Below are 144,179 nucleotides of genomic sequence, written 5' to 3'. Positions count from 1 at the left end.
CAGTCCTGCACAAGTCAGACTAAACCCAACACAATCAAGCTTCACCTTTTTATTCAAGATGCCACGTGCAATTTGCAGAAAAAACAGCAAGACAGGAACATTTTCTCAATTAGAAAACTCTGTGTGTGAGTTCATAGCAGACTGTTTCTCAACTGTTCATTAATTAGCAGCTGCTTCCAGCAAAAGCAAGCCCCCCAAAACATGATCTGTATAGAGCATAAAGAAACACCACTATAATGGCTGGAAACAAAACGCACCACTGGACTGTATATATGACAACTATTGCACTGTTACCTTCTCCCCATCACATACTGTCAAGAGCTGCACGGGAAGGGTTGATTTGCAAACTGCACCCGAGCAAACAGTTTGCTGTGGAAGCCACGGTCGTAGGGCACGGGTAGGAAGGTCCCAGCAGTAAACACTCACAGAGAGAAAACCCGCTGAGTCCCCAAACCCATCAGTGCCAAAACATCCACTGAGGTGAGAGGTATCTAAGGAAGAGAAGGTCAAAATGCAGCGAGTCATTGCACAAAGTGCCAGTCAGAAGGCACCTTCCTGTAACTGAACAGAAGATCATCCCAGGTAGGAGAGCTACAGGAAGTGAGACTGGACCGGCAACAAAACCACACTGTATTCTTGCAAAAAAGGGACACTATTAGGTTGATTACTCCCCTGGCTTGTAGCTACAGGTACTGATTCAGGGCCAGTACCCCAAAGGCTTCCTCCCAAGGGTGCTGGGTGGAGGGGGGGGCCGGCGGAGGCGGGGGGGGGGGGGGGGCAGGGAAGCGGCGCTGCACACATCTGGTTCTGTCACCCAGAGGTCACAATGCCAGCACCTGGCAACGCTGAGGTCACAATGCCCCAGGGCACTATAAAAGGGAGCAGCCTCCCATGTCCACCGCCAGAGCTGGCCCGGGGGCCGCCCCAACACATCCCCGAGGAAGCACTGGAGCAGCTGGTGGAATCACAGGGCAGGGGCTGAGGGAGGAAGACCTTGCATGAGGCTGCTGGAGGTTCTTTGCTGCAAGGCGATCTGCTGGCAGGGCCACCTTCCAAACTCATCTGATGCATGGAAATCCCTTCCAGTTGGATAGCAGTGGCAAGACCAAGGGAATTCCTTCTTGAGGAGCAGTGCAGAGCTCACCATTCTCATCCCCTGTGGGGCCAGGGCCAGTAGCTGTAAGAAGGGGGATGCCCAGATGTTGCAAAGGTGCCCAGGGCTCTCACACCCATCAGAAGGTATGTGCCTCCTTGCCACAAGGTGACAGAGCCAGTGCCGAAGATGGAACACGCTTCAGGGTATTCAGTGCCTTCTGGTAGTGCAGGGATGGGAAGCAACGACAGCAGAAATTTCTTCGTCAAGTACTGCTAGGGAAAGGAGGAGGTAGGAACAGAAGGAGAGAAGACTTCAGCTAGAAAGGACCTACAATGATTATCTACTCCAAATGCCTGACCACTTCAGGGCTGAACAGAAGTTACAACATAGTATTAAGGGTATTGTCCAAAGGCCTCTTCAACACTGATCAGGCAAGAGGGATCGACCACCTCCCCGGGAACCCTGTTCCAGGGCTTTGACCACCCTCTTGGTAAAGAAAAGTTTCCTCTTCTCAAGTCCAAAGCTCCCCTGATGGATGCAGCTTTGAGCCGTTCCCACACCTCCTGCTCTTGGCTATCAGGGAGAAGAGATCAGCAGCTCCCTCTCCATTTTCCTCCTTGGAAGCTGTAGAGAGCAACGAGGTCGCCTCTCAGCCTTCGTCTCTCCAAACTAAACAAATCCCAGGTCCTCAGTATCCATCAACCAGAAGAAGCTTTAGCTCACAGAGTAGTTCTACAGTCCCCATACTCCCACCCAGCTGAAGCTCCGACACAAGACAAATCCCCTACGTCAAGAAACCCTGTGTGAAGATCTACAGCCTAGAAATAGAGAACACAACGTCAGGTGCAGCACCATCAGTTTCTGGCACTGGTCGAACACATCGGAGTAGAAAAATGCTCCTGGAGGCACAAGTAGGTCACAGCATGACGGTGAGCCACAAATGTGATACAGGCAAATGCATTCTGTTGTGTCAGGCAAGGCACTGCCACAGGAAAGGCAAGCCTTGTGCAAAGCCCTGGTCAGCACTCACCTGGACCACTAGGGACATTGCTCCTTCCTTGGGTTCAGGAAAGATAAAATCCATCCAGGATGAAAGTAAATCAAGACTAAGTAGTTGGTTAGGAACACGGAGGGCCTACAGAAGAAGACAACGGCTAGAAGAAGCAAGACAAAGCCTGAGAGGGCTGCCATGACTTTCAAGGAAGATAGCAAGGATGAAGGCCAAAGGAGGAAAAGAGCTATCAAGAGCAAGCAAAGATTGGGTCAACAGCACAAGTCAAGACTTCTCCCCAAGCAGACAACCTCACCGTAAATGACAGCGCAGCAGCACATGTCACTTGCTGCATTGGGAAGGAATGGCACACGGACTGCGAGGGCCACCTTCCAAACCTATCCGATTGATGGATGGATGGAAAGCCTTTTCAGTGGGATAGCAGTGGCAAGACCGACGGCATGATGCCTTCTTGAAGAGTACTGAAGAACTCGCCATCTTCATCCCACATGCCGACAGGCTCAGGAGTCGTAAGAAAGAGGATACAGAGCAGTTGCAAGGGGTTGCAGTGCTTTGAAGCACTCACTGGTGTCCTGACAGGCACAGGAAGGATTCTTGACCCCAAGCTCCATCAGCTCAGAAGCATTTGGGCACTCTCGGAAGTCCGAGAGATGGCTCCAGGTGGAGGGAGGATAGATAGGATAGGACAGGACAGGACAGGACAGGACAGGACAGGATAGGATAGGACAGGATAGGACAGGATAGGGCTTGGGCAGGTCCTGGGAGACGTGAGCAGCCTGTGGGACAAGGAGCCAGGTCTGGCTCACATGCTCAGGGAACAGCCGATCGCCAGCACTGGGGTCAGGAAGGAATTTTTTCCCCTGGGGCAGATTGGCACTGGTCCCCAGGGGTTTTTTGCCTTCCTCTGCAGCATTGAGCATGACCACTTTGCAGAGCTCCTCTGAGCCCTTTTGGCTCGGGTCCTGCCTGCTGCTCAAGCACCAGGAAGATGGCCTCTCGTGCCCTGCAGCTGGGGGGAGGAAGGCTTTTTTTTCCCCCCCATGTGGGACACCAAGTGTCTCTGGGGGTTTTTTGCCTTCTTCTGCAGCGTTGAGCATGGCCCACTTGCCACGGCTTCTTTGGGCCATTTGGGCTGGGTGCCTGCTGCTCCACGAGGTGGCCCTAAACTTAGCTAGAGCAGCCTACCTAAACCAGAATAGAACAACTCGCCTAAACCAACCTTCAACAACTGGAAACAACCAACCTTAAAGAACCTAAACCAATCTGCCTTAAAAAACTTCAAACAATCAGCCACAAACCACCTAAAAAAAACCTTCAACAATCTACAACAAATTACCTAAACCAGTCTAAATCAAACAAAATAAACCAACCTAAACACCCTAAAAAAAACCCACCTAAAACAAATGACCTAAACAATCCTACCTAAAACAACCTGAACCAGCGTTCTTCAACCAACCTTCAGCAACCTCAACCCAAGCAAGCAAGAGAAATCTAAACCAAACCACCTTAAACAACCCTTCAATGATCTACAACAAATTACCTAAACCAACCAAAATAAACCAATCGAAACACCCTAAAACCAATCTACCTAGAACAAATTACCTAAACAATCCTACCTAAAACTACATAAACCAACGTTCGTCAACCAACATTTGGCAACCTAAATCCAAACAAATTAAATACATCTAAACCAACCCATCTTAAACAACTTAAGCCAGCCCTTAAAAAAATCTCAAACTACTTAAAACCTACCCAATAAAGTATAAAACCACCTGAAACAACCAAGCTAAACTAACGACCTAGACTAACCAACTTAAACCAACCTCAGAAATATGAAACCAAACAACAGAAACAACCTGAACAAAACCACCTAAAGCAAATGACCTAAACCAAAATAGAACCACCAAAACCAACCTAAAACAACCAAGCTAAATCAACAACACTCCAACAAACAAGCTAAAACACTCGAAAAAACCTGCATGACCAAAACCCAACCAACAAACACCCTACCCCATGCAGTGCCTCACTTGGATGTGCCTGCAGTCTTGAAAGCTTGACTACCCCAGCCAGGTGCTCTTACAAATGCACCTTGATCTTCTTTGCAGCTTCTAGAAGGGGAGGGCAGCTACCGTATACCCTTGACCCATGAATTGTATCCCTCCAACAGAGAAGGTCATCCTCTTGGAGTGATCGCCTGGCTTTGGGAAGGACACGCATGAAGCAGGGAGGAAGGAAGGGGACACCTGCCTAGCCAGCCACATCAGTCCAATCAACCCTGGCCATCAACGGCGTGACAGAGGTCACAGTCAGATTGCTCTCATGTCCAAAACAACCAAATGCAACCTAAAACCAACCAAAATCACCAAAACCAAATGACCTATACGATCTCAAACTACCATCCTAAACAATCCAGCCTAAACCAACCAGCCAACCTGCAACCATCAACCTGCTTACAAACAAACAAACAAACAAAATTAAACAACTGAATAAAACTAAATAAAAGAAACAAAATCCTGATCCCACTTTTCTTCTTTGTGTTTTGTGTCCTTGAAAGTGATTTTGGAGCTAAAACACCCCTGGCATTGCAGGGATATAGTAGTCTCATCGTTATTCAGTTCATGGCGAGCAAATAGAATAGAAAAGCTCTGCTCTGCTATGCCTGGAGTTCTGCATGACGAGCTCTGACCCAGCCCTGAGGGCTCCCTCCATCCAGGAGAGCCGCTCTCTGCAGGGCAGGGCCCAGGCCCAGCCTGGGACAGGGGTAGAGACGACACAGGCACACACACCTATGACACGGCTCAGGCAGGGACTCAAGGCCCCAGGCTGAGCTGAGACACTTCCCCTGGGTCCCAGGCAGGAGATGGTGGCGGTGGGTGGGGGTCCCAGGGAAGGCCGGTCCCAGCCACCGAAGCCTGGGAGCACCCCCACGACCCTGGCAGAACTAGACTTGCAAACATTTCCTTCTGTGCCTTCGAAATACGTGCTCGCTTAGGGACCATAAACAATACTTCTGGCTACATCAATAACCCTACTGTGCTTCCTCACCATACTGAGTGCAGGCTCCCTGGAGAGATCTTGGGTTTCCCCTCTCTCTTTGCACTGAAGAATCACACAGAATCACTGAGTGTTAGGCATTGGAAGGGACCTCGAAAGATCATCCAGTCCAATCCCCCTGCCGGAGCAGGAACACCTAGATGAGGTTACACAGGTAGGTGTCCAGGCAGGTCTTGAACGCCTCCAGAGCAGAAGACTCCACAAGCTCCCTGGGCAGCCTGTTCCAGTGTTCTGTCACCCCCACTGAGAAGAAGTTTCTTCTCAAATTTAAGTGGAACCTCTTGTGTTCCAGTTTGTACCCATTACCCCTTGTCCTATCATTGGTTGTCACCGAGAAGAGCCTGGCTCCATCCTCGTGACACTCACCCTTTATATATCTGTAAACATTAATGAGGTCACCCCTCAGTCTCCTCCAAGCTCAAGAGACCCAGCTCCCTCAGCCTTTCCTCATAAGGGAGATGCTCCACTCCCTTAATCGTCTTTGTTGCCCTGCGCTGGACTCTCTCCAGCAGTTCCCTGTCCTTCTGGAACTGAGAGGCCCAGAACTGGACACAATATTCCAGATGGGATCTCACCAGGGCAGAAAAAGGAGAAAAGGAGATGTGCCAGGAGGCAGCAGGCGTGCCCGCAGCAGCTGGGTCCCTGAGCGCTGGGAGATGCGGCTGAGCTGCCGGGCACTCTGGGTTCTCCAATGGTCCAGCCCGGCTGGGAGCTCTGCCAGGGCTCTCTCCTACACGCAGCCATCTCACCTCAGAAAACAGCCCCAGCTTTGGGACCTCTTGCCTGTTTCCTCCTCTCATGCACCAAAAATTGTCAAGGCACGGAGTGAAAAGGTGGCCGTGAGGGGGACTGACCAACCTGCCGGCAAAGAGACGGCTGGGATCACACGCACACATGGGCCTGTTCTCATCGGCCTCAGTCCTGCACAAGTCAGACTAAACCCAACACAATCAAGCTTCATCTTTTTATTCAAGATGCCACGTGCAATTTGCAGAAAAAACAGCAAGACAGGAACATTTTCTCAATTAGAAAACTCTGTGTGTGAGTTCATAGCAGACTGTTTCTCAACTGTTCATTAATTAGCAGCTGCTTCCAGCAAAAGCAAGCCCCCCAAAACATGATCTGTATAGAGCATAAAGAAACACCACTATAATGGCTGGAAACAAAACGCACCACTGGACTGTATATATGACAACTATTGCACTGTTACCTTCTCCCCATCACATACTGTCAAGAGCTGCACGGGAAGGGTTGATTTGCAAACTGCACCCGAGCAAACAGTTTGCTGTGGAAGCCACGGTCGTAGGGCACGGGTAGGAAGGTCCCAGCAGTAAACACTCACAGAGAGAAAACCCGCTGAGTCCCCAAACCCATCAGTGCCAAAACATCCACTGAGGTGAGAGGTATCTAAGGAAGAGAAGGTCAAAATGCAGCGAGTCATTGCACAAAGTGCCAGTCAGAAGGCACCTTCCTGTAACTGAACAGAAGATCATCACAGGTAGGAGAGCTACAGGAAGTGAGACTGGACCGGCAACAAAACCACACTGTATTCTTGCAAAAAAGGGACACTATTAGGTTGATTACTCCCCTGGCTTGTAGCTACAGGTACTGATTCAGGGCCAGTACCCCAAAGGCTTCCTCCCAAGGGTGCTGGGTGGAGGGGGGGGCCGGCGGGGAAGCGGCGCTGCACACATCTGGTTCTGTCACCCAGAGGTCACAATGCCAGCACCTGGCAACGCTGAGGTCACAATGCCCCAGGGCACTATAAAAGGGAGCAGCCTCCCATGTCCACCGCCAGAGCTGGCCCGGGGGCCGTCCCAACACATCCCCGAGGAAGCACTGGAGCAGCTGGTGGAATCACAGGGCAGGGGCTGAGGGAGGAAGACCTTGCATGAGGCTGCTGGAGGTTCGTTGCTGCAAGGCGATCTGCTGGCAGGGCCACCTTCCAAACTCATCTGATGCATGGAAATCCCTTCCAGTTGGATAGCAGTGGCAAGACCAAGGGAATTCCTTCTTGAGGAGCAGTGCAGAGCTCACCATTCTCATCCCCTGTGGGGCCAGGGCCAGTAGCTGTAAGAAGTGGGATGCCCAGATGTTGCAAAGGTGCCCAGGGCTCTCACACCCATCAGAAGGTATGTGCCTCCTTGCCACAAGGTGACAGAGCCAGTGCCGAAGATGGAACACGCTTCAGGGTATTCAGTGCCTTCTGGTAGTGCAGGGATGGGAAGCAACGACAGCAGAAATTTCTTCATCAAGTACAGCTAGGGAAAGGAGGAGGTAGGAACAGAAGGAGAGAAGACTTCAGCTGGAAAGGACCTACAATGATTATCTACTCCAAATGCCTGACCACTTCAGGGCTGAACAGAAGTTACAACATAGTATTAAGGGTATTGTCCAAAGGCCTCTTCAACACTGATCAGGCAAGAGGGATCGACCACCTCCCCGGGAACCCTGTTCCAGGGCTTTGACCACCCTCTTGGTAAAGAAAAGTTTCCTCTTCTCAAGTCCAAAGCTCCCCTGATGGATGCAGCTTTGAGCCGTTCCCACACCTCCTGCTCTTGGCTATCAGGGAGAAGAGATCAGCAGCTCCCTCTCCATTTTCCTCCTTGGAAGCTGTAGAGAGCAACGAGGTCGCCTCTCAGCCTTCGTCTCTCCAAACTAAACAAATCCCAGGTCCTCAGTATCCATCAACCAGAAGAAGCTTTAGCTCACAGAGTAGTTCTACAGTCCCCATACTCCCACCCAGCTGAAGCTCCGACACAAGACAAATCCCCTACGTCAAGAAACCCTGCGTGAAGATCTACAGCCTAGAAATAGAGAACACAACGTCAGGTGCAGCACCATCAGTTTCTGGCACCGGTCGAACACATCGGAGTAGAAAAATGCTCCTGGAGGCACAAGTAGGTCACAGCATGACGGTGAGCCACAAATGTGATACAGGCAAATGCATTCTGTTGTGTCAGGCAAGGCACTGCCACAGGAAAGGCAAGCCTTGTGCAAAGCCCTGGTCAGCACTCACCTGGACCACTAGGGACATTGCTCCTTCCTTGGGTTCAGGAAAGATAAAATCCATCCAGGATGAAAGTAAATCAAGACTAAGTAGTTGGTTAGGAACACGGAGGGCCTACAGAAGAAGACAACGGCTAGAAGAAGCAAGACAAAGCCTGAGAGGGCTGCCATGACTTTCAAGGAAGATAGCAAGGATGAAGGCCAAAGGAGGAAAAGAGCTATCAAGAGCAAGCAAAGATTGGGTCAACAGCACAAGTCAAGACTTCTCCCCAAGCAGACAACCTCACCGTAAATGACAGCGCAGCAGCACATGTCACTTGCTGCATTGGGAAGGAATGGCACACGGACTGCGAGGGCCACCTTCCAAACCTATCCGATTGATGGATGGATGGAAAGCCTTCTCAGTGGGATAGCAGTGGCAAGACCGACGGCATGATGCCTTCTTGAAGAGTACTGAAGAACTCGCCATCTTCATCCCACATGCCGACAGGCTCAGGAGTCGTAAGAAAGAGGATACAGAGCAGTTGCAAGGGGTTGCAGTGCTTTGAAGCACTCACTGGTGTCCTGACAGGCACAGGAAGGATTCTTGACCCCAAGCTCCATCAGCTCAGAAGCATTTGGGCACTCTCGGAAGTCCGAGAGATGGCTCCAGGTGGAGGGAGGATAGATAGGATAGGACAGGACAGGACAGGACAGGACAGGACAGGATAGGATAGGACAGGATAGGACAGGATAGGGCTTGGGCAGGTCCTGGGAGACGTGAGCAGCCTGTGGGACAAGGAGCCAGGTCTGGCTCACATGCTCAGGGAACAGCCGATCGCCAGCACTGGGGTCAGGAAGGAATTTTTTCCCCTGGGGCAGATTGGCACTGGTCCCCAGGGGTTTTTTGCCTTCCTCTGCAGCATTGAGCATGACCACTTTGCAGAGCTCCTCTGAGCCCTTTTGGCTCGGGTCCTGCCTGCTGCTCAAGCACCAGGAAGATGGCCTCTCGTGCCCTGCAGCTGGGGGGAGGAAGGCTTTTTTTTCCCCCCCATGTGGGACACCAAGTGTCTCTGGGGGTTTTTTGCCTTCTTCTGCAGCGTTGAGCATGGCCCACTTGCCACGGCCTCCTTGGGCCATTTGGGCTGGGTGCCTGCTGCTCCACGAGGTGGCCCTAAACTTAGCTAGAGCAGCCTACCTAAACCAGAATAGAACAACTCGCCTAAACCAACCTTCAACAACTGCAAACAACCAACCTTAAAGAACCTAAACCAATCTGCCTTAAAAAACTTCAAACAATCAGCCACAAACCACCTAAAAAAAACCTTCAACAATCTACAACAAATTACCTAAACCAGTCTAAATCAAACAAAATAAACCAACCTAAACACCCTAAAAAAAACCCACCTAAAACAAATGACCTAAACAATCCTACCTAAAACAACCTGAACCAGCGTTCTTCAACCAACCTTCAGCAACCTCAACCCAAGCAAGCAAGAGAAATCTAAACCAAACCACCTTAAACAACCCTTCAGTGATCTACAACAAATTACCTAAACCAACCAAAATAAACCAATCGAAACACCCTAAAACCAATCTACCTAAAACAAATTACCTAAACAATCCTACCTAAAACTACATAAACCAACGTTCGTCAACCAACATTTGGCAACCTAAATCCAAACAAATTAAATACATCTAAACCAACCCATCTTAAACAACTTCAGCCAGCCCTTAAAAAAATCTCAAACTACTTAAAACCTACCCAATAAAGTATAAAACCACCTGAAATAACCAAGCTAAACTAACGACCTAGACTAACCAACTTAAACCAACCTCAGAAATATGAAACCAAACAACAGAAACAACCTGAACAAAACCACCTAAAGCAAATGACCTAAACCAAAATAGAACCACCAAAACCAACCTAAAACAACCAAGCTAAATCAACAACACTCCAACAAACAAGCTAAAACACTCGAAAAAACCTGCATGACCAAAACCCAACCAACAAACACCCTACCCCATGCAGTGCCTCACTTGGATGTGCCTGCAGTCTTGAAAGCTTGACTACCCCAGCCAGGTGCTCTTACAAATGCACCTTGATCTTCTTTGCAGCTTCTAGAAGGGGAGCGCAGCTACCGTATACCCTTGACCCATGAATTGTATCCCTCCAACAGAGAAGGTCATCCTCTTGGAGTGATCGCCTGGCTTTGGGAAGGACACGCATGAAGCAGGGAGGAAGGAAGGGGACACCTGCCTAGCCAGCCACATCAGTCCAATCAACCCTGGCCATCAATGGCGTGACAGAGGTCGCAGTCAGATTGCTCTCACGTCCAAAACAACCAAATGCAACCTAAAACCAACCAAAATCACCAAAACCAAATGACCTATACGATCTCAAACTACCATCCTAAACAATCCAGCCTAAACCAACCAGCCAACCTGCAACCATCAACCTGCTTACAAACAAACAAACAAACAAAATTAAACAACTGAATAAAACTAAATAAAAGAAACAAAATCCTGATCCCACTTTTCTTCTTTGTGTTTTGTGTCCTTGAAAGTGATTTTGGAGCTAAAACACCCCTGGCATTGCAGGGATATAGTAGCCTCATCGTTATTCAGTTCATGGCGAGCAAATAGAATAGAAAAGCTCTGCTCTGCTATGCCTGGAGTTCTGCATGACGAGCTCTGACCCAGCCCTGAGGGCTCCCTCCATCCAGGAGAGCCGCTCTCTGCAGGGCAGGGCCCAGGCCCAGCCTGGGACAGGGGTAGAGACGACACAGGCACACACACCTATGACACGGCTCAGGCAGGGACTCAAGGCCCCAGGCTGAGCTGAGACACTTCCCCTGGGTCCCAGGCAGGAGATGGTGGCGGTGGGTGGGGGTCCCAGGGAAGGCCGGTCCCAGCCACCGAAGCCTGGGAGCACCCCCACGACCCTGGCAGAACTAGACTTGCAAACATTTCCTTCTGTGCCTTCGAAATACGTGCTCACTTAGGGACCATAAACAATACTTCTGGCTACATCAATAACCCTACTGTGCTTCCTCACCATACTGAGTGCAGGCTCCCTGGAGAGATCTTGGGTTTCCCCTCTCTCTTTGCACTGAAGAATCACACAGAATCACTGAGTGTTAGGCATTGGAAGGGACCTCGAAAGATCATCCAGTCCAATCCCCCTGCCGGAGCAGGAACACCTAGATGAGGTTACACAGGTAGGTGTCCAGGCAGGTCTTGAACGCCTCCAGAGCAGAAGACTCCACAAGCTCCCTGGGCAGCCTGTTCCAGTGTTCTGTCACCCCCACTGAGAAGAAGTTTCTTCTCAAATTTAAGTGGAACCTCTTGTGTTCCAGTTTGTACCCATTACCCCTTGTCCTATCATTGGTTGTCACCGAGAAGAGCCTGGCTCCATCCTCGTGACACTCACCCTTTATATATCTGTAAACATTAATGAGGTCACCCCTCAGTCTCCTCCAAGCTCAAGAGACCCAGCTCCCTCAGCCTTTCCTCATAAGGGAGATGCTCCACTCCCTTAATCGTCTTTGTTGCCCTGCGCTGGACTCTCTCCAGCAGTTCCCTGTCCTTCTGGAACTGAGAGGCCCAGAACTGGACACAATATTCCAGATGGGATCTCACCAGGGCAGAAAAAGGAGAAAAGGAGATGTGCCAGGAGGCAGCAGGCGTGCCCGCAGCAGCTGGGTCCCTGAGCGCTGGGAGATGCGGCTGAGCTGCCGGGCACTCTGCGTTCTCCAATGGTCCAGCCCGGCTGGGAGCTCTGCCAGGGCTCTCTCCTACACGCAGCCATCTCACCTCAGAAAACAGCCCCAGCTTTGGGACCTCTTGCCTGTTTCCTCCTCTCATGCACCAAAAATTGTCAAGGCACGGAGTGAAAAGGTGGCCGTGAGGGGGACTGACCAACCTGCCGGCAAAGAGACGGCTGGGATCACACGCACACATGGGCCTGTTCTCATCGGCCTCAGTCCTGCACAAGTCAGACTAAACCCAACACAATCAAGCTTCATCTTTTTATTCAAGATGCCACGTGCAATTTGCAGAAAAAACAGCAAGACAGGAACATTTTCTCAATTAGAAAACTCTGTGTGTGAGTTCATAGCAGACTGTTTCTCAACTGTTCATTAATTAGCAGCTGCTTCCAGCAAAAGCAAGCCCCCCAAAACATGATCTGTATAGAGCATAAAGAAACACCACTATAATGGCTGGAAACAAAACGCACCACTGGACTGTATATATGACAACTATTGCACTGTTACCTTCTCCCCATCACATACTGTCAAGAGCTGCACGGGAAGGGTTGATTTGCAAACTGCACCCGAGCAAACAGTTTGCTGTGGAAGCCACGGTCGTAGGGCACGGGTAGGAAGGTCCCAGCAGTAAACACTCACAGAGAGAAAACCCGCTGAGTCCCCAAACCCATCAGTGCCAAAACATCCACTGAGGTGAGAGGTATCTAAGGAAGAGAAGGTCAAAATGCAGCGAGTCATTGCACAAAGTGCCAGTCAGAAGGCACCTTCCTGTAACTGAACAGAAGATCATCACAGGTAGGAGAGCTACAGGAAGTGAGACTGGACCGGCAACAAAACCACACTGTATTCTTGCAAAAAAGGGACACTATTAGGTTGATTACTCCCCTGGCTTGTAGCTACAGGTACTGATTCAGGGCCAGTACCCCAAAGGCTTCCTCCCAAGGGTGCTGGGTGGAGGGGGGGGCCGGCGGAGGCGGGGGGGGGGGGGGCGGGGAAGCGGCGCTGCACACATCTGGTTCTGTCACCCAGAGGTCACAATGCCAGCACCTGGCAACGCTGAGGTCACAATGCCCCAGGGCACTATAAAAGGGAGCAGCCTCCCATGTCCACCGCCAGAGCTGGCCCGGGGGCCGCCCCAACACATCCCCGAGGAAGCACTGGAGCAGCTGGTGGAATCACAGGGCAGGGGCTGAGGGAGGAAGACCTTGCATGAGGCTGCTGGAGGTTCTTTGCTGCAAGGCGATCTGCTGGCAGGGCCACCTTCCAAACTCATCTGATGCATGGAAATCCCTTCCAGTTGGATAGCAGTGGCAAGACCAAGGGAATTCCTTCTTGAGGAGCAGTGCAGAGCTCACCATTCTCATCCCCTGTGGGGCCAGGGCCAGTAGCTGTAAGAAGTGGGATGCCCAGATGTTGCAAAGGTGCCCAGGGCTCTCACACCCATCAGAAGGTATGTGCCTCCTTGCCACAAGGTGACAGAGCCAGTGCCGAAGATGGAACACGCTTCAGGGTATTCAGTGCCTTCTGGGAGTGCAGGGATGGGAAGCAACGACAGCAGAAATTTCTTCATCAAGTACTGCTAGGGAAAGGAGGAGGTAGGAACAGAAGGAGAGAAGACTTCAGCTGGAAAGAACCTACAATGATTATCTACTCCAAATGCCTGACCACTTCAGGGCTGAACAGAAGTTACAACATAGTATTAAGGGTATTGTCCAAAGGCCTCTTCAACACTGATCAGGCAAGAGGGATCGACCACCTCCCCGGGAACCCTGTTCCAGGGCTTTGACCACCCTCTTGGTAAAGAAAAGTTTCCTCTTCTCAAGTCCAAAGCTCCCCTGATGGATGCAGCTTTGAGCCGTTCCCACACCCCCTGCTCTTGGCTATCAGGGAGAAGAGATCAGCAGCTCCCTCTCCATTTTCCTCCTTGGAAGCTGTAGAGAGCAACGAGGTCGCCTCTCAGCCTTCGTCTCTCCAAACTAAACAAATCCCAGGTCCTCAGTATCCATCAACCAGAAGAAGCTTTAGCTCACAGAGTAGTTCTACAGTCCCCATACTCCCACCCAGCTGAAGCTCCGACACAAGACAAATCCCCTACGTCAAGAAACCCTGTGTGAAGATCTACAGCCTAGAAATAGAGAACACAACGTCAGGTGCAGCACCATCAGTTTCTGGCACTGGTCGAACACATCGGAGTAGAAAAATGCTCCTGGAGGCACAAGTAGGTCACAGCATGACGGTGAGCCACAAATGTGATACAGGCAAATGCATTCTGTTGTGTCAGGCAAGGCACTGCCACAGGAAAGGCAAGCCTTGTGCAAAGCCCTGGTCAGCACTCACCTGGACCACTAGGGACATTGCTCCTTCCTTGGGTTCAGGAAAGATAAAATCCATCCAGGATGAAAGTAAATCAAGACTAAGTAGTTGGTTAGGAACACGGAGGGCCTACAGAAGAAGACAACGGCTAGAAGAAGCAAGACAAAGCCTGAGAGGGCTGCCATGACTTTCAAGGAAGATAGCAAGGATGAAGGCCAAAGGAGGAAAAGAGCTATCAAGAGCAAGCAAAGATTGGGTCAACAGCACAAGTCAAGACTTCTCCCCAAGCAGACAACCTCACCGTAAATGACAGCGCAGCAGCACATGTCACTTGCTGCATTGGGAAGGAATGGCACACGGACTGCGAGGGCCACCTTCCAAACCTATCCGATTGATGGATGGATGGAAAGCCTTCTCAGTGGGATAGCAGTGGCAAGACCGACGGCATGATGCCTTCTTGAAGAGTACTGAAGAACTCGCCATCTTCATCCCACATGCCGACAGGCTCAGGAGTCGTAAGAAAGAGGATACAGAGCAGTTGCAAGGGGTTGCAGTGCTTTGAAGCACTCACTGGTGTCCTGACAGGCACAGGAAGGATTCTTGACCCCAAGCTCCATCAGCTCAGAAGCATTTGGGCACTCTCGGAAGTCCGAGAGATGGCTCCAGGTGGAGGGAGGATAGATAGGATAGGACAGGACAGGATAGGATAGAACAGGATAGGACAGGATAGGGCTTGGGCAGGTCCTGGGAGACGTGAGCAGCCTGTGGGACAAGGAGCCAGGTCTGGCTCACATGCTCAGGGAACAGCCGATCGCCAGCACTGGGGTCAGGAAGGAATTTTTTCCCCTGGGGCAGATTGGCACTGGTCCCCAGGGGTTTTTTGCCTTCCTCTGCAGCATTGAGCATGACCACTTTGCAGAGCTCCTCTGAGCCCTTTTGGCTCGGGTCCTGCCTGCTGCTCAAGCACCAGGAAGATGGCCTCTCGTGCCCTGCAGCTGGGGGGAGGAAGGCTTTTTTTTCCCCCCCATGTGGGACACCAAGTGTCTCTGGGGGTTTTTTGCCTTCTTCTGCAGCGTTGAGCATGGCCCACTTGCCACGGCTTCTTTGGGCCATTTGGGCTGGGTGCCTGCTGCTCCACGAGGTGGCCCTAAACTTAGCTAGAGCAGCCTACCTAAACCAGAATAGAACAACTCGCCTAAACCAACCTTCAACAACTGCAAACAACCAACCTTAAAGAACCTAAACCAATCTGCCTTAAAAAACTTCAAACAATCAGCCACAAACCACCTAAAAAAAACCTTCAACAATCTACAACAAATTACCTAAACCAGTCTAAATCAAACAAAATAAACCAACCTAAACACCCTAAAAAAAACCCACCTAAAACAAATGACCTAAACAATCCTACCTAAAACAACCTGAACCAGCGTTCTTCAACCAACCTTCAGCAACCTCAACCCAAGCAAGCAAGAGAAATCTAAACCAAACCACCTTAAACAACCCTTCAATGATCTACAACAAATTACCTAAACCAACCAAAATAAACCAATCGAAACACCCTAAAACCAATCTACCTAAAACAAATTACCTAAACAATCCTACCTAAAACTACATAAACCAACGTTCGTCAACCAACATTTGGCAACCTAAATCCAAACAAATTAAATACATCTAAACCAACCCATCTTAAACAACTTAAGCCAGCCCTTAAAAAAATCTCAAACTACTTAAAACCTACCCAATAAAGTATAAAACCACCTGAAACAACCAAGCTAAACTAACGACCTAGACTAACCAACTTAAACCAACCTCAGAAATATGAAACCAAACAACAGAAACAACCTGAACAAAACCACCTAAAGCAAATGACCTAAACCAAAATAGAACCACCAAAACCAACCTAAAACAACCAAGCTAAATCAACAACACTCCAACAAACAAGCTAAAACACTCGAAAAAACCTGCATGACCAAAACCCAACCAACAAACACCCTACCCCATGCAGTGCCTCACTTGGATGTGCCTGCAGTCTTGAAAGCTTGACTACCCCAGCCAGGTGCTCTTACAAATGCACCTTGATCTTCTTTGCAGCTTCTAGAAGGGGAGCGCAGCTACCGTATACCCTTGACCCATGAATTGTATCCCTCCAACAGAGAAGGTCAGCCTCTTGGAGTGATCGCCTGGCTTTGGGAAGGACACGCATGAAGCAGGGAGGAAGGAAGGGGACACCTGCCTAGCCAGCCACATCAGTCCAATCAACCCTGGCCATCAATGGCGTGACAGAGGTCGCAGTCAGATTGCTCTCACGTCCAAAACAACCAAATGCAACCTAAAACCAACCAAAATCACCAAAACCAAATGACCTATACGATCTCAAACTACCATCCTAAACAATCCAGCCTAAACCAACCAGCCAACCTGCAACCATCAACCTGCTTACAAACAAACAAACAAACAAAATTAAACAACTGAATAAAACTAAATAAAAGAAACAAAATCCTGATCCCACTTTTCTTCTTTGTGTTTTGTGTCCTTGAAAGTGATTTTGGAGCTAAAACACCCCTGGCATTGCAGGGATATAGTAGTCTCATCGTTATTCAGTTCATGGCGAGCAAATAGAATAGAAAAGCTCTGCTCTGCTATGCCTGGAGTTCTGCATGACGAGCTCTGACCCAGCCCTGAGGGCTCCCTCCATCCAGGAGAGCCGCTCTCTGCAGGGCAGGGCCCAGGCCCAGCCTGGGACAGGGGTAGAGACGACACAGGCACACACACCTATGACACGGCTCAGGCAGGGACTCAAGGCCCCAGGCTGAGCTGAGACACTTCCCCTGGGTCCCAGGCAGGAGATGGTGGCGGTGGGTGGGGGTCCCAGGGAAGGCCGGTCCCAGCCACCGAAGCCTGGGAGCACCCCCACGACCCTGGCAGAACTAGACTTGCAAACATTTCCTTCTGTGCCTTCGAAATACGTGCTCACTTAGGGACCATAAACAATACTTCTGGCTACATCAATAACCCTACTGTGCTTCCTCACCATACTGAGTGCAGGCTCCCTGGAGAGATCTTGGGTTTCCCCTCTCTCTTTGCACTGAAGAATCACACAGAATCACTGAGTGTTAGGCATTGGAAGGGACCTCGAAAGATCATCCAGTCCAATCCCCCTGCCGGAGCAGGAACACCTAGATGAGGTTACACAGGTAGGTGTCCAGGCAGGTCTTGAACGCCTCCAGAGCAGAAGACTCCACAAGCTCCCTGGGCAGCCTGTTCCAGTGTTCTGTCACCCCCACTGAGAAGAAGTTTCTTCTCAAATTTAAGTGGAACCTCTTGTGTTCCAGTTTGTACCCATTACCCCTTGTCCTATCATTGGTTGTCACCGAGAAGAGCCTGGCTCCATCCTCGTGACACTCACCCTTTATATATCTGTAAACATTAATGAGGTCACCCCTCAGTCTCCTCCAAGCTCAAGAGACCCAGCTCCCTCAGCCTTTCCTCATAAGGGAGATGCTCCACTCCCTTAATCGTCTTTGTTGCCCTGCGCTGGACTCTCTCCAGCAGTTCCCTGTCCTTCTGGAACTGAGAGGCCCAGAACTGGACACAATATTCCAGATGGGATCTCACCAGGGCAGAAAAAGGAGAAAAGGAGATGTGCCAGGAGGCAGCAGACGTGCCCGCAGCAGCTGGGTCCCTGAGCGCTGGGAGATGCGGCTGAGCTGCCGGGCACTCTGCGTTCTCCAATGGTCCAGCCCGGCTGGGAGCTCTGCCAGGGCTCTCTCCTACACGCAGCCATCTCACCTCAGAAAACAGCCCCAGCTTTGGGATCTCTTGCCTGTTTCCTCCTCTCATGCACCAAAAATTGTCAAGGCACGGAGTGAAAAGGTGGCCGTGAGGGGGACTGACCAACCTGCCGGCAAAGAGACGGCTGGGATCACACGCACACATGGGCCTGTTCTCATCGGCCTCAGTCCTGCACAAGTCAGACTAAACCCAACACAACCAAGCTTCATGTTTTTATTCAAGGTGCCACGTGCAATTTGCAGAAAAAACAGCAAGACAGGAACATTTTCTCAATTAGAAAACTCTGTGTGTGAGTTCATAGCAGACTGTTTCTCAACTGTTCATTAATTAGCAGCTGCTTCCAGCAAAAGCAAGCCCCCCAAAACATGATCTGTATAGAGCATAAAGAAACACCACTATAATGGCTGGAAACAAAACGCACCACTGGACTGTATATATGACAACTATTGCACTGTTACCTTCTCCCCATCACATACTGTCAAGAGCTGCACGGGAAGGGTTGATTTGCAAACTGCACCCGAGCAAACAGTTTGCTGTGGAAGCCACGGTCGTAGGGCACGGGTAGGAAGGTCCCAGCAGTAAACACTCACAGAGAGAAAACCCGCTGAGTCCCCAAACCCATCAGTGCCAAAACATCCACTGAGGTGAGAGGTATCTAAGGAAGAGAAGGTCAAAATGCAGCGAGTCATTGCACAAAGTGCCAGTCAGAAGGCACCTTCCTGTAACTGAACAGAAGATCATCACAGGTAGGAGAGCTACAGGAAGTGAGACTGGACCGGCAACAAAACCACACTGTATTCTTGCAAAAAAGGGACACTATTAGGTTGATTACTCCCCTGGCTTGTAGCTACAGGGACTGATTCAGGGCCAGTACCCCAAAGGCTTCCTCCCAAGGGTGCTGGGTGGAGGGGGGGGGCCGGCGGAGGCGGGGGGGGGGGGGGCGGGGAAGCGGCGCTGCACACATCTGGTTCTGTCACCCAGAGGTCACAATGCCAGCACCTGGCAACGCTGAGGTCACAATGCCCCAGGGCACTATAAAAGGGAGCAGCCTCCCATGTCCACCGCCAGAGCTGGCCCGGGGGCCGCCCCAACACATCCCCGAGGAAGCACTGGAGCAGCTGGTGGAATCACAGGGCAGGGGCTGAGGGAGGAAGACCTTGCATGAGGCTGCTGGAGGTTCTTTGCTGCAAGGCGATCTGCTGGCAGGGCCACCTTCCAAACTCATCTGATGCATGGAAATCCCTTCCAGTTGGATAGCAGTGGCAAGACCAAGGGAATTCCTTCTTGAGGAGCAGTGCAGAGCTCACCATTCTCATCCCCTCTGGGGCCAGGGCCAGTAGCTGTAAGAAGGGGGATGCCCAGATGTTGCAAAGGTGCCCAGGGCTCTCACACCCATCAGAAGGTATGTGCCTCCTTGCCACAAGGTGACAGAGCCAGTGCCGAAGATGGAACACGCTTCAGGGTATTCAGTGCCTTCTGGTAGTGCAGGGATGGGAAGCAACGACAGCAGAAATTTCTTCGTCAAGTACTGCTAGGGAAAGGAGGAGGTAGGAACAGAAGGAGAGAAGACTTCAGCTAGAAAGGACCTACAATGATTATCTACTCCAAATGCCTGACCACTTCAGGGCTGAACAGAAGTTACAACATAGTATTAAGGGTATTGTCCAAAGGCCTCTTCAACACTGATCAGGCAAGAGGGATCGACCACCTCCCCGGGAACCCTGTTCCAGGGCTTTGACCACCCTCTTGGTAAAGAAAAGTTTCCTCTTCTCAAGTCCAAAGCTCCCCTGATGGATGCAGCTTTGAGCCGTTCCCACACCTCCTGCTCTTGGCTATCAGGGAGAAGAGATCAGCAGCTCCCTCTCCATTTTCCTCCTTGGAAGCTGTAGAGAGCAACGAGGTCGCCTCTCAGCCTTCGTCTCTCCAAACTAAACAAATCCCAGGTCCTCAGTATCCATCAACCAGAAGAAGCTTTAGCTCACAGAGTAGTTCTACAGTCCCCATACTCCCACCCAGCTGAAGCTCCGACACAAGACAAATCCCCTACGTCAAGAAACCCTGTGTGAAGATCTACAGCCTAGAAATAGAGAACACAACGTCAGGTGCAGCACCATCAGTTTCTGGCACTGGTCGAACACGTCGGAGTAGAAAAATGCTCCTGGAGGCACAAGTAGGTCACAGCATGACGGTGAGCCACAAATGTGATACAGTCAAATGCATTCTGTTGTGTCAGGCAAGGCACTGCCACAGGAAAGGCAAGCCTTGTGCAAAGCCCTGGTCAGCACTCACCTGGACCACTAGGGACATTGCTCCTTCCTTGGGTTCAGGAAAGATAAAATCCATCCAGGATGAAAGTAAATCAAGACTAAGTAGTTGGTTAGGAACACGGAGGGCCTACAGAAGAAGACAACGGCTAGAAGAAGCAAGACAAAGCCTGAGAGGGCTGCCATGACTTTCAAGGAAGATAGCAAGGATGAAGGCCAAAGGAGGAAAAGAGCTATCAAGAGCAAGCAAAGATTGGGTCAACAGCACAAGTCAAGACTTCTCCCCAAGCAGACAACCTCACCGTAAATGACAGCGCAGCAGCACATGTCACTTGCTGCATTGGGAAGGAATGGCACACGGACTGCGAGGGCCACCTTCCAAACCTATCCGATTGATGGATGGATGGAAAGCCTTTTCAGTGGGATAGCAGTGGCAAGACCGACGGCATGATGCCTTCTTGAAGAGTACTGAAGAACTCGCCATCTTCATCCCACATGCCGACAGGCTCAGGAGTCGTAAGAAAGAGGATACAGAGCAGTTGCAAGGGGTTGCAGTGCTTTGAAGCACTCACTGGTGTCCTGACAGGCACAGGAAGGATTCTTGACCCCAAGCTCCATCAGCTCAGAAGCATTTGGGCACTCTCGGAAGTCCGAGAGATGGCTCCAGGTGGAGGGAGGATAGATAGGATAGGACAGGACAGGACAGGACAGGACAGGAGAGGATAGGACAGGATAGGACAGGATAGGACAGGATAGGGCTTGGGCAGGTCCTGGGAGACGTGAGCAGCCTGTGGGACAAGGAGCCAGGTCTGGCTCACATGCTCAGGGAACAGCCGATCGCCAGCACTGGGGTCAGGAAGGAATTTTTTCCCCTGGGGCAGATTGGCACTGGTCCCCAGGGGTTTTTTGCCTTCCTCTGCAGCATTGAGCATGACCACTTTGCAGAGCTCCTCTGAGCCCTTTTGGCTCGGGTCCTGCCTGCTGCTCAAGCACCAGGAAGATGGCCTCTCGTGCCCTGCAGCTGGGGGGAGGAAGGCTTTTTTTTCCCCCCCATGTGGGACACCAAGTGTCTCTGGGGGTTTTTTGCCTTCTTCTGCAGCGTTGAGCATGGCCCACTTGCCACGGCTTCTTTGGGCCATTTGGGCTGGGTGCCTGCTGCTCCACGAGGTGGCCCTAAACTTAGCTAGAGCAGCCTACCTAAACCAGAATAGAACAACTCGCCTAAACCAACCTTCAACAACTAGAAACAACCAACCTTAAAGAACCTAAACCAATCTGCCTTAAAAAACTTCAAACAATCAGCCACAAACCACCTAAAAAAAACCTTCAACAATCTACAACAAATTACCTAAACCAGTCTAAATCAAACAAAATAAACCAACCTAAACACCCTAAAAAAAACCCACCTAAAACAAATGACCTAAACAATCCTACCTAAAACAACCTGAACCAGCGTTCTTCAACCAACCTTCAGCAACCTCAACCCAAGCAAGCAAGAGAAATCTAAACCAAACCACCTTAAACAACCCTTCAATGATCTACGACAAATTACCTAAACCAACCAAAATAAACCAATCGAAACACCCTAAAACCAATCTACCTAAAACAAATTACCTAAACAATCCTACCTAAAACTACATAAACCAACGTTCGTCAACCAACATTTGGCAACCTAAATCCAAAGAAATTAAATACATCTAAACCAACCCATCTTAAACAACTTAAGCCAGCCCTTAAAAAAATCTCAAACTACTTAAAACCTACCCAATAAAGTATAAAACCACCTGAAACAACCAAGCTAAACTAACGACCTAGACTAACCAACTTAAACCAACCTCAGAAATATGAAACCAAACAACAGAAACAACCTGAACAAAACCACCTAAAGCAAATGACCTAAACCAAAATAGAACCACCAAAACCAACCTAAAACAACCAAGCTAAATCAACAACACTCCAACAAACAAGCTAAAACACTCGAAAAAACCTGCATGACCAAAACCCAACCAACAAACACCCTACCCCATGCAGTGCCTCACTTGGATGTGCCTGCAGTCTTGAAAGCTTGACTACCCCAGCCAGGTGCTCTTACAAATGCACCTTGATCTTCTTTGCAGCTTCTAGAAGGGGAGGGCAGCTACCGTATACCCTTGACCCATGAATTGTATCCCTCCAACAGAGAAGGTCAGCCTCTTGGAGTGATCGCCTGGCTTTGGGAAGGACACGCATGAAGCAGGGAGGAAGGAAGGGGACACCTGCCTAGCCAGCCACATCAGTCCAATCAACCCTGGCCATCAATGGCGTGACAGAGGTCGCAGTCAGATTGCTCTCACGTCCAAAACAACCAAATGCAACCTAAAACCAACCAAAATCACCAAAACCAAATGACCTATACGATCTCAAACTACCATCCTAAACAATCCAGCCTAAACCAACCAGCCAACCTGCAACCATCAACCTGCTTACAAACAAACAAACAAACAAAATTAAACAACTGAATAAAACTAAATAAAAGAAACAAAATCCTGATCCCACTTTTCTTCTTTGTGTTTTGTGTCCTTGAAAGTGATTTTGGAGCTAAAACACCCCTGGCATTGCAGGGATATAGTAGTCTCATCGTTATTCAGTTCATGGCGAGCAAATAGAATAGAAAAGCTCTGCTCTGCTATGCCTGGAGTTCTGCATGACGAGCTCTGACCCAGCCCTGAGGGCTCCCTCCATCCAGGAGAGCCGCTCTCTGCAGGGCAGGGCCCAGGCCCAGCCTGGGACAGGGGTAGAGACGACACAGGCACACACACCTATGACACGGCTCAGGCAGGGACTCAAGGCCCCAGGCTGAGCTGAGACACTTCCCCTGGGTCCCAGGCAGGAGATGGTGGCGGTGGGTGGGGGTCCCAGGGAAGGCCGGTCCCAGCCACCGAAGCCTGGGAGCACCCCCACGACCCTGGCAGAACTAGACTTGCAAACATTTCCTTCTGTGCCTTCGAAATACGTGCTCACTTAGGGACCATAAACAATACTTCTGGCTACATCAATAACCCTGCTGTGCTTCCTCACCATACTGAGTGCAGGCTCCCTGGAGAGATCTTGGGTTTCCCCTCTCTCTTTGCACTGAAGAATCACACAGAATCACTGAGTGTTAGGCATTGGAAGGGACCTCGAAAGATCATCCAGTCCAATCCCCCTGCCGGAGCAGGAACACCTAGATGAGGTTACACAGGTAGGTGTCCAGGCAGGTCTTGAACGCCTCCAGAGCAGAAGACTCCACAAGCTCCCTGGGCAGCCTGTTCCAGTGTTCTGTCACCCCCACTGAGAAGAAGTTTCTTCTCAAATTTAAGTGGAACCTCTTGTGTTCCAGTTTGTACCCATTACCCCTTGTCCTATCATTGGTTGTCACCGAGAAGAGCCTGGCTCCATCCTCGTGACACTCACCCTTTATATATCTGTAAACATTAATGAGGTCACCCCTCAGTCTCCTCCAAGCTCAAGAGACCCAGCTCCCTCAGCCTTTCCTCATAAGGGAGATGCTCCACTCCCTTAATCGTCTTTGTTGCCCTGCGCTGGACTCTCTCCAGCAGTTCCCTGTCCTTCTGGAACTGAGAGGCCCAGAACTGGACACAATATTCCAGATGGGATCTCACCAGGGCAGAAAAAGGAGAAAAGGAGATGTGCCAGGAGGCAGCAGACGTGCCCGCAGCAGCTGGGTCCCTGAGCGCTGGGAGATGCGGCTGAGCTGCCGGGCACTCTGCGTTCTCCAATGGTCCAGCCCGGCTGGGAGCTCTGCCAGGGCTCTCTCCTACACGCAGCCATCTCACCTCAGAAAACAGCCCCAGCTTTGGGACCTCTTGCCTGTTTCCTCCTCTCATGCACCAAAAATTGTCAAGGCACGGAGTGAAAAGGTGGCCGTGAGGGGGACTGACCAACCTGCCGGCAAAGAGACGGCTGGGATCACACGCACACATGGGCCTGTTCTCATCGGCCTCAGTCCTGCACAAGTCAGACTAAACCCAACACAATCAAGCTTCACCTTTTTATTCAAGATGCCACGTGCAATTTGCAGAAAAAACAGCAAGACAGGAACATTTTCTCAATTAGAAAACTCTGTGTGTGAGTTCATAGCAGACTGTTTCTCAACTGTTCATTAATTAGCAGCTGCTTCCAGCAAAAGCAAGTCCCCCAAAACATGATCTGTATAGAGCATAAAGAAACACCACTATAATGGCTGGAAACAAAACGCACCACTGGACTGTATATATGACAACTATTGCACTGTTACCTTCTCCCCATCACATACTGTCAAGAGCTGCACGGGAAGGGTTGATTTGCAAACTGCACCCGAGCAAACAGTTTGCTGTGGAAGCCACGGTCGTAGGGCACGGGTAGGAAGGTCCCAGCAGTAAACACTCACAGAGAGAAAACCCGCTGAGTCCCCAAACCCATCAGTGCCAAAACATCCACTGAGGTGAGAGGTATCTAAGGAAGAGAAGGTCAAAATGCAGCGAGTCATTGCACAAAGTGCCAGTCAGAAGGCACCTTCCTGTAACTCAACAGAAGATCATCACAGGTAGGAGAGCTACAGGAAGTGAGACTGGACCGGCAACAAAACCACACTGTATTCTTGCAAAAAAGGGACACTATTAGGTTGATTACTCCCCTGGCTTGTAGCTACAGGGACTGATTCAGGGCCAGTACCCCAAAGGCTTCCTCCCAAGGGTGCTGGGTGGAGGGGGGGGCCGGCGGAGGCGGGGGGGGCCGGCGGGGAAGCGGCGCTGCACACATCTGGTTCTGTCACCCAGAGGTCACAATGCCAGCACCTGGCAACGCTGAGGTCACAATGCCCCAGGGCACTATAAAAGGGAGCAGCCTCCCATGTCCACCGCCAGAGCTGGCCCGGGGGCCGCCCCAACACATCCCCGAGGAAGCACTGGAGCAGCTGGTGGAATCACAGGGCAGGGGCTGAGGGAGGAAGACCTTGCATGAGGCTGCTGGAGGTTCTTTGCTGCAAGGCGATCTGCTGGCAGGGCCACCTTCCAAACTCATCTGATGCATGGAAATCCCTTCCAGTTGGATAGCAGTGGCAAGACCAAGGGAATTCCTTCTTGAGGAGCAGTGCAGAGCTCACCATTCTCATCCCCTGTGGGGCCAGGGCCAGTAGCTGTAAGAAGTGGGATGCCCAGATGTTGCAAAGGTGCCCAGGGCTCTCACACCCATCAGAAGGTATGTGCCTCCTTGCCACAAGGTGACAGAGCCAGTGCCGAAGATGGAACACGCTTCAGGGTATTCAGTGCCTTCTGGTAGTGCAGGGATGGGAAGCAACGACAGCAGAAATTTCTTCGTCAAGTACTGCTAGGGAAAGGAGGAGGTAGGAACAGAAGGAGAGAAGACTTCAGCTAGAAAGGACCTACAATGATTATCTACTCCAAATGCCTGACCACTTCAGGGCTGAACAGAAGTTACAACATAGTATTAAGGGTATTGTCCAAAGGCCTCTTCAACACTGATCAGGCAAGAGGGATCGACCACCTCCCCGGGAACCCTGTTCCAGGGCTTTGACCACCCTCTTGGTAAAGAAAAGTTTCCTCTTCTCAAGTCCAAAGCTCCCCTGATGGATGCAGCTTTGAGCCGTTCCCACACCCCCTGCTCTTGGCTATCAGGGAGAAGAGATCAGCAGCTCCCTCTCCATTTTCCTCCTTGGAAGCTGTAGAGAGCAACGAGGTCGCCTCTCAGCCTTCGTCTCTCCAAACTAAACAAATCCCAGGTCCTCAGTATCCATCAACCAGAAGAAGCTTTAGCTCACAGAGTAGTTCTACAGTCCCCATACTCCCACCCAGCTGAAGCTCCGACACAAGACAAATCCCCTACGTCAAGAAACCCTGTGTGAAGATCTACAGCCTAGAAATAGAGAACACAACGTCAGGTGCAGCACCATCAGTTTCTGGCACTGGTCGAACACATCGGAGTAGAAAAATGCTCCTGGAGGCACAAGTAGGTCACAGCATGATGGTGAGCCACAAATGTGATACAGGCAAATGCATTCTGTTGTGTCAGGCAAGGCACTGCCACAGGAAAGGCAAGCCTTGTGCAAAGCCCTGGTCAGCACTCACCTGGACCACTAGGGACATTGCTCCTTCCTTGGGTTCAGGAAAGATAAAATCCATCCAGGATGAAAGTAAATCAAGACTAAGTAGTTGGTTAGGAACACGGAGGGCCTACAGAAGAAGACAACGGCTAGAAGAAGCAAGACAAAGCCTGAGAGGGCTGCCATGACTTTCAAGGAAGATAGCAAGGATGAAGGCCAAAGGAGGAAAAGAGCTATCAAGAGCAAGCAAAGATTGGGTCAACAGCACAAGTCAAGACTTCTCCCCAAGCAGACAACCTCACCGTAAATGACAGCGCAGCAGCACATGTCACTTGCTGCATTGGGAAGGAATGGCACACGGACTGCGAGGGCCACCTTCCAAACCTATCCGATTGATGGATGGATGGAAAGCCTTTTCAGTGGGATAGCAGTGGCAAGACCGACGGCATGATGCCTTCTTGAAGAGTACTGAAGAACTCGCCATCTTCATCCCACATGCCGACAGGCTCAGGAGTCGTAAGAAAGAGGATACAGAGCAGTTGCAAGGGGTTGCAGTGCTTTGAAGGACTCACTGGTGTCCTGACAGGCACAGGAAGGATTCTTGACCCCAAGCTCCATCAGCTCAGAAGCATTTGGGCACTCTCGGAAGTCCGAGAGATGGCTCCAGGTGGAGGGAGGATAGATAGGATAGGACAGGACAGGACAGGACAGGATAGGATAGGACAGGATAGGACAGGATAGGGCTTGGGCAGGTCCTGGGAGACGTGAGCAGCCTGTGGGACAAGGAGCCAGGTCTGGCTCACATGCTCAGGGAACAGCCGATCGCCAGCACTGGGGTCAGGAAGGAATTTTTTCCCCTGGGGCAGATTGGCACTGGTCCCCAGGGGTTTTTTGCCTTCCTCTGCAGCACTGAGCATGACCACTTTGCAGAGCTCCTCTGAGCCCTTTTGGCTCGGGTCCTGCCTGCTGCTCAAGCACCAGGAAGATGGCCTCTCGTGCCCTGCAGCTGGGGGGAGGAAGGCTTTTTTTTCCCCCCCATGTGGGACACCAAGTGTCTCTGGGGGTTTTTTGCCTTCTTCTGCAGCGTTGAGCATGGCCCACTTGCCACGGCTTCTTTGGGCCATTGTGGCTGGGTGCCTGCTGCTCCACGAGGTGGCCCTAAACTTAGCTAGAGCAGCCTACCTAAACCAGAATAGAACAACTCGCCTAAACCAACCTTCAACAACTGCAAACAACCAACCTTAAAGAACCTAAACCAATCTGCCTTAAAAAACTTCAAACAATCAGCCACAAACCACCTAAAAAAAACCTTCAACAATCTACAACAAATTACCTAAACCAGTCTAAATCAAACAAAATAAACCAACCTAAACACCCTAAAAAAAACCCACCTAAAACAAATGACCTAAACAATCCTACCTAAAACAACCTGAACCAGCGTTCTTCAACCAACCTTCAGCAACCTCAACCCAAGCAAGCAAGAGAAATCTAAACCAAACCACCTTAAACAACCCTTCAATGATCTACAACAAATTACCTAAACCAACCAAAATAAACCAATCGAAACACCCTAAAACCAATCTACCTAAAACAAATTACCTAAACAATCCTACCTAAAACTACATAAACCAACGTTCGTCAACCAACATTTGGCAACCTAAATCCAAAGAAATTAAATACATCTAAACCAACCCATCTTAAACAACTTAAGCCAGCCCTTAAAAAAATCTCAAACTACTTAAAACCTACCCAATAAAGTATAAAACCACCTGAAACAACCAAGCTAAACTAACGACCTAGACTAACCAACTTAAACCAACCTCAGAAATATGAAACCAAACAACAGAAACAACCTGAACAAAACCACCTAAAGCAAATGACCTAAACCAAAATAGAACCACCAAAACCAACCTAAAACAACCAAGCTAAATCAACAACACTCCAACAAACAAGCTAAAACACTCGAAAAAACCTGCATGACCAAAACCCAACCAACAAACACCCTACCCCATGCAGTGCCTCACTTGGGTGTGCCTGCAGTCTTGAAAGCTTGACTACCCCAGCCAGGTGCTCTTACAAATGCACCTTGATCTTCTTTGCAGCTTCTAGAAGGGGAGGGCAGCTACCGTATACCCTTGACCCATGAATTGTATCCCTCCAACAGAGAAGGTCATCCTCTTGGAGTGATCGCCTGGCTTTGGGAAGGACACGCATGAAGCAGGGAGGAAGGAAGGGGACACCTGCCTAGCCAGCCACATCAGTCCAATCAACCCTGGCCATCAATGGCGTGACAGAGGTCGCAGTCAGATTGCTCTCACGTCCAAAACAACCAAATGCAACCTAAAACCAACCAAAATCACCAAAACCAAATGACCTATACGATCTCAAACTACCATCCTAAACAATCCAGCCTAAACCAACCAGCCAACCTGCAACCATCAACCTGCTTACAAACAAACAAACAAACAAAATTAAACAACTGAATAAAACTAAATAAAAGAAACAAAATCCTGATCCCACTTTTCTTCTTTGTGTTTTGTGTCCTTGAAAGTGATTTTGGAGCTAAAACACCCCTGGCATTGCAGGGATATAGTAGTCTCATCGTTATTCAGTTCATGGCGAGCAAATAGAATAGAAAAGCTCTGCTCTGCTATGCCTGGAGTTCTGCATGACGAGCTCTGACCCAGCCCTGAGGGCTCCCTCCATCCAGGAGAGCCGCTCTCTGCAGGGCAGGGCCCAGGCCCAGCCTGGGACAGGGGTAGAGACGACACAGGCACACACACCTATGACACGGCTCAGGCAGGGACTCAAGGCCCCAGGCTGAGCTGAGACACTTCCCCTGGGTCCCAGGCAGGAGATGGTGGCGGTGGGTGGGGGTCCCAGGGAAGGCCGGTCCCAGCCACCGAAGCCTGGGAGCACCCCCACGACCCTGGCAGAACTAGACTTGCAAACATTTCCTTCTGTGCCTTCGAAATACGTGCTCACTTAGGGACCATAAACAATACTTCTGGCTACATCAATAACCCTGCTGTGCTTCCTCACCATACTGAGTGCAGGCTCCCTGGAGAGATCTTGGGTTTCCCCTCTCTCTTTGCACTGAAGAATCACACAGAATCACTGAGTGTTAGGCATTGGAAGGGACCTCGAAAGATCATCCAGTCCAATCCCCCTGCCGGAGCAGGAACACCTAGATGAGGTTACACAGGTAGGTGTCCAGGCAGGTCTTGAACGCCTCCAGAGCAGAAGACTCCACAAGCTCCCTGGGCAGCCTGTTCCAGTGTTCTGTCACCCCCACTGAGAAGAAGTTTCTTCTCAAATTTAAGTGGAACCTCTTGTGTTCCAGTTTGTACCCATTACCCCTTGTCCTATCATTGGTTGCCACCGAGAAGAGCCTGGCTCCATCCTCGTGACACTCACCCTTTATATATCTGTAAACATTAATGAGGTCACCCCTCAGTCTCCTCCAAGCTCAAGAGACCCAGCTCCCTCAGCCTTTCCTCATAAGGGAGATGCTCCACTCCCTTAATCGTCTTTGTTGCCCTGCGCTGGACTCTCTCCAGCAGTTCCCTGTCCTTCTGGAACTGAGAGGCCCAGAACTGGACACAATATTCCAGATGGGATCTCACCAGGGCAGAAAAAGGAGAAAAGGAGATGTGCCAGGAGGCAGCAGACGTGCCCGCAGCAGCTGGGTCCCTGAGCGCTGGGAGATGCGGCTGAGCTGCCGGGCACTCTGCGTTCTCCAATGGTCCAGCCCGGCTGGGAGCTCTGCCAGGGCTCTCTCCTACACGCAGCCATCTCACCTCAGAAAACAGCCCCAGCTTTGGGACCTCTTGCCTGTTTCCTCCTCTCATGCACCAAAAATTGTCAAGGCACGGAGTGAAAAGGTGGCCGTGAGGGGGACTGACCAACCTGCCGGCAAAGAGACGGCTGGGATCACACGCACACATGGGCCTGTTCTCATCGGCCTCAGTCCTGCACAAGTCAGACTAAACCCAACACAATCAAGCTTCACCTTTTTATTCAAGATGCCACGTGCAATTTGCAGAAAAAACAGCAAGACAGGAACATTTTCTCAATTAGAAAACTCTGTGTGTGAGTTCATAGCAGACTGTTTCTCAACTGTTCATTAATTAGCAGCTGCTTCCAGCAAAAGCAAGCCCCCCAAAACATGATCTGTATAGAGCATAAAGAAACACCACTATAATGGCTGGAAACAAAACGCACCACTGGACTGTATATATGACAACTATTGCACTGTTACCTTCTCCCCATCACATACTGTCAAGAGCTGCACGGGAAGGGTTGATTTGCAAACTGCACCCGAGCAAACAGTTTGCTGTGGAAGCCACGGTCGTAGGGCACGGGTAGGAAGGTCCCAGCAGTAAACACTCACAGAGAGAAAACCCGCTGAGTCCCCAAACCCATCAGTGCCAAAACATCCACTGAGGTGAGAGGTATCTAAGGAAGAGAAGGTCAAAATGCAGCGAGTCATTGCACAAAGTGCCAGTCAGAAGGCACCTTCCTGTAACTGAACAGAAGATCATCACAGGTAGGAGAGCTACAGGAAGTGAGACTGGACCGGCAACAAAACCACACTGTATTCTTGCAAAAAAGGGACACTATTAGGTTGATTACTCCCCTGGCTTGTAGCTACAGGTACTGATTCAGGGCCAGTACCCCAAAGGCTTCCTCCCAAGGGTGCTGGGTGGAGGGGGGGGCCGGCGGAGGCGGGGGGGGGGGGGGTCGGGGAAGCGGCGCTGCACACATCTGGTTCTGTCACCCAGAGGTCACAATGCCAGCACCTGGCAACGCTGAGGTCACAATGCCCCAGGGCACTATAAAAGGGAGCAGCCTCCCATGTCCACCGCCAGAGCTGGCCCGGGGGCCGCCCCAACACATCCCCGAGGAAGCACTGGAGCAGCTGGTGGAATCACAGGGCAGGGGCTGAGGGAGGAAGACCTTGCATGAGGCTGCTGGAGGTTCTTTGCTGCAAGGCGATCTGCTGGCAGGGCCACCTTCCAAACTCATCTGATGCATGGAAATCCCTTCCAGTTGGATAGCAGTGGCAAGACCAAGGGAATTCCTTCTTGAGGAGCAGTGCAGAGCTCACCATTCTCATCCCCTGTGGGGCCAGGGCCAGTAGCTGTAAGAAGTGGGATGCCCAGATGTTGCAAAGGTGCCCAGGGCTCTCACACCCATCAGAAGGTATGTGCCTCCTTGCCACAAGGTGACAGAGCCAGTGCCGAAGATGGAACACGCTTCAGGGTATTCAGTGCCTTCTGGTAGTGCAGGGATGGGAAGCAACGACAGCAGAAATTTCTTCATCAAGTACTGCTAGGGAAAGGAGGAGGTAGGAACAGAAGGAGAGAAGACTTCAGCTGGAAAGGACCTACAATGATTATCTACTCCAAATGCCTGACCACTTCAGGGCTGAACAGAAGTTACAACATAGTATTAAGGGTATTGTCCAAAGGCCTCTTCAACACTGATCAGGCAAGAGGGATCGAGCACCTCCCCGGGAACCCTGTTCCAGGGCTTTGACCACCCTCTTGGTAAAGAAATGTTTCCTCTTCTCAAGTCCAAAGCTCCCCTGATGGATGCAGCTTTGAGCCGTTCCCACACCCCCTGCTCTTGGCTATCAGGGAGAAGAGATCAGCAGCTCCCTCTCCATTTTCCTCCTTGGAAGCTGTAGAGAGCAACGAGGTCGCCTCTCAGCCTTCGTCTCTCCAAACTAAACAAATCCCAGGTCCTCAGTATCCATCAACCAGAAGAAGCTTTAGCTCACAGAGTAGTTCTACAGTCCCCATACTCCCACCCAGCTGAAGCTCCGACACAAGACAAATCCCCTACGTCAAGAAACCCTGTGTGAAGATCTACAGCCTAGAAATAGAGAACACAACGTCAGGTGCAGCACCATCAGTTTCTGGCACTGGTCGAACACATTGGAGTAGAAAAATGCTCCTGGAGGCACAAGTAGGTCACAGCATGACGGTGAGCCACAAATGTGATACAGGCAAATGCATTCTGTTGTGTCAGGCAAGGCACTGCCACAGGAAAGGCAAGCCTTGTGCAAAGCCCTGGTCAGCACTCACCTGGACCACTAGGGACATTGCTCCTTCCTTGGGTTCAGGAAAGATAAAATCCATCCAGGATGAAAGTAAATCAAGACTAAGTAGTTGGTTAGGAACACGGAGGGCCTACAGAAGAAGACAACGGCTAGAAGAAGCAAGACAAAGCCTGAGAGGGCTGCCATGACTTTCAAGGAAGATAGCAAGGATGAAGGCCAAAGGAGGAAAAGAGCTATCAAGAGCAAGCAAAGATTGGGTCAACAGCACAAGTCAAGACTTCTCCCCAAGCAGACAACCTCACCGTAAATGACAGCGCAGCAGCACATGTCACTTGCTGCATTGGGAAGGAATGGCACACGGACTGCGAGGGCCACCTTCCAAACCTATCCGATTGATGGATGGATGGAAAGCCTTTTCAGTGGGATAGCAGTGGCAAGACCGACGGCATGATGCCTTCTTGAAGAGTACTGAAGAACTCGCCATCTTCATCCCACATGCCGACAGGCTCAGGAGTCGTAAGAAAGAGGATACAGAGCAGTTGCAAGGGGTTGCAGTGCTTTGAAGCACTCACTGGTGTCCTGACAGGCACAGGAAGGATTCTTGACCCCAAGCTCCATCAGCTCAGAAGCATTTGGGCACTCTCGGAAGTCCGAGAGATGGCTCCAGGTGGAGGGAGGATAGATAGGATAGGATAGGACAGGACAGGACAGGACAGGACAGGACAGGATAGGATAGGACAGGATAGGACAGGATAGGGCTTGGGCAGGTCCTGGGAGACGTGAGCAGCCTGTGGGACAAGGAGCCAGGTCTGGCTCACATGCTCAGGGAACAGCCGATCGCCAGCACTGGGGTCAGGAAGGAATTTTTTCCCCGGGGCAGATTGGCACTGGTCCCCAGGGGTTTTTTGCCTTCCTCTGCAGCATTGAGCATGACCACTTTGCAGAGCTCCTCTGAGCCCTTTTGGCTCGGGTCCTGCCTGCTGCTCAAGCACCAGGAAGATGGCCTCTCGTGCCCTGCAGCTGGGGGGAGGAAGGCTTTTTTTTCCCCCCCATGTGGGACACCAAGTGTCTCTGGGGGTTTTTTGCCTTCTTCTGCAGCGTTGAGCATGGCCCACTTGCCACGGCTTCTTTGGGCCATTGTGGCTGGGTGCCTGCTGCTCCACGAGGTGGCCCTAAACTTAGCTAGAGCAGCCTACCTAAACCAGAATAGAACAACTCGCCTAAACCAACCTTCAACAACTGGAAACAACCAACCTTAAAGAACCTAAACCAATCTGCCTTAAAAAACTTCAAACAATCAGCCACAAACCACCTAAAAAAAACCTTCAACAATCTACAACAAATTACCTAAACCAGTCTAAATCAAACAAAATAAACCAACCTAAACACCCTAAAAAAAACCCACCTAAAACAAATGACCTAAACAATCCTACCTAAAACAACCTGAACCAGCGTTCTTCAACCAACCTTCAGCAACCTCAACCCAAGCAAGCAAGAGAAATCTAAACCAAACCACCTTAAACAACCCTTCAATGATCTACAACAAATTACCTAAACCAACCAAAATAAACCAATCGAAACACCCTAAAACCAATCTACCTAAAACAAATTACCTAAACAATCCTACCTAAAACTACATAAACCAACGTTCGTCAACCAACATTTGGCAACCTAAATCCAAACAAATTAAATACATCTAAACCAACCCATCTTAAACAACTTAAGCCAGCCCTTAAAAAAATCTCAAACTACTTAAAACCTACCCAATAAAGTATAAAACCACCTGAAACAACCAAGCTAAACTAACGACCTAGACTAACCAACTTAAACCAACCTCAGAAATATGAAACCAAACAACAGAAACAACCTGAACAAAACCACCTAAAGCAAATGACCTAAACCAAAATAGAACCACCAAAACCAACCTAAAACAACCAAGCTAAATCAACAACACTCCAACAAACAAGCTAAAACACTCGAAAAAACCTGCATGACCAAAACCCAACCAACAAACACCCTACCCCATGCAGTGCCTCACTTGGATGTGCCTGCAGTCTTGAAAGCTTGACTACCCCAGCCAGGTGCTCTTACAAATGCACCTTGATCTTCTTTGCAGCTTCTAGAAGGGGAGGGCAGCTACCGTATACCCTTGACCCATGAATTGTATCCCTCCAACAGAGAAGGTCAGCCTCTTGGAGTGATCGCCTGGCTTTGGGAAGGACACGCATGAAGCAGGGAGTAAGGAAGGGGACACCTGCCTAGCCAGCCACATCAGTCCAATCAACCCTGGCCATCAATGGCGTGACAGAGGTCGCAGTCAGATTGCTCTCACGCCCAAAACAACCAAATGCAACCTAAAACCAACCAAAATCACCAAAACCAAATGACCTATACGATCTCAAACTACCATCCTAAACAATCCAGCCTAAACCAACAAGCCAACCTGCAACCATCAACCTGCTTACAAACAAACAAACAAACAAAATTAAACAACTGAATAAAACTAAATAAAAGAAACAAAATCCTGATCCCACTTTTCTTCTTTGTGTTTTGTGTCCTTGAAAGTGATTTTGGAGCTAAAACACCCCTGGCATTGCAGGGATATAGTAGTCTCATCGTTATTCAGTTCATGGCGAGCAAATAGAATAGACAAGCTCTGCTCTGCTATGCCTGGAGTTCTGCATGACGAGCTCTGACCCAGCCCTGAGGGCTCCCTCCATCCAGGAGAGCCGCTCTCTGCAGGGCAGGGCCCAGGCCCAGCCTGGGACAGGGGTAGAGACGACACAGGCACACACACCTATGACACGGCTCAGGCAGGGACTCAAGGCCCCAGGCTGAGCTGAGACACTTCCCCTGGGTCCCAGGCAGGAGATGGTGGCGGTGGGTGGGGGTCCCAGGGAAGGCCGGTCCCAGCCACCGAAGCCTGGGAGCACCCCCACGACCCTGGCAGAACTAGACTTGCAAACATTTCCTTCTGTGCCTTCGAAATACGTGCTCACTTAGGGACCATAAACAATACTTCTGGCTACATCAATAACCCTACTGTGCTTCCTCACCATACTGAGTGCAGGCTCCCTGGAGAGATCTTGGGTTTCCCCTCTCTCTTTGCACTGAAGAATCACACAGAATCACTGAGTGTTAGGCATTGGAAGGGACCTCGAAAGATCATCCAGTCCAATCCCCCTGCCGGAGCAGGAACACCTAGATGAGGTTACACAGGTAGGTGTCCAGGCAGGTCTTGAATGCCTCCAGAGCAGAAGACTCCACAAGCTCCCTGGGCAGCCTGTTCCAGTGTTCTGTCACCCCCACTGAGAAGAAGTTTCTTCTCAAATTTAAGTGGAACCTCTTGTGTTCCAGTTTGTACCCATTACCCCTTGTCCTATCATTGGTTGTCACCGAGAAGAGCCTGGTTCCATCCTCGTGACACTCACCCTTTATATATCTGTAAACATTAATGAGGTCACCCCTCAGTCTCCTCCAAGCTCAAGAGACCCAGCTCCCTCAGCCTTTCCTCATAAGGGAGATGCTCCACTCCCTTAATCATCTTTGTTGCCCTGCGCTGGACTCTCTCCAGCAGTTCCCTGTCCTTCTAGAACTGAGAGGCCCAGAACTGGACACAATATTCCAGATGGGATCTCACCAGGGCAGAAAAAGGAGAAAAGGAGATGTGCCAGGAGGCAGCGGACGTGCCCGCAGCAGCTGGGTCCCTGAGCGCTGGGAGATGCGGCTGAGCTGCCGGGCACTCTGCGTTCTCCAATGGTCCAGCCCGGCTGGGAGCTCTGCCAGGGCTCTCTCCTACACGCAGCCATCTCACCTCAGAAAACAGCCCCAGCTTTGGGACCTCTTGCCTGTTTCCTCCTCTCATGCACCAAAAATTGTCAAGGCACGGAGTGAAAAGGTGGCCGTGAGGGGGACTGACCAACCTGCCGGCAAAGAGACGGCTGGGATCACACGCACACATGGGCCTGTTCTCATCGGCCTCAGTCCTGCACAAGTCAGACTAAACCCAACACAATCAAGCTTCATCTTTTTATTCAAGATGCCACGTGCAATTTGCAGAAAAAACAGCAAGACAGGAACATTTTCTCAATTAGAAAACTCTGTGTGTGAGTTCATAGCAGACTGTTTCTCAACTGTTCATTAATTAGCAGCTGCTTCCAGCAAAAGCAAGCCCCCCAAAACATGATCTGTATAGAGCATAAAGAAACACCACTATAATGGCTGGAAACAAAACGCACCACTGGACTGTATATATGACAACTATTGCACTGTTACCTTCTCCCCATCACATACTGTCAAGAGCTGCAAGGGAAGGGTTGATTTGCAAACTGCACCCGAGCAAACAGTTTGCTGTGGAAGCCACGGTCGTAGGGCACGGGTAGGAAGGTCCCAGCAGTAAACACTCACAGAGAGAAAACCCGCTGAGTCCCCAAACCCATCAGTGCCAAAACATCCACTGAGGTGAGAGGTATCTAAGGAAGAGAAGGTCAAAATGCAGCGAGTCATTCCACAAAGTGCCAGTCAGAAGGCACCTTCCTGTAACTGAACAGAAGATCATCACAGGTAGGAGAGCTACAGGAAGTGAGACTGGACCGGCAACAAAACCACACTGTATTCTTGCAAAAAAGGGACACTATTAGGTTGATTACTCCCCTGGCTTGTAGCTACAGGGACTGATTCAGGGCCAGTACCCCAAAGGCTTCCTCCCAAGGGTGCTGGGTGGAGGGGGGGGCCGGCGGAGGCGGGGGGGGGGGGGGGGGGCGGGGAAGCGGCGCTGCACACATCTGGTTCTGTCACCCAGAGGTCACAATGCCAGCACCTGGCAACGCTGAGGTCACAATGCCCCAGGGCACTATAAAAGGGAGCAGCCTCCCATGTCCACCGCCAGAGCTGGCCCGGGGGCCGCCCCAACACATCCCCGAGGAAGCACTGGAGCAGCTGGTGGAATCACAGGGCAGGGGCTGAGGGAGGAAGACCTTGCATGAGGCTGCTGGAGGTTCTTTGCTGCAAGGCGATCTGCTGGCAGGGCCACCTTCCAAACTCATCTGATGCATGGAAATCCCTTCCGGTTGGATAGCAGTGGCAAGACCAAGGGAATTCCTTCTTGAGGAGCAGTGCAGAGCTCACCATTCTCATCCCCTGTGGGGCCAGGGCCAGTAGCTGTAAGAAGTGGGATGCCCAGATGTTGCAAAGGTGCCCAGGGCTCTCACACCCATCAGAAGGTATGAGCCTCCTTGCCACAAGGTGACAGAGCCAGTGCCGAAGATGGAACACGCTTCAGGGTATTCAGTGCCTTCTGGTAGTGCAGGGATGGGAAGCAACGACAGCAGAAATTTCTTCGTCAAGTACTGCTAGGGAAAGGAGGAGGTAGGAACAGAAGGAGAGAAGACTTCAGCTGGAAAGGACCTACAATGATTATCTACTCCAAATGCCTGACCACTTCAGGGCTGAACAGAAGTTACAACATAGTATTAAGGGTATTGTCCAAAGGCCTCTTCAACACTGATCAGGCAAGAGGGATCGAGCACCTCCCCGGGAACCCTGTTCCAGGGCTTTGACCACCCTCTTGGTAAAGAAAAGTTTCCTCTTCTCAAGTCCAAAGCTCCCCTGATGGATGCAGCTTTGAGCCGTTCCCACACCCCCTGCTCTTGGCTATCAGGGAGAAGAGATCAGCAGCTCCCTCTCCATTTTCCTCCTTGGAAGCTGTAGAGAGCAACGAGGTCGCCTCTCAGCCTTCGTCTCTCCAAACTAAACAAATCCCAGGTCCTCAGTATCCATCAACCAGAAGAAGCTTTAGCTCACAGAGTAGTTCTACAGTCCCCATACTCCCACCCAGCTGAAGCTCCGACACAAGACAAATCCCCTACGTCAAGAAACCCTGTGTGAAGATCTACAGCCTAGAAATAGAGAACACAACGTCAGGTGCAGCACCATCAGTTTCTGGCACTGGTCGAACACATCGGAGTAGAAAAATGCTCCTGGAGGCACAAGTAGGTCACAGCATGACGGTGAGCCACAAATGTGATACAGGCAAATGCATTCTGTTGTGTCAGGCAAGGCACTGCCACAGGAAAGGCAAGCCTTGTGCAAAGCCCTGGTCAGCACTCACCTGGACCACTAGGGACATTGCTCCTTCCTTGGGTTCAGGAAAGATAAAATCCATCCAGGATGAAAGTAAATCAAGACTAAGTAGTTGGTTAGGAACACGGAGGGCCTACAGAAGAAGACAACGGCTAGAAGAAGCAAGACAAAGCCTGAGAGGGCTGCCATGACTTTCAAGGAAGATAGCAAGGATGAAGGCCAAAGGAGGAAAAGAGCTATCAAGAGCAAGCAAAGATTGGGTCAACAGCACAAGTCAAGACTTCTCCCCAAGCAGACAACCTCACCGTAAATGACAGCGCAGCAGCACATGTCACTTGCTGCATTGGGAAGGAATGGCACACGGACTGCGAGGGCCACCTTCCAAACCTATCCGATTGATGGATGGATGGAAAGCCTTTTCAGTGGGATAGCAGTGGCAAGACCGACGGCATGATGCCTTCTTGAAGAGTACTGAAGAACTCGCCATCTTCATCCCACATGCCGACAGGCTCAGGAGTCGTAAGAAAGAGGATACAGAGCAGTTGCAAGGGGTTGCAGTGCTTTGAAGCACTCACTGGTGTCCTGACAGGCACAGGAAGGATTCTTGACCCCAAGCTCCATCAGCTCAGAAGCATTTGGGCACTCTCGGAAGTCCGAGAGATGGCTCCAGGTGGAGGGAGGATAGATAGGATAGGACAGGACAGGACAGGACAGGATAGGATAGGACAGGATAGGACAGGATAGGGCTTGGGCAGGTCCTGGGAGACGTGAGCAGCCTGTAGGACAAGGAGCCAGGTCTGGCTCACATGCTCAGGGAACAGCCGATCGCCAGCACTGGGGTCAGGAAGGAATTTTTTCCCCTGGGGCAGATTGGCACTGGTCCCCAGGGGTTTTTTGCCTTCCTCTGCAGCATTGAGCATGACCACTTTGCAGAGCTCCTCTGAGCCCTTTTGGCTCGGGTCCTGCCTGCTGCTCAAGCACCAGGAAGATGGCCTCTCGTGCCCTGCAGCTGGGGGGAGGAAGGCTTTTTTTTCCCCCCCATGTGGGACACCAAGTGTCTCTGGGGGTTTTTTGCCTTCTTCTGCAGCGTTGAGCATGGCCCACTTGCCACGGCTTCTTTGGGCCATTGTGGCTGGGTGCCTGCTGCTCCACGAGGTGGCCCTAAACTTAGCTAGAGCAGCCTACCTAAACCAGAATAGAACAACTCGCCTAAACCAACCTTCAACAACTGCAAACAACCAACCTTAAAGAACCTAAACCAATCTGCCTTAAAAAACTTCAAACAATCAGCCACAAACCACCTAAAAAAAACCTTCAACAATCTACAACAAATTACCTAAACCAGTCTAAATCAAACAAAATAAACCAACCTAAACACCCTAAAAAAAACCCACCTAAAACAAATGACCTAAACAATCCTACCTAAACCAACCTGAACCAGCGTTCTTCAACCAACCTTCAGCAACCTCAACCCAAGCAAGCAAGAGAAATCTAAACCAAACCACCTTAAACAACCCTTCAATGATCTACAACAAATTACCTAAACCAACCAAAATAAACCAATCTACCTAAAACAAATTACCTAAACAATCCTACCTAAAACTGCATAAACCAACGTTCGTCAACCAACATTTGGCAACCTAAATCCAAACAAATTAAATACATCTAAACCAACCCATCTTAAACAACTTAAGCCAGCCCTTAAAAAAATCTCAAACTACTTAAAACCTACCCAATAAAGTATAAAACCACCTGAAACAACCAAGCTAAACTAACGACCTAGACTAACCAACTTAAACCAACCTCAGAAATATGAAACCAAACAACAGAAACAACCTGAACAAAACCACCTAAAGCAAATGACCTAAACCAAAATAGAACCACCAAAACCAACCTAAAACAACCAAGCTAAATCAACAACACTCCAACAAACAAGCTAAAACACTCGAAAAAACCTGCATGACCAAAACCCAACCAACAAACACCCTACCCCATGCAGTGCCTCACTTGGATGTGCCTGCAGTCTTGAAAGCTTGACTACCCCAGCCAGGTGCTCTTACAAATGCACCTTGATCTTCTTTGCAGCTTCTAGAAGGGGAGGGCAGCTACCGTATACCCTTGACCCATGAATTGTATCCCTCCAACAGAGAAGGTCAGCCTCTTGGAGTGATCGCCTGGCTTTGGGAAGGACACGCATGAAGCAGGGAGGAAGGAAGGGGACACCTGCCTAGCCAGCCACATCAGTCCAATCAACCCTGGCCATCAATGGCGTGACAGAGGTCGCAGTCAGATTGCTCTCACGTCCAAAACAACCAAATGCAACCTAAAACCAACCAAAATCACCAAAACCAAATGACCTATACGATCTCAAACTACCATCCTAAACAATCCAGCCTAAACCAACCAGCCAACCTGCAACCATCAACCTGCTTACAAACAAACAAACAAACAAAATTAAACAACTGAATAAAACTAAATAAAAGAAACAAAATCCTGATCCCACTTTTCTTCTTTGTGTTTTGTGTCCTTGAAAGTGATTTTGGAGCTAAAACACCCCTGGCATTGCAGGGATATAGTAGTCTCATCGTTATTCAGTTCATGGCGAGCAAATAGAATAGAAAAGCTCTGCTCTGCTATGCCTGGAGTTCTGCATGACGAGCTCTGACCCAGCCCTGAGGGCTCCCTCCATCCAGGAGAGCCGCTCTCTGCAGGGCAGGGCCCAGGCCCAGCCTGGGACAGGGGTAGAGACGACACAGGCACACACACCTATGACACGGCTCAGGCAGGGACTCAAGGCCCCAGGCTGAGCTGAGACACTTCCCCTGGGTCCCAGGCAGGAGATGGTGGCGGTGGGTGGGGGTCCCAGGGAAGGCCGGTCCCAGCCACCGAAGCCTGGGAGCACCCCCACGACCCTGGCAGAACTAGACTTGCAAACATTTCCTTCTGTGCCTTCGAAATACGTGCTCACTTAGGGACCATAAACAATACTTCTGGCTACATCAATAACCCTACTGTGCTTCCTCACCATACTGAGTGCAGGCTCCCTGGAGAGATCTTGGGTTTCCCCTCTCTCTTTGCGCTGAAGAATCACACAGAATCACTGAGTGTTAGGCATTGGAAGGGACCTCGAAAGATCATCCAGTCCAATCCCCCTGCCGGAGCAGGAACACCTAGATGAGGTTACACAGGTAGGTGTCCAGGCAGGTCTTGAACGCCTCCAGAGCAGAAGACTCCACAAGCTCCCTGGGCAGCCTGTTCCAGTGTTCTGTCACCCCCACTGAGAAGAAGTTTCTTCTCAAATTTAAGTGGAACCTCTTGTGTTCCAGTTTGTACCCATTACCCCTTGTCCTATCATTGGTTGTCACCGAGAAGAGCCTGGCTCCATCCTCGTGACACTCACCCTTTATATATCTGTAAACATTAATGAGGTCACCCCTCAGTCTCCTCCAAGCTCAAGAGACCCAGCTCCCTCAGCCTTTCCTCATAAGGGAGATGCTCCACTCCCTTAATCGTCTTTGTTGCCCTGCGCTGGACTCTCTCCAGCAGTTCCCTGTCCTTCTGGAACTGAGAGGCCCAGAACTGGACACAATATTCCAGATGGGATCTCACCAGGGCAGAAAAAGGAGAAAAGGAGATGTGCCAGGAGGCAGCAGGCGTGCCCGCAGCAGCTGGGTCCCTGAGCGCTGGGAGATGCGGCTGAGCTGCCGGGCACTCTGGGTTCTCCAATGGTCCAGCCCGGCTGGGAGCTCTGCCAGGGCTCTCTCCTACACGCAGCCATCTCACCTCAGAAAACAGCCCCAGCTTTGGGACCTCTTGCCTGTTTCCTCCTCTCATGCACCAAAAATTGTCAAGGCACGGAGTGAAAAGGTGGCCGTGAGGGGGACTGACCAACCTGCCGGCAAAGAGACGGCTGGGATCACACGCACACATGGGCCTGTTCTCATCGGCCTCAGTCCTGCACAAGTCAGACTAAACCCAACACAATCAAGCTTCATCTTTTCATTCAAGATGCCACGTGCAATTTGCAGAAAAAACAGCAAGACAGGAACATTTTCTCAATTAGAAAACTCTGTGTGTGAGTTCATAGCAGACTGTTTCTCAACTGTTCATTAATTAGCAGCTGCTTCCAGCAAAAGCAAGCCCCCCAAAACATGATCTGTATAGAGCATAAAGAAACACCACTATAATGGCTGGAAACAAAACGCACCACTGGACTGTATATATGACAACTATTGCACTGTTACCTTCTCCCCATCACATACTGTCAAGAGCTGCACGGGAAGGGTTGATTTGCAAACTGCACCCGAGCAAACAGTTTGCTGTGGAAGCCACGGTCGTAGGGCACGGGTAGGAAGGTCCCAGCAGTAAACACTCACAGAGAGAAAACCCGCTGAGTCCCCAAACCCATCAGTGCCAAAACATCCACTGAGGTGAGAGGTATCTAAGGAAGAGAAGGTCAAAATGCAGCGAGTCATTGCACAAAGTGCCAGTCAGAAGGCACCTTCCTGTAACTGAACAGAAGATCATCACAGGTAGGAGAGCTACAGGAAGTGAGACTGGACCGGCAACAAAACCACACTGTATTTTTGCAAAAAAGGGACACTATTAGGTTGATTACTCCCCTGGCTTGTAGCTACAGGGACTGATTCAGGGCCAGTACCCCAAAGGCTTCCTCCCAAGGGTGCTGGGTGGAGGGGGGGGCCGGCGGAGGCGGGGGGGGGGGGGGGGGGGCGGGGAAGCGGCGCTGCACACATCTGGTTCTGTCACCCAGAGGTCACAATGCCAGCACCTGGCAACGCTGAGGTCACAATGCCCCAGGGCACTATAAAAGGGAGCAGCCTCCCATGTCCACCGCCAGAGCTGGCCCGGGGGCCGCCCCAACACATCCCCGAGGAAGCACTGGAGCAGCTGGTGGAATCACAGGGCAGGGGCTGAGGGACGAAGACCTTGCATGAGGCTGCTGGAGGTTCTTTGCTGCAAGGCGATCTGCTGGCAGGGCCACCTTCCAAATTCATCTGATGCATGGAAATCCCTTCCAGTTGGATAGCAGTGGCAAGACCAAGGGAATTCCTTCTTGAGGAGCAGTGCAGAGTTCACCATTCTCATCCCCTGTGGGGCCAGGGCCAGTAGCTGTAAGAAGTGGGATGCCCAGATGTTGCAAAGGTGCCCAGGGCTCTCACACCCATCAGAAGGTATGTGCCTCCTTGCCACAAGGTGACAGAGCCAATGCCGAAGATGGAACACGCTTCAGGGTATTCAGTGCCTTCTGGTAGTGCAGGGATGGGAAGCAACGACAGCAGAAATTTCTTCATCAAGTACTGCTAGGGAAAGGAGGAGGTAGGAACAGAAGGAGAGAAGACTTCAGCTGGAAAGGACCTACAATGATTATCTACTCCAAACGCCTGACCACTTCAGGGCTGAACAGAAGTTACAACATAGTATTAAGGGTATTGTCCAAAGGCCTCTTCAACACTGATCAGGCAAGAGGGATCGAGCACCTCCCCGGGAACCCTGTTCCAGGGCTTTGACCACCCTCTTGGTAAAGAAAAGTTTCCTCTTCTCAAGTCCAAAGCTCCCCTGATGGATGCAGCTTTGAGCCGTTCCCACACCTCCTGCTCTTGGCTATCAGGGAGAAGAGATCAGCAGCTCCCTCTCCATTTTCCTCCTTGGAAGCTGTAGAGAGCAACGAGGTCGCCTCTCAGCCTTCGTCTCTCCAAACTAAACAAATCCCAGGTCCTCAGTATCCATCAACCAGAAGAAGCTTTAGCTCACAGAGTAGTTCTACAGTCCCCATACTCCCACCCAGCTGAAGCTCCGACACAAGACAAATCCTCTACGTCAAGAAACCCTGTGTGAAGATCTACAGCCTAGAAATAGAGAACACAACGTCAGGTGCAGCACCATCAGTTTCTGGCACTGGTCGAACACATCGGAGTAGAAAAATGCTCCTGGAGGCACAAGTAGGTCACAGCATGACGGTGAGCCACAAATGTGATACAGGCAAATGCATTCTGTTGTGTCAGGCAAGGCACTGCCACAGGAAAGGCAAGCCTTGTGCAAAGCCCTGGTCAGCACTCACCTGGACCACTAGGGACATTGCTCCTTCCTTGGGTTCAGGAAAGATAAAATCCATCCAGGATGAAAGTAAATCAAGACTAAGTAGTTGGTTAGGAACACGGAGGGCCTACAGAAGAAGACAACGGCTAGAAGAAGCAAGACAAAGCCTGAGAGGGCTGCCATGACTTTCAAGGAAGATAGCAAGGATGAAGGCCAAAGGAGGAAAAGAGCTATCAAGAGCAAGCAAAGACTGGGTCAACAGCACAAGTCAAGACTTCTCCCCAAGCAGACAACCTCACCGTAAATGACAGCGCAGCAGCACATGTCACTTGCTGCATTGGGAAGGAATGGCACACGGACTGCGAGGGCCACCTTCCAAACCTATCTGATTGATGGATGGATGGAAAGCCTTTTCAGTGGGATAGCAGTGGCAAGACCGACGGCATGATGCCTTCTTGAAGAGTACTGAAGAACTCGCCATCTTCATCCCACATGCCGACAGGCTCAGGAGTCGTAAGAAAGAGGATACAGAGCAGTTGCAAGGGGTTGCAGTGCTTTGAAGCACTCACTGGTGTCCTGACAGGCACAGGAAGGATTCTTGACCCCAAGCTCCATCAGCTCAGAAGCATTTGGGCACTCTCGGAAGTCCGAGAGATGGCTCCAGGTGGAGGGAGGATAGATAGGATAGGACAGGACAGGACAGGACAGGATAGGATAGGACAGGATAGGACAGGATAGGGCTTGGGCAGGTCCTGGGAGACGTGAGCAGCCTGTGGGACAAGGAGCCAGGTCTGGCTCACATGCTCAGGGAACAGCCGATCGCCAGCACTGGGGTCAGGAAGGAATTTTTTCCCCTGGGGCAGATTGGCACTGGTCCCCAGGGGTTTTTTGCCTTCCTCTGCAGCATTGAGCATGACCACTTTGCAGAGCTCCTCTGAGCCCTTTTGGCTCGGGTCCTGCCTGCTGCTCAAGCACCAGGAAGATGGCCTCTCGTGCCCTGCAGCTGGGGGGAGGAAGGCTTTTTTTTCCCCCCCATGTGGGACACCAAGTGTCTCTGGGGGTTTTTTGCCTTCTTCTGCAGCGTTGAGCATGGCCCACTTGCCACGGCTTCTTTGGGCCATTTGGGCTGGGTGCCTGCTGCTCCACGAGGTGGCCCTAAACTTAGCTAGAGCAGCCTACCTAAACCAGAAAAGAACAACTCGCCTAAACCAACCTTCAACAACTGCAAACAACCAACCTTAAAGAACCTAAACCAATCTGCCTTAAAAAACTTCAAACAATCAGCCACAAACCACCTAAAAAAAACCTTCAACAATCTACAACAAATTACCTAAACCAGTCTAAATCAAACAAAATAAACCAACCTAAACACCCTAAAAAAAACCCACCTAAAACAAATGACCTAAACAATCCTACCTAAAACAACCTGAACCAGCGTTCTTCAACCAACCTTCAGCAACCTCAACCCAAGCAAGCAAGAGAAATCTAAACCAAACCACCTTAAACAACCCTTCAATGATCTACAACAAATTACCTAAACCAACCAAAATAAACCAATCGAAACACCCTAAAACCAATCTACCTAAAACAAATTACCTAAACAATCCTACCTAAAACTACATAAACCAACGTTCGTCAACCAACATTTGGCAACCTAAATCCAAACAAATTAAATACATCTAAACCAACCCATCTTAAACAACTTAAGCCAGCCCTTAAAAAAATCTCAAACTACTTAAAACCTACCCAATAAAGTATAAAACCACCTGAAACAACCAAGCTAAACTAACGACCTAGACTAACCAACTTAAACCAACCTCAGAAATATGAAACCAAACAACAGAAACAACCTGAACAAAACCACCTAAAGCAAATGACCTAAACCAAAATAGAACCACCAAAACCAACCTAAAACAACCAAGCTAAATCAACAACACTCCAACAAACAAGCTAAAACACTCGAAAAAACCTGCATGACCAAAACCCAACCAACAAACACCCTACCCCATGCAGTGCCTCACTTGGATGTGCCTGCAGTCTTGAAAGCTTGACTACCCCAGCCAGGTGCTCTTACAAATGCACCTTGATCTTCTTTGCAGCTTCTAGAAGGGGAGGGCAGCTACCGTATACCCTTGACCCATGAATTGTATCCCTCCAACAGAGAAGGTCATCCTCTTGGAGTGATCGCCTGGCTTTGGGAAGGACACGCATGAAGCAGGGAGGAAGGAAGGGGACACCTGCCTAGCCAGCCACATCAGTCCAATCAACCCTGGCCATCAATGGCGTGACAGAGGTCGCAGTCAGATTGCTCTCACGTCCAAAACAACCAAATGCAACCTAAAACCAACCAAAATCACCAAAACCAAATGACCTATACGATCTCAAACTACCATCCTAAACAATCCAGCCTAAACCAACCAGCCAACCTGCAGCCATCAACCTGCTTACAAACAAACAAACAAACAAAATTAAACAACTGAATAAAACTAAATAAAAGAAACAAAATCCTGATCCCACTTTTCTTCTTTGTGTTTTGTGTCCTTGAAAGTGATTTTGGAGCTAAAACACCCCTGGCATTGCAGGGATATAGTAGTCTCATCGTTATTCAGTTCATGGCGAGCAAATAGAATAGAAAAGCTCTGCTCTGCTATGCCTGGAGTTCTGCATGACGAGCTCTGACCCAGCCCTGAGGGCTCCCTCCATCCAGGAGAGCCGCTCTCTGCAGGGCAGGGCCCAGGCCCAGCCTGGGACAGGGGTAGAGACGACACAGGCACACACACCTATGACACGGCTCAGGCAGGGACTCAAGGCCCCAGGCTGAGCTGAGACACTTCCCCTGGGTCCCAGGCAGGAGATGGTGGCGGTGGGTGGGGGTCCCAGGGAAGGCCGGTCCCAGCCACCGAAGCCTGGGAGCACCCCCACGACCCTGGCAGAACTAGACTTGCAAACATTTCCTTCTGTGCCTTCGAAATACGTGCTCACTTAGGGACCATAAACAATACTTCTGGCTACATCAATAACCCTACTGTGCTTCCTCACCATACTGAGTGCAGGCTCCCTGGAGAGATCTTGGGTTTCCCCTCTCTCTTTGCGCTGAAGAATCACACAGAATCACTGAGTGTTAGGCATTGGAAGGGACCTCGAAAGATCATCCAGTCCAATCCCCCTGCCGGAGCAGGAACACCTAGATGAGGTTACACAGGTAGGTGTCCAGGCAGGTCTTGAACGCCTCCAGAGCAGAAGACTCCACAAGCTCCCTGGGCAGCCTGTTCCAGTGTTCTGTCACCCCCACTGAGAAGAAGTTTCTTCTCAAATTTAAGTGGAACCTCTTGTGTTCCAGTTTGTACCCATTACCCCTTGTCCTATCATTGGTTGTCACCGAGAAGAGCCTGGCTCCATCCTCGTGACACTCACCCTTTATATATCTGTAAACATTAATGAGGTCACCCCTCAGTCTCCTCCAAGCTCAAGAGACCCAGCTCCCTCAGCCTTTCCTCATAAGGGAGATGCTCCACTCCCTTAATCGTCTTTGTTGCCCTGCGCTGGACTCTCTCCAGCAGTTCCCTGTCCTTCTGGAACTGAGAGGCCCAGAACTGGACACAATATTCCAGATGGGATCTCACCAGGGCAGAAAAAGGAGAAAAGGAGATGTGCCAGGAGGCAGCAGGCGTGCCCGCAGCAGCTGGGTCCCTGAGCGCTGGGAGATGCGGCTGAGCTGCCGGGCACTCTGGGTTCTCCAATGGTCCAGCCCGGCTGGGAGCTCTGCCAGGGCTCTCTCCTACACGCAGCCATCTCACCTCAGAAAACAGCCCCAGCTTTGGGACCTCTTGCCTGTTTCCTCCTCTCATGCACCAAAAATTGTCAAGGCACGGAGTGAAAAGGTGGCCGTGAGGGGGACTGACCAACCTGCCGGCAAAGAGACGGCTGGGATCACACGCACACATGGGCCTGTTCTCATCGGCCTCAGTCCTGCACAAGTCAGACTAAACCCAACACAATCAAGCTTCATCTTTTCATTCAAGATGCCACGTGCAATTTGCAGAAAAAACAGCAAGACAGGAACATTTTCTCAATTAGAAAACTCTGTGTGTGAGTTCATAGCAGACTGTTTCTCAACTGTTCATTAATTAGCAGCTGCTTCCAGCAAAAGCAAGCCCCCCAAAACATGATCTGTATAGAGCATAAAGAAACACCACTATAATGGCTGGAAACAAAACGCACCACTGGACTGTATATATGACAACTATTGCACTGTTACCTTCTCCCCATCACATACTGTCAAGAGCTGCACGGGAAGGGTTGATTTGCAAACTGCACCCGAGCAAACAGTTTGCTGTGGAAGCCACGGTCGTAGGGCACGGGTAGGAAGGTCCCAGCAGTAAACACTCACAGAGAGAAAACCCGCTGAGTCCCCAAACCCATCAGTGCCAAAACATCCACTGAGGTGAGAGGTATCTAAGGAAGAGAAGGTCAAAATGCAGCGAGTCATTGCACAAAGTGCCAGTCAGAAGGCACCTTCCTGTAACTGAACAGAAGATCATCACAGGTAGGAGAGCTACAGGAAGTGAGACTGGACCGGCAACAAAACCACACTGTATTCTTGCAAAAAAGGGACACTATTAGGTTGATTACTCCCCTGGCTTGTAGCTACAGGGACTGATTCAGGGCCAGTACCCCAAAGGCTTCCTCCCAAGGGTGCTGGGTGGAGGGGGGGGCCGGCGGGGAAGCGGCGCTGCACACATCTGGTTCTGTCACCCAGAGGTCACAATGCCAGCACCTGGCAACGCTGAGGTCACAATGCCCCAGGGCACTATAAAAGGGAGCAGCCTCCCATGTCCACCGCCAGAGCTGGCCCGGGGGCCGCCCCAACACATCCCCGAGGAAGCACTGGAGCAGCTGGTGGAATCACAGGGCAGGGGCTGAGGGAGGAAGACCTTGCATGAGGCTGCTGGAGGTTCTTTGCTGCAAGGCGATCTGCTGGCAGGGCCACCTTCCAAACTCATCTGATGCATGGAAATCCCTTCCAGTTGGATAGCAGTGGCAAGACCAAGGGAATTCCTTCTTGAGGAGCAGTGCAGAGCTCACCATTCTCATCCCCTGTGGGGCCAGGGCCAGTAGCTGTAAGAAGTGGGATGCCCAGATGTTGCAAAGGTGCCCAGGGCTCTCACACCCATCAGAAGGTATGTGCCTCCTTGCCACAAGGTGACAGAGCCAGTGCCGAAGATGGAACACGCTTCAGGGTATTCAGTGCCTTCTGGTAGTGCAGGGATGGGAAGCAACGACAGCAGAAATTTCTTCGTCAAGTACTGCTAGGGAAAGGAGGAGGTAGGAACAGAAGGAGAGAAGACTTCAGCTGGAAAGGACCTACAATGATTATCTACTCCAAATGCCTGACCACTTCAGGGCTGAACAGAAGTTACAACATAGTATTAAGGGTATTGTCCAAAGGCCTCTTCAACACTGATCAGGCAAGAGGGATCGACCACCTCCCCGGGAACCCTGTTCCAGGGCTTTGACCACCCTCTTGGTAAAGAAAAGTTTCCTCTTCTCAAGTCCAAAGCTCCCCTGATGGATGCAGCTTTGAGCCGTTCCCACACCTCCTGCTCTTGGCTATCAGGGAGAAGAGATCAGCAGCTCCCTCTCCATTTTCCTCCTTGGAAGCTGCAGAGAGCAACGAGGTCGCCTCTCAGCCTTCGTCTCTCCAAACTAAACAAATCCCAGGTCCTCAGTATCCATCAACCAGAAGAAGCTTTAGCTCACAGAGTAGTTCTACAGTCCCCATACTCCCACCCAGCTGAAGCTCCGACACAAGACAAATCCCCTACGTCAAGAAACCCTGTGTGAAGATCTACAGCCTAGAAATAGAGAACACAACGTCAGGTGCAGCACCATCAGTTTCTGGCACTGGTCGAACACATCGGAGTAGAAAAATGCTCCTGGAGGCACAAGTAGGTCACAGCATGACGGTGAGCCACAAATGTGATACAGGCAAATGCATTCTGTTGTGTCAGGCAAGGCACTGCCACAGGAAAGGCAAGCCTTGTGCAAAGCCCTGGTCAGCACTCACCTGGACCACTAGGGACATTGCTCCTTCCTTGGGTTCAGGAAAGATAAAATCCATCCAGGATGAAAGTAAATCAAGACTAAGTAGTTGGTTAGGAACACGGAGGGCCTACAGAAGAAGACAACGGCTAGAAGAAGCAAGACAAAGCCTGAGAGGGCTGCCATGACTTTCAAGGAAGATAGCAAGGATGAAGGCCAAAGGAGGAAAAGAGCTATCAAGAGCAAGCAAAGATTGGGTCAACAGCACAAGTCAAGACTTCTCCCCAAGCAGACAACCTCACCGTAAATGACAGCGCAGCAGCACATGTCACTTGCTGCATTGGGAAGGAATGGCACACGGACTGCGAGGGCCACCTTCCAAACCTATCCGATTGATGGATGGATGGAAAGCCTTTTCAGTGGGATAGCAGTGGCAAGACCGACGGCATGATGCCTTCTTGAAGAGTACTGAAGAACTCGCCATCTTCATCCCACATGCCGACAGGCTCAGGAGTCGTAAGAAAGAGGATACAGAGCAGTTGCAAGGGGTTGCAGTGCTTTGAAGCACTCACTGGTGTCCTGACAGGCACAGGAAGGATTCTTGACCCCAAGCTCCATCAGCTCAGAAGCATTTGGGCACTCTCGGAAGTCCGAGAGATGACTCCAGGTGGAGGGAGGATAGATAGGATAGGACAGGACAGGACAGGATAGGATAGGACAGGATAGGACAGGATAGGGCTTGGGCAGGTCCTGGGAGACGTGAGCAGCCTGTGGGACAAGGAGCCAGGTCTGGCTCACATGCTCAGGGAACAGCCGATCGCCAGCACTGGGGTCAGGAAGGAATTTTTTCCCCTGAGGCAGATTGGCACTGGTCCCCAGGGGTTTTTTGCCTTCCTCTGCAGCATTGAGCATGACCACTTTGCAGAGCTCCTCTGAGCCCTTTTGGCTCGGGTCCTGCCTGCTGCTCAAGCACCAGGAAGATGGCCTCTCGTGCCCTGCAGCTGGGGGGAGGAAGGCTTTTTTTTCCCCCCCATGTGGGACACCAAGTGTCTCTGGGGGTTTTTTGCCTTCTTCTGCAGCGTTGAGCATGGCCCACTTGCCACGGCTTCTTTGGGCCATTGTGGCTGGGTGCCTGCTGCTCCACGAGGTGGCCCTAAACTTAGCTAGAGCAGCCTACCTAAACCAGAATAGAACAACTCGCCTAAACCAACCTTCAACAACTGCAAACAACCAACCTTAAAGAACCTAAACCAATCTGCCTTAAAAAACTTCAAACAATCAGCCACAAACCACCTAAAAAAAACCTTCAACAATCTACAACAAATTACCTAAACCAGTCTAAATCAAACAAAATAAACCAACCTAAACACCCTAAAAAAAACCCACCTAAAACAAATGACCTAAACAATCCTACCTAAAACAGCCTGAACCAGCGTTCTTCAACCAACCTTCAGCAACCTCAACCCAAGCAAGCAAGAGAAATCTAAACCAAACCACCTTAAACAACCCTTCAATGATCTACAACAAATTACCTAAACCAACCAAAATAAACCAATCGAAACACCCTAAAACCAATCTACCTAAAACAAATTGCCTAAACAATCCTACCTAAAACTACATAAACCAACGTTCGTCAACCAACATTTGGCAACCTAAATCCAAACAAATTAAATACATCTAAACCAACCCATCTTAAACAACTTAAGCCAGCCCTTAAAAAAATCTCAAACTACTTAAAACCTACCCAATAAAGTATAAAACCACCTGAAACAACCAAGCTAAACTAACGACCTAGACTAACCAACTTAAACCAACCTCAGAAATATGAAACCAAACAACAGAAACAACCTGAACAAAACCACCTAAAGCAAATGACCTAAACCAAAATAGAACCACCAAAACCAACCTAAAACAACCAAGCTAAATCAACAACACTCCAACAAACAAGCTAAAACACTCGAAAAAACCTGCATGACCAAAACCCAACCAACAAACACCCTACCCCATGCAGTGCCTCACTTGGATGTGCCTGCAGTCTTGAAAGCTTGACTACCCCAGCCAGGTGCTCTTACAAATGCACCTTGATCTTCTTTGCAGCTTCTAGAAGGGGAGGGCAGCTACCGTATACCCTTGACCCATGAATTGTATCCCTCCAACAGAGAAGGTCAGCCTCTTGGAGTGATCGCCTGGCTTTGGGAAGGACACGCATGAAGCAGGGAGGAAGGAAGGGGACACCTGCCTAGCCAGCCACATCAGTCCAATCAACCCTGGCCATCAATGGCGTGACAGAGGTCGCAGTCAGATTGCTCTCACGTCCAAAACAACCAAATGCAACCTAAAACCAACCAAAATCACCAAAACCAAATGACCTATACGATCTCAAACTACCATCCTAAACAATCCAGCCTAAACCAACCAGCCAACCTGCAACCATCAACCTGCTTACAAACAAACAAACAAACAAAATTAAACAACTGAATAAAACTAAATAAAAGAAACAAAATCCTGATCCCACTTTTCTTCTTTGTGTTTTGTGTCCTTGAAAGTGATTTTGGAGCTAAAACACCCCTGGCATTGCAGGGATATAGTAGTCTCATCGTTATTCAGTTCATGGCGAGCAAATAGAATAGAAAAGCTCTGCTCTGCTATGCCTGGAGTTCTGCATGACGAGCTCTGACCCAGCCCTGAGGGCTCCCTCCATCCAGGAGAGCCGCTCTCTGCAGGGCAGGGCCCAGGCCCAGCCTGGGACAGGGGTAGAGACGACACAGGCACACACACCTATGACACGGCTCAGGCAGGGACTCAAGGCCCCAGGCTGAGCTGAGACACTTCCCCTGGGTCCCAGGCAGGAGATGGTGGCGGTGGGTGGGGGTCCCAGGGAAGGCCGGTCCCAGCCACCGAAGCCTGGGAGCACCCCCACGACCCTGGCAGAACTAGACTTGCAAACATTTCCTTCTGTGCCTTCGAAATACGTGCTCACTTAGGGACCATAAACAATACTTCTGGCTACATCAATAACCCTACTGTGCTCCCTCACCATACTGAGTGCAGGCTCCCTGGAGAGATCTTGGGTTTCCCCTCTCTCTTTGCACTGAAGAATCACACAGAATCACTGAGTGTTAGGCATTGGAAGGGACCTCGAAAGATCATCCAGTCCAATCCCCCTGCCGGAGCAGGAACACCTAGATGAGGTTACACAGGTAGGTGTCCAGGCAGGTCTTGAACGCCTCCAGAGCAGAAGACTCCACAAGCTCCCTGGGCAGCCTGTTCCAGTGTTCTGTCACCCCCACTGAGAAGAAGTTTCTTCTCAAATTTAAGTGGAACCTCTTGTGTTCCAGTTTGTACCCATTACCCCTTGTCCTATCATTGGTTGTCACCGAGAAGAGCCTGGCTCCATCCTCGTGACACTCACCCTTTATATATCTGTAAACATTAATGAGGTCACCCCTCAGTCTCCTCCAAGCTCAAGAGACCCAGCTCCCTCAGCCTTTCCTCATAAGGGAGATGCTCCACTCCCTTAATCGTCTTTGTTGCCCTGCGCTGGACTCTCTCCAGCAGTTCCCTGTCCTTCTGGAACTGAGAGGCCCAGAACTGGACACAATATTCCAGATGGGATCTCACCAGGGCAGAAAAAGGAGAAAAGGAGATGTGCCAGGAGGCAGCAGACGTGCCCGCAGCAGCTGGGTCCCTGAGCGCTGGGAGATGCGGCTGAGCTGCCGGGCACTCTGGGTTCTCCAATGGTCCAGCCCGGCTGGGAGCTCTGCCAGGGCTCTCTCCTACACGCAGCCATCTCACCTCAGAAAACAGCCCCAGCTTTGGGACCTCTTGCCTGTTTCCTCCTCTCATGCACCAAAAATTGTCAAGGCACGGAGTGAAAAGGTGGCCGTGAGGGGGACTGACCAACCTGCCGGCAAAGAGACGGCTGGGATCACACGCACACTTGGGCCTGTTCTCATCGGCCTCAGTCCTCCACAAGTCAGACTAAACCCAACACAATCAAGCTTCACCTTTTTATTCAAGATGCCACGTGCAATTTGCAGAAAAAACAGCAAGACAGGAACATTTTCTCAATTAGAAAACTCTGTGTGTGAGTTCATAGCAGACTGTTTCTCAACTGTTCATTAATTAGCAGCTGCTTCCAGCAAAAGCAAGCCCCCCAAAACATGATCTGTATAGAGCATAAAGAAACACCACTATAATGGCTGGAAACAAAACGCACCACTGGACTGTATATATGACAACTATTGCACTGTTACCTTCTCCCCATCACATACTGTCAAGAGCTGCACGGGAAGGGTTGATTTGCAAACTGCACCCGAGCAAACAGTTTGCTGTGGAAGCCACGGTCGTAGGGCACGGGTAGGAAGGTCCCAGCAGTAAACACTCACAGAGAGAAAACCCGCTGAGTCCCCAAACCCATCAGTGCCAAAACATCCACTGAGGTGAGACGTATCTAAGGAAGAGAAGGTCAAAATGCAGCGAGTCATTGCACAAAGTGCCAGTCAGAAGGCACCTTCCTGTAACTCAACAGAAGATCATCACAGGTAGGAGAGCTACAGGAAGTGAGACTGGACCGGCAACAAAACCACACTGTATTCTTGCAAAAAAGGGACACTATTAGGTTGATTACTCCCCTGGCTTGTAGCTACAGGTACTGATTCAGGGCCAGTACCCCAAAGGCTTCCTCCCAAGGGTGCTGGGTGGAGGGGGGGGCCGGCGGAGGCGGGGGGGGGGGGGGGGCGGGGAAGCGGCGCTGCACACATCTGGTTCTGTCACCCAGAGGTCACAATGCCAGCACCTGGCAACGCTGAGGTCACAATGCCCCAGGGCACTATAAAAGAGAGCAGCCTCCCATGTCCACCGCCAGAGCTGGCCCGGGGGCCGCCCCAACACATCCCCGAGGAAGCACTGGAGCAGCTGGTGGAATCACAGGGCAGGGGCTGAGGGAGGAAGACCTTGCATGAGGCTGCTGGAGGTTCTTTGCTGCAAGGCGATCTGCTGGCAGGGCCACCTTCCAAACTCATCTGATGCATGGAAATCCCTTCCAGTTGGATAGCAGTGGCAAGACCAAGGGAATTCCTTCTTGAGGAGCAGTGCAGAGCTCACCATTCTCATCCCCTGTGGGGCCAGGGCCAGTAGCTGTAAGAAGGGGGATGCCCAGATGTTGCAAAGGTGCCCAGGGCTCTCACACCCATCAGAAGGTATGTGCCTCCGTGCCACAAGGTGACAGAGCCAGTGCCGAAGATGGAACATGCTTCAGGGTATTCAGTGCCTTCTGGTAGTGCAGGGATGGGAAGCAACGACAGCAGAAATTTCTTCATCAAGTACTGCTAGGGAAAGGAGGAGGTAGGAACAGAAGGAGAGAAGACTTCAGCTAGAAAGGACCTACAATGATTATCTACTCCAAATGCCTGACCACTTCAGGGCTGAACAGAAGTTACAACATAGTATTAAGGGTATTGTCCAAAGGCCTCTTCAACACTGATCAGGCAAGAGGGATCGAGCACCTCCCCGGGAACCCTGTTCCAGGGCTTTGACCACCCTCTTGGTAAAGAAAAGTTTCCTCTTCTCAAGTCCAAAGCTCCCCTGATGGATGCAGCTTTGAGCCGTTCCCACACCTCCTGCTCTTGGCTATCAGGGAGAAGAGATCAGCAGCTCCCTCTCCATTTTCCTCCTTGGAAGCTGTAGAGAGCAACGAGGTCGCCTCTCAGCCTTCGTCTCTCCAAACTAAACAAATCCCAGGTCCTCAGTATCCATCAACCAGAAGAAGCTTTAGCTCACAGAGTAGTTCTACAGTCCCCATACTCCCACCCAGCTGAAGCTCCGACACAAGACAAATCCCCTACGTCAAGAAACCCTGTGTGAAGATCTACAGCCTAGAAATAGAGAACACAACGTCAGGTGCAGCACCATCAGTTTCTGGCACTGGTCGAACACATCGGAGTAGAAAAATGCTCCTGGAGGCACAAGTAGGTCACAGCATGACGGTGAGCCACAAATGTGATACAGGCAAATGCATTCTGTTGTGTCAGGCAAGGCACTGCCACAGGAAAGGCAAGCCTTGTGCAAAGCCCTGGTCAGCACTCACCTGGACCACTAGGGACATTGCTCCTTCCTTGGGTTCAGGAAAGATAAAATCCATCCAGGATGAAAGTAAATCAAGACTAAGTAGTTGGTTAGGAACACGGAGGGCCTACAGAAGAAGACAACGGCTAGAAGAAGCAAGACAAAGCCTGAGAGGGCTGCCATGACTTTCAAGGAAGATAGCAAGGATGAAGGCCAAAGGAGGAAAAGAGCTATCAAGAGCAAGCAAAGATTGGGTCAACAGCACAAGTCAAGACTTCTCCCCAAGCAGACAACCTCACCGTAAATGACAGCGCAGCAGCACATGTCACTTGCTGCATTGGGAAGGAATGGCACACGGACTGCGAGGGCCACCTTCCAAACCTATCCGATTGATGGATGGATGGAAAGCCTTTTCAGTGGGATAGCAGTGGCAAGACCGACGGCATGATGCCTTCTTGAAGAGTACTGAAGAACTCGCCATCTTCATCCCACATGCCGACAGGCTCAGGAGTCGTAAGAAAGAGGATACAGAGCAGTTGCAAGGGGTTGCAGTGCTTTGAAGCACTCACTGGTGTCCTGACAGGCACAGGAAGGATTCTTGACCCCAAGCTCCATCAGCTCAGAAGCATTTGGGCACTCTCGGAAGTCCGAGAGATGGCTCCAGGTGGAGGGAGGATAGATAGGATAGGACAGGACAGGACAGGACAGGATAGGATAGGACAGGATAGGACAGGATAGGGCTTGGGCAGGTCCTGGGAGACGTGAGCAGCCTGTGGGACAAGGAGCCAGGTCTGGCTCACATGCTCAGGGAACAGCCGATCGCCAGCACTGGGGTCAGGAAGGAATTTTTTCCCCTGGGGCAGATTGGCACTGGTCCCCAGGGGTTTTTTGCCTTCCTCTGCAGCATTGAGCATGACCACTTTGCAGAGCTCCTCTGAGCCCTTTTGGCTCGGGTCCTGCCTGCTGCTCAAGCACCAGGAAGATGGCCTCTCGTGCCCTGCAGCTGGGGGGAGGAAGGCTTTTTTTTCCCCCCCATGTGGGACACCAAGTGTCTCTGGGGGTTTTTTGCCTTCTTCTGCAGCGTTGAGCATGGCCCACTTGCCACGGCTTCTTTGGGCCATTGTGGCTGGGTGCCTGCTGCTCCACGAGGTGGCCCTAAACTTAGCTAGAGCAGCCTACCTAAACCAGAATAGAACAACTCGCCTAAACCAACCTTCAACAACTGCAAACAACCAACCTTAAAGAACCTAAACCAATCTGCCTTAAAAAACTTCAAACAATCAGCCACAAACCACCTAAAAAAAACCTTCAACAATCTACAACAAATTACCTAAACCAGTCTAAATCAAACAAAATAAACCAACCTAAACACCCTAAAAAAAACCCACCTAAAACAAATGACCTAAACAATCCTACGTAAAACAACCTGAACCAGCGTTCTTCAACCAACCTTCAGCAACCTCAACCCAAGCAAGCAAGAGAAATCTAAACCAAACCACCTTAAACAACCCTTCAATGATCTACAACAAATTACCTAAACCAACCAAAATAAACCAATCGAAACACCCTAAAACCAATCTACCTAAAACAAATTACCTAAACAATCCTACCTAAAACTACATAAACCAACGTTCGTCAACCAACATTTGGCAACCTAAATCCAAACAAATTAAATACATCTAAACCAACCCATCTTAAACAACTTAAGCCAGCCCTTAAAAAAATCTCAAACTACTTAAAACCTACCCAATAAAGTATAAAACCACCTGAAACAACCAAGCTAAACTAACGACCTAGACTAACCAACTTAAACCAACCTCAGAAATATGAAACCAAACAACAGAAACAACCTGAACAAAACCACCTAAAGCAAATGACCTAAACCAAAATAGAACCACCAAAACCAACCTAAAACAACCAAGCTAAATCAACAACACTCCAACAAACAAGCTAAAACACTCGAAAAAACCTGCATGACCAAAACCCAACCAACAAACACCCTACCCCATGCAGTGCCTCACTTGGATGTGCCTGCAGTCTTGAAAGCTTGACTACCCCAGCCAGGTGCTCTTACAAATGCACCTTGATCTTCTTTGCAGCTTCTAGAAGGGGAGGGCAGCTACCGTATACCCTTGACCCATGAATTGTATCCCTCCAACAGAGAAGGTCAGCCTCTTGGAGTGATCGCCTGGCTTTGGGAAGGACACGCATGAAGCAGGGAGGAAGGAAGGGGACACCTGCCTAGCCAGCCACATCAGTCCAATCAACCCTGGCCATCAATGGCGTGACAGAGGTCGCAGTCAGATTGCTCTCACGTCCAAAACAACCAAATGCAACCTAAAACCAACCAAAATCACCAAAACCAAATGACCTATACGATCTCAAACTACCATCCTAAACAATCCAGCCTAAACCAACCAGCCAACCTGCAACCATCAACCTGCTTACAAACAAACAAACAAACAAAATTAAACAACTGAATAAAACTAAATAAAAGAAACAAAATCCTGATCCCACTTTTCTTCTTTGTGTTTTGTGTCCTTGAAAGTGATTTTGGAGCTAAAACACCCCTGGCATTGCAGGGATATAGTAGTCTCATCGTTATTCAGTTCATGGCGAGCAAATAGAATAGAAAAGCTCTGCTCTGCTATGCCTGGAGTTCTGCATGACGAGCTCTGACCCAGCCCTGAGGGCTCCCTCCATCCAGGAGAGCCGCTCTCTGCAGGGCAGGGCCCAGGCCCAGCCTGGGACAGGGGTAGAGACGACACAGGCACACACACCTATGACACGGCTCAGGCAGGGACTCAAGGCCCCAGGCTGAGCTGAGACACTTCCCCTGGGTCCCAGGCAGGAGATGGTGGCGGTGGGTGGGGGTCCCAGGGAAGGCCGGTCCCAGCCACCGAAGCCTGGGAGCACCCCCACGACCCTGGCAGAACTAGACTTGCAAACATTTCCTTCTGTGCCTTCGAAATACGTGCTCACTTAGGGACCATAAACAATACTTCTGGCTACATCAATAACCCTACTGTGCTCCCTCACCATACTGAGTGCAGGCTCCCTGGAGAGATCTTGGGTTTCCCCTCTCTCTTTGCACTGAAGAATCACACAGAATCACTGAGTGTTAGGCATTGGAAGGGACCTCGAAAGATCATCCAGTCCAATCCCCCTGCCGGAGCAGGAACACCTAGATGAGGTTACACAGGTAGGTGTCCAGGCAGGTCTTGAACGCCTCCAGAGCAGAAGACTCCACAAGCTCCCTGGGCAGCCTGTTCCAGTGTTCTGTCACCCCCACTGAGAAGAAGTTTCTTCTCAAATTTAAGTGGAACCTCTTGTGTTCCAGTTTGTACCCATTACCCCTTGTCCTATCATTGGTTGTCACCGAGAAGAGCCTGGCTCCATCCTCGTGACACTCACCCTTTATATATCTGTAAACATTAATGAGGTCACCCCTCAGTCTCCTCCAAGCTCAAGAGACCCAGCTCCCTCAGCCTTTCCTCATAAGGGAGATGCTCCACTCCCTTAATCGTCTTTGTTGCCCTGCGCTGGACTCTCTCCAGCAGTTCCCTGTCCTTCTGGAACTGAGAGGCCCAGAACTGGACACAATATTCCAGATGGGATCTCACCAGGGCAGAAAAAGGAGAAAAGGAGATGTGCCAGGAGGCAGCAGACGTGCCCGCAGCAGCTGGGTCCCTGAGCGCTGGGAGATGCGGCTGAGCTGCCGGGCACTCTGGGTTCTCCAATGGTCCAGCCCGGCTGGGAGCTCTGCCAGGGCTCTCTCCTACACGCAGCCATCTCACCTCAGAAAACAGCCCCAGCTTTGGGACCTCTTGCCTGTTTCCTCCTCTCATGCACCAAAAATTGTCAAGGCACGGAGTGAAAAGGTGGCCGTGAGGGGGACTGACCAACCTGCCGGCAAAGAGACGGCTGGGATCACACGCACACTTGGGCCTGTTCTCATCGGCCTCAGTCCTCCACAAGTCAGACTAAACCCAACACAATCAAGCTTCACCTTTTTATTCAAGATGCCACGTGCAATTTGCAGAAAAAACAGCAAGACAGGAACATTTTCTCAATTAGAAAACTCTGTGTGTGAGTTCATAGCAGACTGTTTCTCAACTGTTCATTAATTAGCAGCTGCTTCCAGCAAAAGCAAGCCCCCCAAAACATGATCTGTATAGAGCATAAAGAAACACCACTATAATGGCTGGAAACAAAACGCACCACTGGACTGTATATATGACAACTATTGCACTGTTACCTTCTCCCCATCACATACTGTCAAGAGCTGCACGGGAAGGGTTGATTTGCAAACTGCACCCGAGCAAACAGTTTGCTGTGGAAGCCACGGTCGTAGGGCACGGGTAGGAAGGTCCCAGCAGTAAACACTCACAGAGAGAAAACCCGCTGAGTCCCCAAACCCATCAGTGCCAAAACATCCACTGAGGTGAGACGTATCTAAGGAAGAGAAGGTCAAAATGCAGCGAGTCATTGCACAAAGTGCCAGTCAGAAGGCACCTTCCTGTAACTCAACAGAAGATCATCACAGGTAGGAGAGCTACAGGAAGTGAGACTGGACCGGCAACAAAACCACACTGTATTCTTGCAAAAAAGGGACACTATTAGGTTGATTACTCCCCTGGCTTGTAGCTACAGGGACTGATTCAGGGCCAGTACCCCAAAGGCTTCCTCCCAAGGGTGCTGGGTGGAGGGGGAGGGCCGGCGGAGGCGGGGGGGGGGGTGGCGGGGAAGCGGCGCTGCACACACATCTGGTTCTGTCACCCAGAGGTCACAATGCCAGCACCTGGCAACGCTGAGGTCACAATGCCCCAGGGCACTATAAAAGGGAGCAGCCTCCCATGTCCACCGCCAGAGCTGGCCCGGGGGCCGCCCCAACACATCCCCGAGGAAGCACTGGAGCAGCTGGTGGAATCACAGGGCAGGGGCTGAGGGAGGAAGACCTTGCATGAGGCTGCTGGAGGTTCTTTGCTCCAAGGCGATCTGCTGGCAGGGCCACCTTCCAAACTCATCTGATGCATGGAAATCCCTTCCAGTTGGATAGCAGTGGCAAGACCAAGGGAATTCCTTCTTGAGGAGCAGTGCAGAGCTCACCATTCTCATCCCCTGTGGGGCCAGGGCCAGTAGCTGTAAGAAGTGGGATGCCCAGATGTTGCAAAGGTGCCCAGGGCTCTCACACCCATCAGAAGGTATGTGCCTCCTTGCCACAAGGTGGCAGAGCCAGTGCCGAAGATGGAACACGCTTCAGGGTATTCAGTGCCTTCTGGTAGTGCAGGGATGGGAAGCAACGACAGCAGAAATTTCTTCGTCAAGTACTGCTAGGGAAAGGAGGAGGTAGGAACAGAAGGAGAGAAGACTTCAGCTGGAAAGGACCTACAATGATTATCTACTCCAAATGCCTGACCACTTCAGGGCTGAACAGAAGTTACAACATAGTATTAAGGGTATTGTCCAAAGGCCTCTTCAACACTGATCAGGCAAGAGGGATCGAGCACCTCCCCGGGAACCCTGTTCCAGGGCTTTGACCACCCTCTTGGTAAAGAAAAGTTTCCTCTTCTCAAGTCCAAAGCTCCCCTGATGGATGCAGCTTTGAGCCGTTCCCACACCTCCTGCTCTTGGCTATCAGGGAGAAGAGATCAGCAGCTCCCTCTCCATTTTCCTCCTTGGAAGCTGTAGAGAGCAACGAGGTCGCCTCTCAGCCTTCGTCTCTCCAAACTAAACAAATCCCAGGTCCTCAGTATCCATCAACCAGAAGAAGCTTTAGCTCACAGAGTAGTTCTACAGTCCCCATACTCCCACCCAGCTGAAGCTCCGACACAAGACAAATCCCCTACGTCAAGAAACCCTGTGTGAAGATCTACAGCCTAGAAATAGAGAACACAACGTCAGGTGCAGCACCATCAGTTTCTGGCACTGGTCGAACACATCGGAGTAGAAAAATGCTCCTGGAGGCACAAGTAGGTCACAGCATGACGGTGAGCCACAAACGTGATACAGGCAAATGCATTCTGTTGTGTCAGGCAAGGCACTGCCACAGGAAAGGCAAGCCTTGTGCAAAGCCCTGGTCAGCACTCACCTGGACCACTAGGGACATTGCTCCTTCCTTGGGTTCAGGAAAGATAAAATCCATCCAGGATGAAAGTAAATCAAGACTAAGTAGTTGGTTAGGAACACGGAGGGCCTACAGAAGAAGACAACGGCTAGAAGAAGCAAGACAAAGCCTGAGAGGGCTGCCATGACTTTCAAGGAAGATAGCAAGGATGAAGGCCAAAGGAGGAAAAGAGCTATCAAGAGCAAGCAAAGATTGGGTCAACAGCACAAGTCAAGACTTCTCCCCAAGCAGACAACCTCACCGTAAATGACAGCGCAGCAGCACATGTCACTTGCTGCATTGGGAAGGAATGGCACACGGACTGCGAGGGCCACCTTCCAAACCTATCCGATTGATGGATGGATGGAAAGCCTTTTCAGTGGGATAGCAGTGGCAAGACCGACGGCATGATGCCTTCTTGAAGAGTACTGAAGAACTCGCCATCTTCATCCCACATGCCGAGAGGCTCAGGAGTCGTAAGAAAGAGGATACAGAGCAGTTGCAAGGGGTTGCAGTGCTTTGAAGCACTCACTGGTGTCCTGACAGGCACAGGAAGGATTCTTGACCCCAAGCTCCATCAGCTCAGAAGCATTTGGGCACTCTCGGAAGTCCGAGAGATGGCTCCAGGTGGAGGGAGGATAGATAGGATAGGACAGGACAGGACAGGACAGGACAGGACAGGATAGGATAGGACAGGATAGGACAGGATAGGGCTTGGGCAGGTCCTGGGAGACGTGAGCAGCCTGTGGGACAAGGAGCCAGGTCTGGCTCACATGCTCAGGGAACAGCCGATCGCCAGCACTGGGGTCAGGAAGGAATTTTTTCCCCTGGGGCAGATTGGCACTGGTCCCCAGGGGTTTTTTGCCTTCCTCTGCAGCATTGAGCATGACCACTTTGCAGAGCTCCTCTGAGCCCTTTTGGCTCGGGTCCTGCCTGCTGCTCAAGCACCAGGAAGATGGCCTCTCGTGCCCTGCAGCTGGGGGGAGGAAGGCTTTTTTTTCCCCCCCATGTGGGACACCAAGTGTCTCTGGGGGTTTTTTGCCTTCTTCTGCAGCGTTGAGCATGGCCCACTTGCCACGGCTTCTTTGGGCCATTGTGGCTGGGTGCCTGCTGCTCCACGAGGTGGCCCTAAACTTAGCTAGAGCAGCCTACCTAAACCAGAATAGAACAACTCGCCTAAACCAACCTTCAACAACTGGAAACAACCAACCTTAAAGAACCTAAACCAATCTGCCTTAAAAAACTTCAAACAATCAGCCACAAACCACCTAAAAAAAACCTTCAACAATCTACAACAAATTACCTAAACCAGTCTAAATCAAACAAAATAAACCAACCTAAACACCCTAAAAAAAACCCACCTAAAACAAATGACCTAAACAATCCTACCTAAAACAACCTGAACCAGCGTTCTTCAACCAACCTTCAGCAACCTCAACCCAAGCAAGCAAGAGAAATCTAAACCAAACCACCTTAAACAACCCTTCAATGATCTACAACAAATTACCTAAACCAACCAAAAGAAACCAATCAAAACACCCTAAAACCAATCTACCTAAAACAAATTACCTAAACAATCCTACCTAAAACTACATAAACCAACGTTCGTCAACCAACATTTGGCAACCTAAATCCAAACAAATTAAATACATCTAAACCAACCCATCTTAAACAACTTAAGCCAGCCCTTAAAAAAATCTCAAACTACTTAAAACCTACCCAATAAAGTATAAAACCACCTGAAACAACCAAGCTAAACTAACGACCTAGACTAACCAACTTAAACCAACCTCAGAAATATGAAACCAAACAACAGAAACAACCTGAACAAAACCACCTAAAGCAAATGACCTAAACCAAAATAGAACCACCAAAACCAACCTAAAACAACCAAGCTAAATCAACAACACTCCAACAAACAAGCTAAAACACTCGAAAAAACCTGCATGACCAAAACCCAACCAACAAACACCCTACCCCATGCAGTGCCTCACTTGGATGTGCCTGCAGTCTTGAAAGCTTGACTACCCCAGCCAGGTGCTCTTACAAATGCACCTTGATCTTCTTTGCAGCTTCTAGAAGGGGAGGGCAGCTACCGTATACCCTTGACCCATGAATTGTATCCCTCCAACAGAGAAGCTCATCCTCTTGGAGTGATCGCCTGGCTTTGGGAAGGACACGCATGAAGCAGGGAGGAAGGAAGGGGACACCTGCCTAGCCAGCCACATCAGTCCAATCAACCCTGGCCATCAATGGCGTGACAGAGGTCGCAGTCAGATTGCTCTCACGTCCAAAACAACCAAATGCAACCTAAAACCAACCAAAATCACCAAAACCAAATGACCTATACGATCTCAAACTACCATCCTAAACAATCCAGCCTAAACCAACCAGCCAACCTGCAACCATCAACCTGCTTACAAACAAACAAACAAACAAAATTAAACAACTGAATAAAACTAAATAAAAGAAACAAAATCCTGATCCCACTTTTCTTCTTTGTGTTTTGTGTCCTTGAAAGTGATTTTGGAGCTAAAACACCCCTGGCATTGCAGGGATATAGTAGTCTCATCGTTATTCAGTTCATGGCGAGCAAATAGAATAGAAAAGCTCTGCTCTGCTATGCCTGGAGTTCTGCCTGACGAGCTCTGACCCAGCCCTGAGGGCTCCCTCCATCCAGGAGAGCCGCTCTCTGCAGGGCAGGGCCCAGGCCCAGCCTGGGACAGGGGTAGAGACGACACAGGCACACACACCTATGACACGGCTCAGGCAGGGACTCAAGGCCCCAGGCTGAGCTGAGACACTTCCCCTGGGTCCCAGGCAGGAGATGGTGGCGGTGGGTGGGGGTCCCAGGGAAGGCCGGTCCCAGCCACCGAAGCCTGGGAGCACCCCCACGACCCTGGCAGAACTAGACTTGCAAACATTTCCTTCTGTGCCTTCGAAATACGTGCTCACTTAGGGACCATAAACAATACTTCTGGCTACATCAATAACCCTGCTGTGCTTCCTCACCATACTGAGTGCAGGCTCCCTGGAGAGATCTTGGGTTTCCCCTCTCTCTTTGCACTGAAGAATCACACAGAATCACTGAGTGTTAGGCATTGGAAGGGACCTCGAAAGATCATCCAGTCCAATCCCCCTGCCGGAGCAGGAACACCTAGATGAGGTTACACAGGTAGGTGTCCAGGCAGGTCTTGAACGCCTCCAGAGCAGAAGACTCCACAAGCTCCCTGGGCAGCCTGTTCCAGTGTTCTGTCACCCCCACTGAGAAGAAGTTTCTTCTCAAATTTAAGTGGAACCTCTTGTGTTCCAGTTTGTACCCATTACCCCTTGTCCTATCATTGGTTGTCACCGAGAAGAGCCTGGCTCCATCCTCGTGACACTCACCCTTTATATATCTGTAAACATTAATGAGGTCACCCCTCAGTCTCCTCCAAGCTCAAGAGACCCAGCTCCCTCAGCCTTTCCTCATAAGGGAGATGCTCCACTCCCTTAATCGTCTTTGTTGCCCTGCGCTGGACTCTCTCCAGCAGTTCCCTGTCCTTCTGGAACTGAGAGGCCCAGAACTGGACACAATATTCCAGATGGGATCTCACCAGGGCAGAAAAAGGAGAAAAGGAGATGTGCCAGGAGGCAGCAGGCGTGCCCGCAGCAGCTGGGTCCCTGAGCGCTGGGAGATGCGGCTGAGCTGCCGGGCACTCTGGGTTCTCCAATGGTCCAGCCCGGCTGGGAGCTCTGCCAGGGCTCTCTCCTACACGCAGCCATCTCACCTCAGAAAACAGCCCCAGCTTTGGGACCTCTTGCCTGTTTCCTCCTCTCATGCACCAAAAATTGTCAAGGCACAGAGTGAAAAGGTGGCCGTGAGGGGGACTGACCAACCTGCCGGCAAAGAGACGGCTGGGATCACACGCACACATGGGCCTGTTCTCATCGGCCTCAGTCCTGCACAAGTCAGACTAAACCCAACACAATCAAGCTTCACCTTTTTATTCAAGATGCCACGTGCAATTTGCAGAAAAAACAGCAAGACAGGAACATTTTCTCAATTAGAAAACTCTGTGTGTGAGTTCATAGCAGACTGTTTCTCAACTGTTCATTAATTAGCAGCTGCTTCCAGCAAAAGCAAGCCCCCCAAAACATGATCTGTATAGAGCATAAAGAAACACCACTATAATGGCTGGAAACAAAACGCACCACTGGACTGTATATATGACAACTATTGCACTGTTACCTTCTCCCCATCACATACTGTCAAGAGCTGCACGGGAAGGGTTGATTTGCAAACTGCACCCGAGCAAACAGTTTGCTGTGGAAGCCACGGTCGTAGGGCACGGGTAGGAAGGTCCCAGCAGTAAACACTCACAGAGAGAAAACCCGCTGAGTCCCCAAACCCATCAGTGCCAAAACATCCACTGAGGTGAGACGTATCTAAGGAAGAGAAGGTCAAAATGCAGCGAGTCATTGCACAAAGTGCCAGTCAGAAGGCACCTTCCTGTAACTGAACAGAAGATCATCACAGGTAGGAGAGCTACAGGAAGTGAGACTGGACCGGCAACAAAACCACACTGTATTCTTGCAAAAAAGGGACACTATTAGGTTGATTACTCCCCTGGCTTGTAGCTACAGGGACTGATTCAGGGCCAGTACCCCAAAGGCTTCCTCCCAAGGGTGCTGGGTGGAGGGGGAGGGCCGGCGGAGGCGGGGGGGGGGGGTGGCGGGGAAGCGGCGCTGCACACACATCTGGTTCTGTCACCCAGAGGTCACAATGCCAGCACCTGGCAACGCTGAGGTCACAATGCCCCAGGGCACTATAAAAGGGAGCAGCCTCCCATGTCCACCGCCAGAGCTGGCCCGGGGGCCGCCCCAACACATCCCCGAGGAAGCACTGGAGCAGCTGGTGGAATCACAGGGCAGGGGCTGAGGGAGGAAGACCTTGCATGAGGCTGCTGGAGGTTCTTTGCTCCAAGGCAATCTGCTGGCAGGGCCACCTTCCAAACTCATCTGATGCATGGAAATCCCTTCCAGTTGGATAGCAGTGGCAAGACCAAGGGAATTCCTTCTTGAGGAGCAGTGCAGAGCTCACCATTCTCATCCCCTGTGGGGCCAGGGCCAGTAGCTGTAAGAAGTGGGATGCCCAGATGTTGCAAAGGTGCCCAGGGCTCTCACACCCATCAGAAGGTATGTGCCTCCTTGCCACAAGGTGGCAGAGCCAGTGCCGAAGATGGAACACGCTTCAGGGTATTCAGTGCCTTCTGGTAGTGCAGGGATGGGAAGCAACGACAGCAGAAATTTCTTCGTCAAGTACTGCTAGGGAAAGGAGGAGGTAGGAACAGAAGGAGAGAAGACTTCAGCTGGAAAGGACCTACAATGATTATCTACTCCAAATGCCTGACCACTTCAGGGCTGAACAGAAGTTACAACATAGTATTAAGGGTATTGTCCAAAGGCCTCTTCAACACTGATCAGGCAAGAGGGATCGAGCACCTCCCCGGGAACCCTGTTCCAGGGCTTTGACCACCCTCTTGGTAAAGAAAAGTTTCCTCTTCTCAAGTCCAAAGCTCCCCTGATGGATGCAGCTTTGAGCCGTTCCCACACCTCCTGCTCTTGGCTATCAGGGAGAAGAGATCAGCAGCTCCCTCTCCATTTTCCTCCTTGGAAGCTGTAGAGAGCAACGAGGTCGCCTCTCAGCCTTCGTCTCTCCAAACTAAACAAATCCCAGGTCCTCAGTATCCATCAACCAGAAGAAGCTTTAGCTCACAGAGTAGTTCTACAGTCCCCATACTCCCACCCAGCTGAAGCTCCGACACAAGACAAATCCCCTACGTCAAGAAACCCTGTGTGAAGATCTACAGCCTAGAAATAGAGAACACAACGTCAGGTGCAGCACCATCAGTTTCTGGCACTGGTCGAACACATCGGAGTAGAAAAATGCTCCTGGAGGCACAAGTAGGTCACAGCATGACGGTGAGCCACAAACGTGATACAGGCAAATGCATTCTGTTGTGTCAGGCAAGGCACTGCCACAGGAAAGGCAAGCCTTGTGCAAAGCCCTGGTCAGCACTCACCTGGACCACTAGGGACATTGCTCCTTCCTTGGGTTCAGGAAAGATAAAATCCATCCAGGATGAAAGTAAATCAAGACTAAGTAGTTGGTTAGGAACACGGAGGGCCTACAGAAGAAGACAACGGCTAGAAGAAGCAAGACAAAGCCTGAGAGGGCTGCCATGACTTTCAAGGAAGATAGCAAGGATGAAGGCCAAAGGAGGAAAAGAGCTATCAAGAGCAAGCAAAGATTGGGTCAACAGCACAAGTCAAGACTTCTCCCCAAGCAGACAACCTCACCGTAAATGACAGCGCAGCAGCACATGTCACTTGCTGCATTGGGAAGGAATGGCACACGGACTGCGAGGGCCACCTTCCAAACCTATCCGATTGATGGATGGATGGAAAGCCTTTTCAGTGGGATAGCAGTGGCAAGACCGACGGCATGATGCCTTCTTGAAGAGTACTGAAGAACTCGCCATCTTCATCCCACATGCCGACAGGCTCAGGAGTCGTAAGAAAGAGGATACAGAGCAGTTGCAAGGGGTTGCAGTGCTTTGAAGCACTCACTGGTGTCCTGACAGGCACAGGAAGGATTCTTGACCCCAAGCTCCATCAGCTCAGAAGCATTTGGGCACTCTCGGAAGTCCGAGAGATGGCTCCAGGTGGAGGGAGGATAGATAGGATAGGACAGGACAGGACAGGACAGGACAGGACAGGATAGGATAGGACAGGATAGGACAGGATAGGGCTTGGGCAGGTCCTGGGAGACGTGAGCAGCCTGTGGGACAAGGAGCCAGGTCTGGCTCACATGCTCAGGGAACAGCCGATCGCCAGCACTGGGGTCAGGAAGGAATTTTTTCCCCTGGGGCAGATTGGCACTGGTCCCCAGGGGTTTTTTGCCTTCCTCTGCAGCATTGAGCATGACCACTTTGCAGAGCTCCTCTGAGCCCTTTTGGCTCGGGTCCTGCCTGCTGCTCAAGCACCAGGAAGATGGCCTCTCGTGCCCTGCAGCTGGGGGGAGGAAGGCTTTTTTTTCCCCCCCATGTGGGACACCAAGTGTCTCTGGGGGTTTTTTGCCTTCTTCTGCAGCGTTGAGCATGGCCCACTTGCCACGGCTTCTTTGGGCCATTGTGGCTGGGTGCCTGCTGCTCCACGAGGTGGCCCTAAACTTAGCTAGAGCAGCCTACCTAAACCAGAATAGAACAACTCGCCTAAACCAACCTTCAACAACTGGAAACAACCAACCTTAAAGAACCTAAACCAATCTGCCTTAAAAAACTTCAAACAATCAGCCACAAACCACCTAAAAAAAACCTTCAACAATCTACAACAAATTACCTAAACCAGTCTAAATCAAACAAAATAAACCAACCTAAACACCCTAAAAAAAACCCACCTAAAACAAATGACCTAAACAATCCTACCTAAAACAACCTGAACCAGCGTTCTTCAACCAACCTTCAGCAACCTCAACCCAAGCAAGCAAGAGAAATCTAAACCAAACCACCTTAAACAACCCTTCAATGATCTACAACAAATTACCTAAACCAACCAAAATAAACCAATCGAAACACCCTAAAACCAATCTACCTAAAACAAATTACCTAAACAATCCTACCTAAAACTACATAAACCAACGTTCGTCAACCAACATTTGGCAACCTAAATCCAAACAAATTAAATACATCTAAACCAACCCATCTTAAACAACTTAAGCCAGCCCTTAAAAAAATCTCAAACTACTTAAAACCTACCCAATAAAGTATAAAACCACCTGAAACAACCAAGCTAAACTAACGACCTAGACTAACCAACTTAAACCAACCTCAGAAATATGAAACCAAACAACAGAAACAACCTGAACAAAACCACCTAAAGCAAATGACCTAAACCAAAATAGAACCACCAAAACCAACCTAAAACAACCAAGCTAAATCAACAACACTCCAACAAACAAGCTAAAACACTCGAAAAAACCTGCATGACCAAAACCCAACCAACAAACACCCTACCCCATGCAGTGCCTCACTTGGATGTGCCTGCAGTCTTGAAAGCTTGACTACCCCAGCCAGGTGCTCTTACAAATGCACCTTGATCTTCTTTGCAGCTTCTAGAAGGGGAGGGCAGCTACCGTATACCCTTGACCCATGAATTGTATCCCTCCAACAGAGAAGGTCATCCTCTTGGAGTGATCGCCTGGCTTTGGGAAGGACACGCATGAAGCAGGGAGGAAGGAAGGGGACACCTGCCTAGCCAGCCACATCAGTCCAATCAACCCTGGCCATCAATGGCGTGACAGAGGTCGCAGTCAGATTGCTCTCACGTCCAAAACAACCAAATGCAACCTAAAACCAACCAAAATCACCAAAACCAAATGACCTATACGATCTCAAACTACCATCCTAAACAATCCAGCCTAAACCAACCAGCCAACCTGCAACCATCAACCTGCTTACAAACAAACAAACAAACAAAATTAAACAACTGAATAAAACTAAATAAAAGAAACAAAATCCTGATCCCACTTTTCTTCTTTGTGTTTTGTGTCCTTGAAAGTGATTTTGGAGCTAAAACACCCCTGGCATTGCAGGGATATAGTAGTCTCATCGTTATTCAGTTCATGGCGAGCAAATAGAATAGAAAAGCTCTGCTCTGCTATGCCTGGAGTTCTGCCTGACGAGCTCTGACCCAGCCCTGAGGGCTCCCTCCATCCAGGAGAGCCGCTCTCTGCAGGGCAGGGCCCAGGCCCAGCCTGGGACAGGGGTAGAGACGACACAGGCACACACACCTATGACACGGCTCAGGCAGGGACTCAAGGCCCCAGGCTGAGCTGAGACACTTCCCCTGGGTCCCAGGCAGGAGATGGTGGCAGTGGGTGGGGGTCCCAGGGAAGGCCGGTCCCAGCCACCGAAGCCTGGGAGCACCCCCACGACCCTGGCAGAACTAGACTTGCAAACATTTCCTTCTGTGCCTTCGAAATACGTGCTCACTTAGGGACCATAAACAATACTTCTGGCTACATCAATAACCCTGCTGTGCTTCCTCACCATACTGAGTGCAGGCTCCCTGGAGAGATCTTGGGTTTCCCCTCTCTCTTTGCACTGAAGAATCACACAGAATCACTGAGTGTTAGGCATTGGAAGGGACCTCGAAAGATCATCCAGTCCAATCCCCCTGCCGGAGCAGGAACACCTAGATGAGGTTACACAGGTAGGTGTCCAGGCAGGTCTTGAACGCCTCCAGAGCAGAAGACTCCACAAGCTCCCTGGGCAGCCTGTTCCAGTGTTCTGTCACCCCCACTGAGAAGAAGTTTCTTCTCAAATTTAAGTGGAACCTCTTGTGTTCCAGTTTGTACCCATTACCCCTTGTCCTATCATTGGTTGTCACCGAGAAGAGCCTGGCTCCATCCTCGTGACACTCACCCTTTATATATCTGTAAACATTAATGAGGTCACCCCTCAGTCTCCTCCAAGCTCAAGAGACCCAGCTCCCTCAGCCTTTCCTCATAAGGGAGATGCTCCACTCCCTTAATCGTCTTTGTTGCCCTGCGCTGGACTCTCTCCAGCAGTTCCCTGTCCTTCTGGAACTGAGAGGCCCAGAACTGGACACAATATTCCAGATGGGATCTCACCAGGGCAGAAAAAGGAGAAAAGGAGATGTGCCAGGAGGCAGCAGGCGTGCCCGCAGCAGCTGGGTCCCTGAGCGCTGGGAGATGCGGCTGAGCTGCCGGGCACTCTGGGTTCTCCAATGGTCCAGCCCGGCTGGGAGCTCTGCCAGGGCTCTCTCCTACACGCAGCCATCTCACCTCAGAAAACAGCCCCAGCTTTGGGACCTCTTGCCTGTTTCCTCCTCTCATGCACCAAAAATTGTCAAGGCACAGAGTGAAAAGGTGGCCGTGAGGGGGACTGACCAACCTGCCGGCAAAGAGACGGCTGGGATCACACGCACACATGGGCCTGTTCTCATCGGCCTCAGTCCTGCACAAGTCAGACTAAACCCAACACAATCAAGCTTCACCTTTTTATTCAAGATGCCACGTGCAATTTGCAGAAAAAACAGCAAGACAGGAACATTTTCTCAATTAGAAAACTCTGTGTGTGAGTTCATAGCAGACTGTTTCTCAACTGTTCATTAATTAGCAGCTGCTTCCAGCAAAAGCAAGCCCCCCAAAACATGATCTGTATAGAGCATAAAGAAACACCACTATAATGGCTGGAAACAAAACGCACCACTGGACTGTATATATGACAACTATTGCACTGTTACCTTCTCCCCATCACATACTGTCAAGAGCTGCACGGGAAGGGTTGATTTGCAAACTGCACCCGAGCAAACAGTTTGCTGTGGAAGCCACGGTCGTAGGGCACGGGTAGGAAGGTCCCAGCAGTAAACACTCACAGAGAGAAAACCCGCTGAGTCCCCAAACCCATCAGTGCCAAAACATCCACTGAGGTGAGACGTATCTAAGGAAGAGAAGGTCAAAATGCAGCGAGTCATTGCACAAAGTGCCAGTCAGAAGGCACCTTCCTGTAACTCAACAGAAGATCATCACAGGTAGGAGAGCTACAGGAAGTGAGACTGGACCGGCAACAAAACCACACTGTATTCTTGCAAAAAAGGGACACTATTAGGTTGATTACTCCCCTGGCTTGTAGCTACAGGGACTGATTCAGGGCCAGTACCCCAAAGGCTTCCTCCCAAGGGTGCTGGGTGGAGGGGGGGGGCCGGCGGAGGCAGGGGGGGGGGGGGCGGGGAAGCAGCGCTGCACACATCTGGTTCTGTCACCCAGAGGTCACAATGCCAGCACCTGGCAACGCTGAGGTCACAATGCCCCAGGGCACTATAAAAGGGAGCAGCCTCCCATGTCCACCGCCAGAGCTGGCCCGGGGGCCGCCCCAACACATCCCCGAGGAAGCACTGGAGCAGCTGGTGGAATCACAGGGCAGGGGCTGAGGGAGGAAGACCTTGCATGAGGCTGCTGGAGGTTCTTTGCTGCAAGGCGATCTGCTGGCAGGGCCACCTTCCAAACTCATCTGATGCATGGAAATCCCTTCCAGTTGGATAGCAGTGGCAAGACCAAGGGAATTCCTTCTTGAGGAGCAGTGCAGAGCTCACCATTCTCATCCCCTCTGGGGCCAGGGCCAGTAGCTGTAAGAAGGGGGATGCCCAGATGTTGCAAAGGTGCCCAGGGCTCTCACACCCATCAGAAGGTATGTGCCTCCTTGCCACAAGGTGACAGAGCCAGTGCCGAAGATGGAACACGCTTCAGGGTATTCAGTGCCTTCTGGTAGTGCAGGGATGGGAAGCAACGACAGCAGAAATTTCTTCGTCAAGTACTGCTAGGGAAAGGAGGAGGTAGGAACAGAAGGAGAGAAGACTTCAGCTAGAAAGGACCTACAATGATTATCTACTCCAAATGCCTGACCACTTCAGGGCTGAACAGAAGTTACAACATAGTATTAAGGGTATTGTCCAAAGGCCTCTTCAACACTGATCAGGCAAGAGGGATCGACCACCTCCCCGGGAACCCTGTTCCAGGGCTTTGACCACCCTCTTGGTAAAGAAAAGTTTCCTCTTCTCAAGTCCAAAGCTCCCCTGATGGATGCAGCTTTGAGCCGTTCCCACACCTCCTGCTCTTGGCTATCAGGGAGAAGAGATCAGCAGCTCCCTCTCCATTTTCCTCCTTGGAAGCTGTAGAGAGCAACGAGGTCGCCTCTCAGCCTTCGTCTCTCCAAACTAAACAAATCCCAGGTCCTCAGTATCCATCAACCAGAAGAAGCTTTAGCTCACAGAGTAGTTCTACAGTCCCCATACTCCCACCCAGCTGAAGCTCCGACACAAGACAAATCCCCTACGTCAAGAAACCCTGTGTGAAGATCTACAGCCTAGAAATAGAGAACACAACGTCAGGTGCAGCACCATCAGTTTCTGGCACTGGTCGAACACATCGGAGTAGAAAAATGCTCCTGGAGGCACAAGTAGGTCACAGCATGACGGTGAGCCACAAATGTGATACAGGCAAATGCATTCTGTTGTGTCAGGCAAGGCACTGCCACAGGAAAGGCAAGCCTTGTGCAAAGCCCTGGTCAGCACTCACCTGGACCACTAGGGACATTGCTCCTTCCTTGGGTTCAGGAAAGATAAAATCCATCCAGGATGAAAGTAAATCAAGACTAAGTAGTTGGTTAGGAACACGGAGGGCCTACAGAAGAAGACAACGGCTAGAAGAAGCAAGACAAAGCCTGAGAGGGCTGCCATGACTTTCAAGGAAGATAGCAAGGATGAAGGCCAAAGGAGGAAAAGAGCTATCAAGAGCAAGCAAAGACTGGGTCAACAGCACAAGTCAAGACTTCTCCGCAAGCAGACAACCTCACCGTAAATGACAGCGCAGCAGCACATGTCACTTGCTGCATTGGGAAGGAATGGCACACGGACTGCGAGGGCCACCTTCCAAACCTATCCGATTGATGGATGGATGGAAAGCCTTTTCAGTGGGATAGCAGTGGCAAGACCGACGGCATGATGCCTTCTTGAAGAGTACTGAAGAACTCGCCATCTTCATCCCACATGCCGACAGGCTCAGGAGTCGTAAGAAAGAGGATACAGAGCAGTTGCAAGGGGTTGCAGTGCTTTGAAGCACTCACTGGTGTCCTGACAGGCACAGGAAGGATTCTTGACCCCAAGCTCCATCAGCTCAGAAGCATTTGGGCACTCTCGGAAGTCCGAGAGATGGCTCCAGGTGGAGGGAGGATAGATAGGATAGGACAGGACAGGACAGGACAGGACAGGACAGGACAGGACAGGATAGGATAGGACAGGATAGGACAGGATAGGGCTTGGGCAGGTCCTGGGAGACGTGAGCAGCCTGTGGGACAAGGAGCCAGGTCTGGCTCACATGCTCAGGGAACAGCCGATCGCCAGCACTGGGGTCAGGAAGGAATTTTTTCCCCTGGGGCAGATTGGCACTGGTCCCCAGGGGTTTTTTGCCTTCCTCTGCAGCATTGAGCATGACCACTTTGCAGAGCTCCTCTGAGCCCTTTTGGCTCGGGTCCTGCCTGCTGCTCAAGCACCAGGAAGATGGCCTCTCGTGCCCTGCAGCTGGGGGGAGGAAGGCTTTTTTTTCCCCCCCATGTGGGACACCAAGTGTCTCTGGGGGTTTTTTGCCTTCTTCTGCAGCGTTGAGCATGGCCCACTTGCCACGGCTTCTTTGGGCCATTGTGGCTGGGTGCCTGCTGCTCCACGAGGTGGCCCTAAACTTAGCTAGAGCAGCCTACCTAAACCAGAATAGAACAACTCGCCTAAACCAACCTTCAACAACTGCAAACAACCAACCTTAAAGAACCTAAACCAATCTGCCTTAAAAAACTTCAAACAATCAGCCACAAACCACCTAAAAAAAACCTTCAACAATCTACAACAAATTACCTAAACCAGTCTAAATCAAACAAAATAAACCAACCTAAACACCCTGAAAAAAACCCACCTAAAACAAATGACCTAAACAATCCTACCTAAAACAACCTGAACCAGCGTTCTTCAACCAACCTTCAGCAACCTCAACCCAAGCAAGCAAGAGAAATCTAAACCAAACCACCTTAAACAACCCTTCAATGATCTACAACAAATTACCTAAACCAACCAAAATAAACCAATCGAAACACCCTAAAACCAATCTACCTAAAACAAATTACCTAAACAATCCTACCTAAAACTACATAAACCAACGTTCGTCAACCAACATTTGGCAACCTAAATCCAAACAAATTAAATACATCTAAACCAACCCATCTTAAACAACTTAAGCCAGCCCTTAAAAAAATCTCAAACTACTTAAAACCTACCCGATAAAGTATAAAACCACCTGAAACAACCAAGCTAAACTAACGACCTAGACTAACCAACTTAAACCAACCTCAGAAATATGAAACCAAACAACAGAAACAACCTGAACAAAACCACCTAAAGCAAATGACCTAAACCAAAATAGAACCACCAAAACCAACCTAAAACAACCAAGCTAAATCAACAACACTCCAACAAACAAGCTAAAACACTCGAAAAAACCTGCATGACCAAAACCCAACCAACAAACACCCTACCCCATGCAGTGCCTCACTTGGATGTGCCTGCAGTCTTGAAAGCTTGACTACCCCAGCCAGGTGCTCTTACAAATGCACCTTGATCTTCTTTGCAGCTTCTAGAAGGGGAGGGCAGCTACCGTATACCCTTGACCCATGAATTGTATCCCTCCAACAGAGAAGCTCATCCTCTTGGAGTGATCGCCTGGCTTTGGGAAGGACACGCATGAAGCAGGGAGGAAGGAAGGGGACACCTGCCTAGCCAGCCACATCAGTCCAATCAACCCTGGCCATCAATGGCGTGACAGAGGTCGCAGTCAGATTGCTCTCACGTCCAAAACAACCAAATGCAACCTAAAACCAACCAAAATCACCAAAACCAAATGACCTATACGATCTCAAACTACCATCCTAAACAATCCAGCCTAAACCAACCAGCCAACCTGCAACCATCAACCTGCTTACAAACAAACAAACAAACAAAATTAAACAACTGAATAAAACTAAATAAAAGAAACAAAATCCTGATCCCACTTTTCTTCTTTGTGTTTTGTGTCCTTGAAAGTGATTTTGGAGCTAAAACACCCCTGGCATTGCAGGGATATAGTAGTCTCATCGTTATTCAGTTCATGGCGAGCAAATAGAATAGAAAAGCTCTGCTCTGCTATGCCTGGAGTTCTGCCTGACGAGCTCTGACCCAGCCCTGAGGGCTCCCTCCATCCAGGAGAGCCGCTCTCTGCAGGGCAGGGCCCAGGCCCAGCCTGGGACAGGGGTAGAGACGACACAGGCACACACACCTATGACACGGCTCAGGCAGGGACTCAAGGCCCCAGGCTGAGCTGAGACACTTCCCCTGGGTCCCAGGCAGGAGATGGTGGCGGTGGGTGGGGGTCCCAGGGAAGGCCGGTCCCAGCCACCGAAGCCTGGGAGCACCCCCACGACCCTGGCAGAACTAGACTTGCAAACATTTCCTTCTGTGCCTTCGAAATACGTGCTCACTTAGGGACCATAAACAATACTTCTGGCTACATCAATAACCCTGCTGTGCTTCCTCACCATACTGAGTGCAGGCTCCCTGGAGAGATCTTGGGTTTCCCCTCTCTCTTTGCACTGAAGAATCACACAGAATCACTGAGTGTTAGGCATTGGAAGGGACCTCGAAAGATCATCCAGTCCAATCCCCCTGCCGGAGCAGGAACACCTAGATGAGGTTACACAGGTAGGTGTCCAGGCAGGTCTTGAACGCCTCCAGAGCAGAAGACTCCACAAGCTCCCTGGGCAGCCTGTTCCAGTGTTCTGTCACCCCCACTGAGAAGAAGTTTCTTCTCAAATTTAAGTGGAACCTCTTGTGTTCCAGTTTGTACCCATTACCCCTTGTCCTATCATTGGTTGTCACCGAGAAGAGCCTGGCTCCATCCTCGTGACACTCACCCTTTATATATCTGTAAACATTAATGAGGTCACCCCTCAGTCTCCTCCAAGCTCAAGAGACCCAGCTCCCTCAGCCTTTCCTCATAAGGGAGATGCTCCACTCCCTTAATCGTCTTTGTTGCCCTGCGCTGGACTCTCTCCAGCAGTTCCCTGTCCTTCTGGAACTGAGAGGCCCAGAACTGGACACAATATTCCAGATGGGATCTCACCAGGGCAGAAAAAGGAGAAAAGGAGATGTGCCAGGAGGCAGCAGACGTGCCCGCAGCAGCTGGGTCCCTGAGCGCTGGGAGATGCGGCTGAGCTGCCGGGCACTCTGGGTTCTCCAATGGTCCAGCCCGGCTGGGAGCTCTGCCAGGGCTCTCTCCTACACGCAGCCATCTCACCTCAGAAAACAGCCCCAGCTTTGGGACCTCTTGCCTGTTTCCTCCTCTCATGCACCAAAAATTGTCAAGGCACGGAGTGAAAAGGTGGCCGTGAGGGGGACTGACCAACCTGCCGGCAAAGAGACGGCTGGGATCACACGCACACATGGGCCTGTTCTCATCGGCCTCAGTCCTGCACAAGTCAGACTAAACCCAACACAATCAAGCTTCACCTTTTTATTCAAGATGCCACGTGCAATTTGCAGAAAAAACAGCAAGACAGGAACATTTTCTCAATTAGAAAACTCTGTGTGTGAGTTCATAGCAGACTGTTTCTCAACTGTTCATTAATTAGCAGCTGCTTCCAGCAAAAGCAAGCCCCCCAAAACATGATCTGTATAGAGCATAAAGAAACACCACTATAATGGCTGGAAACAAAACGCACCACTGGACTGTATATATGACAACTATTGCACTGTTACCTTCTCCCCATCACATACTGTCAAGAGCTGCACGGGAAGGGTTGATTTGCAAACTGCACCCGAGCAAACAGTTTGCTGTGGAAGCCACGGTCGTAGGGCACGGGTAGGAAGGTCCCAGCAGTAAACACTCACAGAGAGAAAACCCGCTGAGTCCCCAAACCCATCAGTGCCAAAACATCCACTGAGGTGAGAGGTATCTAAGGAAGAGAAGGTCAAAATGCAGCGAGTCATTGCACAAAGTGCCAGTCAGAAGGCACCTTCCTGTAACTGAACAGAAGATCATCACAGGTAGGAGAGCTACAGGAAGTGAGACTGGACCGGCAACAAAACCACACTGTATTCTTGCAAAAAAGGGACACTATTAGGTTGATTACTCCCCTGGCTTGTAGCTACAGGGACTGATTCAGGGCCAGTACCCCAAAGGCTTCCTCCCAAGGGTGCTGGGTGGAGGGGGGGGCCGGCGGAGGCGGGGGGGGGGGGGGCGGGGAAGCGGCGCTGCACACATCTGGTTCTGTCACCCAGAGGTCACAATGCCAGCACCTGGCAACGCTGAGGTCACAATGCCCCAGGGCACTATAAAAGGGAGCAGCCTCCCATGTCCACCGCCAGAGCTGGCCCGGGGGCCGCCCCAACACATCCCCGAGGAAGCACTGGAGCAGCTGGTGGAATCACAGGGCAGGGGCTGAGGGAGGAAGACCTTGCATGAGGCTGCTGGAGGTTCTTTGCTGCAAGGCGATCTGCTGGCAGGGCCACCTTCCAAACTCATCTGATGCATGGAAATCCCTTCCAGTTGGATAGCAGTGGCAAGACCAAGGGAATTCCTTCTTGAGGAGCAGTGCAGAGCTCACCATTCTCATCCCCTGTGGGGCCAGGGCCAGTAGCTGTAAGAAGTGGGATGCCCAGATGTTGCAAAGGTGCCCAGGGCTCTCACACCCATCAGAAGGTATGTGCCTCCTTGCCACAAGGTGACAGAGCCAGTGCCAAAGATGGAACACGCTTCAGGGTATTCAGTGCCTTCTGGTAGTGCAGGGATGGGAAGCAACGACAGCAGAAATTTCTTCATCAAGTACTGCTAGGGAAAGGAGGAGGTAGGAACAGAAGGAGAGAAGACTTCAGCTAGAAAGGACCTACAATGATTATCTACTCCAAATGCCTGACCACTTCAGGGCTGAACAGAAGTTACAACATAGTATTAAGGGTATTGTCCAAAGGCCTCTTCAACACTGATCAGGCAAGAGGGATCGACCACCTCCCCGGGAACCCTGTTCCAGGGCTTTGACCACCCTCTTGGTAAAGAAAAGTTTCCTCTTCTCAAGTCCAAAGCTCCCCTGATGGATGCAGCTTTGAGCCGTTCCCACACCCCCTGCTCTTGGCTATCAGGGAGAAGAGATCAGCAGCTCCCTCTCCATTTTCCTCCTTGGAAGCTGTAGAGAGCAACGAGGTCGCCTCTCAGCCTTCGTCTCTCCAAACTAAACAAATCCCAGGTCCTCAGTATCCATCAACCAGAAGAAGCTTTAGCTCACAGAGTAGTTCTACAGTCCCCATACTCCCACCCAGCTGAAGCTCCGACACAAGACAAATCCCCTACGTCAAGAAACCCTGTGTGAAGATCTACAGCCTAGAAATAGAGAACACAACGTCAGGTGCAGCACCATCAGTTTCTGGCACTGGTCGAACACGTCGGAGTAGAAAAATGCTCCTGGAGGCACAAGTAGGTCACAGCATGACGGTGAGCCACAAATGTGATACAGGCAAATGCATTCTGTTGTGTCAGGCAAGGCACTGCCACAGGAAAGGCAAGCCTTGTGCAAAGCCCTGGTCAGCACTCACCTGGACCACTAGGGACATTGCTCCTTCCTTGGGTTCAGGAAAGATAAAATCCATCCAGGATGAAAGTAAATCAAGACTAAGTAGTTGGTTAGGAACACGGAGGGCCTACAGAAGAAGACAACGGCTAGAAGAAGCAAGACAAAGCCTGAGAGGGCTGCCATGACTTTCAAGGAAGATAGCAAGGATGAAGGCCAAAGGAGGAAAAGAGCTATCAAGAGCAAGCAAAGATTGGGTCAACAGCACAAGTCAAGACTTCTCCCCAAGCAGACAACCTCACCGTAAATGACAGCGCTGCAGCACATGTCACTTGCTGCATTGGGAAGGAATGGCACACGGACTGCGAGGGCCACCTTCCAAACCTATCCGATTGATGGATGGATGGAAAGCCTTTTCAGTGGGATAGCAGTGGCAAGACCGACGGCATGATGCCTTCTTGAAGAGTACTGAAGAACTCGCCATCTTCATCCCACATGCCGACAGGCTCAGGAGTCGTAAGAAAGAGGATACAGAGCAGTTGCAAGGGGTTGCAGTGCTTTGAAGCACTCACTGGTGTCCTGACAGGCACAGGAAGGATTCTTGACCCCAAGCTCCATCAGCTCAGAAGCATTTGGGCACTCTCGGAAGTCCGAGAGATGGCTCCAGGTGGAGGGAGGATAGATAGGATAGGACAGGACAGGACAGGACAGGACAGGATAGGATAGGACAGGATAGGACAGGATAGGGCTTGGGCAGGTCCTGGGAGACGTGAGCAGCCTGTGGGACAAGGAGCCAGGTCTGGCTCACATGCTCAGGGAACAGCCGATCGCCAGCACTGGGGTCAGGAAGGAATTTTTTCCCCTGGGGCAGATTGGCACTGGTCCCCAGGGGTTTTTTGCCTTCCTCTGCAGCATTGAGCATGACCACTTTGCAGAGCTCCTCTGAGCTCTTTTGGCTCGGGTCCTGCCTGCTGCTCAAGCACCAGGAAGATGGCCTCTCGTGCCCTGCAGCTGGGGGGAGGAAGGCTTTTTTTTCCCCCCCATGTGGGACACCAAGTGTCTCTGGGGGTTTTTTGCCTTCTTCTGCAGCGTTGAGCATGGCCCACTTGCCACGGCTTCTTTGGGCCATTTGGGCTGGGTGCCTGCTGCTCCACGAGGTGGCCCTAAACTTAGCTAGAGCAGCCTACCTAAACCAGAATAGAACAACTCGCCTAAACCAACCTTCAACAACTGGAAACAACCAACCTTAAAGAACCTAAACCAATCTGCCTTAAAAAACTTCAAACAATCAGCCACAAACCACCTAAAAAAAACCTTCAACAATCTACAACAAATTACCTAAACCAGTCTAAATCAAACAAAATAAACCAACCTAAACACCCTAAAAAAACCCACCTAAAACAAATGACCTAAACAATCCTACCTAAAACAACCTGAACCAGCGTTCTTCAACCAACCTTCAGCAACCTCAACCCAAGCAAGCAAGAGAAATCTAAACCAAACCACCTTAAACAACCCTTCAATGATCTACAACAAATTACCTAAACCAACCAAAAGAAACCAATCGAAACACCCTAAAACCAATCTACCTAAAACAAATTACCTAAACAATCCTACCTAAAACTACATAAACCAACGTTCGTCAACCAACATTTGGCAACCTAAATCCAAACAAATTAAATACATCTAAACCAACCCATCTTAAACAACTTAAGCCAGCCCTTAAAAAAATCTCAAACTACTTAAAACCTACCCAATAAAGTATAAAACCACCTGAAACAACCAAGCTAAACTAACGACCTAGACTAACCAACTTAAACCAACCTCAGAAATATGAAACCAAACAACAGAAACAACCTGAACAAAACCACCTAAAGCAAATGACCTAAACCAAAATAGAACCACCAAAACCAACCTAAAACAACCAAGCTAAATCAACAACACTCCAACAAACAAGCTAAAACACTCGAAAAAACCTGCATGACCAAAACCCAACCAACAAACACCCTACCCCATGCAGTGCCTCACTTGGATGTGCCTGCAGTCTTGAAAGCTTGACTACCCCAGCCAGGTGCTCTTACAAATGCACCTTGATCTTCTTTGCAGCTTCTAGAAGGGGAGGGCAGCTACCGTATACCCTTGACCCATGAATTGTATCCCTCCAACAGAGAAGGTCAGCCTCTTGGAGTGATCGCCTGGCTTTGGGAAGGACACGCATGAAGCAGGGAGGAAGGAAGGGGACACCTGCCTAGCCAGCCACATCAGTCCAATCAACCCTGGCCATCAATGGCGTGACAGAGGTCGCAGTCAGATTGCTCTCACGTCCAAAACAACCAAATGCAACCTAAAACCAACCAAAATCACCAAAACCAAATGACCTATATGATCTCAAACTACCATCCTAAACAATCCAGCCTAAACCAACCAGCCAACCTGCAACCATCAACCTGCTTACAAACAAACAAACAAACAAAATTAAACAACTGAATAAAACTAAATAAAAGAAACAAAATCCTGATCCCACTTTTCTTCTTTGTGTTTTGTGTCCTTGAAAGTGATTTTGGAGCTAAAACACCCCTGGCATTGCAGGGATATAGTAGTCTCATCGTTATTCAGTTCATGGCGAGCAAATAGAATAGAAAAGCTCTGCTCTGCTATGCCTGGAGTTCTGCCTGACGAGCTCTGACCCAGCCCTGAGGGCTCCCTCCATCCAGGAGAGCCGCTCTCTGCAGGGCAGGGCCCAGGCCCAGCCTGGGACAGGGGTAGAGACGACACAGGCACACACACCTATGACACGGCTCAGGCAGGGACTCAAGGCCCCAGGCTGAGCTGAGACACTTCCCCTGGGTCCCAGGCAGGAGATGGTGGCGGTGGGTGGGGGTCCCAGGGAAGGCCGGTCCCAGCCACCGAAGCCTGGGAGCACCCCCACGACCCTGGCAGAACTAGACTTGCAAACATTTCCTTCTGTGCCTTCGAAATACGTGCTCACTTAGGGACCATAAACAATACTTCTGGCTACATCAATAACCCTACTGTGCTTCCTCACCATACTGAGTGCAGGCTCCCTGGAGAGATCTTGGGTTTCCCCTCTCTCTTTGCACTGAAGAATCACACAGAATCACTGAGTGTTAGGCATTGGAAGGGACCTCGAAAGATCATCCAGTCCAATCCCCCTGCCGGAGCAGGAACACCTAGATGAGGTTACACAGGTAGGTGTCCAGGCAGGTCTTGAACGCCTCCAGAGCAGAAGACTCCACAAGCTCCCTGGGCAGCCTGTTCCAGTGTTCTGTCACCCCCACTGAGAAGAAGTTTCTTCTCAAATTTAAGTGGAACCTCTTGTGTTCCAGTTTGTACCCATTACCCCTTGTCCTATCATTGGTTGTCACCGAGAAGAGCCTGGCTCCATCCTCGTGACACTCACCCTTTATATATCTGTAAACATTAATGAGGTCACCCCTCAGTCTCCTCCAAGCTCAAGAGACCCAGCTCCCTCAGCCTTTCCTCATAAGGGAGATGCTCCACTCCCTTAATCGTCTTTGTTGCCCTGCGCTGGACTCTCTCCAGCAGTTCCCTGTCCTTCTGGAACTGAGAGGCCCAGAACTGGACACAATATTCCAGATGGGATCTCACCAGGGCAGAAAAAGGAGAAAAGGAGATGTGCCAGGAGGCAGCAGACGTGCCCGCAGCAGCTGGGTCCCTGAGCGCTGGGAGATGCGGCTGAGCTGCCGGGCACTCTGCGTTCTCCAATGGTCCAGCCCGGCTGGGAGCTCTGCCAGGGCTCTCTCCTACACGCAGCCATCTCACCTCAGAAAACAGCCCCAGCTTTGGGACCTCTTGCCTGTTTCCTCCTCTCATGCACCAAAAATTGTCAAGGCACGGAGTGAAAAGGTGGCCGTGAGGGGGACTGACCAACCTGCCGGCAAAGAGACGGCTGGGATCACACGCACACATGGGCCTGTTCTCATCGGCCTCAGTCCTGCACAAGTCAGACTAAACCCAACACAATCAAGCTTCACCTTTTTATTCAAGATGCCACGTGCAATTTGCAGAAAAAACAGCAAGACAGGAACATTTTCTCAATTAGAAAACTCTGTGTGTGAGTTCATAGCAGACTGTTTCTCAACTGTTCATTAATTAGCAGCTGCTTCCAGCAAAAGCAAGCCCCCCAAAACATGATCTGTATAGAGCATAAAGAAACACCACTATAATGGCTGGAAACAAAACGCACCACTGGACTGTATATATGACAACTATTGCACTGTTACCTTCTCCCCATCACATACTGTCAAGAGCTGCACGGGAAGGGTTGATTTGCAAACTGCACCCGAGCAAACAGTTTGCTGTGGAAGCCACGGTCGTAGGGCACGGGTAGGAAGGTCCCAGCAGTAAACACTCACAGAGAGAAAACCCGCTGAGTCCCCAAACCCATCAGTGCCAAAACATCCACTGAGGTGAGAGGTATCTAAGGAAGAGAAGGTCAAAATGCAGCGAGTCATTGCACAAAGTGCCAGTCAGAAGGCACCTTCCTGTAACTGAACAGAAGATCATCACAGGTAGGAGAGCTACAGGAAGTGAGACTGGACCGGCAACAAAACCACACTGTATTCTTGCAAAAAAGGGACACTATTAGGTTGATTACTCCCCTGGCTTGTAGCTACAGGGACTGATTCAGGGCCAGTACCCCAAAGGCTTCCTCCCAAGGGTGCTGGGTGGAGGGGGGTGGCCGGCGGAGGCGGTGGGGGGGGGGGGGGCGGGGAAGCGGCGCTGCACACATCTGGTTCTGTCACCCAGAGGTCACAATGCCAGCACCTGGCAACGCTGAGGTCACAATGCCCCAGGGCACTATAAAAGGGAGCAGCCTCCCATGTCCACCGCCAGAGCTGGCCCGGGGGCCGCCCCAACACATCCCCGAGGAAGCACTGGAGCAGCTGGTGGAATCACAGGGCAGGGGCTGAGGGAGGAAGACCTTGCATGAGGCTGCTGGAGGTTCTTTGCTGCAAGGCGATCTGCTGGCAGGGCCACCTTCCAAACTCATCTGATGCATGGAAATCCCTTCCAGTTGGATAGCAGTGGCAAGACCAAGGGAATTCCTTCTTGAGGAGCAGTGCAGAGATCACCATTCTCATCCCCTGTGGGGCCAGGGCCAGTAGCTGTAAGAAGGGGGATGCCCAGATGTTGCAAAGGTGCCCAGGGCTCTCACACCCATTCAGAAGGTATGTGCCTCCTTGCCACAAGGTGACAGAGCCAGTGCCGAAGATGGAACACGCTTCAGGGTATTCAGTGCCTTCTGGTAGTGCAGGGATGGGAAGCAACGACAGCAGAAATTTCTTTGTCAAGTACTGCTAGGGAAAGGAGGAGGTAGGAACAGAAGGAGAGAAGACTTCAGCTAGAAAGGACCTACAATGATTATCTACTCCAAATGCCTGACCACTTCAGGGCTGAACAGAAGTTACAACATAGTATTAAGGGTATTGTCCAAAGGCCTCTTCAACACTGATCAGGCAAGAGGGATCGACCACCTCCCCGGGAACCCTGTTCCAGGGCTTTGACCACCCTCTTGGTAAAGAAAAGTTTCCTCTTCTCAAGTCCAAAGCTCCCCTGATGGATGCAGCTTTGAGCCGTTCCCACACCTCCTGCTCTTGGCTATCAGGGAGAAGAGATCAGCAGCTCCCTCTCCATTTTCCTCCTTGGAAGCTGTAGAGAGCAACGAGGTCGCCTCTCAGCCTTCGTCTCTCCAAACTAAACAAATCCCAGGTCCTCAGTATCCATCAACCAGAAGAAGCTTTAGCTCACAGAGTAGTTCTACAGTCCCCATACTCCCACCCAGCTGAAGCTCCGACACAAGACAAATCCCCTACGTCAAGAAACCCTGTGTGAAGATCTACAGCCTAGAAATAGAGAACACAACGTCAGGTGCAGCACCATCAGTTTCTGGCACTGGTCGAACACATCGGAGTAGAAAAATGCTCCTGGAGGCACAAGTAGGTCACAGCATGACGGTGAGCCACCAATGTGATACAGGCAAATGCATTCTGTTGTGTCAGGCAAGGCACTGCCACAGGAAAGGCAAGCCTTGTGCAAAGCCCTGGTCAGCACTCACCTGGACCACTAGGGACATTGCTCCTTCCTTGGGTTCAGGAAAGATAAAATCCATCCAGGATGAAAGTAAATCAAGACTAAGTAGTTGGTTAGGAACACGGAGGGCCTACAGAAGAAGACAACGGCTAGAAGAAGCAAGACAAAGCCTGAGAGGGCTGCCATGACTTTCAAGGAAGATAGCAAGGATGAAGGCCAAAGGAGGAAAAGAGCTATCAAGAGCAAGCAAAGATTGGGTCAACAGCACAAGTCAAGACTTCTCCCCAAGCAGACAACCTCACCGTAAATGACAGCGCTGCAGCACATGTCACTTGCTGCATTGGGAAGGAATGGCACACGGACTGCGAGGGCCACCTTCCAAACCTATCCGATTGATGGATGGATGGAAAGCCTTTTCAGTGGGATAGCAGTGGCAAGACCGACGGCATGATGCCTTCTTGAAGAGTACTGAAGAACTCGCCATCTTCATCCCACATGCCGACAGGCTCAGGAGTCGTAAGAAAGAGGATACAGAGCAGTTGCAAGGGGTTGCAGTGCTTTGAAGCACTCACTGGTGTCCTGACAGGCACAGGAAGGATTCTTGACCCCAAGCTCCATCAGCTCAGAAGCATTTGGGCACTCTCGGAAGTCCGAGAGATGGCTCCAGGTGGAGGGAGGATAGATAGGATAGGACAGGACAGGACAGGACAGGACAGGATAGGATAGGACAGGATAGGACAGGATAGGGCTTGGGCAGGTCCTGGGAGACGTGAGCAGCCTGTGGGACAAGGAGCCAGGTCTGGCTCACATGCTCAGGGAACAGCCGATCGCCAGCACTGGGGTCAGGAAGGAATTTTTTCCCCTGGGGCAGATTGGCACTGGTCCCCAGGGGTTTTTTGCCTTCCTCTGCAGCATTGAGCATGACCACTTTGCAGAGCTCTTCTGAGCCCTTTTGGCTCGGGTCCTGCCTGCTGCTCAAGCACCAGGAAGATGGCCTCTCGTGCCCTGCAGCTGGGGGGAGGAAGGCTTTTTTTTCCCCCCCATGTGGGACACCAAGTGTCTCTGGGGGTTTTTTGCCTTCTTCTGCAGCGTTGAGCATGGCCCACTTGCCACGGCTTCTTTGGGCCATTGTGGCTGGGTGCCTGCTGCTCCACGAGGTGGCCCTAAACTTAGCTAGAGCAGCCTACCTAAACCAGAATAGAACAACTCGCCTAAACCAACCTTCAACAACTGGAAACAACCAACCTTAAAGAACCTAAACCAATCTGCCTTAAAAAACTTCAAACAATCAGCCACAAACCACCTAAAAAAAACCTTCAACAATCTACAACAAATTACCTAAACCAGTCTAAATCAAACAAAATAAACCAACCTAAACACCCTGAAAAAAACCCACCTAAAACAAATGACCTAAACAATCCTACCTAAAACAACCTGAACCAGCGTTCTTCAACCAACCTTCAGCAACCTCAACCCAAGCAAGCAAGAGAAATCTAAACCAAACCACCTTAAACAACCCTTCAATGATCTACAACAAATTACCTAAACCAACCAAAAGAAACCAATCGAAACACCCTAAAACCAATCTACCTAAAACAAATTACCTAAACAATCCTACCTAAAACTACATAAACCAACGTTCGTCAACCAACATTTGGCAACCTAAATCCAAACAAATTAAATACATCTAAACCAACCCATCTTAAACAACTTAAGCCAGCCCTTAAAAAAATCTCAAACTACTTAAAACCTACCCAATAAAGTATAAAACCACCTGAAACAACCAAGCTAAACTAACGACCTAGACTAACCAACTTAAACCAACCTCAGAAATATGAAACCAAACAACAGAAACAACCTGAACAAAACCACCTAAAGCAAATGACCTAAACCAAAATAGAACCACCAAAACCAACCTAAAACAACCAAGCTAAATCAACAACACTCCAACAAACAAGCTAAAACACTCGAAAAAACCTGCATGACCAAAACCCAACCAACAAACACCCTACCCCATGCAGTGCCTCACTTGGATGTGCCTGCAGTCTTGAAAGCTTGACTACCCCAGCCAGGTGCTCTTACAAATGCACCTTGATCTTCTTTGCAGCTTCTAGAAGGGGAGGGCAGCTACCGTATACCCTTGACCCATGAATTGTATCCCTCCAACAGAGAAGCTCATCCTCTTGGAGTGATCGCCTGGCTTTGGGAAGGACACGCATGAAGCAGGGAGGAAGGAAGGGGACACCTGCCTAGCCAGCCACATCAGTCCAATCAACCCTGGCCATCAATGGCGTGACAGAGGTCGCAGTCAGATTGCTCTCACGTCCAAAACAACCAAATGCAACCTAAAACCAACCAAAATCACCAAAACCAAATGACCTATACGATCTCAAACTACCATCCTAAACAATCCAGCCTAAACCAACCAGCCAACCTGCAACCATCAACCTGCTTACAAACAAACAAACAAACAAAATTAAACAACTGAATAAAACTAAATAAAAGAAACAAAATCCTGATCCCACTTTTCTTCTTTGTGTTTTGTGTCCTTGAAAGTGATTTTGGAGCTAAAACACCCCTGGCATTGCAGGGATATAGTAGTCTCATCGTTATTCAGTTCATGGCGAGCAAATAGAATAGAAAAGCTCTGCTCTGCTATGCCTGGAGTTCTGCATGACGAGCTCTGACCCAGCCCTGAGGGCTCCCTCCATCCAGGAGAGCCGCTCTCTGCAGGGCAGGGCCCAGGCCCAGCCTGGGACAGGGGTAGAGACGACACAGGCACACACACCTATGACACGGCTCAGGCAGGGACTCAAGGCCCCAGGCTGAGCTGAGACACTTCCCCTGGGTCCCAGGCAGGAGATGGTGGCGGTGGGTGGGGGTCCCAGGGAAGGCCGGTCCCAGCCACCGAAGCCTGGGAGCACCCCCACGACCCTGGCAGAACTAGACTTGCAAACATTTCCTTCTGTGCCTTCGAAATACGTGCTCACTTAGGGACCATAAACAATACTTCTGGCTACATCAATAACCCTACTGTGCTTCCTCACCATACTGAGTGCAGGCTCCCTGGAGAGATCTTGGGTTTCCCCTCTCTCTTTGCACTGAAGAATCACACAGAATCACTGAGTGTTAGGCATTGGAAGGGACCTCGAAAGATCATCCAGTCCAATCCCCCTGCCGGAGCAGGAACACCTAGATGAGGTTACACAGGTAGGTGTCCAGGCAGGTCTTGAACGCCTCCAGAGCAGAAGACTCCACAAGCTCCCTGGGCAGCCTGTTCCAGTGTTCTGTCACCCCCACTGAGAAGAAGTTTCTTCTCAAATTTAAGTGGAACCTCTTGTGTTCCAGTTTGTACCCATTACCCCTTGTCCTATCATTGGTTGTCACTGAGAAGAGCCTCGCTCCATCCTCGTGACACTCACCCTTTATATATCTGTAAACATTAATGAGGTCACCCCTCAGTCTCCTCCAAGCTCAAGAGACCGAGCTCCCTCAGCCTTTCCTCATAAGGGAAATGCTCCACTCCCTTAATCGTCTTTGTTGCCCTGCGCTGGACTCTCTCCAGCAGTTCCCTGTCCTTCTGGAACTGAGAGGCCCAGAACTGGACACAATATTCCAGATGGGATCTCACCAGGGCAGAAAGAGGAGAAAAGGAGATGTGCCAGGAGGCAGCAGACGTGCCCGCAGCAGCTGGGTCCCTGAGCGCTGGGAGATGCGGCTGAGCTGCCGGGCACTCTGGGTTCTCCAATGGTCCAGCCCGGCTGGGAGCTCTGCCAGGGCTCTCTCCTACACGCAGCCATCTCACCTCAGAAAACAGCCCCAGCTTTGGGACCTCTTGCCTGTTTCCTCCTCTCATGCACCAAAAATTGTCAAGGCACGGAGTGAAAAGGTGGCCGTGAGGGGGACTGACCAACCTGCCGGCAAAGAGACGGCTGGGATCACACGCACACATGGGCCTGTTCTCATCGGCCTCAGTCCTGCACAAGTCAGACTAAACCCAACACAATCAAGCTTCACCTTTTTATTCAAGATGCCACGTGCAATTTGCAGAAAAAACAGCAAGACAGGAACATTTTCTCAATTAGAAAACTCTGTGTGTGAGTTCATAGCAGACTGTTTCTCAACTGTTCATTAATTAGCAGCTGCTTCCAGCAAAAGCAAGCCCCCCAAAACATGATCTGTATAGAGCATAAAGAAACACCACTATAATGGCTGGAAACAAAACGCACCACTGGACTGTATATATGACAACTATTGCACTGTTACCTTCTTCCCATCACATACTGTCAAGAGCTGCACGGGAAGGGTTGATTTGCAAACTGCACCCGAGCAAACAGTTTGCTGTGGAAGCCACGGTCGTAGGGCACGGGTAGGAAGGTCCCAGCAGTAAACACTCACAGAGAGAAAACCCGCTGAGTCCCCAAACCCATCAGTGCCAAAACATCCACTGAGGTGAGAGGTATCTAAGGAAGAGAAGGTCAAAATGCAGCGAGTCATTGCACAAAGTGCCAGTCAGAAGGCACCTTCCTGTAACTGAACAGAAGATCATCACAGGTAGGAGAGCTACAGGAAGTGAGACTGGACCGGCAACAAAACCACACTGTATTCTTGCAAAAAAGGGACACTATTAGGTTGATTACTCCCCTGGCTTGTAGCTACAGGGACTGATTCAGGGCCAGTACCCCAAAGGCTTCCTCCCAAGGGTGCTGGGTGGAGGGGGGGGGCCGGCGGAGGCGGGGGGGGGGGGGGGCGGGGAAGCAGCGCTGCACACATCTGGTTCTGTCACCCAGAGGTCACAATGCCAGCACCTGGCAACGCTGAGGTCACAATGCCCCAGGGCACTATAAAAGGGAGCAGCCTCCCATGTCCACCGCCAGAGCTGGCCCGGGGGCCGCCCCAACACATCCCCGAGGAAGCACTGGAGCAGCTGGTGGAATCACAGGGCAGGGGCTGAGGGAGGAAGACCTTGCATGAGGCTGCTGGAGGTTCTTTGCTGCAAGGCGATCTGCTGGCAGGGCCACCTTCCAAACTCATCTGATGCATGGAAATCCCTTCCAGTTGGATAGCAGTGGCAAGACCAAGGGAATTCCTTCTTGAGGAGCAGTGCAGAGCTCACCATTCTCATCCCCTGTGGGGCCAGGGCCAGTAGCTGTAAGAAGTGGGATGCCCAGATGTTGCAAAGGTGCCCAGGGCTCTCACACCCATCAGAAGGTATGTGCCTCCTTGCCACAAGGTGACAGAGCCAGTGCCGAAGATGGAACACGCTTCAGGGTATTCAGTGCCTTCTGGTAGTGCAGGGATGGGAAGCAACGACAGCAGGAATTTCTTCGTCAAGTACTGCTAGGGAAAGAAGGAGGTAGGAACAGAAGGAGAGAAGACTTCAGCTAGAAAGGACCTACAATGATTATCTACTCCAAATGCCTGACCACTTCAGGGCTGAACAGAAGTTACAACATAGTATTAAGGGTATTGTCCAAAGGCCTCTTCAACACTGATCAGGCAAGAGGGATCGACCACCTCCCCGGGAACCCTGTTCCAGGGCTTTGACCACCCTCTTGGTAAAGAAAAGTTTCCTCTTCTCAAGTCCAAAGCTCCCCTGATGGATGCAGCTTTGAGCCGTTCCCACACCTCCTGCTCTTGGCTATCAGGGAGAAGAGATCAGCAGCTCCCTCTCCATTTTCCTCCTTGGAAGCTGTAGAGAGCAACGAGGTCGCCTCTCAGCCTTCGTCTCTCCAAACTAAACAAATCCCAGGTCCTCAGTATCCATCAACCAGAAGAAGCTTTAGCTCACAGAGTAGTTCTACAGTCCCCATACTCCCACCCAGCTGAAGCTCCGACACAAGACAAATCCCCTACGTCAAGAAACCCTGTGTGAAGATCTACAGCCTAGAAATAGAGAACACAACGTCAGGTGCAGCACCATCAGTTTCTGGCACTGGTCGAACACATCGGAGTAGAAAAATGCTCCTGGAGGCACAAATAGGTCACAGCATGACGGTGAGCCACAAATGTGATACAGGCAAATGCATTCTGTTGTGTCAGGCAAGGCACTGCCACAGGAAAGGCAAGCCTCGTGCAAAGCCCTGGTCAGCACTCACCTGGACCACTAGGGACATTGCTCCTTCCTTGGGTTCAGGAAAGATAAAATCCATCCAGGATGAAAGTAAATCAAGACTAAGTAGTTGGTTAGGAACACGGAGGGCCTACAGAAGAAGACAACGGCTAGAAGAAGCAAGACAAAGCCTGAGAGGGCTGCCATGACTTTCAAGGAAGATAGCAAGGATGAAGGCCAAAGGAGGAAAAGAGCTATCAAGAGCAAGCAAAGATTGGGTCAACAGCACAAGTCAAGACTTCTCCGCAAGCAGACAACCTCACCGTAAATGACAGCGCAGCAGCACATGTCACTTGCTGCATTGGGAAGGAATGGCACACGGACTGCGAGGGCCACCTTCCAAACCTATCCGATTGATGGATGGATGGAAAGCCTTTTCAGTGGGATAGCAGTGGCAAGACCGACGGCATGATGCCTTCTTGAAGAGTACTGAAGAACTCGCCATCTTCATCCCACATGCCGACAGGCTCAGGAGTCGTAAGAAAGAGGATACAGAGCAGTTGCAAGGGGTTGCAGTGCTTTGAAGCACTCACTGGTGTCCTGACAGGCACAGGAAGGATTCTTGACCCCAAGCTCCATCAGCTCAGAAGCATTTGGGCACTCTCGGAAGTCCGAGAGATGGCTCCAGGTGGAGGGAGGATAGATAGGATAGGACAGGACAGGACAGGACAGGACAGGACAGGATAGGATAGGACAGGATAGGACAGGATAGGGCTTGGGCAGGTCCTGGGAGACGTGAGCAGCCTGTGGGACAAGGAGCCAGGTCTGGCTCACATGCTCAGGGAACAGCCGATCGCCAGCACTGGGGTCAGGAAGGAATTTTTTCCCCTGGGGCAGATTGGCACTGGTCCCCAGGGGTTTTTTGCCTTCCTCTGCAGCATTGAGCATGACCACTTTGCAGAGCTCCTCTGAGCCCTTTTGGCTCGGGTCCTGCCTGCTGCTCAAGCACCAGGAAGATGGCCTCTCGTGCCCTGCAGCTGGGGGGAGGAAGGCTTTTTTTTCCCCCCCATGTGGGACACCAAGTGTCTCTGGGGGTTTTTTGCCTTCTTCTGCAGCGTTGAGCATGGCCCACTTGCCACGGCTTCTTTGGGCCATTGTGGCTGGGTGCCTGCTGCTCCACGAGGTGGCCCTAAACTTAGCTAGAGCAGCCTACCTAAACCAGAATAGAACAACTCGCCTAAACCAACCTTCAACAACTGGAAACAACCAACCTTAAAGAACCTAAACCAATCTGCCTTAAAAAACTTCAAACAATCAGCCACAAACCACCTAAAAAAAACCTTCAACAATCTACAACAAATTACCTAAACCAGTCTAAATCAAACAAAATAAACCAACCTAAACACCCTAAAAAAAACCCACCTAAAACAAATGACCTAAACAATCCTACCTAAAACAACCTGAACCAGCGTTCTTCAACCAACCTTCAGCAACCTCAACCCAAGCAAGCAAGAGAAATCTAAACCAAACCACCTTAAACAACCCTTCAATGATCTACAACAAATTACCTAAACCAACCAAAAGAAACCAATCGAAACACCCTAAAACCAATCTACCTAAAACAAATTACCTAAACAATCCTACCTAAAACTACATAAACCAACGTTCGTCAACCAACATTTGGCAACCTAAATCCAAACAAATTAAATACATCTAAACCAACCCATCTTAAACAACTTAAGCCAGCCCTTAAAAAAATCTCAAACTACTTAAAACCTACCCAATAAAGTATAAAACCACCTGAAACAACCAAGCTAAACTAACGACCTAGACTAACCAACTTAAACCAACCTCAGAAATATGAAACCAAACAACAGAAACAACCTGAACAAAACCACCTAAAGCAAATGACCTAAACCAAAATAGAACCACCAAAACCAACCTAAAACAACCAAGCTAAATCAACAACACTCCAACAAACAAGCTAAAACACTCGAAAAAACCTGCATGACCAAAACCCAACCAACAAACACCCTACCCCATGCAGTGCCTCACTTGGATGTGCCTGCAGTCTTGAAAGCTTGACTACCCCAGCCAGGTGCTCTTACAAATGCACCTTGATCTTCTTTGCAGCTTCTAGAAGGGGAGGGCAGCTACCGTATACCCTTGACCCATGAATTGTATCCCTCCAACAGAGAAGGTCATCCTCTTGGAGTGATCGCCTGGCTTTGGGAAGGACACGCATGAAGCAGGGAGGAAGGAAGGGGACACCTGCCTAGCCAGCCACATCAGTCCAATCAACCCTGGCCATCAATGGCGTGACAGAGGTCACAGTCAGATTGCTCTCACGTCCAAAACAACCAAATGCAACCTAAAACCAACCAAAATCACCAAAACCAAATGACCTATACGATCTCAAACTACCATCCTAAACAATCCAGCCTAAACCAACCAGCCAACCTGCAACCATCAACCTGCTTACAAACAAACAAACAAACAAAATTAAACAACTGAATAAAACTAAATAAAAGAAACAAAATCCTGATCCCACTTTTCTTCTTTGTGTTTTGTGTCCTTGAAAGTGATTTTGGAGCTAAAACACCCCTGGCATTGCAGGGATATAGTAGTCTCATCGTTATTCAGTTCATGGCGAGCAAATAGAATAGAAAAGCTCTGCTCTGCTATGCCTGGAGTTCTGCCTGACGAGCTCTGACCCAGCCCTGAGGGCTCCCTCCATCCAGGAGAGCCGCTCTCTGCAGGGCAGGGCCCAGGCCCAGCCTGGGACAGGGGTAGAGACGACACAGGCACACACACCTATGACACGGCTCAGGCAGGGACTCAAGGCCCCAGGCTGAGCTGAGACACTTCCCCTGGGTCCCAGGCAGGAGATGGTGGCGGTGGGTGGGGGTCCCAGGGAAGGCCGGTCCCAGCCACCGAAGCCTGGGAGCACCCCCACGACCCTGGCAGAACTAGACTTGCAAACATTTCCTTCTGTGCCTTCGAAATACGTGCTCACTTAGGGACCATAAACAATACTTCTGGCTACATCAATAACCCTGCTGTGCTTCCTCACCATACTGAGTGCAGGCTCCCTGGAGAGATCTTGGGTTTCCCCTCTCTCTTTGCACTGAAGAATCACACAGAATCACTGAGTGTTAGGCATTGGAAGGGACCTCGAAAGATCATCCAGTCCAATCCCCCTGCCGGAGCAGGAACACCTAGATGAGGTTACACAGGTAGGTGTCCAGGCAGGTCTTGAACGCCTCCAGAGCAGAAGACTCCACAAGCTCCCTGGGCAGCCTGTTCCAGTGTTCTGTCACCCCCACTGAGAAGAAGTTTCTTCTCAAATTTAAGTGGAACCTCTTGTGTTCCAGTTTGTACCCATTACCCCTTGTCCTATCATTGGTTGTCACCGAGAAGAGCCTGGCTCCATCCTCGTGACACTCACCCTTTATATATCTGTAAACATTAATGAGGTCACCCCTCAGTCTCCTCCAAGCTCAAGAGACCCAGCTCCCTCAGCCTTTCCTCATAAGGGAGATGCTCCACTCCCTTAATCGTCTTTGTTGCCCTGCGCTGGACTCTCTCCAGCAGTTCCCTGTCCTTCTGGAACTGAGAGGCCCAGAACTGGACACAATATTCCAGATGGGATCTCACCAGGGCAGAAAAAGGAGAAAAGGAGATGTGCCAGGAGGCACCAGACGTGCCCGCAGCAGCTGGGTCCCTGAGCGCTGGGAGATGCGGCTGAGCTGCCGGGCACTCTGGGTTCTCCAATGGTCCAGCCCGGCTGGGAGCTCTGCCAGGGCTCTCTCCTACACGCAGCCATCTCACCTCAGAAAACAGCCCCAGCTTTGGGACCTCTTGCCTGTTTCCTCCTCTCATGCACCAAAAATTGTCAAGGCACGGAGTGAAAAGGTGGCCGTGAGGGGGACTGACCAACCTGCCGGCAAAGAGACGGCTGGGATCACACGCACACATGGGCCTGTTCTCATCGGCCTCAGTCCTGCACAAGTCAGACTAAACCCAACACAATCAAGCTTCACCTTTTTATTCAAGATGCCACGTGCAATTTGCAGAAAAAACAGCAAGACAGGAACATTTTCTCAATTAGAAAACTCTGTGTGTGAGTTCATAGCAGACTGTTTCTCAACTGTTCATTAATTAGCAGCTGCTTCCAGCAAAAGCAAGCCCCCCAAAACATGATCTGTATAGAGCATAAAGAAACACCACTATAATGGCTGGAAACAAAATGCACCACTGGACTGTATATATGACAACTATTGCACTGTTACCTTCTCCCCATCACATACTGTCAAGAGCTGCACGGGAAGGGTTGATTTGCAAACTGCACCCGAGCAAACAGTTTGCTGTGGAAGCCACGGTCGTAGGGCACGGGTAGGAAGGTCCCAGCAGTAAACACTCACAGAGAGAAAACCCGCTGAGTCCCCAAACCCATCAGTGCCAAAACATCCACTGAGGTGAGAGGTATCTAAGGAAGAGAAGGTCAAAATGCAGCGAGTCATTGCACAAAGTGCCAGTCAGAAGGCACCTTCCTGTAACTGAACAGAAGATCATCACAGGTAGGAGAGCTACAGGAAGTGAGACTGGACCGGCAACAAAACCACACTGTATTCTTGCAAAAAAGGGACACTATTAGGTTGATTACTCCCCTGGCTTGTAGCTACAGGGACTGATTCAGGGCCAGTACCCCAAAGGCTTCCTCCCAAGGGTGCTGGGTGGAGGGGGGGGGCCGGCGGAGGCAGGGGGGGGGGGGGGGCGGGGAAGCGGCGCTGCACACATCTGGTTCTGTCACCCAGAGGTCACAATGCCAGCACCTGGCAACGCTGAGGTCACAATGCCCCAGGGCACTATAAAAGGGAGCAGCCTCCCATGTCCACCGCCAGAGCTGGCCCGGGGGCCGCCCCAACACATCCCCGAGGAAGCACTGGAGCAGCTGGTGGAATCACAGGGCAGGGGCTGAGGGAGGAAGACCTTGCATGAGGCTGCTGGAGGTTCTTTGCTGCAAGGCGATCTGCTGGCAGGGCCACCTTCCAAACTCATCTGATGCATGGAAATCCCTTCCAGTTGGATAGCAGTGGCAAGACCAAGGGAATTCCTTCTTGAGGAGCAGTGCAGAGCTCACCATTCTCATCCCCTGTGGGGCCAGGGCCAGTAGCTGTAAGAAGGGGGATGCCCAGATGTTGCAAAGGTGCCCAGGGCTCTCACACCCATCAGAAGGTATGTGCCTCCTTGCCACAAGGTGACAGAGCCAGTGCCGAAGATGGAACACGCTTCAGGGTATTCAGTGCCTTCTGGTAGTGCAGGGATGGGAAGCAACGACAGCAGGAATTTCTTCGTCAAGTACTGCTAGGGAAAGGAGGAGGTAGGAACAGAAGGAGAGAAGACTTCAGCTAGAAAGGACCTACAATGATTATCTACTCCAAATGCCTGACCACTTCAGGGCTGAACAGAAGTTACAACATAGTATTAAGGGTATTGTCCAAAGGCCTCTTCAACACTGATCAGGCAAGAGGGATCGAGCACCTCCCCGGGAACCCTGTTCCAGGGCTTTGACCACCCTCTTGGTAAAGAAAAGTTTCCTCTTCTCAAGTCCAAAGCTCCCCTGATGGATGCAGCTTTGAGCCATTCCCACACCTCCTGCTCTTGGCTATCAGGGAGAAGAGATCAGCAGCTCCCTCTCCATTTTCCTCCTTGGAAGCTGTAGAGAGCAACGAGGTCGCCTCTCAGCCTTCGTCTCTCCAAACTAAACAAATCCCAGGTCCTCAGTATCCATCAACCAGAAGAAGCTTTAGCTCACAGAGTAGTTCTACAGTCCCCATACTCCCACCCAGCTGAAGCTCCGACACAAGACAAATCCCCTACGTCAAGAAACCCTGTGTGAAGATCTACAGCCTAGAAATAGAGAACACAACGTCAGGTGCAGCACCATCAGTTTCTGGCACTGGTCGAACACATCGGAGTAGAAAAATGCTCCTGGAGGCACAAGTAGGTCACAGCATGACGGTGAGCCACAAATGTGATACAGGCAAATGCATTCTGTTGTGTCAGGCAAGGCACTGCCACAGGAAAGGCAAGCCTTGTGCAAAGCCCTGGTCAGCACTCACCTGGACCACTAGGGACATTGCTCCTTCCTTGGGTTCAGGAAAGATAAAATCCATCCAGGATGAAAGTAAATCAAGACTAAGTAGTTGGTTAGGAACACGGAGGGCCTACAGAAGAAGACAACGGCTAGAAGAAGCAAGACAAAGCCTGAGAGGGCTGCCATGACTTTCAAGGAAGATAGCAAGGATGAAGGCCAAAGGAGGAAAAGAGCTATCAAGAGCAAGCAAAGACTGGGTCAACAGCACAAGTCAAGACTTCTCCCCAAGCAGACAACCTCACCGTAAATGACAGCGCAGCAGCACATGTCACTTGCTGCATTGGGAAGGAATGGCACACGGACTGCGAGGGCCACCTTCCAAACCTATCCGATTGATGGATGGATGGAAAGCCTTTTCAGTGGGATAGCAGTGGCAAGACCGACGGCATGATGCCTTCTTGAAGAGTACTGAAGAACTCGCCATCTTCATCCCACATGCCGACAGGCTCAGGAGTCGTAAGAAAGAGGATACAGAGCAGTTGCAAGGGGTTGCAGTGCTTTGAAGCACTCACTGGTGTCCTGACAGGCACAGGAAGGATTCTTGACCCCAAGCTCCATCAGCTCAGAAGCATTTGGGCACTCTCGGAAGTCCGAGAGATGGCTCCAGGTGGAGGGAGGATAGATAGGATAGGACAGGACAGGACAGGACAGGACAGGACAGGACAGGATAGGATAGGACAGGAGAGGACAGGATAGGGCTTGGGCAGGTCCTGGGAGACGTGAGCAGCCTGTGGGACAAGGAGCCAGGTCTGGCTCACATGCTCAGGGAACAGCCGATCGCCAGCACTGGGGTCAGGAAGGAATTTTTTCCCCTGGGGCAGATTGGCACTGGTCCCCAGGGGTTTTTTGCCTTCCTCTGCAGCATTGAGCATGACCACTTTGCAGAGCTCCTCTGAGCCCTTTTGGCTCGGGTCCTGCCTGCTGCTCAAGCACCAGGAAGATGGCCTCTCGTGCCCTGCAGCTGGGGGGAGGAAGGCTTTTTTTTCCCCCCCATGTGGGACACCAAGTGTCTCTGGGGGTTTTTTGCCTTCTTCTGCAGCGTTGAGCATGGCCCACTTGCCACGGCTTCTTTGGGCCATTGTGGCTGGGTGCCTGCTGCTCCACGAGGTGGCCCTAAACTTAGCTAGAGCAGCCTACCTAAACCAGAATAGAACAACTCGCCTAAACCAACCTTCAACAACTGGAAACAACCAACCTTAAAGAACCTAAACCAATCTGCCTTAAAAAACTTCAAACAATCAGCCACAAACCACCTAAAAAAAACCTTCAACAATCTACAACAAATTACCTAAACCAGTCTAAATCAAACAAAATAAACCAACCTAAACACCCTAAAAAAAACCCACCTAAAACAAATGACCTAAACAATCCTACCTAAACCAACCTGAACCAGCGTTCTTCAACCAACCTTCAGCAACCTCAACCCAAGCAAGCAAGAGAAATCTAAACCAAACCACCTTAAACAACCCTTCAATGATCTACAACAAATTACCTAAACCAACCAAAAGAAACCAATCGAAACACCCTAAAACCAATCTACCTAAAACAAATTACCTAAACAATCCTACCTAAAACTACATAAACCAACGTTCGTCAACCAACATTTGGCAACCTAAATCCAAACAAATTAAATACATCTAAACCAACCCATCTTAAACAACTTAAGCCAGCCCTTAAAAAAATCTCAAACTACTTAAAACCTACCCAATAAAGTATAAAACCACCTGAAACAACCAAGCTAAACTAACGACCTAGACTAACCAACTTAAACCAACCTCAGAAATATGAAACCAAACAACAGAAACAACCTGAACAAAACCACCTAAAGCAAATGACCTAAACCAAAATAGAACCACCAAAACCAACCTAAAACAACCAAGCTAAATCAACAACACTCCAACAAACAAGCTAAAACACTCGAAAAAACCTGCATGACCAAAACCCAACCAACAAACACCCTACCCCATGCAGTGCCTCACTTGGATGTGCCTGCAGTCTTGAAAGCTTGACTACCCCAGCCAGGTGCTCTTACAAATGCACCTTGATCTTCTTTGCAGCTTCTAGAAGGGGAGGGCAGCTACCGTATACCCTTGACCCATGAATTGTATCCCTCCAACAGAGAAGGTCATCCTCTTGGAGTGATCGCCTGGCTTTGGGAAGGACACGCATGAAGCAGGGAGGAAGGAAGGGGACACCTGCCTAGCCAGCCACATCAGTCCAATCAACCCTGGCCATCAATGGCGTGACAGAGGTCGCAGTCAGGTTGCTCTCACGTCCAAAACAACCAAATGCAACCTAAAACCAACCAAAATCACCAAAACCAAATGACCTATACGATCTCAAACTACCATCCTAAACAATCCAGCCTAAACCAACCAGCCAACCTGCAACCATCAACCTGCTTACAAACAAACAAACAAACAAAATTAAACAACTGAATAAAACTAAATAAAAGAAACAAAATCCTGATCCCACTTTTCTTCTTTGTGTTTTGTGTCCTTGAAAGTGATTTTGGAGCTAAAACACCCCTGGCATTGCAGGGATATAGTAGTCTCATCGTTATTCAGTTCATGGCGAGCAAATAGAATAGAAAAGCTCTGCTCTGCTATGCCTGGAGTTCTGCATGACGAGCTCTGACCCAGCCCTGAGGGCTCCCTCCATCCAGGAGAGCCGCTCTCTGCAGGGCAGGGCCCAGGCCCAGCCTGGGACAGGGGTAGAGACGACACAGGCACACACACCTATGACACGGCTCAGGCAGGGACTCAAGGCCCCAGGCTGAGCTGAGACACTTCCCCTGGGTCCCAGGCAGGAGATGGTGGCGGTGGGTGGGGGTCCCAGGGAAGGCCGGTCCCAGCCACCGAAGCCTGGGAGCACCCCCACGACCCTGGCAGAACTAGACTTGCAAACATTTCCTTCTGTGCCTTCGAAATACGTGCTCACTTAGGGACCATAAACAATACTTCTGGCTACATCAATAACCCTGCTGTGCTTCCTCACCATACTGAGTGCAGGCTCCCTGGAGAGATCTTGGGTTTCCCCTCTCTTTGCACTGAAGAATCACACAGAATCACTGAGTGTTAGGCATTGGAAGGGACCTCGAAAGATCATCCAGTCCAATCCCCCTGCCGGAGCAGGAACACCTAGATGAGGTTACACAGGTAGGTGTCCAGGCAGGTCTTGAACGCCTCCAGAGCAGAAGACTCCACAAGCTCCCTGGGCAGCCTGTTCCAGTGTTCTGTCACCCCCACTGAGAAGAAGTTTCTTCTCAAATTTAAGTGGAACCTCTTGTGTTCCAGTTTGTACCCATTACCCCTTGTCCTATCATTGGTTGTCACCGAGAAGAGCCTGGCTCCATCCTCGTGACACTCACCCTTTATATATCTGTAAACATTAATGAGGTCACCCCTCAGTCTCCTCCAAGCTCAAGAGACCCAGCTCCCTCAGCCTTTCCTCATAAGGGAGATGCTCCACTCCCTTAATCGTCTTTGTTGCCCTGCGCTGGACTCTCTCCAGCAGTTCCCTGTCCTTCTGGAACCGAGAGGCCCAGAACTGGACACAATATTCCAGATGGGATCTCACCAGGGCAGAAAAAGGAGAAAAGGAGATGTGCCAGGAGGCAGCAGACGTGCCCGCAGCAGCTGGGTCCCTGAGCGCTGGGAGATGCGGCTGAGCTGCCGGGCACTCTGGGTTCTCCAATGGTCCAGCCCGGCTGGGAGCTCTGCCAGGGCTCTCTCCTACACGCAGCCATCTCACCTCAGAAAACAGCCCCAGCTTTGGGACCTCTTGCCTGTTTCCTCCTCTCATGCACCAAAAATTGTCAAGGCACGGAGTGAAAAGGTGGCCGTGAGGGGGACTGACCAACCTGCCGGCAAAGAGACGGCTGGGATCACACGCACACGTGGGCCTGTTCTCATCGGCCTCAGTCCTGCACAAGTCAGACTAAACCCAACACAATCAAGCTTCACCTTTTTATTCAAGATGCCACGTGCAATTTGCAGAAAAAACAGCAAGACAGGAACATTTTCTCAATTAGAAAACTCTGTGTGTGAGTTCATAGCAGACTGTTTCTCAACTGTTCATTAATTAGCAGCTGCTTCCAGCAAAAGCAAGCCCCCCAAAACATGATCTGTATAGAGCATAAAGAAACACCACTATAATGGCTGGAAACAAAATGCACCACTGGACTGTATATATGACAACTATTGCACTGTTACCTTCTCCCCATCACATACTGTCAAGAGCTGCACGGGAAGGGTTGATTTGCAAACTGCACCCGAGCAAACAGTTTGCTGTGGAAGCCACGGTCGTAGGGCACGGATAGGAAGGTCCCAGCAGTAAACACTCACAGAGAGAAAACCCGCTGAGTCCCCAAACCCATCAGTGCCAAAACATCCACTGAGGTGAGAGGTATCTAAGGAAGAGAAGGTCAAAATGCAGTGAGTCATTGCACAAAGTGCCAGTCAGAAGGCACCTTCCTGTAACTGAACAGAAGATCATCACAGGTAGGAGAGCTACAGGAAGTGAGACTGGACCGGCAACAAAACCACACTGTATTCTTGCAAAGAAGGGACACTATTAGGTTGATTACTCCCCTGGCTTGTAGCTACAGGGACTGATTCAGGGCCAGTACCCCAAAGGCTTCCTCCCAAGGGTGCTGGGTGGAGGGGGGGGCCGGCGGAGGCGGGGGGGGGGGGGGGGGCGGGGAAGCGGCGCTGCACACATCTGGTTCTGTCACCCAGAGGTCACAATGCCAGCACCTGGCAACGCTGAGGTCACAATGCCCCAGGGCACTATAAAAGGGAGCAGCCTCCCATGTCCACCGCCAGAGCTGGCCCGGGGGCCGCCCCAACACATCCCCGAGGAAGCACTGGAGCAGCTGGTGGAATCACAGGGCAGGGGCTGAAGGAGGAAGACCTTGCATGAGGCTGCTGGAGGTTCTTTGCTGCAAGGCGATCTGCTGGCAGGGCCACCTTCCAAACTCATCTGATACATGGAAATCCCTTCCAGTTGGATAGCAGTGGCAAGACCAAGGGAATTCCTTCTTGAGGAGCAGTGCAGAGCTCACCATTCTCATCCCCTGTGGGGCCAGGGCCAGTAGCTGTAAGAAGTGGGATGCCCAGATGTTGCAAAGGTGCCCAGGGCTCTCACACCCATCAGAAGGTATGTGCCTCCTTGCCACAAGGTGACAGAGCCAGTGCCGAAGATGGAACACGCTTCAGGGTATTCAGTGCCTTCTGGTAGTGCAGGGATGGGAAGCAACGACAGCAGAAATTTCTTCATCAAGTACTGCTAGGGAAAGGAGGAGGTAGGAACAGAAGGAGAGAAGACTTCAGCTAGGAAGGACCTACAATGATTATCTACTCCAAATGCCTGACCACTTCAGGGCTGAACAGAAGTTACAACATAGTATTAAGGGTATTGTCCAAAGGCCTCTTCAACACTGATCAGGCAAGAGGGATCGACCACCTCCCCGGGAACCCTGTTCCAGGGCTTTGACCACCCTCTTGGTAAAGAAAAGTTTCCTCTTCTCAAGTCCAAAGCTCCCCTGATGGATGCAGCTTTGAGCCGTTCCCACACCTCCTGCTCTTGGCTATCAGGGAGAAGAGATCAGCAGCTCCCTCTCCATTTTCCTCCTTGGAAGCTGTAGAGAGCAACGAGGTCGCCTCTCAGCCTTCGTCTCTCCAAACTAAACAAATCCCAGGTCCTCAGTATCCATCAACCAGAAGAAGCTTTAGCTCACAGAGTAGTTCTACAGTCCCCATACTCCCACCCAGCTGAAGCTCCGACACAAGACAAATCCCCTACGTCAAGAAACCCTGTGTGAAGATCTACAGCCTAGAAATAGAGAACACAACGTCAGGTGCAGCACCATCAGTTTCTGGCACTGGTCGAACACATCGGAGTAGAAAAATGCTCCTGGAGGCACAAGTAGGTCACAGCATGACGGTGAGCCACCAATGTGATACAGGCAAATGCATTCTGTTGTGTCAGGCAAGGCACTGCCACAGGAAAGGCAAGCCTTGTGCAAAGCCCTGGTCAGCACTCACCTGGACCACTAGGGACATTGCTCCTTCCTTGGGTTCAGGAAAGATAAAATCCATCCAGGATGAAAGTAAATCAAGACTAAGTAGTTGGTTAGGAACACGGAGGGCCTACAGAAGAAGACAACGGCTAGAAGAAGCAAGACAAAGCCTGAGAGGGCTGCCATGACTTTCAAGGAAGATAGCAAGGATGAAGGCCAAAGGAGGAAAAGAGCTATCAAGAGCAAGCAAAGATTGGGTCAACAGCACAAGTCAAGACTTCTCCCCAAGCAGACAACCTCACCGCAAATGACAGCGCAGCAGCACATGTCACTTGCTGCATTGGGAAGGAATGGCACACGGACTGCGAGGGCCACCTTCCAAACCTATCCGATTGATGGATGGATGGAAAGCCTTTTCAGTGGGATAGCAGTGGCAAGACCGACGGCATGATGCCTTCTTGAAGAGTACTGAAGAACTCGCCATCTTCATCCCACATGCCGAGAGGCTCAGGAGTCGTAAGAAAGAGGATACAGAGCAGTTGCAAGGGGTTGCAGTGCTTTGAAGCACTCACTGGTGTCCTGACAGGCACAGGAAGGATTCTTGACCCCAAGCTCCATCAGCTCAGAAGCATTTGGGCACTCTCGGAAGTCCGAGAGATGGCTCCAGGTGGAGGGAGGATAGATAGGATAGGACAGGACAGGACAGGATAGGATAGGACAGGATAGGACAGGATAGGGCTTGGGCAGGTCCTGGGAGACGTGAGCAGCCTGTGGGACAAGGAGCCAGGTCTGGCTCACATGCTCAGGGAACAGCCGATCGCCAGCACTGGGGTCAGGAAGGAATTTTTTCCCCTGGGGCAGATTGGCACTGGTCCCCAGGGGTTTTTTGCCTTCCTCTGCAGCATTGAGCATGACCACTTTGCAGAGCTCCTCTGAGCCCTTTTGGCTCGGGTCCTGCCTGCTGCTCAAGCACCAGGAAGATGGCCTCTCGTGCCCTGCAGCTGGGGGGAGGAAGGCTTTTTTTTCCCCCCCATGTGGGACACCAAGTGTCTCTGGGGGTTTTTTGCCTTCTTCTGCAGCGTTGAGCATGGCCCACTTGCCACGGCTTCTTTGGGCCATTGTGGCTGGGTGCCTGCTGCTCCACGAGGTGGCCCTAAACTTAGCTAGAGCAGCCTACCTAAACCAGAATAGAACAACTCGCCTAAACCAACCTTCAACAACTGGAAACAACCAACCTTAAAGAACCTAAACCAATCTGCCTTAAAAAACTTCAAACAATCAGCCACAAACCACCTAAAAAAAACCTTCAACAATCTACAACAAATTACCTAAACCAGTCTAAATCAAACAAAATAAACCAACCTAAACACCCTAAAAAAAACCCACCTAAAACAAATGACCTAAACAATCCTACCTAAAACAACCTGAACCAGCGTTCTTCAACCAACCTTCAGCAACCTCAACCCAAGCAAGCAAGAGAAATCTAAACCAAACCACCTTAAACAACCCTTCAATGATCTACAACAAATTACCTAAACCAACCAAAAGAAACCAATCGAAACACCCTAAAACCAATCTACCTAAAACAAATTACCTAAACAATCCTACCTAAAACTACATAAACCAACGTTCGTCAACCAACATTTGGCAACCTAAATCCAAACAAATTAAATACATCTAAACCAACCCATCTTAAACAACTTAAGCCAGCCCTTAAAAAAATCTCAAACTACTTAAAACCTACCCAATAAAGTATAAAACCACCTGAAACAACCAAGCTAAACTAACGACCTAGACTAACCAACTTAAACCAACCTCAGAAATATGAAACCAAACAACAGAAACAACCTGAACAAAACCACCTAAAGCAAATGACCTAAACCAAAATAGAACCACCAAAACCAACCTAAAACAACCAAGCTAAATCAACAACACTCCAACAAACAAGCTAAAACACTCGAAAAAACCTGCATGACCAAAACCCAACCAACAAACACCCTACCCCATGCAGTGCCTCACTTGGATGTGCCTGCAGTCTTGAAAGCTTGACTACCCCAGCCAGGTGCTCTTACAAATGCACCTTGATCTTCTTTGCAGCTTCTAGAAGGGGAGGGCAGCTACCGTATACCCTTGACCCATGAATTGTATCCCTCCAACAGAGAAGGTCATCCTCTTGGAGTGATCGCCTGGCTTTGGGAAGGACACGCATGAAGCAGGGAGGAAGGAAGGGGACACCTGCCTAGCCAGCCACATCAGTCCAATCAACCCTGGCCATCAATGGCGTGACAGAGGTCGCAGTCAGATTGCTCTCACGTCCAAAACAACCAAATGCAACCTAAAACCAACCAAAATCACCAAAACCAAATGACCTATACGATCTCAAACTACCATCCTAAACAATCCAGCCTAAACCAACCAGCCAACCTGCAACCATCAACCTGCTTACAAACAAACAAACAAACAAAATTAAACAACTGAATAAAACTAAATAAAAGAAACAAAATCCTGATCCCACTTTTCTTCTTTGTGTTTTGTGTCCTTGAAAGTGATTTTGGAGCTAAAACACCCCTGGCATTGCAGGGATATAGTAGTCTCATCGTTATTCAGTTCATGGCGAGCAAATAGAATAGAAAAGCTCTGCTCTGCTATGCCTGGAGTTCTGCATGACGAGCTCTGACCCAGCCCTGAGGGCTCCCTCCATCCAGGAGAGCCGCTCTCTGCAGGGCAGGGCCCAGGCCCAGCCTGGGACAGGGGTAGAGACGACACAGGCACACACACCTATGACACGGCTCAGGCAGGGACTCAAGGCCCCAGGCTGAGCTGAGACACTTCCCCTGGGTCCCAGGCAGGAGATGGTGGCGGTGGGTGGGGGTCCCAGGGAAGGCCGGTCCCAGCCACCGAAGCCTGGGAGCACCCCCACGACCCTGGCAGAACTAGACTTGCAAACATTTCCTTCTGTGCCTTCGAAATACGTGCTCACTTAGGGACCATAAACAATACTTCTGGCTACATCAATAACCCTACTGTGCTTCCTCACCATACTGAGTGCAGGCTCCCTGGAGAGATCTTGGGTTTCCCCTCTCTCTTTGCACTGAAGAATCACACAGAATCACTGAGTGTTAGGCATTGGAAGGGACCTCGAAAGATCATCCAGTCCAATCCCCCTGCCGGAGCAGGAACACCTAGATGAGGTTACACAGGTAGGTGTCCAGGCAGGTCTTGAACGCCTCCAGAGCAGAAGACTCCACAAGCTCCCTGGGCAGCCTGTTCCAGTGTTCTGTCACCCCCACTGAGAAGAAGTTTCTTCTCAAATTTAAGTGGAACCTCTTGTGTTCCAGTTTGTACCCATTACCCCTTGTCCTATCATTGGTTGTCACCGAGAAGAGCCTGGCTCCATCCTCGTGACACTCACCCTTTATATATCTGTAAACATTAATGAGGTCACCCCTCAGTCTCCTCCAAGCTCAAGAGACCCAGCTCCCTCAGCCTTTCCTCATAAGGGAGATGCTCCACTCCCTTAATCGTCTTTGTTGCCCTGCGCTGGACTCTCTCCAGCAGTTCCCTGTCCTTCTGGAACTGAGAGGCCCAGAACTGGACACAATATTCCAGATGGGATCTCACCAGGGCAGAAAAAGGAGAAAAGGAGATGTGCCAGGAGGCAGCAGACGTCCCCGCAGCAGCTGGGTCCCTGAGCGCTGGGAGATGCGGCTGAGCTGCCGGGCACTCTGGGTTCTCCAATGGTCCAGCCCGGCTGGGAGCTCTGCCAGGGCTCTCTCCTACACGCAGCCATCTCACCTCAGAAAACAGCCCCAGCTTTGGGACCTCTTGCCTGTTTCCTCCTCTCATGCACCAAAAATTGTCAAGGCACGGAGTGAAAAGGTGGCCGTGAGGGGGACTGACCAACCTGCCGGCAAAGAGACGGCTGGGATCACACGCACACATGGGCCTGTTCTCATCGGCCTCAGTCCTGCACAAGTCAGACTAAACCCAACACAATCAAGCTTCACCTTTTTATTCAAGATGCCACGTGCAATTTGCAGAAAAAACAGCAAGACAGGAACATTTTCTCAATTAGAAAACTCTGTGTGTGAGTTCATAGTAGACTGTTTCTCAACTGCTCATTAATTAGCAGCTGCTTCCAGCAAAAGCAAGCCCCCCAAAACATGATCTGTATAGAGCATAAAGAAACACCACTATAATGGCTGGAAACAAAACGCACCACTGGACTGTATATATGACAACTATTGCACTGTTACCTTCTCCCCATCACATACTGTCAAGAGCTGCACGGGAAGGGTTGATTTGCAAACTGCACCCGAGCAAACAGTTTGCTGTGGAAGCCACGGTCGTAGGGCACGGGTAGGAAGGTCCCAGCAGTAAACACTCACAGAGAGAAAACCCGCTGAGTCCCCAAACCCATCAGTGCCAAAACATCCACTGAGGTGAGAGGTATCTAAGGAAGAGAAGGTCAAAATGCAGCGAGTCATTGCACAAAGTGCCAGTCAGAAGGCACCTTCCTGTAACTGAACAGAAGCTCATCACAGGTAGGAGAGCTACAGGAAGTGAGACTGGACCGGCAACAAAACCACACTGTATTCTTGCAAAAAAGGGACACTATTAGGTTGATTACTCCCCTGGCTTGTAACTACAGGTACTGATTCAGGGCCAGTACCCCAAAGGCTTCCTCCCAAGGGTGCTGGGTGGAGGGGGGGGGCCGGCGGAGGCAGGGGGGGGGGGGCGGGGAAGCGGCGCTGCACACATCTGGTTCTGTCACCCAGAGGTCACAATGCCAGCACCTGGCAACGCTGAGGTCACAATGCCCCAGGGCACTATAAAAGGGAGCAGCCTCCCATGTCCACCGCCAGAGCTGGCCCGGGGGCCGCCCCAACACATCCCCGAGGAAGCACTGGAGCAGCTGGTGGAATCACAGGGCAGGGGCTGAGGGAGGAAGACCTTGCATGAGGCTGCTGGAGGTTCTTTGCTGCAAGGCGATCTGCTGGCAGGGCCACCTTCCAAACTCATCTGATGCATGGAAATCCCTTCCAGTTGGATAGCAGTGGCAAGACCAAGGGAATTCCTTCTTGAGGAGCAGTGCAGAGCTCACCATTCTCATCCCCTGTGGGGCCAGGGCCAGTAGCTGTAAGAAGTGGGATGCCCAGATGTTGCAAAGGTGCCCAGGGCTCTCAGACCCATCAGAAGGTATGTACCTCCTTGCCACAAGGTGACAGAGCCAGTGCCGAAGATGGAACACGCTTCAGGGTATTCAGTGCCTTCTGGTAGTGCAGGGATGGGAAGCAACGACAGCAGAAATTTCTTCATCAAGTACTGCTAGGGAAAGGAGGAGGTAGGAACAGAAGGAGAGAAGACTTCAGCTAGAAAGGACCTACAATGATTATCTACTCCAAATGCCTGACCACTTCAGGGCTGAACAGAAGTTACAACATAGTATTAAGGGTATTGTCCAAAGGCCTCTTCAACACTGATCAGGCAAGAGGGATCGACCACCTCCCCGGGAACCCTGTTCCAGGGCTTTGACCACCCTCTTGGTAAAGAAAAGTTTCCTCTTCTCAAGTCCAAAGCTCCCCTGATGGATGCAGCTTTGAGCCGTTCCCACACCTCCTGCTCTTGGCTATCAGGGAGAAGAGATCAGCAGCTCCCTCTCCATTTTCCTCCTTGGAAGCTGTAGAGAGCAACGAGGTCGCCTCTCAGCCTTCGTCTCTCCAAACTAAACAAATCCCAGGTCCTCAGTATCCATCAACCAGAAGAAGCTTTAGCTCACAGAGTAGTTCTACAGTCCCCATACTCCCACCCAGCTGAAGCTCCGACACAAGACAAATCCCCTACGTCAAGAAACCCTGTGTGAAGATCTACAGCCTAGAAATAGAGAACACAACGTCAGGTGCAGCACCATCAGTTTCTGGCACTGGTCGAACACATCGGAGTAGAAAAATGCTCCTGGAGGCACAAGTAGGTCACAGCATGACGGTGAGCCACCAATGTGATACAGGCAAATGCATTCTGTTGTGTCAGGCAAGGCACTGCCACAGGAAAGGCAAGCCTTGTGCAAAGCCCTGGTCAGCACTCACCTGGACCACTAGGGACATTGCTCCTTCCTTGGGTTCAGGAAAGATAAAATCCATCCAGGATGAAAGTAAATCAAGACTAAGTAGTTGGTTAGGAACACGGAGGGCCTACAGAAGAAGACAACGGCTAGAAGAAGCAAGACAAAGCCTGAGAGGGCTGCCATGACTTTCAAGGAAGATAGCAAGGATGAAGGCCAAAGGAGGAAAAGAGCTATCAAGAGCAAGCAAAGATTGGGTCAACAGCACAAGTCAAGACTTCTCCCCAAGCAGACAACCTCACCGCAAATGACAGCGCAGCAGCACATGTCACTTGCTGCATTGGGAAGGAATGGCACACGGACTGCGAGGGCCACCTTCCAAACCTATCCGATTGATGGATGGATGGAAAGCCTTTTCAGTGGGATAGCAGTGGCAAGACCGACGGCATGATGCCTTCTTGAAGAGTACTGAAGAACTCGCCATCTTCATCCCACATGCCGAGAGGCTCAGGAGTCGTAAGAAAGAGGATACAGAGCAGTTGCAAGGGGTTGCAGTGCTTTGAAGCACTCACTGGTGTCCTGACAGGCACAGGAAGGATTCTTGACCCCAAGCTCCATCAGCTCAGAAGCATTTGGGCACTCTCGGAAGTCCGAGAGATGGCTCCAGGTGGAGGGAGGATAGATAGGATAGGACAGGACAGGACAGGACAGGACAGGATAGGATAGGACAGGATAGGACAGGATAGGGCTTGGGCAAGTCCTGGGAGACGTGAGCAGCCTGTGGGACAAGGAGCCAGGTCTGGCTCACATGCTCAGGGAACAGCCGATCGCCAGCACTGGGGTCAGGAAGGAATTTTTTCCCCTGGGGCAGATTGGCACTGGTCCCCAGGGGTTTTTTGCCTTCCTCTGCAGCATTGAGCATGACCACTTTGCAGAGCTCCTCTGAGCCCTTTTGGCTCGGGTCCTGCCTGCTGCTCAAGCACCAGGAAGATGGCCTCTCGTGCCCTGCAGCTGGGGGGAGGAAGGCTTTTTTTTCCCCCCCATGTGGGACACCAAGTGTCTCTGGGGGTTTTTTGCCTTCTTCTGCAGCGTTGAGCATGGCCCACTTGCCACGGCTTCTTTGGGCCATTGTGGCTGGGTGCCTGCTGCTCCACGAGGTGGCCCTAAACTTAGCTAGAGCAGCCTACCTAAACCAGAATAGAACAACTCGCCTAAACCAACCTTCAACAACTGGAAACAACCAACCTTAAAGAACCTAAACCAATCTGCCTTAAAACACTTCAAACAATCAGCCACAAACCACCTAAAAAAAACCTTCAACAATCTACAACAAATTACCTAAACCAGTCTAAATCAAACAAAATAAACCAACCTAAGCACCCTAAAAAAAACCCACCTAAAACAAATGACCTAAACAATCCTACCTAAAACAACCTGAACCAGCGTTCTTCAACCAACCTTCAGCAACCTCAACCCAAGCAAGCAAGAGAAATCTAAACCAAACCACCTTAAACAACCCTTCAATGATCTACAACAAATTACCTAAACCAACCAAAAGAAACCAATCGAAACACCCTAAAACCAATCTACCTAAAACAAATTGCCTAAACAATCCTACCTAAAACTACATAAACCAACGTTCGTCAACCAACATTTGGCAACCTAAATCCAAACAAATTAAATACATCTAAACCAACCCATCTTAAACAACTTAAGCCAGCCCTTAAAAAAATCTCAAACTACTTAAAACCTACCCAATAAAGTATAAAACCACCTGAAACAACCAAGCTAAACTAACGACCTAGACTAACCAACTTAAACCAACCTCAGAAATATGAAACCAAACAACAGAAACAACCTGAACAAAACCACCTAAAGCAAATGACCTAAACCAAAATAGAACCACCAAAACCAACCTAAAACAACCAAGCTAAATCAACAACACTCCAACAAACAAGCTAAAACACTCGAAAAAACCTGCATGACCAAAACCCAACCAACAAACACCCTACCCCATGCAGTGCCTCACTTGGATGTGCCTGCAGTCTTGAAAGCTTGACTACCCCAGCCAGGTGCTCTTACAAATGCACCTTGATCTTCTTTGCAGCTTCTAGAAGGGGAGGGCAGCTACCGTATACCCTTGACCCATGAATTGTATCCCTCCAACAGAGAAGCTCATCCTCTTGGAGTGATCGCCTGGCTTTGGGAAGGACACGCATGAAGCAGGGAGGAAGGAAGGGGACACCTGCCTAGCCAGCCACATCAGTCCAATCAACCCTGGCCATCAATGGCGTGACAGAGGTCGCAGTCAGATTGCTCTCACGTCCAAAACAACCAAATGCAACCTAAAACCAACCAAAATCACCAAAACCAAATGACCTATACGATCTCAAACTACCATCCTAAACAATCCAGCCTAAACCAACCAGCCAACCTGCAACCATCAACCTGCTTACAAACAAACAAACAAACAAAATTAAACAACTGAATAAAACTAAATAAAAGAAACAAAATCCTGATCCCACTTTTCTTCTTTGTGTTTTGTGTCCTTGAAAGTGATTTTGGAGCTAAAACACCCCTGGCATTGCAGGGATATAGTAGTCTCATCGTTATTCAGTTCATGGCGAGCAAATAGAATAGAAAAGCTCTGCTCTGCTATGCCTGGAGTTCTGCATGACGAGCTCTGACCCAGCCCTGAGGGCTCCCTCCATCCAGGAGAGCCGCTCTCTGCAGGGCAGGGCCCAGGCCCAGCCTGGGACAGGGGTAGAGACGACACAGGCACACACACCTATGACACGGCTCAGGCAGGGACTCAAGGCCCCAGGCTGAGCTGAGACACTTCCCCTGGGTCCCAGGCAGGAGATGGTGGCGGTGGGTGGGGGTCCCAGGGAAGGCCGGTCCCAGCCACCGAAGCCTGGGAGCACCCCCACGACCCTGGCAGAACTAGACTTGCAAACATTTCCTTCTGTGCCTTCGAAATACGTGCTCACTTAGGGACCATAAACAATACTTCTGGCTACATCAATAACCCTACTGTGCTTCCTCACCATACTGAGTGCAGGCTCCCTGGAGAGATCTTGGGTTTCCCCTCTCTCTTTGCACTGAAGAATCACACAGAATCACTGAGTGTTAGGCATTGGAAGGGACCTCGAAAGATCATCCAGTCCAATCCCCCTGCCGGAGCAGGAACACCTAGATGAGGTTACACAGGTAGGTGTCCAGGCAGGTCTTGAACGCCTCCAGAGCAGAAGACTCCACAAGCTCCCTGGGCAGCCTGTTCCAGTGTTCTGTCACCCCCACTGAGAAGAAGTTTCTTCTCAAATTTAAGTGGAACCTCTTGTGTTCCAGTTTGTACCCATTACCCCTTGTCCTATCATTGGTTGTCACCGAGAAGAGCCTGGCTCCATCCTCGTGACACTCACCCTTTATATATCTGTAAACATTAATGAGGTCACCCCTCAGTCTCCTCCAAGCTCAAGAGACCCAGCTCCCTCAGCCTTTCCTCATAAGGGAGATGCTCCACTCCCTTAATCGTCTTTGTTGCCCTGCGCTGGACTCTCTCCAGCAGTTCCCTGTCCTTCTGGAACTGAGAGGCCCAGAACTGGACACAATATTCCAGATGGGATCTCACCAGCGCAGAAAAAGGAGAAAAGGAGATGTGCCAGGAGGCAGCAGACGTGCCCGCAGCAGCTGGGTCCCTGAGCGCTGGGAGATGCGGCTGAGCTGCCGGGCACTCTGGGTTCTCCAATGGTCCAGCCCGGCTGGGAGCTCTGCCAGGGCTCTCTCCTACACGCAGCCATCTCACCTCAGAAAACAGCCCCAGCTTTGGGACCTCTTGCCTGTTTCCTCCTCTCATGCACCAAAAATTGTCAAGGCACGGAGTGAAAAGGTGGCCGTGAGGGGGACTGACCAACCTGCCGGCAAAGAGACGGCTGGGATCACACGCACACATGGGCCTGTTCTCATCGGCCTCAGTCCTGCACAAGTCAGACTAAACCCAACACAATCAAGCTTCACCTTTTTATTCAAGATGCCACGTGCAATTTGCAGAAAAAACAGCAAGACAGGAACATTTTCTCAATTAGAAAACTCTGTGTGTGAGTTCATAGTAGACTGTTTCTCAACTGCTCATTAATTAGCAGCTGCTTCCAGCAAAAGCAAGCCCCCCAAAACATGATCTGTATAGAGCATAAAGAAACACCACTATAATGGCTGGAAACAAAACGCACCACTGGACTGTATATATGACAACTATTGCACTGTTACCTTCTCCCCATCACATACTGTCAAGAGCTGCACGGGAAGGGTTGATTTGCAAACTGCACCCGAGCAAACAGTTTGCTGTGGAAGCCACGGTCGTAGGGCACGGGTAGGAAGGTCCCAGCAGTAAACACTCACAGAGAGAAAACCCGCTGAGTCCCCAAACCCATCAGTGCCAAAACATCCACTGAGGTGAGAGGTATCTAAGGAAGAGAAGGTCAAAATGCAGCGAGTCATTGCACAAAGTGCCAGTCAGAAGGCACCTTCCTGTAACTGAACAGAAGCTCATCACAGGTAGGAGAGCTACAGGAAGTGAGACTGGACCGGCAACAAAACCACACTGTATTCTTGCAAAAAAGGGACACTATTAGGTTGATTACTCCCCTGGCTTGTAACTACAGGTACTGATTCAGGGCCAGTACCCCAAAGGCTTCCTCCCAAGGGTGCTGGGTGGAGGGGGGGGGCCGGCGGAGGCAGGGGGGGGGGGGGGGCGGGGAAGCGGCGCTGCACACATCTGGTTCTGTCACCCAGAGGTCACAATGCCAGCACCTGGCAACGCTGAGGTCACAATGCCCCAGGGCACTATAAAAGGGAGCAGCCTCCCATGTCCACCGCCAGAGCTGGCCCGGGGGCCGCCCCAACACATCCCCGAGGAAGCACTGGAGCAGCTGGTGGAATCACAGGGCAGGGGCTGAGGGAGGAAGACCTTGCATGAGGCTGCTGGAGGTTCTTTGCTGCAAGGCGATCTGCTGGCAGGGCCACCTTCCAAACTCATCTGATGCATGGAAATCCCTTCCAGTTGGATAGCAGTGGCAAGACCAAGGGAATTCCTTCTTGAGGAGCAGTGCAGAGCTCACCATTCTCATCCCCTGTGGGGCCAGGGCCAGTAGCTGTAAGAAGGGGGATGCCCAGATGTTGCAAAGGTGCCCAGGGCTCTCACACCCATCAGAAGGTATGTGCCTCCTTGCCACAAGGTGACAGAGCCAGTGCCGAAGATGGAACACGCTTCAGGGTATTCAGTGCCTTCTGGTAGTGCAGGGATGGGAAGCAACGACAGCAGAAATTTCTTCGTCAAGTACTGCTAGGGAAAGGAGGAGGTAGGAACAGAAGGAGAGAAGACTTCAGCTGGAAAGGACCTACAATGATTATCTACTCCAAATGCCTGACCACTTCAGGGCTGAACAGAAGTTACAACATAGTATTAAGGGTATTGTCCAAAGGCCTCTTCAACACTGATCAGGCAAGAGGGATCGACCACCTCCCCGGGAACCCTGTTCCAGGGCTTTGACCACCCTCTTGGTAAAGAAAAGTTTCCTCTTCTCAAGTCCAAAGCTCCCCTGATGGATGCAGCTTTGAGCCGTTCCCACACCTCCTGCTCTTGGCTATCAGGGAGAAGAGATCAGCAGCTCCCTCTCCATTTTCCTCCTTGGAAGCTGTAGAGAGCAACGAGGTCGCCTCTCAGCCTTCGTCTCTCCAAACTAAACAAATCCCAGGTCCTCAGTATCCATCAACCAGAAGAAGCTTTAGCTCACAGAGTAGTTCTACAGTCCCCATACTCCCACCCAGCTGAAGCTCCGACACAAGACAAATCCCCCACGTCAAGAAACCCTGTGTGAAGATCTACAGCCTAGAAATAGAGAACACAACGTCAGGTGCAGCACCATCAGTTTCTGGCACTGGTCGAACACATCGGAGTAGAAAAATGCTCCTGGAGGCACAAGTAGGTCACAGCATGACGGTGAGCCACAAATGTGATACAGGCAAATGCATTCTGTTGTGTCAGGCAAGGCACTGCCACAGGAAAGGCAAGCCTTGTGCAAAGCCCTGGTCAGCACTCACCTGGACCGCTAGGGACATTGCTCCTTCCTTGGGTTCAGGAAAGATAAAATCCATCCAGGATGAAAGTAAATCAAGACTAAGTAGTTGGTTAGGAACACGGAGGGCCTACAGAAGAAGACAACGGCTAGAAGAAGCAAGACAAAGCCTGAGAGGGCTGCCATGACTTTCAAGGAAGATAGCAAGGATGAAGGCCAAAGGAGGAAAAGAGCTATCAAGAGCAAGCAAAGATTGGGTCAACAGCACAAGTCAAGACTTCTCCCCAAGCAGACAACCTCACCGTAAATGACAGCGCAGCAGCACATGTCACTTGCTGCATTGGGAAGGAATGGCACACGGACTGCGAGGGCCACCTTCCAAACCTATCCGATTGATGGATGGATGGAAAGCCTTTTCAGTGGGATAGCAGTGGCAAGACCGACGGCATGATGCCTTCTTGAAGAGTACTGAAGAACTCGCCATCTTCATCCCACATGCCGACAGGCTCAGGAGTCGTAAGAAAGAGGATACAGAGCAGTTGCAAGGGGTTGCAGTGCTTTGAAGCACTCACTGGTGTCCTGACAGGCACAGGAAGGATTCTTGACCCCAAGCTCCATCAGCTCAGAAGCATTTGGGCACTCTCGGAAGTCCGAGAGATGGCTCCAGGTGGAGGGAGGCTAGATAGGATAGGATAGGACAGGACAGGACAGGACAGGACAGGACAGGACAGGATAGGATAGGACAGGATAGGACAGGATAGGGCTTGGGCAGGTCCTGGGAGACGTGAGCAGCCTGTGGGACAAGGAGCCAGGTCTGGCTCACATGCTCAGGGAACAGCCGATCGCCAGCACTGGGGTCAGGAAGGAATTTTTTCCCCTGGGGCAGATTGGCACTGGTCCCCAGGGGTTTTTTGCCTTCCTCTGCAGCATTGAGCATGACCACTTTGCAGAGCTCCTCTGAGCCCTTTTGGCTCGGGTCCTGCCTGCTGCTCAAGCACCAGGAAGATGGCCTCTCGTGCCCTGCAGCTGGGGGGAGGAAGGCTTTTTTTTCCCCCCCATGTGGGACACCAAGTGTCTCTGGGGGTTTTTTGCCTTCTTCTGCAGCGTTGAGCATGGCCCACTTGCCACGGCTTCTTTGGGCCATTGTGGCTGGGTGCCTGCTGCTCCACGAGGTGGCCCTAAACTTAGCTAGAGCAGCCTACCTAAACCAGAATAGAACAACTCGCCTAAACCAACCTTCAACAACTGGAAACAACCAACCTTAAAGAACCTAAACCAATCTGCCTTAAAAAACTTCAAACAATCAGCCACAAACCACCTAAAAAAAACCTTCAACAATCTACAACAAATTACCTAAACCAGTCTAAATCAAACAAAATAAACCAACCTAAACACCCTAAAAAAAACCCACCTAAAACAAATGACCTAAACAATCCTACCTAAAACAACCTGAACCAGCGTTCTTCAACCAACCTTCAGCAACCTCAACCCAAGCAAGCAAGAGAAATCTAAACCAAACCACCTTAAACAACCCTTCAATGATCTACAACAAATTACCTAAACCAACCAAAAGAAACCAATCGAAACACCCTAAAACCAATCTACCTAAAACAAATTACCTAAACAATCCTACCTAAAACTACATAAACCAACGTTCGTCAACCAACATTTGGCAACCTAAATCCAAACAAATTAAATACATCTAAACCAACCCATCTTAAACAACTTAAGCCAGCCCTTAAAAAAATCTCAAACTACTTAAAACCTACCCAATAAAGTATAAAACCACCTGAAACAACCAAGCTAAACTAACGACCTAGACTAACCAACTTAAACCAACCTCAGAAATATGAAACCAAACAACAGAAACAACCTGAACAAAACCACCTAAAGCAAATGACCTAAACCAAAATAGAACCACCAAAACCAACCTAAAACAACCAAGCTAAATCAACAACACTCCAACAAACAAGCTAAAACACTTGAAAAAACCTGCATGACCAAAACCCAACCAACAAACACCCTACCCCATGCAGTGCCTCACTTGGATGTGCCTGCAGTCTTGAAAGCTTGACTACCCCAGCCAGGTGCTCTTACAAATGCACCTTGATCTTCTTTGCAGCTTCTAGAAGGGGAGGGCAGCTACCGTATACCCTTGACCCATGAATTGTATCCCTCCAACAGAGAAGCTCATCCTCTTGGAGTGATCGCCTGGCTTTGGGAAGGACACGCATGAAGCAGGGAGGAAGGAAGGGGACACCTGCCTAGCCAGCCACATCAGTCCAATCAACCCTGGCCATCAATGGCGTGACAGAGGTCGCAGTCAGATTGCTCTCACGTCCAAAACAACCAAATGCAACCTAAAACCAACCAAAATCACCAAAACCAAATGACCTATACGATCTCAAACTACCATCCTAAACAATCCAGCCTAAACCAACCAGCCAACCTGCAACCATCAACCTGCTTACAAACAAACAAACAAACAAAATTAAACAACTGAATAAAACTAAATAAAAGAAACAAAATCCTGATCCCACTTTTCTTCTTTGTGTTTTGTGTCCTTGAAAGTGATTTTGGAGCTAAAACACCCCTGGCATTGCAGGGATATAGTAGTCTCATCGTTATTCAGTTCATGGCGAGCAAATAGAATAGAAAAGCTCTGCTCTGCTATGCCTGGAGTTCTGCATGACGAGCTCTGACCCAGCCCTGAGGGCTCCCTCCATCCAGGAGAGCCGCTCTCTGCAGGGCAGGGCCCAGGCCCAGCCTGGGACAGGGGTAGAGACGACACAGGCACACACACCTATGACACGGCTCAGGCAGGGACTCAAGGCCCCAGGCTGAGCTGAGACACTTCCCCTGGGTCCCAGGCAGGAGATGGTGGCGGTGGGTGGGGGTCCCAGGGAAGGCCGGTCCCAGCCACCGAAGCCTGGGAGCACCCCCACGACCCTGGCAGAACTAGACTTGCAAACATTTCCTTCTGTGCCTTCGAAATACGTGCTCACTTAGGGACCATAAACAATACTTCTGGCTACATCAATAACCCTACTGTGCTTCCTCACCATACTGAGTGCAGGCTCCCTGGAGAGATCTTGGGTTTCCCCTCTCTCTTTGCACTGAAGAATCACACAGAATCACTGAGTGTTAGGCATTGGAAGGGACCTCGAAAGATCATCCAGTCCAATCCCCCTGCCGGAGCAGGAACACCTAGATGAGGTTACACAGGTAGGTGTCCAGGCAGGTCTTGAACGCCTCCAGAGCAGAAGACTCCACAAGCTCCCTGGGCAGCCTGTTCCAGTGTTCTGTCACCCCCACTGAGAAGAAGTTTCTTCTCAAATTTAAGTGGAACCTCTTGTGTTCCAGTTTGTACCCATTACCCCTTGTCCTATCATTGGTTGTCACCGAGAAGAGCCTGGCTCCATCCTCGTGACACTCACCCTTTATATATCTGTAAACATTAATGAGGTCACCCCTCAGTCTCCTCCAAGCTCAAGAGACCCAGCTCCCTCAGCCTTTCCTCATAAGGGAGATGCTCCACTCCCTTAATCGTCTTTGTTGCCCTGCGCTGGACTCTCTCCAGCAGTTCCCTGTCCTTCTGGAACTGAGAGGCCCAGAACTGGACACAATATTCCAGATGGGATCTCACCAGGGCAGAAAAAGGAGAAAAGGAGATGTGCCAGGAGGCAGCAGACGTGCCCGCAGCAGCTGGGTCCCTGAGCGCTGGGAGATGCGGCTGAGCTGCCGGGCACTCTGGGTTCTCCAATGGTCCAGCCCGGCTGGGAGCTCTGCCAGGGCTCTCTCCTACACGCAGCCATCTCACCTCAGAAAACAGCCCCAGCTTTGGGACCTCTTGCCTGTTTCCTCCTCTCATGCACCAAAAATTGTCAAGGCACGGAGTGAAAAGGTGGCCGTGAGGGGGACTGACCAACCTGCCGGCAAAGAGACGGCTGGGATCACACGCACACATGGGCCTGTTCTCATCGGCCTCAGTCCTGCACAAGTCAGACTAAACCCAACACAATCAAGCTTCACCTTTTTATTCAAGATGCCACGTGCAATTTGCAGAAAAAACAGCAAGACAGGAACATTTTCTCAATTAGAAAACTCTGTGTGTGAGTTCATAGCAGACTGTTTCTCAACTGTTCATTAATTAGCAGCTGCTTCCAGCAAAAGCAAGCCCCCCAAAACATGATCTGTATAGAGCATAAAGAAACACCACTATAATGGCTGGAAACAAAACGCACCACTGGACTGTATATATGACAACTATTGCACTGTTACCTTCTCCCCATCACATACTGTCAAGAGCTGCACGGGAAGGGTTGATTTGCAAACTGCACCCGAGCAAACAGTTTGCTGTGGAAGCCACGGTCGTAGGGCACGGGTAGGAAGGTCCCAGCAGTAAACACTCACAGAGAGAAAACCCGCTGAGTCCCCAAACCCATCAGTGCCAAAACATCCACTGAGGTGAGAGGTATCTAAGGAAGGGAAGGTCAAAATGCAGCGAGTCATTGCACAAAGTGCCAGTCAGAAGGCACCTTCCTGTAACTGAACAGAAGATCATCACAGGTAGGAGAGCTACAGGAAGTGAGACTGGACCGGCAACAAAACCACACTGTATTCTTGCAAAAAAGGGACACTATTAGGTTGATTACTCCCCTGGCTTGTAGCTACAGGTACTGATTCAGGGCCAGTACCCCAAAGGCTTCCTCCCAAGGGTGCTGGGTGGAGGGGGGGGCCGGCGGAGGCGGGGGGGGGGGGGGGGCAGGGAAGCGGCGCTGCACACATCTGGTTCTGTCACCCAGAGGTCACAATGCCAGCACCTGGCAACGCTGAGGTCACAATGCCCCAGGGCACTATAAAAGGGAGCAGCCTCCCATGTCCACCGCCAGAGCTGGCCCGGGGGCCGCCCCAACACATCCCCGAGGAAGCACTGGAGCAGCTGGTGGAATCACAGGGCAGGGGCTGAGGGAGGAAGACCTTGCATGAGGCTGCTGGAGGTTCTTTGCTGCAAGGCGATCTGCTGGCAGGGCCACCTTCCAAACTCATCTGATGCATGGAAATCCCTTCCAGTTGGATAGCAGTGGCAAGACCAAGGGAATTCCTTCTTGAGGAGCAGTGCAGAGCTCACCATTCTCATCCCCTGTGGGGCCAGGGCCAGTAGCTGTAAGAAGGGGGATGCCCAGATGTTGCAAAGGTGCCCAGGGCTCTCACACCCATCAGAAGGTATGTGCCTCCTTGCCACAAGGTGACAGAGCCAGTGCCAAAGATGGAACACGCTTCAGGGTATTCAGTGCCTTCTGGTAGTGCAGGGATGGGAAGCAACGACAGCAGAAATTTCTTCATCAAGTACTGCTAGGGAAAGGAGGAGGTAGGAACAGAAGGAGAGAAGACTTCAGCTAGAAAGGACCTACAATGATTATCTACTCCAAATGCCTGACCACTTCAGGGCTGAACAGAAGTTACAACATAGTATTAAGGGTATTGTCCAAAGGCCTCTTCAACACTGATCAGGCAAGAGGGATCGACCGCCTCCCCGGGAACCCTGTTCCAGGGCTTTGACCACCCTCTTGGTAAAGAAAAGTTTCCTCTTCTCAAGTCCAAAGCTCCCCTGATGGATGCAGCTTTGAGCCGTTCCCACACCTCCTGCTCTTGGCTATCAGGGAGAAGAGATCAGCAGCTCCCTCTCCATTTTCCTCCTTGGAAGCTGTAGAGAGCAACGAGGTCGCCTCTCAGCCTTCGTCTCTCCAAACTAAACAAATCCCAGGTCCTCAGTATCCATCAACCAGAAGAAGCTTTAGCTCACAGAGTAGTTCTACAGTCCCCATACTCCCACCCAGCTGAAGCTCCGACACAAGACAAATCCCCTACGTCAAGAAACCCTGTGTGAAGATCTACAGCCTAGAAATAGAGAACACAACGTCAGGTGCAGCACCATCAGTTTCTGGCACTGGTCGAACACATTGGAGTAGAAAAATGCTCCTGGAGGCACAAGTAGGTCACAGCATGACGGTGAGCCACAAATGTGATACAGGCAAATGCATTCTGTTGTGTCAGGCAAGGCACTGCCACAGGAAAGGCAAGCCTTGTGCAAAGCCCTGGTCAGCACTCACCTGGACCACTAGGGACATTGCTCCTTCCTTGGGTTCAGGAAAGATAAAATCCATCCAGGATGAAAGTAAATCAAGACTAAGTAGTTGGTTAGGAACACGGAGGGCCTACAGAAGAAGACAACGGCTAGAAGAAGCAAGACAAAGCCTGAGAGGGCTGCCATGACTTTCAAGGAAGATAGCAAGGATGAAGGCCAAAGGAGGAAAAGAGCTATCAAGAGCAAGCAAAGATTGGGTCAACAGCACAAGTCAAGACTTCTCCCCAAGCAGACAACCTCACCGTAAATGACAGCGCAGCAGCACATGTCACTTGCTGCATTGGGAAGGAATGGCACACGGACTGCGAGGGCCACCTTCCAAACCTATCCGATTGATGGATGGATGGAAAGCCTTTTCAGTGGGATAGCAGTGGCAAGACCGACGGCATGATGCCTTCTTGAAGAGTACTGAAGAACTCGCCATCTTCATCCCACATGCCGACAGGCTCAGGAGTCGTAAGAAAGAGGATACAGAGCAGTTGCAAGGGGTTGCAGTGCTTTGAAGCACTCACTGGTGTCCTGACAGGCACAGGAAGGATTCTTGACCCCAAGCTCCATCAGCTCAGAAGCATTTGGGCACTCTCGGAAGTCCGAGAGATGGCTCCAGGTGGAGGGAGGCTAGATAGGATAGGACAGGACAGGACAGGACAGGATAGGATAGGACAGGATAGGACAGGATAGGGCTTGGGCAGGTCCTGGGAGACGTGAGCAGCCTGTGGGACAAGGAGCCAGGTCTGGCTCACATGCTCAGGGAACAGCCGATCGCCAGCACTGGGGTCAGGAAGGAATTTTTTCCCCTGGGGCAGATTGGCACTGGTCCCCAGGGGTTTTTTGCCTTCCTCTGCAGCATTGAGCATGACCACTTTGCAGAGCTCCTCTGAGCCCTTTTGGCTCGGGTCCTGCCTGCTGCTCAAGCACCAGGAAGATGGCCTCTCGTGCCCTGCAGCTGGGGGGAGGAAGGCTTTTTTTTCCCCCCCATGTGGGACACCATGTGTCTCTGGGGGCTTTTTGCCTTCTTCTGCAGCGTTGAGCATGGCCCACTTGCCACGGCTTCTTTGGGCCATTGTGGCTGGGTGCCTGCTGCTCCACGAGGTGGCCCTAAACTTAGCTAGAGCAGCCTACCTAAACCAGAATAGAACAACTCGCCTAAACCAACCTTCAACAACTGGAAACAACCAACCTTAAAGAACCTAAACCAATCTGCCTTAAAAAACTTCAAACAATCAGCCACAAACCACCTAAAAAAAACCTTCAACAATCTACAACAAATTACCTAAACCAGTCTAAATCAAACAAAATAAACCAACCTAAACACCCTAAAAAAAACCCACCTAAAACAAATGACCTAAACAATCCTACCTAAAACAACCTGAACCAGCGTTCTTCAACCAACCTTCAGCAACCTCAACCCAAGCAAGCAAGAGAAATCTAAACCAAACCACCTTAAACAACCCTTCAATGATCTACAACAAATTACCTAAACCAACCAAAAGAAACCAATCGAAACACCCTAAAACCAATCTACCTAAAACAAATTACCTAAACAATCCTACCTAAAACTACATAAACCAACGTTCGTCAACCAACATTTGGCAACCTAAATCCAAACAAATTAAATACATCTAAACCAACCCATCTTAAACAACTTAAGCCAGCCCTTAAAAAAATCTCAAACTACTTAAAACCTACCCAATAAAGTATAAAACCACCTGAAACAACCAAGCTAAACTAACGACCTAGACTAACCAACTTAAACCAACCTCAGAAATATGAAACCAAACAACAGAAACAACCTGAACAAAACCACCTAAAGCAAATGACCTAAACCAAAATAGAACCACCAAAACCAACCTAAAACAACCAAGCTAAATCAACAACACTCCAACAAACAAGCTAAAACACTCGAAAAAACCTGCATGACCAAAACCCAACCAACAAACACCCTACCCCATGCAGTGCCTCACTTGGATGTGCCTGCAGTCTTGAAAGCTTGACTACCCCAGCCAGGTGCTCTTACAAATGCACCTTGATCTTCTTTGCAGCTTCTAGAAGGGGAGGGCAGCTACCGTATACCCTTGACCCATGAATTGTATCCCTCCAACAGAGAAGGTCATCCTCTTGGAGTGATCGCCTGGCTTTGGGAAGGACACGCATGAAGCAGGGAGGAAGGAAGGGGACACCTGCCTAGCCAGCCACATCAGTCCAATCAACCCTGGCCATCAATGGCGTGACAGAGGTCGCAGTCAGATTGCTCTCACGTCCAAAACAACCAAATGCAACCTAAAACCAACCAAAATCACCAAAACCAAATGACCTATACGATCTCAAAGTACCATCCTAAACAATCCAGCCTAAACCAACCAGCCAACCTGCAACCATCAACCTGCTTACAAACAAACAAACAAACAAAATTAAACAACTGAATAAAACTAAATAAAAGAAACAAAATCCTGATCCCACTTTTCTTCTTTGTGTTTTGTGTCCTTGAAAGTGATTTTGGAGCTAAAACACCCCTGGCATTGCAGGGATATAGTAGTCTCATCGTTATTCAGTTCATGGCGAGCAAATAGAATAGAAAAGCTCTGCTCTGCTATGCCTGGAGTTCTGCATGACGAGCTCTGACCCAGCCCTGAGGGCTCCCTCCATCCAGGAGAGCCGCTCTCTGCAGGGCAGGGCCCAGGCCCAGCCTGGGACAGGGGTAGAGACGACACAGGCACACACACCTATGACACGGCTCAGGCAGGGACTCAAGGCCCCAGGCTGAGCTGAGACACTTCCCCTGGGTCCCAGGCGGTGGCGGTGGGTGGGGGTCCCAGGGAAGGCCGGTCCCAGCCACCGAAGCCTGGGAGCACCCCCACGACCCTGGCAGAACTAGACTTGCAAACATTTCCTTCTGTGCCTTCGAAATACGTGCTCACTTAGGGACCATAAACAATACTTCTGGCTACATCAATAACCCTACTGTGCTTCCTCACCATACTGAGTGCAGGCTCCCTGGAGAGATCTTGGGTTTCCCCTCTCTCTTTGCACTGAAGAATCACACAGAATCACTGAGTGTTAGGCATTGGAAGGGACCTCGAAAGATCATCCAGTCCAATCCCCCTGCCGGAGCAGGAACACCTAGATGAGGTTACACAGGTAGGTGTCCAGGCAGGTCTTGAACGCCTCCAGAGCAGAAGACTCCACAAGCTCCCTGGGCAGCCTGTTCCAGTGTTCTGTCACCCCCACTGAGAAGAAGTTTCTTCTCAAATTTAAGTGGAACCTCTTGTGTTCCAGTTTGTACCCATTACCCCTTGTCCTATCATTGGTTGTCACCGAGAAGAGCCTGGCTCCATCCTCGTGACACTCACCCTTTATATATCTGTAAACATTAATGAGGTCACCCCTCAGTCTCCTCCAAGCTCAAGAGACCCAGCTCCCTCAGCCTTTCCTCATAAGGGAGATGCTCCACTCCCTTAATCGTCTTTGTTGCCCTGCGCTGGACTCTCTCCAGCAGTTCCCTGTCCTTCTGGAACTGAGAGGCCCAGAACTGGACACAATATTCCAGATGGGATCTCACCAGGGCAGAAAAAGGAGAAAAGGAGATGTGCCAGGAGGCAGCAGACGTGCCCGCAGCAGCTGGGTCCCTGAGCGCTGGGAGATGCGGCTGAGCTGCCGGGCACTCTGGGTTCTCCAATGGTCCAGCCCGGCTGGGAACTCTGCCAGGGCTCTCTCCTACACGCAGCCATCTCACCTCAGAAAACAGCCCCAGCTTTGGGACCTCTTGCCTGTTTCCTCCTCTCATGCACCAAAAATTGTCAAGGCACGGAGTGAAAAGGTGGCCGTGAGGGGGACTGACCAACCTGCCGGCAAAGAGACGGCTGGGATCACACGCACACATGGGCCTGTTCTCATCGGCCTCAGTCCTGCACAAGTCAGACTAAACCCAACACAATCAAGCTTCACCTTTTTATTCAAGATGCCACGTGCAATTTGCAGAAAAAACAGCAAGACAGGAACATTTTCTCAATTAGAAAACTCTGTGTGTGAGTTCATAGCAGACTGTTTCTCAACTGTTCATTAATTAGCAGCTGCTTCCAGCAAAAGCAAGCCCCCCAAAACATGATCTGTATAGAGCATAAAGAAACACCACTATAATGGCTGGAAACAAAACACACCACTGGACTGTATATATGACAACTATTGCACTGTTACCTTCTCCCCATCACATACTGTCAAGAGCTGCACGGGAAGGGTTGATTTGCAAACTGCACCCGAGCAAACAGTTTGCTGTGGAAGCCACGGTCGTAGGGCACGGGTAGGAAGGTCCCAGCAGTAAACACTCACAGAGAGAAAACCCGCTGAGTCCCCAAACCCATCAGTGCCAAAACATCCACTGAGGTGAGAGGTATCTAAGGAAGAGAAGGTCAAAATGCAGCGAGTCATTGCACAAAGTGCCAGTCAGAAGGCACCTTCCTGTAACTGAACAGAAGATCATCACAGGTAGGAGAGCTACAGGAAGTGAGACTGGACCGCCAACAAAACCACACTGTATTCTTGCAAAAAAGGGACACTATTAGGTTGATTACTCCCCTGGCTTGTAGCTACAGGTACTGATTCAGGGCCAGTACCCCAAAGGCTTCCTCCCAAGGGTGCTGGGTGGAGGGGGGGGCCGGCGGAGGTGGGGGGGGGGGGGGGCGGGGAAGCGGCGCTGCACACATCTGGTTCTGTCACCCAGAGGTCACAATGCCAGCACCTGGCAACGCTGAGGTCACAATGCCCCAGGGCACTATAAAAGGGAGCAGCCTCCCATGTCCACCGCCAGAGCTGGCCCGGGGGCCGCCCCAACACATCCCCGAGGAAGCACTGGAGCAGCTGGTGGAATCACAGGGCAGGGGCTGAGGGAGGAAGACCTTGCATGAGGCTGCTGGAGGTTCTTTGCTGCAAGGCGATCTGCTGGCAGGGCCACCTTCCAAACTCATCTGATGCATGGAAATCCCTTCCAGTTGGATAGCAGTGGCAAGACCAAGGGAATTCCTTCTTGAGGAGCAGTGCAGAGCTCACCATTCTCATCCCCTGTGGGGCCAGGGCCAGTAGCTGTAAGAAGGGGGATGCCCAGATGTTGCAAAGGTGCCCAGGGCTCTCACACCCATCAGAAGGTATGTGCCTCCTTGCCACAAGGTGACAGAGCCAGTGCCGAAGATGGAACACGCTTCAGGGTATTCAGTGCCTTCTGGTAGTGCAGGGATGGGAAGCAACGACAGCAGAAATTTCTTCGTCAAGTACTGCTAGGGAAAGGAGGAGGTAGGAACAGAAGGAGAGAAGACTTCAGCTGGAAAGGACCTACAATGATTATCTACTCCAAATGCCTGACCACTTCAGGGCTGAACAGAAGTTACAACATAGTATTAAGGGTATTGTCCAAAGGCCTCTTCAACACTGATCAGGCAAGAGGGATCGACCACCTCCCCGGGAACCCTGTTCCAGGGCTTTGACCACCCTCTTGGTAAAGAAAAGTTTCCTCTTCTCAAGTCCAAAGCTCCCCTGATGGATGCAGCTTTGAGCCGTTCCCACACCTCCTGCTCTTGGCTATCAGGGAGAAGAGATCAGCAGCTCCCTCTCCATTTTCCTCCTTGGAAGCTGTAGAGAGCAACGAGGTCGCCTCTCAGCCTTCGTCTCTCCAAACTAAACAAATCCCAGGTCCTCAGTATCCATCAACCAGAAGAAGCTTTAGCTCACAGAGTAGTTCTACAGTCCCCATACTCCCACCCAGCTGAAGCTCCGACACAAGACAAATCCCCTACGTCAAGAAACCCTGTGTGAAGATCTACAGCCTAGAAATAGAGAACACAACGTCAGGTGCAGCACCATCAGTTTCTGGCACTGGTCGAACACGTCGGAGTAGAAAAATGCTCCTGGAGGCACAAGTAGGTCACAGCATGACGGTGAGCCACAAATGTGATACAGGCAAACGCATTCTGTTGTGTCAGGCAAGGCACTGCCACAGGAAAGGCAAGCCTTGTGCAAAGCCCTGGTCAGCACTCACCTGGACCACTAGGGACATTGCTCCTTCCTTGGGTTCAGGAAAGATAAAATCCATCCAGGATGAAAGTAAATCAAGACTAAGTAGTTGGTTAGGAACACGGAGGGCCTACAGAAGAAGACAACGGCTAGAAGAAGCAAGACAAAGCCTGAGAGGGCTGCCATGACTTTCAAGGAAGATAGCAAGGATGAAGGCCAAAGGAGGAAAAGAGCTATCAAGAGCAAGCAAAGATTGGGTCAACAGCACAAGTCAAGACTTCTCCCCAAGCAGACAACCTCACCACAAATGACAGCGCAGCAGCACATGTCACTTGCTGCATTGGGAAGGAATGGCACACGGACTGCGAGGGCCACCTTCCAAACCTATCCGATTGATGGATGGATGGAAAGCCTTTTCAGTGGGATAGCAGTGGCAAGACCGACGGCATGATGCCTTCTTGAAGAGTACTGAAGAACTCGCCATCTTCATCCCACATGCCGACAGGCTCAGGAGTCGTAAGAAAGAGGATACAGAGCAGTTGCAAGGGGTTGCAGTGCTTTGAAGCACTCACTGGTGTCCTGACAGGCACAGGAAGGATTCTTGACCCCAAGCTCCATCAGCTCAGAAGCATTTGGGCACTCTCGGAAGTCCGAGAGATGGCTCCAGGTGGAGGGAGGATAGATAGGATAGGACAGGACAGGACAGGACAGGACAGGACAGGATAGGATAGGACAGGATAGGACAGGATAGGGCTTGGGCAGGTCCTGGGAGACGTGAGCAGCCTGTGGGACAAGGAGCCAGGTCTGGCTCACATGCTCAGGGAACAGCCGATCGCCAGCACTGGGGTCAGGAAGGAATTTTTTCCCCTGGGGCAGATTGGCACTGGTCCCCAGGGGTTTTTTGCCTTCCTCTGCAGCATTGAGCATGACCACTTTGCAGAGCTCCTCTGAGCCCTTTTGGCTCGGGTCCTGCCTGCTGCTCAAGCACCAGGAAGATGGCCTCTCGTGCCCTGCAGCTGGGGGGAGGAAGGCTTTTTTTTCCCCCCCATGTGGGACACCAAGTGTCTCTGGGGGTTTTTTGCCTTCTTCTGCAGCGTTGAGCATGGCCCACTTGCCACGGCTTCTTTGGGCCATTGTGGCTGGGTGCCTGCTGCTCCACGAGGTGGCCCTAAACTTAGCTAGAGCAGCCTACCTAAACCAGAATAGAACAACTCGCCTAAACCAACCTTCAACAACTGGAAACAACCAACCTTAAAGAACCTAAACCAATCTGCCTTAAAAAACTTCAAACAATCAGCCACAAACCACCTAAAAAAAACCTTCAACAATCTACAACAAATTACCTAAACCAGTCTAAATCAAACAAAATAAACCAACCTAAACACCCTAAAAAAAACCCACCTAAAACAGATGACCTAAACAATCCTACCTAAAACAACCTGAACCAGCGTTCTTCAACCAACCTTCAGCAACCTCAACCCAAGCAAGCAAGAGAAATCTAAACCAAACCACCTTAAACAACCCTTCAATGATCTACAACAAATTACCTAAACCAACCAAAATAAACCAATCGAAACACCCTAAAACCAATCTACCTAAAACAAATTACCTAAACAATCCTACCTAAAACTACATAAACCAACGTTCGTCAACCAACATTTGGCAACCTAAATCCAAACAAATTAAATACATCTAAACCAACCCATCTTAAACAACTTAAGCCAGCCCTTAAAAAAATCTCAAACTACTTAAAACCTACCCAATAAAGTATAAAACCACCTGAAACAACCAAGCTAAACTAACGACCTAGACTAACCAACTTAAACCAACCTCAGAAATATGAAACCAAACAACAGAAACAACCTGAACAAAACCACCTAAAGCAAATGACCTAAACCAAAATAGAACCACCAAAACCAACCTAAAACAACCAAGCTAAATCAACAACACTCCAACAAACAAGCTAAAACACTCGAAAAAACCTGCATGACCAAAACCCAACCAACAAACACCCTACCCCATGCAGTGCCTCACTTGGATGTGCCTGCAGTCTTGAAAGCTTGACTACCCCAGCCAGGTGCTCTTACAAATGCACCTTGATCTTCTTTGCAGCTTCTAGAAGGGGAGGGCAGCTACCGTATACCCTTGACCCATGAATTGTATCCCTCCAACAGAGAAGCTCATCCTCTTGGAGTGATCGCCTGGCTTTGGGAAGGACACGCATGAAGCAGGGAGGAAGGAAGGGGACACCTGCCTAGCCAGCCACATCAGTCCAATCAACCCTGGCCATCAATGGCGTGACAGAGGTCGCAGTCAGATTGCTCTCACGTCCAAAACAACCAAATGCAACCTAAAACCAACCAAAATCACCAAAACCAAATGACCTATACGATCTCAAACTACCATCCTAAACAATCCAGCCTAAACCAACCAGCCAACCTGCAACCATCAACCTGCTTACAAACAAACAAACAAACAAAATTAAACAACTGAATAAAACTAAATAAAAGAAACAAAATCCTGATCCCACTTTTCTTCTTTGTGTTTTGTGTCCTTGAAAGTGATTTTGGAGCTAAAACACCCCTGGCATTGCAGGGATATAGTAGTCTCATCGTTATTCAGTTCATGGCGAGCAAATAGAATAGAAAAGCTCTGCTCTGCTATGCCTGGAGTTCTGCATGACGAGCTCTGACCCAGCCCTGAGGGCTCCCTCCATCCAGGAGAGCCGCTCTCTGCAGGGCAGGGCCCAGGCCCAGCCTGGGACAGGGGTAGAGACGACACAGGCACACACACCTATGACACGGCTCAGGCAGGGACTCAAGGCCCCAGGCTGAGCTGAGACACTTCCCCTGGGTCCCAGGCAGGAGATGGTGGCGGTGGGTGGGGGTCCCAGGGAAGGCCGGTCCCAGCCACCGAAGCCTGGGAGCACCCCCACGACCCTGGCAGAACTAGACTTGCAAACATTTCCTTCTGTGCCTTCGAAATACGTGCTCACTTAGGGACCATAAACAATACTTCTGGCTACATCAATAACCCTACTGTGCTTCCTCACCATACTGAGTGCAGGCTCCCTGGAGAGATCTTGGGTTTCCCCTCTCTCTTTGCACTGAAGAATCACACAGAATCACTGAGTGTTAGGCATTGGAAGGGACCTCGAAAGATCATCCAGTCCAATCCCCCTGCCGGAGCAGGAACACCTAGATGAGGTTACACAGGTAGGTGTCCAGGCAGGTCTTGAACGCCTCCAGAGCAGAAGACTCCACAAGCTCCCTGGGCAGCCTGTTCCAGTGTTCTGTCACCCCCACTGAGAAGAAGTTTCTTCTCAAATTTAAGTGGAACCTCTTGTGTTCCAGTTTGTACCCATTACCCCTTGTCCTATCATTGGTTGTCACCGAGAAGAGCCTGGCTCCATCCTCGTGACACTCACCCTTTATATATCTGTAAACATTAATGAGGTCACCCCTCAGTCTCCTCCAAGCTCAAGAGACCCAGCTCCCTCAGCCTTTCCTCATAAGGGAGATGCTCCACTCCCTTAATCGTCTTTGTTGCCCTGCGCTGGACTCTCTCCAGCAGTTCCCTGTCCTTCTGGAACTGAGAGGCCCAGAACTGGACACAATATTCCAGATGGGATCTCACCAGGGCAGAAAAAGGAGAAAAGGAGATGTGCCAGGAGGCAGCAGACGTCCCCGCAGCAGCTGGGTCCCTGAGCGCTGGGAGATGCGGCTGAGCTGCCGGGCACTCTGGGTTCTCCAATGGTCCAGCCCGGCTGGGAGCTCTGCCAGGGCTCTCTCCTACACGCAGCCATCTCACCTCAGAAAACAGCCCCAGCTTTGGGACCTCTTGCCTGTTTCCTCCTCTCATGCACCAAAAATTGTCAAGGCACGGAGTGAAAAGGTGGCCGTGAGGGGGACTGACCAACCTGCCGGCAAAGAGACGGCTGGGATCACACGCACACATGGGCCTGTTCTCATCGGCCTCAGTCCTGCACAAGTCAGACTAAACCCAACACAATCAAGCTTCACCTTTTTATTCAAGATGCCACGTGCAATTTGCAGAAAAAACAGCAAGACAGGAACATTTTCTCAATTAGAAAACTCTGTGTGTGAGTTCATAGCAGACTGTTTCTCAACTGTTCATTAATTAGCAGCTGCTTCCAGCAAAAGCAAGCCCCCCAAAACATGATCTGTATAGAGCATAAAGAAACACCACTATAATGGCTGGAAACAAAACACACCACTGGACTGTATATATGACAACTATTGCACTGTTACCTTCTCCCCATCACATACTGTCAAGAGCTGCACGGGAAGGGTTGATTTGCAAACTGCACCCGAGCAAACAGTTTGCTGTGGAAGCCACGGTCGTAGGGCACGGGTAGGAAGGTCCCAGCAGTAAACACTCACAGAGAGAAAACCCGCTGAGTCCCCAAACCCATCAGTGCCAAAACATCCACTGAGGTGAGAGGTATCTAAGGAAGAGAAGGTCAAAATGCAGCGAGTCATTGCACAAAGTGCCAGTCAGAAGGCACCTTCCTGTAACTGAACAGAAGATCATCACAGGTAGGAGAGCTACAGGAAGTGAGACTGGACCGGCAACAAAACCACACTGTATTCTTGCAAAAAAGGGACACTATTAGGTTGATTACTCCCCTGGCTTGTAGCTACAGGTACTGATTCAGGGCCAGTACCCCAAAGGCTTCCTCCCAAGGGTGCTGGGTGGAGGGGGGGGCCGGCGGAGGTGGGGGGGGGGGGGGCGGGGAAGCGGCGCTGCACACATCTGGTTCTGTCACCCAGAGGTCACAATGCCAGCACCTGGCAACGCTGAGGTCACAATGCCCCAGGGCACTATAAAAGGGAGCAGCCTCCCATGTCCACCGCCAGAGCTGGCCCGGGGGCCGCCCCAACACATCCCCGAGGAAGCACTGGAGCAGCTGGTGGAATCACAGGGCAGGGGCTGAGGGAGGAAGACCTTGCATGAGGCTGCTGGAGGTTCTTTGCTGCAAGGCGATCTGCTGGCAGGGCCACCTTCCAAACTCATCTGATGCATGGAAATCCCTTCCAGTTGGATAGCAGTGGCAAGACCAAGGGAATTCCTTCTTGAGGAGCAGTGCAGAGATCACCATTCTCATCCCCTGTGGGGCCAGGGCCAGTAGCTGTAAGAAGGGGGATGCCCAGATGTTGCAAAGGTGCCCAGGGCTCTCACACCCATCAGAAGGTATGTGCCTCCTTGCCACAAGGTGACAGAGCCAGTGCCGAAGATGGAACACGCTTCAGGGTATTCAGTGCCTTCTGGTAGTGCAGGGATGGGAAGCAACGACAGCAGAAATTTCTTCGTCAAGTACTGCTAGGGAAAGGAGGAGGTAGGAACAGAAGGAGAGAAGACTTCAGCTGGAAAGGACCTACAATGATTATCTACTCCAAATGCCTGACCACTTCAGGGCTGAACAGAAGTTACAACATAGTATTAAGGGTATTGTCCAAAGGCCTCTTCAACACTGATCAGGCAAGAGGGATCGACCACCTCCCCGGGAACCCTGTTCCAGGGCTTTGACCACCCTCTTGGTAAAGAAAAGTTTCCTCTTCTCAAGTCCAAAGCTCCCCTGATGGATGCAGCTTTGAGCCGTTCCCACACCTCCTGCTCTTGGCTATCAGGGAGAAGAGATCAGCAGCTCCCTCTCCATTTTCCTCCTTGGAAGCTGTAGAGAGCAACGAGGTCGCCTCTCAGCCTTCGTCTCTCCAAACTAAACAAATCCCAGGTCCTCAGTATCCATCAACCAGAAGAAGCTTTAGCTCACAGAGTAGTTCTACAGTCCCCATACTCCCACCCAGCTGAAGCTCCGACACAAGACAAATCCCCTACGTCAAGAAACCCTGTGTGAAGATCTACAGCCTAGAAATAGAGAACACAACGTCAGGTGCAGCACCATCAGTTTCTGGCACTGGTCGAACACGTCGGAGTAGAAAAATGCTCCTGGAGGCACAAGTAGGTCACAGCATGACGGTGAGCCACAAATGTGATACAGGCAAACGCATTCTGTTGTGTCAGGCAAGGCACTGCCACAGGAAAGGCAAGCCTTGTGCAAAGCCCTGGTCAGCACTCACCTGGACCACTAGGGACATTGCTCCTTCCTTGGGTTCAGGAAAGATAAAATCCATCCAGGATGAAAGTAAATCAAGACTAAGTAGTTGGTTAGGAACACGGAGGGCCTACAGAAGAAGACAACGGCTAGAAGAAGCAAGACAAAGCCTGAGAGGGCTGCCATGACTTTCAAGGAAGATAGCAAGGATGAAGGCCAAAGGAGGAAAAGAGCTATCAAGAGCAAGCAAAGATTGGGTCAACAGCACAAGTCAAGACTTCTCCCCAAGCAGACAACCTCACCACAAATGACAGCGCAGCAGCACATGTCACTTGCTGCATTGGGAAGGAATGGCACACGGACTGCGAGGGCCACCTTCCAAACCTATCCGATTGATGGATGGATGGAAAGCCTTTTCAGTGGGATAGCAGTGGCAAGACCGACGGCATGATGCCTTCTTGAAGAGTACTGAAGAACTCGCCATCTTCATCCCACATGCCGAGAGGCTCAGGAGTCGTAAGAAAGAGGATACAGAGCAGTTGCAAGGGGTTGCAGTGCTTTGAAGCACTCACTGGTGTCCTGACAGGCACAGGAAGGATTCTTGACCCCAAGCTCCATCAGCTCAGAAGCATTTGGGCACTCTCGGAAGTCCGAGAGATGGCTCCAGGTGGAGGGAGGATAGATAGGATAGGACAGGACAGGACAGGACAGGACAGGATAGGATAGGACAGGATAGGACAGGATAGGGCTTGGGCAGGTCCTGGGAGACGTGAGCAGCCTGTGGGACAAGGAGCCAGGTCTGGCTCACATGCTCAGGGAACAGCCGATCGCCAGCACTGGGGTCAGGAAGGAATTTTTTCCCCTGGGGCAGATTGGCACTGGTCCCCAGGGGTTTTTTGCCTTCCTCTGCAGCATTGAGCATGACCACTTTGCAGAGCTCCTCTGAGCCCTTTTGGCTCGGGTCCTGCCTGCTGCTCAAGCACCAGGAAGATGGCCTCTCGTGCCCTGCAGCTGGGGGGAGGAAGGCTTTTTTTTCCCCCCCATGTGGGACACCAAGTGTCTCTGGGGGTTTTTTGCCTTCTTCTGCAGCGTTGAGCATGGCCCACTTGCCACGGCTTCTTTGGGCCATTGTGGCTGGGTGCCTGCTGCTCCACGAGGTGGCCCTAAACTTAGCTAGAGCAGCCTACCTAAACCAGAATAGAACAACTCGCCTAAACCAACCTTCAACAACTGGAAACAACCAACCTTAAAGAACCTAAACCAATCTGCCTTAAAAAACTTCAAACAATCAGCCACAAACCACCTAAAAAAAACCTTCAACAATCTACAACAAATTACCTAAACCAGTCTAAATCAAACAAAATAAACCAACCTAAACACCCTAAAAAAAACCCACCTAAAACAGATGACCTAAACAATCCTACCTAAAACAACCTGAACCAGCGTTCTTCAACCAACCTTCAGCAACCTCAACCCAAGCAAGCAAGAGAAATCTAAACCAAACCACCTTAAACAACCCTTCAATGATCTACAACAAATTACCTAAACCAACCAAAATAAACCAATCGAAACACCCTAAAACCAATCTACCTAAAACAAATTACCTAAACAATCCTACCTAAAACTACATAAACCAACGTTCGTCAACCAACATTTGGCAACCTAAATCCAAACAAATTAAATACATCTAAACCAACCCATCTTAAACAACTTAAGCCAGCCCTTAAAAAAATCTCAAACTACTTAAAACCTACCCAATAAAGTATAAAACCACCTGAAACAACCAAGCTAAACTAACGACCTAGACTAACCAACTTAAACCAACCTCAGAAATATGAAACCAAACAACAGAAACAACCTGAACAAAACCACCTAAAGCAAATGACCTAAACCAAAATAGAACCACCAAAACCAACCTAAAACAACCAAGCTAAATCAACAACACTCCAACAAACAAGCTAAAACACTCGAAAAAACCTGCATGACCAAAACCCAACCAACAAACACCCTACCCCATGCAGTGCCTCACTTGGATGTGCCTGCAGTCTTGAAAGCTTGACTACCCCAGCCAGGTGCTCTTACAAATGCACCTTGATCTTCTTTGCAGCTTCTAGAAGGGGAGGGCAGCTACCGTATACCCTTGACCCATGAATTGTATCCCTCCAACAGAGAAGCTCATCCTCTTGGAGTGATCGCCTGGCTTTGGGAAGGACACGCATGAAGCAGGGAGGAAGGAAGGGGACACCTGCCTAGCCAGCCACATCAGTCCAATCAACCCTGGCCATCAATGGCGTGACAGAGGTCGCAGTCAGATTGCTCTCACGTCCAAAACAACCAAATGCAACCTAAAACCAACCAAAATCACCAAAACCAAATGACCTATACGATCTCAAACTACCATCCTAAACAATCCAGCCTAAACCAACCAGCCAACCTGCAACCATCAACCTGCTTACAAACAAACAAACAAACAAAATTAAACAACTGAATAAAACTAAATAAAAGAAACAAAATCCTGATCCCACTTTTCTTCTTTGTGTTTTGTGTCCTTGAAAGTGATTTTGGAGCTAAAACACCCCTGGCATTGCAGGGATATAGTAGTCTCATCGTTATTCAGTTCATGGCGAGCAAATAGAATAGAAAAGCTCTGCTCTGCTATGCCTGGAGTTCTGCATGACGAGCTCTGACCCAGCCCTGAGGGCTCCCTCCATCCAGGAGAGCCGCTCTCTGCAGGGCAGGGCCCAGGCCCAGCCTGGGACAGGGGTAGAGACGACACAGGCACACACACCTATGACACGGCTCAGGCAGGGACTCAAGGCCCCAGGCTGAGCTGAGACACTTCCCCTGGGTCCCAGGCAGGAGATGGTGGCGGTGGGTGGGGGTCCCAGGGAAGGCCGGTCCCAGCCACCGAAGCCTGGGAGCACCCCCACGACCCTGGCAGAACTAGACTTGCAAACATTTCCTTCTGTGCCTTCGAAATACGTGCTCACTTAGGGACCATAAACAATACTTCTGGCTACATCAATAACCCTACTGTGCTTCCTCACCATACTGAGTGCAGGCTCCCTGGAGAGATCTTGGGTTTCCCCTCTCTCTTTGCACTGAAGAATCACACAGAATCACTGAGTGTTAGGCATTGGAAGGGACCTCGAAAGATCATCCAGTCCAATCCCCCTGCCGGAGCAGGAACACCTAGATGAGGTTACACAGGTAGGTGTCCAGGCAGGTCTTGAACGCCTCCAGAGCAGAAGACTCCACAAGCTCCCTGGGCAGCCTGTTCCAGTGTTCTGTCACCCCCACTGAGAAGAAGTTTCTTCTCAAATTTAAGTGGAACCTCTTGTGTTCCAGTTTGTACCCATTACCCCTTGTCCTATCATTGGTTGTCACCGAGAAGAGCCTGGCTCCATCCTCGTGACACTCACCCTTTATATATCTGTAAACATTAATGAGGTCACCCCTCAGTCTCCTCCAAGCTCAAGAGACCCAGCTCCCTCAGCCTTTCCTCATAAGGGAGATGCTCCACTCCCTTAATCGTCTTTGTTGCCCTGCGCTGGACTCTCTCCAGCAGTTCCCTGTCCTTCTGGAACTGAGAGGCCCAGAACTGGACACAATATTCCAGATGGGATCTCACCAGGGCAGAAAAAGGAGAAAAGGAGATGTGCCAGGAGGCAGCAGACGTCCCCGCAGCAGCTGGGTCCCTGAGCGCTGGGAGATGCGGCTGAGCTGCCGGGCACTCTGGGTTCTCCAATGGTCCAGCCCGGCTGGGAGCTCTGCCAGGGCTCTCTCCTACACGCAGCCATCTCACCTCAGAAAACAGCCCCAGCTTTGGGACCTCTTGCCTGTTTCCTCCTCTCATGCACCAAAAATTGTCAAGGCACGGAGTGAAAAGGTGGCCGTGAGGGGGACTGACCAACCTGCCGGCAAAGAGACGGCTGGGATCACACGCACACATGGGCCTGTTCTCATCGGCCTCAGTCCTGCACAAGTCAGACTAAACCCAACACAATCAAGCTTCACCTTTTTATTCAAGATGCCACGTGCAATTTGCAGAAAAAACAGCAAGACAGGAACATTTTCTCAATTAGAAAACTCTGTGTGTGAGTTCATAGTAGACTGTTTCTCAACTGCTCATTAATTAGCAGCTGCTTCCAGCAAAAGCAAGCCCCCCAAAACATGATCTGTATAGAGCATAAAGAAACACCACTATAATGGCTGGAAACAAAACGCACCACTGGACTGTATATATGACAACTATTGCACTGTTACCTTCTCCCCATCACATACTGTCAAGAGCTGCACGGGAAGGGTTGATTTGCAAACTGCACCCGAGCAAACAGTTTGCTGTGGAAGCCACGGTCGTAGGGCACGGGTAGGAAGGTCCCAGCAGTAAACACTCACAGAGAGAAAACCCGCTGAGTCCCCAAACCCATCAGTGCCAAAACATCCACTGAGGTGAGAGGTATCTAAGGAAGAGAAGGTCAAAATGCAGCGAGTCATTGCACAAAGTGCCAGTCAGAAGGCACCTTCCTGTAACTGAACAGAAGCTCATCACAGGTAGGAGAGCTACAGGAAGTGAGACTGGACCGGCAACAAAACCACACTGTATTCTTGCAAAAAAGGGACACTATTAGGTTGATTACTCCCCTGGCTTGTAACTACAGGTACTGATTCAGGGCCAGTACCCCAAAGGCTTCCTCCCAAGGGTGCTGGGTGGAGGGGGGGGGCCGGCGGAGGCAGGGGGGGGGGGGCGGGGAAGCGGCGCTGCACACATCTGGTTCTGTCACCCAGAGGTCACAATGCCAGCACCTGGCAACGCTGAGGTCACAATGCCCCAGGGCACTATAAAAGGGAGCAGCCTCCCATGTCCACCGCCAGAGCTGGCCCGGGGGCCGCCCCAACACATCCCCGAGGAAGCACTGGAGCAGCTGGTGGAATCACAGGGCAGGGGCTGAGGGAGGAAGACCTTGCATGAGGCTGCTGGAGGTTCTTTGCTGCAAGGCGATCTGCTGGCAGGGCCACCTTCCAAACTCATCTGATGCATGGAAATCCCTTCCAGTTGGATAGCAGTGGCAAGACCAAGGGAATTCCTTCTTGAGGAGCAGTGCAGAGCTCACCATTCTCATCCCCTGTGGGGCCAGGGCCAGTAGCTGTAAGAAGTGGGATGCCCAGATGTTGCAAAGGTGCCCAGGGCTCTCAGACCCATCAGAAGGTATGTACCTCCTTGCCACAAGGTGACAGAGCCAGTGCCGAAGATGGAACACGCTTCAGGGTATTCAGTGCCTTCTGGTAGTGCAGGGATGGGAAGCAACGACAGCAGAAATTTCTTCATCAAGTACTGCTAGGGAAAGGAGGAGGTAGGAACAGAAGGAGAGAAGACTTCAGCTAGAAAGGACCTACAATGATTATCTACTCCAAATGCCTGACCACTTCAGGGCTGAACAGAAGTTACAACATAGTATTAAGGGTATTGTCCAAAGGCCTCTTCAACACTGATCAGGCAAGAGGGATCGACCACCTCCCCGGGAACCCTGTTCCAGGGCTTTGACCACCCTCTTGGTAAAGAAAAGTTTCCTCTTCTCAAGTCCAAAGCTCCCCTGATGGATGCAGCTTTGAGCCGTTCCCACACCTCCTGCTCTTGGCTATCAGGGAGAAGAGATCAGCAGCTCCCTCTCCATTTTCCTCCTTGGAAGCTGTAGAGAGCAACGAGGTCGCCTCTCAGCCTTCGTCTCTCCAAACTAAACAAATCCCAGGTCCTCAGTATCCATCAACCAGAAGAAGCTTTAGCTCACAGAGTAGTTCTACAGTCCCCATACTCCCACCCAGCTGAAGCTCCGACACAAGACAAATCCCCTACGTCAAGAAACCCTGTGTGAAGATCTACAGCCTAGAAATAGAGAACACAACGTCAGGTGCAGCACCATCAGTTTCTGGCACTGGTCGAACACATCGGAGTAGAAAAATGCTCCTGGAGGCACAAGTAGGTCACAGCATGACGGTGAGCCACCAATGTGATACAGGCAAATGCATTCTGTTGTGTCAGGCAAGGCACTGCCACAGGAAAGGCAAGCCTTGTGCAAAGCCCTGGTCAGCACTCACCTGGACCACTAGGGACATTGCTCCTTCCTTGGGTTCAGGAAAGATAAAATCCATCCAGGATGAAAGTAAATCAAGACTAAGTAGTTGGTTAGGAACACGGAGGGCCTACAGAAGAAGACAACGGCTAGAAGAAGCAAGACAAAGCCTGAGAGGGCTGCCATGACTTTCAAGGAAGATAGCAAGGATGAAGGCCAAAGGAGGAAAAGAGCTATCAAGAGCAAGCAAAGATTGGGTCAACAGCACAAGTCAAGACTTCTCCCCAAGCAGACAACCTCACCGCAAATGACAGCGCAGCAGCACATGTCACTTGCTGCATTGGGAAGGAATGGCACACGGACTGCGAGGGCCACCTTCCAAACCTATCCGATTGATGGATGGATGGAAAGCCTTTTCAGTGGGATAGCAGTGGCAAGACCGACGGCATGATGCCTTCTTGAAGAGTACTGAAGAACTCGCCATCTTCATCCCACATGCCGAGAGGCTCAGGAGTCGTAAGAAAGAGGATACAGAGCAGTTGCAAGGGGTTGCAGTGCTTTGAAGCACTCACTGGTGTCCTGACAGGCACAGGAAGGATTCTTGACCCCAAGCTCCATCAGCTCAGAAGCATTTGGGCACTCTCGGAAGTCCGAGAGATGGCTCCAGGTGGAGGGAGGATAGATAGGATAGGACAGGACAGGACAGGACAGGACAGGATAGGATAGGACAGGATAGGACAGGATAGGGCTTGGGCAAGTCCTGGGAGACGTGAGCAGCCTGTGGGACAAGGAGCCAGGTCTGGCTCACATGCTCAGGGAACAGCCGATCGCCAGCACTGGGGTCAGGAAGGAATTTTTTCCCCTGGGGCAGATTGGCACTGGTCCCCAGGGGTTTTTTGCCTTCCTCTGCAGCATTGAGCATGACCACTTTGCAGAGCTCCTCTGAGCCCTTTTGGCTCGGGTCCTGCCTGCTGCTCAAGCACCAGGAAGATGGCCTCTCGTGCCCTGCAGCTGGGGGGAGGAAGGCTTTTTTTTCCCCCCCATGTGGGACACCAAGTGTCTCTGGGGGTTTTTTGCCTTCTTCTGCAGCGTTGAGCATGGCCCACTTGCCACGGCTTCTTTGGGCCATTGTGGCTGGGTGCCTGCTGCTCCACGAGGTGGCCCTAAACTTAGCTAGAGCAGCCTACCTAAACCAGAATAGAACAACTCGCCTAAACCAACCTTCAACAACTGGAAACAACCAACCTTAAAGAACCTAAACCAATCTGCCTTAAAACACTTCAAACAATCAGCCACAAACCACCTAAAAAAAACCTTCAACAATCTACAACAAATTACCTAAACCAGTCTAAATCAAACAAAATAAACCAACCTAAGCACCCTAAAAAAAACCCACCTAAAACAAATGACCTAAACAATCCTACCTAAAACAACCTGAACCAGCGTTCTTCAACCAACCTTCAGCAACCTCAACCCAAGCAAGCAAGAGAAATCTAAACCAAACCACCTTAAACAACCCTTCAATGATCTACAACAAATTACCTAAACCAACCAAAAGAAACCAATCGAAACACCCTAAAACCAATCTACCTAAAACAAATTGCCTAAACAATCCTACCTAAAACTACATAAACCAACGTTCGTCAACCAACATTTGGCAACCTAAATCCAAACAAATTAAATACATCTAAACCAACCCATCTTAAACAACTTAAGCCAGCCCTTAAAAAAATCTCAAACTACTTAAAACCTACCCAATAAAGTATAAAACCACCTGAAACAACCAAGCTAAACTAACGACCTAGACTAACCAACTTAAACCAACCTCAGAAATATGAAACCAAACAACAGAAACAACCTGAACAAAACCACCTAAAGCAAATGACCTAAACCAAAATAGAACCACCAAAACCAACCTAAAACAACCAAGCTAAATCAACAACACTCCAACAAACAAGCTAAAACACTCGAAAAAACCTGCATGACCAAAACCCAACCAACAAACACCCTACCCCATGCAGTGCCTCACTTGGATGTGCCTGCAGTCTTGAAAGCTTGACTACCCCAGCCAGGTGCTCTTACAAATGCACCTTGATCTTCTTTGCAGCTTCTAGAAGGGGAGGGCAGCTACCGTATACCCTTGACCCATGAATTGTATCCCTCCAACAGAGAAGCTCATCCTCTTGGAGTGATCGCCTGGCTTTGGGAAGGACACGCATGAAGCAGGGAGGAAGGAAGGGGACACCTGCCTAGCCAGCCACATCAGTCCAATCAACCCTGGCCATCAATGGCGTGACAGAGGTCGCAGTCAGATTGCTCTCACGTCCAAAACAACCAAATGCAACCTAAAACCAACCAAAATCACCAAAACCAAATGACCTATACGATCTCAAACTACCATCCTAAACAATCCAGCCTAAACCAACCAGCCAACCTGCAACCATCAACCT

Source organism: Patagioenas fasciata, chromosome 2 (assembly GCF_037038585.1).
Source record: "Patagioenas fasciata isolate bPatFas1 chromosome 2, bPatFas1.hap1, whole genome shotgun sequence".
NCBI lineage: Eukaryota > Metazoa > Chordata > Aves > Columbiformes > Columbidae > Patagioenas > Patagioenas fasciata.
The sequence above is the reverse complement of the archived record's forward strand: the minus strand, read 5'-3'. Positions refer to the sequence as shown.